The 110,426-nt window shown below is 44.8% G+C and overlaps 1 protein-coding gene across 3 annotated transcripts; it reads left to right on the top strand.

The window, feature by feature from the left end:
- The first annotated feature begins 12,148 nt into the window (after positions 1-12,148).
- On the top strand, positions 12,149-81,690 carry LOC143930051 (pulmonary surfactant-associated protein D-like). 3 transcript variants are annotated; one of them, XM_077453946.1, is made up of 6 exons: positions 12,149-12,246; positions 12,343-12,521; positions 27,601-27,690; positions 52,489-52,575; positions 61,375-61,455; positions 81,156-81,686. In XM_077453946.1, exons 2-6 carry the CDS (start codon positions 12,359-12,361, stop codon positions 81,542-81,544), a joined length of 810 nt encoding a protein of 269 aa, XP_077310072.1. In that variant the 5' UTR covers positions 12,149-12,246; positions 12,343-12,358; the 3' UTR covers positions 81,545-81,686. The 3 variants fall into 3 exon arrangements, with proteins under 3 accessions (XP_077310072.1, XP_077310075.1, XP_077310074.1); XM_077453949.1 differs by lacking the exon at positions 27,601-27,690 and having other exon boundaries at positions 81,156-81,690; XM_077453948.1 differs by lacking the exon at positions 61,375-61,455 and having other exon boundaries at positions 81,156-81,687.
- The last annotated feature ends 28,736 nt before the right edge of the window (positions 81,691-110,426 follow it).

Here is a 110,426-nt window from a genome sequence, read left to right as displayed (position 1 = left end):
GGATGGATCACTGGCCAGAGCTTGCACAGTATGCAATTGAGCTACTGGCCTGTCCTGCATCCAGCGTTCTTTCGGAATGCACCTTCAGTGCTGCTGGTGGCTTTGTTACCGATCACAGGGTGCGCCTGTCCACCGAATCAGTTGATCGACTGACCTTCATCAAGATGAATCAGTCTTGGATCACCCACAGCTACCAAGCACCTGAAGCTGATGTAACCGAATAATTTTTTTTGAAATATCACATCCCTTCAAGACTGCCTATGCTGATGCTGAGTGACTGTCCTGTTATGTTGATGGTCTATCCTCTTCCTCCTCCGCTGATATGTTGGAAGAACATTTCTGGTTCTGGGTGATGCCATCAGCCCAATTTTTCTGCCCCTGTTTAACAGGGGCGTTTAATTACAATTTTTGATGCAATGCTTTGCAGCAGGGCTAATTCCTGCAATAAAACTAGAGTATATGGGAGAGGTTGCAGTGTGGTGGCACCAGCACCAGTGCCTAAAGCCCAATTTTTCTGCCCCTGTTTAACAGGGGCATTTAAGTACAATTTTTGATGCAATGCTTTGCAGCAGGGCTAATTCCTGCAATAAAACTAGAGTATATGGTAGAGGTTGCAGTGTGGTGGCACCAGCACCAGTGACTAAAGCCCAATTTTTCTGCCCCTGTTTAACAGGGGCGTTTAAGTACAATTTTTGATGCAATGCTTTGCAGCAGGGCTAATTCCTGCAATAAAACTAGAGTATATGGGAGAGGTTGCAGTGTCGTGGCACCAGCACCAGTGCCTAAGGCCCAATTTTTCTGCCCCTGTTTAACAGGGACAAGTAATTACAATTCTTGATATAATATTTCACAGGAGGGCCCCTTCCTGTGCCCACCCAGAGTAACTGTGAGGACTTATAGTGTTGTGGCACCAGCACCACAACCACCAAAGGTCAATTTTTCTACCACTGTTCAACAATGGCATGTAATTACAATTCTTGATATAATCGTTCACAGCAGGGCGCTCCAGCGCCCACCAAGAGTCACTTTCAGGGCTTACAATGTTGTGGCAAAACCAACACCTTGTTCCGCCAGTTCTGCAGAGCATATAGGGCAGGCCCCTACTTTCAAACATCCAACTTACAAACATCTCCTACTTGAAAAAGGAAGGAGACAACAGCAAGTGAGATGAAAAAAGATGTACGACAAAACAAATTATACAGGGGTGATAACCCTTCCCTATGTTTTCCAAAAAGCTTAAAAATAGTTTTTTTGACTGGAGCTACACTTTAAAAATGTACCAGTTGAAAATTACAAACAGATTCAACTTAACACAAGAAACCTACACAGTCCCTGTCTTGTTTGCACCGCCTGTATACTGCTGTTCTGAGTATATAGGGCCTGGGGGCCACACGCATTTCCTTTTTTTAATATGGGTAAGGGGTTGCCCTTAATTTGCGTACAAGACCCAAAGGGGCTGGTAATGGGCAGGGAGGGCTACCCATGCCATTTTTCTCAATGATTTTCAACCATATTGCAGGAACCAGATATAACATTAAAACCGCAAGCAGTTTTCAATGATGTTATTTCCGTTTAATGTCATTTTGTGCAGGGACTGTTCTAAACACGGGAAACACGTGGCACTTCACAGGCATACTACAGACACCCCCCAGGCACCATATTTAAAGGAATATTTCACTTTTTTTTTCACTTTAATCGTCATTAAAATCAGTTCTCCCGCCAAAACGGCCATTTTTAAAAACATTTTAGGCATTGACCCATGTCCCCTGGGGCAGGAGCCAGGTCCCCAAACCCTTTTAGGACAGTATCTTGCATATTAGCCGTTAAAATTAGCACTTTTAATTTCGAACGTTCGAGTTCTATAGACTTCAATGGGGTTCTAAAGTTCGTTCGAATTTGGGGTCCGTTCGAAAGTTCTGGTGCTAACCGAACCGGGGGGGTGTTCGGCTCATCCCTACCCAGGGGTGATTTTGCTTTTTTCCGCATGGGTGCACTGAGAAGTACCGACTCCCAATAGGCCACCCAAAATCAGGAGTGGGCGCCTGTCTAAGCAGTACCAAGCATAAACCTGTCTGCTGTCATAAGCAGATATGGAGACTGATGAGAGCGGTCAGTGAGGTCCATGGGAAAAACAACAGGAAGTGAAGTCCTACAGAGAGTAGAGAAAAAAACTGGTGTCAAACATTACAGTACAGGAGAAAATACCGTATTTATCGGCATATAACATGCACTTTTTCCCCCTTAAAATCGGCGACTTACAGCCACCTTCAGCCCTTCTCGGCGGCTTTTGGCTGCCTTCGGAAAGCTGACGAGAATGGCCATAGGCAGCTGAAAGCTGCCGAAAGCTGCGAGGACTAACGAGCACTGCCGGGATAAACAGGACATCAGGCTCTGTATCTCGGTGGCGACATTTTTTTAAAAAAAGTTGCAAATAAAACTGACAAGGCTGCAAATGATGGACAAGGCTGCAATTGACACTGACAAGGGTACAACGATGGACAAAGCTGCATGACAAAGCTGCATATGACACTGACAGGGCTGCAATGATGGACAAGGCTGCATGACAAAGCTGCATGACAAAGCTGCATATGACACTGACAAGGCTGCAAATGATGGACAAGGCTGTAAATTACACTGACAAGGGTACAATGATGGACAAGGCTGCATTGATGGGTATTTAAATGTAAGTTTTTTTCCTTAAACTTCCCTCCTAAAAGTTGTTTTTCTTAAAATTCCCCCCTAAACTTGAGTTTAGGGTGCGTGTTATATGCCGGCGTGTGTTTTACGCCTATAAATACGGTAAACAGCAGTGATGCAACCTGAGTAGCTTAAGATGCTGACTGTTTAACCACTTGACCACTGGGCACTTAAACACCCTTAATAACCAGACCAATTTTCAGCTTTCGGTGCTCTCACATTTTGAATGACAATTACTCAGTCATGCCACACTGGACCATCACCGCTGGGTTTTTTATTTTTTGTGCTATAAAAGAAAAAATACAGAAAATTCTGTAAAAAAATGAATTTTTCTTAGTTTCTGTTATAAAATTTAGCAGATTAGTAATTTTTTCTTCATAAATTTTGGCCAAAATTTATACCACTACATATCTTTGGTAAAAATAAGTACAAATTGGTAGATATTATTTGGTCTTTGTGAAAGTTATAGAGTCCACAAGCTATGGTGCCAATATCTAAAAAAAACTGACCACACCTGAAGTACTGACGGCCTATTTCAATTCTTGAGACCCCAACATGCCAGAAAAGTACAAATACCCCCCAAATGACCCCTTTTTGGAAAGAAGACATTCCAAGGTATTTAGTGAGAGGCATGGTGAGTTTTTTGAAGTTGTCATTTTTTCCCACAATTCTTTGCAAAATCAAGATTTTTTTACTTTTTTTTTTTTTTCACAAAATTGTCATATTATCGGTTTATTTCTCACACAGCATATGCATACCACAAATTACACTCCAAAACACATTCTGCTATTACTCTTGAGTACGGCGATACCACATGTGTGAGACTTTTACACAGCGTGGCCACATACAGAGGCCCAACATGCAGGGAGCGCCATCAGGCATTCTGGAGCACCCAGGACAATTCTGACATTTCTCTCCTACATGTAAAAATCATCATTTATTTGCTAGAAAATTACATAGAATCCCAAAACATTATATATGTTTTTTTAGCAAACACCCTGGAGAATACAATGGTGGTCGTTGCAACTTTTTATCTCACACGGTATTTGCGCAACAATGTTTCGAATGCTTTTTTTTTGGAAAAAAAACAGTTTTGTGCTTAAAAAAAAAAAACACAGTAAAGTTAGCCCAATTTTTGCATAATGTGAAAGATGAATTTACACCGAGTAAATCGATACCTAACATGTCACTCTTCAAAATTGCACAGGCTCATGGAATGGCGCCAAACGTCGCTACTTAAAAATCCCCATAGGCGACGATTTAATTTTTTTTTTACTGGTTATATGTTTTGAGTTACAGAGGAGATCTAGGGCTAGAATTATTGCTCTCGCTCTAACGTTCGCAGCGATACCTCACATGTGTGGTTTGAACACCGTTTTCATATGTGGGCGGGACTTACGTATGCGTTCGCTTCTGCATGCGAGCACATGGGGACAGGGGCGCTTTAAAAAAATATATATATATTTTATTGTTCATTTTACTTTATTTATTTTAGTTTGACATTTTTTTTCCCCAAAAATAAATTTTTTGATCACTTTTATTCCTATTACAAGGAATGTAAACATCCCTTGTAATAGTAATATGGCATGACAGGTCCTCTTTACAGTGAGATATGGGGTCAATAAGACCCCGCATCTCATCTCTAAGCTGGGAAGCCTGAAAAAAAAATAAGATTCAGGATTTGTTCGTATTGGCGAGTCGGTAGAAGCACCGGAGGGTGGCAGGAGGGGGGGGGGGGGTGTCTATGGCTGGGTATTGCAGGGTATCACCGACTATGGCTGGGTATCTCAGAGTATGGCTGGGTATCTCAGAGTATGGCGTTGCAGAGCATTGCAGGATATTGGAGGGTGTTGCAGAGCATTGCAGAGTGTTGCACGGTATTGGCGGGTGTTGCAGAGTGTTGCAGGGTATTGGTGGGTGTTGCAGAGTGTTGCAGGGTATTGCAGAGTGTTGCAGGGTATTGCAGAGTAATGCAGGGTATTGCAGAGTAATGCAGGGTATTGCAGGGTATTGCAGAGTAACGCAGAGTATTGCAGTGTAACGCAGAGTATTGCAGAGTAACGCAGAGTATTGCAGAGTAACGCAGAGTATTGCAGAGTAACGCAGGGTATTGCAGGGTATTGCAGAGTAATGCAGGGTATTGCAGAGTATTGCAGGGTAATGCAGAGTATTGCAGGGTAATGCAGAGTATTGCAGGGTATTGCAGGGTAATGCAGAATATTGCAGGGTAATGCAGAGTATTGCACAGTAATGCAGAGTATTGCACAGTAATGCAGAGTAATGGCAGGGTATTGCAGAGTATTTGCAGGGAATTGAGGGGTTAATTTTCGGTGAGCAGCGATGTGGGCACTGCAGATGCAGCCCACATCGCTGCTGACACCGATCTCTTCCCCCTCCGCTGTTCCGATCGGCACAGAGAGGGGGAGGGAGGAACCGGCGTCATAACATGACGCCAGTTTGTTTACAAGTGATCACTCCGTCATCTGACAGAGCGATCACGTGGTAAACGGCCGCTATGAGCGGCCGTTTACCGTGATCCGTGATGCGCTGGGTCCTGTGGACCCGGCGGTCACGGATGCTCTCGAGTGCGCGCCCCAGGGGGCGCGCGAGAGCGGAATTCTGGGAGGACGTCATATGACGGCCTCCCAGAGATAAGAAACCGCCCTGTAGCCGTCATTTGGCTATAGGGCGGTTATTAAGTGGTTAACAAACTAAGGCTAAGGCAATTAGGTCAGTGGAAGTTGTAGCAATTGTTTGATCCAGAGGCTTTGAAGCACTTTGGTGGATCCTTCTTGGGACTCTATTGGTCCAGAGAATGGGTAACAGTTGTTGGCTTGGAGGGATATTGTAATGAGCTTCTGGGTGGATTGAGAGTAGAAAGAATTCAGCTTCGGCAGGGTCTTGAAAGGTAAGCTGTTTGACATTCGGTGAGTGGAGCTGAAGAATTGCAGGGTAGGCTAAGGTGAATTTGATTTGGGTTGAGAACAGAGCTGAACAGATGTTCTGGAAAGCGTTCCTTTTTTGGACACCTCTACAGAATAATCTGGAAAAATTAAGATCTTAATTCCATCAGTTTGCAGTGATCGCAATTGTTGGTATTTCTGTAAAATGGCCACTTTATCCATGTAATTCAGAAATTTGCCAATTATTGGATAAATTGATTCTCGGTCAGCAGAGTGCGATAGGAGGCGATGAGCCCTTTCCACTACACACGTGAAGTTAAGGCCTAGCGTCTCAGGAATTCGTGTGGCACAAAACTCAAGAAGCTTGGAAGGGTGCAAGGATTCCAGCACTCCCACAATTCTGAGGTTGTTACGGCTCAACCTATTTTTCAAATCCTTACGTTTTTGTAGGATTAGTTGATTTGTTTGGTCCTGAGATTGTTCAAAAGCTTGTGCCTGGTATAACTCCACCTCCACTGAGGAAATCCTTATCTCTGCCTCATCAATGCGTGAGGTATGGTCAACCAGCTCTCTTCTAATTAGCTCCAAGCCTGTCTGTATGGCCTTCTCCACTGAGGATGTTATAGTGGGGGCCAGGAGAGCAGCCACTGCCTGCGCTATTTTCTCCATCTGCTGATCTGACCATCACTGACCTCCATGCCTGGCATCTTCACCATATTAGTGATTGGGGCGGCAATCATAGGATCTGGTGGGTTTACTGAAGCCTTGGAGTGGGAGCCGCTTTTCTCCAGGTATCGCTCCATGGCTGCAGGGGGAGCCTCGCAGGGTGTCAGCGGTCCATTCTGATGTCATGGGCAGGTGTTTTAAGCCGATTTAGCGGTGATACATTGGGAGCCGAGGAGAACAGCTACTCAAACCAGCAGTAACACATTAAACTTAAGGAGACCATGTTAGGATATAAATATAGTTGCAGGCATCAATATGAATGGACACTACAGTCCTATATTAGGCCCCATTGGTAAAAGCACCAGACTGTACCCTCGGGTATACTACAAGATTACAATATTACAAGATTAAATCAATAAAGGCCATCACCATCCATCCTTGTTACACAAGGGAGTGTGGGAGATGAAATACAGTTAAAATGTATCAGACCACTAAAAAAAGTTTACTATGAACTGGCATGCTTCAATTGTATTCTTAGACCTTCAGATCTACAGGAAGTGCAGGGAATACTATCCTTCTTAGCCAGAGTCCCCACCCTTCAACCTTAGTTAAGTCCTAGCGCCTCAGGAATTTGTTTGGCACAAAACTCGAGAAGTGTGGAAGGGTGCAAGGATTCCAGCACTCCCACAAATCTGAGGTTGTTACGGCTCGACATATTTTCCAAATCCTTACATTTTTGGATAATTAGTTCATTTGTTTGGTCCTGAGATTGTTAAAAAGCTTGTGCCTGGTACAACTCCACCTTCACTGAGGAAATCCTTATCTCTGCCTCATTAATACGTGAGGTATGGTCAACCAGCTCTCTTCTAATTAGCTCCAAGCCTGTCTGTATGGCCTTCTCCACTGAGGATGTTATAGTGGGGGCCAGGAGCGCACCCACATCGGGAGCCAAGGAGGAGGACAGCTACTCAAACCAGAAGTAACAGATGAAATACAATTAATATGTATCAGACCACTAAAAAAGTTTACTATGAACTGGCATGCTTCAATTGCATTCTTAGACCTTCAGATCTACAAGGATTCACAAAACTGTTTAGCAACCAAGCTATATAGGAAGTGCAGGGAATACTGTCCTTCTTAGCCAGAGTGCCCACCCTTCAACCTTAGTTTGCAGCATACCTTATGCTCAATACATTAGTCTTGGACATAATTGTACGCACATACAAGACTTTAAAATACAAGCTGCTCAGCTATGGTCTCGTCTTTTGTAGCAGGGCTATAGCAAATCCTTACTATGTAAAGCACATAGTAAAGTTTTTGGCCACAACAGAACATCCTTAGTATATCAAACCCATATTCCCAAGTCAGAACATCAAAATGTATTACCAAATTCTTAGCACAGCATCAGAAACTGCGTGCAATCTTGCAATGACATTGACATCTTCTACAGAAAGATGCCAAATTATCTAAATATAATAGGGATTGCCTAAAAATAGCATTCCATAAGGCCACATCCATTAGAAATAAAATAACAGCTAACTACTACACATCCATTAGGGAAATATACAAATGTGGACAATGGTCCCATTGCCCTTCTGTTATTACAGGTACATGATTCCAGTTACACTTATCCGTCAGCTTAGACAGAGAGCGAATGATCACATTTATTAGACATAGAGTGAATTATCAATTTAGCATTCCTCTAATGCTTAAATGCTTACCTCAGTTAGTCGCCGGTTGTGCCTGCACCACAGATTTGGCAACTTACATGTGAAATTTATAGTCTTGGAAGTAATCCAAAAAGATCCTCCCGGGGGTAACTGGGATGAGGAAATCTTACAAAAAGAAATAATCTTGATAGAGCGTTTAAATGCCACAAACCTCCCTGAGATTAATGAAGTAATCTCTTTAAAATTGTTTTTGGAATTATGAAATAATGTAGATGCAATTGTCCACACATTGCATTTGATTGGACACAAATGTATGTGATCTCGATTGATGGGCTGTATGATGGTCTGTATCTTTATTTATTTATTTATTTAATTATATGGATTAACATGTAATGCCAACAATTGTAACAACAGCTCTGTCCGATTTCGATTTGCATGTTACATTGAACAGGTTCAGTATGTAGATGGAATTGAGCGCACATATTTTTTTTCCATCTGTGTATCCACCATCTTAAGATATGCTGTATGATAATATATGATAGTCAAATATGGGAATATGGGAATGCCTAACCAATGTATTGACGTATTATTGTTTTTTCTTTTCAATATTTTTATTGAAGATTCAAAGTGTACCATGTACAGTATTCCGTGAACATTTACATATGACCAAGTAATGACCATGAACATAGATCAAAAACCAGGGGAGGGCTAGTGGTCACAGTATCACAAAAGCCCTTTTTCAGTTAGACCGGTTGGGGACATGGGAGACAAAACATCAGAAAGAAAATCTCCAGCAAGGGAACGGCCCCTAAAGGGTGAGAACATGTGAACATATATAACATCTTTAAAACAATTCACAGGGTTATATAACCCCAACTGATCCCTTGGGTCAACAAGGGTATAAAACTTATAGGAGGGGGATTATGTCCCCTTCTTAAGCAGGAGAAACTGTATGGGTAAGAAAATCTACATGGGTAAAGAGGTTCTCCTTGGTGTACAACCCAAGTCAAGTAAGTACCAGTGGGCTGTAGGTAGCTTCCCTTAAGTAGCGCAGGAAAGACCGACCCGACATGATCTTGGGACTTGTCTCCTCTAGGGCCTCATTACCGTTGGCAAGTGACCCTAGAGTGTCATTGTGAATGAGGGCCTGCGTGAGGGGAAATAAAGCAGATCTATATCCCCGGGGTGATCTCCCGTGGCAGCTCCCAATATCATCACTCCACCCCTCTGTGCAAGGGGTGAAAAAGGAGAAAAATATACTGCTCAGGATGGCAATAGCCTCATCTCACCTTCCCCGTTAGATAGAGTGCCAGCTCAGTATACAAGGTAATGATGAGAAAAAAAGGAAAGTCCTGATGGCCACACTCCAAAATATATGAATTTATTGAAAAACAGTCCATAGAGCAATGGGAATAAAAGCACAAATGCTGATGTTTTTCACACCACTCCACAGGTACTTAGCCATAGTCAAATAACAGATAAAAACACAATATTATATATACTCAAAGGGTGCTCAATTATTATGTATGTTAACGCCCACTTCCTCATGTGGGATCCATTAGAACATCCTTAATGGTCATGAATACAGATGGTGTTTGAATCATTCAGAGAGACATATTAACCCTTCTTTGATGAATCCAATAGCAAAGTGACCACATACAAAACCAATAATCTAAAAAAAAAAAAAACTATAAAATAACACATGATAGATTGTATATAATCATGTATGAAAGGAATGTTCTCACCAATCTAAGACATATTTAATGGAAAAATTATAATTAATTGTATATAAGCTTGTGTAGTCAATACATGCATGTGTATATACAGTATCTTACAAAAGTGAGTACACCCCTTACATTTTTTTAAATATTTTATTATATCTTTTCATGTGACTACCTTGAATAAATGGCACTTTGCTACAATGTAAAGTAGTGAGTGTACAGCTTGTATAACAGTGTAAATTTGCTGTCCTCTCAAAATAACTCAACACAGCCATAAATGTCTAAACCACTGGCAACAAAAGTGAGTACACCCCTAAGTGAAAATGTCCAAATTGGGCCTAAAGTGTCAATATTTTTTGTGGCCAACATTATTTTCCAGCACTGCCTTAACCCCCTTGGACATGGAGTTTACCAGAGCCTCACAAGTTACCACTGGAGTCCTCTTCCACTCCCCTATGATGACATCACAGAGCTGGTGGATGTTAGAGATCTTGCACTCCTCCACCTTCCATTTGAGGATGCCCCACAGATGCTCAATAGGGTTTAGGTCTGGAGACATGCTTGGCCAGTCCATCACACTTAGCCTCAGCTTCTTTAGCAAGACAGTAGTCATCTTGGAGGTGTGTTTGGGGACGTTACTATGTTAGAATACTGCCCTGAAGCCCAGTCTCTGTAAGGGAGGGGATCATGCTCTGCTTCAGTATGTCACAGTACATGTTGGCATTCATGGTTCCCTTAATGAACTGTAGCTCTCCAGTGGCAGCAGCACTCATGCAGCCCCAGACTATGACACTCCCCCCACCATGCTTGACTGTAGGCAAGACACATTTGTCTTTGTACTCCTCACAATGCTTAACACCATCTGAACCAAATAAATTTGACTTGGTCTCATCAGACCACAAGACATGATTCCAGTAATCCATGTCCTTTGTCTGCTTGTCTTCAGCAAAGTGTTTGCAGGCTTTCTTGTGCATCATCTTTAGAAGATGCTTCCTTCTGGAATGACAGCCATGCAGACCAATTTGATGCAGTGTGTGGCGTATGGTCTGAGTACTGACAGGCTTACCCCCCACTCCTTCAACCTCTGTAGCAATGATGGCAGCATTCATACATCTATTTCCCAAAGACAACCACTGGATATAATGCTGAGCATGTGCATTCAACTTCTTTGGTCAACCGTAGTGAGGCCTGTTCTAAGTGGAACCTGTCCTGTTAAACTGCTGTATGGTCTTGGCCCCCATGCTGCAGCTCAGTTTCAGGGTCTTGGCAATCTTCTTATAGCCTAGGCCATCTTTATGTAGAGCAACAATTATTTTTTTTAGATCCCCAGTGAGGTTTTTGCCATGAGGTGCCACGTTGAACTTCCAGTGAGCAGTATGAGAAAGCGAGAGCGATAACTTAAAATTTAAGAAAAAAAAAACAAAATATTATAGCGCACATGATTTGGACATAATCTATACAATAGACAAACAAGATATTTGGGGGGCACATCCTAAAAGATGCATTAAAGATGGTGCAGCCATAAGACCATACAACAGAACAAAATATTACAGCGCACACATGCAAAAATGACATTCACCTCCTGCAAGGCTATTTAAAACACCTAGACATTTTCAAAAAACATGGGGATATTGTAACACCATATTGCTATATTGTGCTTAAGCCCACTTGCTGCAACAAAGTACCCCATGGTTAGTGGGTCCTGCACTAGCCATAGAATGGGAGATCCTGCTTCTCTGAACCATGGGAGCCATACACTCCTCTATATGGGAGAACTAAAGGTCTCCACCTATGACACAGGTGGACACTAATGGGAGGCACTGATGAGGGAGTGGGGTGCTCCTGCCCAAAAGGATTTGGTCAGAATAGAATCCATACAATAGACAAACAAGATATTTGGGGGGCACATCCTAAAAGATGCATTAAAGATGGTGCAGCCATAAGACCATACAACAGAAAAAAAAAACATGGAGATTTGGTCACACCATATTGCTATATGGTGCTTAAGCCCACTTACTGTGACAAACGTTTCCAACGTTAGCAACCCAACCTAAGCAATGATTGGATGAGGAGCTTAAAAAAGGACCAATTTTTCCTTGCATAACATTATCTTGGAAAAACACCACATGCCGTGGGAGAAATATGATACATCAAGACTTTCCAAAACATGATAGAATGCCGTAGCTTTGGAAAGGGGGATATACCAGAACTTTTCAGGTGTATTGAATTATTCTGCCTTAACACTTCACTGTAACAAAATAAAACATGAGTGCCTATTTTCCTAATGCTATTATAGGGAAGTCTATATAATAAGCACACTACCACTTTTTTCTTTATATTTTTTTTTTTTATCTACAGTAGTAGAAAACGTTCCGATTTTTACCAAAAGGAGAACGCATGAAAACATGCATGCTCCAGATCTAGACACTGACCTCTTTCGCCAGGTACAAAGTTCCAGACAATCCAGAATAATCGATATCTTTGCAAATAAAATGAACACATGCCATAGAAATTGTTTATTGTGATACAAGTTTGGTTGAGAGCAGATTCAGATAGTAACGAAAACTGAACTACTAAAACAATACCTGGGCAAGTATTATTTTATCTCATTAACTTTCATTTAATGAGTTAAACAATGCATATATGTAATATATGGGGGGAACTGATGCTTTTATTTTGGCACAGATTGAACGGCTGAACTATGAATTATCTTACAAAGTGTCTATGCATCCTAGTTGTTGTGGCTGTTTTTTTTACCCTGGGAGATTCAGAAACACCAGCCACTTGTTCCGTTGTACAAGGTCTTCCTGGTTTAAATGGTAGAGATGGAAGAGATGGGGCTATTGGACCAAAGGGTGATCCAGGTGAGATTCATTATTTTTTACTTTAACTTTAATGTTAACATTTGTTTGAAATACCTATACCCATTTTGAAATGTTCATATTAGTTTTGTCCATGCATCAGTTACTGTACATTATCAGTCATTTGGCTGGCAGAAAATGAAATGCCTAATAAACATTTGTTAGCCCTTATGAACACAGTATAGAAATAGACAAGATATATCATGCCACTGTTTAAAATGACTGCACAGGAAAAATATATGAATATGTTTTACCAAGATGATACATATATTTGCAGCTGACTGAGGACAAACAATGTCTTCACAAGCCATAATGCTAATGTTAAGAGCTGTGAATTTCAATATTGCTTTTACCCCAAGGAATCAAGAATCTTAAATGTGTGCCTGATTGTAATATACAGTGGATATAAAAAGTCTGCACACCCCTGTAAAAATGTCAGGTTTTTGTGATGTAAAAAAAATTAGATAACTATAAATAATTTTCCACCTTTGATGTGACCTATAAACTGTACAACTCAGTTGAGCAACAAACTGAAATCTTTTAGGTGGAGGGAAGTAAAAAAAATAAAAAATAAATATGGTTGCATAAGTGTGCACACCCTTAAACTAATACTTTGTTGAAGCACCTTTTGATTTTATTACAACACTCAGTCTTTTTGGGTATGAGTCTATCAGCATGGCACATCTTGTCTTGGCAATATTTGCCCACTCTTCTCTGCAAAAAACACTCCAAATCTGTCAAATTGCAAGGGCATCTCCTGTGCACAGCCCTCTTCAGATCAATCAGATTCAGGTCCGGGCTCTGGCTGGGCCATTCCAAATCGTTATTATTCTTCTGGTGAAGCCATTCCTTTGTTGAGTTGGATGTATGATTTGGGTCATTGTCATGCTGGAAGATGAAGTTCTTCTTCATGTTCAGCTTTATAACAGAAGCCTGAAGGTTTTGTGCCAACAGTGACTAGTATTTGGAACTGTTCATAATTACCTGAACCTTGACTATTCCAGCTGAAAAAAAAAACAGTCCCAAAGCATGATGCTGCCACAACCATGCTTCACAGTGGATATTGTGTTCTTTTGGTGATGTGCAGTGTTGTTTTTGCACCAAAAATATCTTGGAATTTTGGCTAAAAATTTCAACCTTGGTTTCATCAGACCATAACATTTTCCCACATGCTTTTGAGAGACTTCAGATGTGTTTTTGCAAAATTTCATTGGGATTGGATGTTTTTCTTTGTAAGAAAAGGCTTCTGTTTTGCCACTCTACCCCATAGCCCAGACATATGAAGAATACAGGAGATTGTACCACACAGCCGGTACATGCCAGATATTCTTGCAGCTTCTTTAATGTTGCTGTAGGCCTCTTAGCAGCCTCCCTGACCAGTTTTCTTCTCGTCTTTACATAAATTTTGGAGGAACGTCCAGTTCTTGGTAATGTCACTGTTGTGCCATATTTTCTCCACTTGATGATGACTGTTCCATGGTATATCTAATGCTTTGGAAATATTTACATACCCTTCTCCTGACTGATGCTTTTTAACAATGAGATCCTTCTGATGCTTTGGAAGCTCTCTGCCGAACATGGCTTTTGCTGTAGGATGCGACTTTATTTGGGGTTAATCAGATGAATTTTAAATTAAGGCAGTTGTGTACTGACCCCTATTTAACATGAGTTTGAATGTGATTGCTTAATTCTGAACACATCTACATCCCCAGTTATAAGAGGGTTTGCAAACTTATGCAACCATGTTATTTTAGTTTTTTTTTTTTACTCCCCCCCCCCCCCCCCCAAAAAAAAAAGATTTCAGTTTATTTTTCAATTGAGTTGTACCATTTATAGGTCACATTAAAGGTGGAAAAAGTTCTGAATTGATTAATCTTTGTCTCATTTTTTTACATCACAGAAATTTGACATTTTAACAGGGGTGTATAGACCTTTTATATCCATTGTATTTCTGACAACCTCTACTCCTAGCTGTTCATAATGTGGACAAGCTCTTGGTTCAGTGATATAGATGCCTGATGCCCAACCTGCTGTCTTCCTACACTTACTGTTTGACATTTGGGGCCACTGCAGACAGTATGTGTTCTTTAGACTGGCTTCTAGTAGTTAAATAACCTCAGGGGGTGCTGGCGCTCAGCAAACCAATGTGAATAAAATGATTAGGGATTAATCAATTAATAAAATTAATGCAAAAAGGACAACCATTAATGGCATAAAAAGTACTTGGGATGTAAGAAATGTGCAATCAATGGTTCTTGCTTGATGGATGGGCAATGGATGCATGCACTGTCACGGAGGGCTGCTTTTCTCCAGAGTGAAGCCAAAGCAAATGGCAGAGCAGCTCGGGGAGACAGTGTGTGACGTCAGCGAATGGAGGAGAAACACAACGCATTTCAGAGCATGTGTGAGGTCCGTGGGGCACATGTGCGCTCCTTTCTCAAGTGTATGAATAGGGAAAGACGGCACTTAAATACTACATCTTAATGGGGAATACAGCTGAATACATAGCAAGTGTATAATGCAAGACAAGGAAATTATTAATAATGATAATGATACTAATTACGCTGCATATTCTACTGAAAATAAATAAATAAAAGTGCATGGTAAATGATAATTAATAAAACAACGTCAGCATGGATGTGTGCCCTAACTACAGGAAACACCGGCACACCGGCACAAACCCACGCTGATGAAAAACGATGGATATCAAGCAGCAATTGTTAAAGTGGTAGTGTAAAAAATAAATAAAAAAAAGTTAATTAATATAAATATAAAAATAAATAAAATTACAATTAAGATAAAAATATAAATAAATATAATTGAAAAATAAAAAATATGTGAAAAATGCTTATATATATACACAAACAAACACACTAACAAGATCAAATACATTGGCATGGTGAAAAAAACAGCAATAAAAGAGACCTGTGAACTGGCGGGCCGCTGGTTCTGGAGCTTACGTACCACAGCTGACATCATGACCTGTTTGAACTGCTGAACTAGAGCATCGAAGGCAATCTGTTTTTCTTCGGTTTTCTTTTCTATCCTTTTGTTGGGTTTTCTTTTTCTTTGTTTCTTCTCAAGTTGGTTGTTTTATGACCATATTTGCTCCCAGAGATGCCTCATGGAGGTCTTTTTGATGATGCCTCTGCACTCCACCTGGCCTGTAGTGTTCTTTTTGAAATAACATTTTTCTGCCTGTTGGATGGGTAAACTTGGGTGTTCCTCTGTTAGGTCACCTACTACAGTATATCTATTGACCTTGTATCCATTAATGCTATGTTTGTATCTGGTATTCTCTGTGACAAATTGCCTGTACCTTTGCAATAAAAACGTTTGAAAACAAAAAAAAAGAGACCTGTGAAAAGGTCTATATGCTAATATATAAATTTATGTATAATGGTGTGCTCTGGTCAACTTCCTTTTACACAATCTATAATGAAAAAAACAGGGATATCAGTCCTGAGACTACTATAGGGGATATACACTGAACACCATGCCGTGCAAAACCCAGACGTGTTGCATCATATGTCACATGACTTGCAACGCGAGATGCAACGCATCGGGTGCAGCCAGTGACGTTACGTTCGGAGCCCTTTGAGAATCCAGCAAGGTGGCTTGTCTGGGAAACGCCTCTCACCTTATCCAGCTGATTGTTTTCAAGCACTATCTATCGGCTTGGGTTATGTGAGTGCAATTGGTGTGGATATAGTTTGCGGAACTTATAATCACAGCGCAATGAAAGTTTGTGTTTTACTTAGTGCCAAGAGTGGATCGGACCTGAAGGCATTCGATCGTGAGTGTTGACGTCCCGGAAAGTTTCCTCTTCGCTCTATAGTGGGAAACGTTCGTCAACTAAACCATCTCATGATAGTGAAGGGACTGTGTGTTTTTTCTTTATGAAGTAGAGACCGCACTCTATAAGTGATATCAGTACTCAGAAAATGCAGTGTTATTTATTACCATCATGTTGCTGTAGTACGCTAAGTAGGAGGTTTTTAAAATAACAACAGCTGACATATATATATTTTCTTCTCTCTAGGATGTTTAATTTTCTGTGATTATTACATATTAACTCTCATCGGATTGTTTTATATGTTGTTGCTACATGTTTGCTACATGCCCCTGACACCTGTTTGAATCTTCGGGTTGTTCGGGAAACAAGCTGAATGCCAAAGAAGCACAATAGCACTTTTCCTTTTCTTTGTTTTTGAATATTTATTGCTTATTTGCACATCATTTGCGAAAAGTGCACAGTTTGGTTTGCACTTTGTCAAATTGTTTACACTAAATTCTTTAGCACTTTAAACTATTCAATTAGATGTGACACTACTGTACTTTTGCACATGACCTATGCATTTAGTAATACACCCCTTCCCATAAACCTTCCATTTTCCTACCCCTTACCTTTTACCTTTCCCCTTTCCCTTACCCCCCAATAAATAGACCACACTGGAGTTTGGAGTATAAAATGGCCACAGCAGCCTTTATTTTAACCAATCTTCAACCAAAATAAAATAAATAACTTTATTACTCTAATAGAACAATACTATATTGCAACAGCAATTACAACTCCCAGCCATTTGGTCTTTGACGGTACCTCAGGTCTCCTTTTAACTTTTTCCGTTTTACCAATACACTGCAGGACCAAATTTTCACCATACCAGGCCTCCGGCCCCTTTCCCGCAGTGCCACCAAAACCTGTATCCCAGCCTACCCTTCCGCTGGGATACACCAAAAAGGGGGCACATACCACATATGAGTCCCCCCCCCCACCACTTCCATCACCTCCGTTTCTTTACCCCGTCAAAGACCCAAGGGCCCCTCCACAACCGCAGAGCTCGCTCAATCCCATCCTGCACCCCCAGGGCCCAAAGGTCCGTCCCCACAGCCGTGAGATGCACGCCATCCCCCCGAAGGTACATGCCCACATTCACCTCCAACTCCGTGTGCCTGACCACCAACCCACCATTCCTCTTTATAAACCTCCCCAAGGCCTTGTTTACCTTTATCCTGGCCTTATTGAGCCTGGCTACTGATCTGGCCATACGCCATGCAGTCCGTGCCACGATGTCGGACCAGACCAGTACCATATCAGGAAAATCCCTGCGAAGCATCAAAAAATCCCTTTTGACATCCGCAACAAGATTCCTGGTTGACCAGACCCCTAAGTGATTGCCCCCCACATGTAGTACTAACACATCCGGGGGCCTATCCAGTCCGGCGTACCGATAAATTTCCGGCACAACCCTGCTCCACTTCATCCCAGGGATCCCCAGCCACCGTATACACGCTTCCCTACGAGAAATCCCCAGTTGCCTTCCTTCCGGCCTGACATCTGCTCTCCTGGCACCCCAAAAAACGTAGGAGTGTCCTAATATCCAGACGAGGCGTTCGCGACCTCCTTCTGAAATGACAAAACTAATTACTAAAACAACTGAGCAACCCCCGACTGTATCCCTACATCCAGCCAAACCCGTGCACCTCCCCCTGCACCACCTCAGCAAACACCAGATGCGGCCTCACGTAGGACTGAAACCGCCTCCATTCCCATCTCCCAATTCTCTTGACCGCTGTCTCAAACAACCCACATTTGGCGGCCTCTGTGGCCGCCCCAATGCGGAAGGAGTGGGAGGCAAATTGCAATCCATCAAAACCCCCGGCCCGAAGACATTTCCGGAACATGGCCACAAATTGAAATCTAGATAAGAAGGTCCCGCCCTCGTGCATCAACAAAGGACCCTCCCCCCCCGAGGTCTACTTCCCATAAATTCCGAAAACCGCCCGCACCGGGCATAACCCCGAACCTGGCAGCGCAAATAGCCATATATCCACCCCTCTGCCCCTTTGATCCGTTTTCGATCTACGCAGCGTCAATCGCACCCTATCCGCCTGCAGCGCCACATCCTGCCCCAACAGACCTCCCCCAACTGTCTTCGCCGGACTCACCAATTCCCCCACCTGAAAGGCCCCAAAAAAGGCCAACGAAAATGCAGCGCGAAACAACTGGGCCTCATAACGTGAAGCACATTGTTCCCCCAATTGCTCGCAAATTACATGAAATGTCACCGGTCTTCTCATATCCTTGCGAGGATTGCCCTTGCGGTACCCCTTGAGAGCCTGCTTCACCCAAAACCCTTTCGTGAAATCCTCATCACCGCGCAATTTAAACCAAAAAGCCAAAGCCGCTAACTTCCGCTCAATAGAAGCAACTGACCCCAAGCGCTCCATAACCCTGGAAATGAAATACACCACCAACAGACCCAGGTCACCACCCCCTCCCAGCTCGGCGTCCGCCAGCAGTGTAAAGTCCAACCATTCCTTCCACACATTACTGTATGCCGCCCACGTTGCACCGCTCACCGACCTCCTGATCCATCCCGCGGCGACTCCAACGCAACCTCCCAGAGCCACCCCGGGCAGGGGATCCCCTCTCTCGCCGCATCTGGAGCCAGAACCCAAAACCTCTGCCACTGTAATCGAGACAATGCATTGGCCACATTATTGTCTACCCCCGGAATATGGACGGCATACAAGACAATGTTCATATGCAAGCACCGTAGCACCAGATGGCGCAACAGCCTGATCACCGGCTGTGAGGATGCCGAAATCCGATTAATCACCTGCACCACGCCCATGTTGTCGCAGTGCAACCTGACCTTCAGATCCCGGCATGCCTCTCCCCACATTTCCATCGCAAACACCACTGGAAACAATTCCAGCAGCACCAGGTTTCTTGTGTACCCCGCCTCAACCCCCGTCCGTGGCCAGGCTTCCGCACTCCACTGACCCTGAAAAAAGGCCCCATATCCTGTGGACCCCGCCGCGTCTGTCAGCAATTCCAGATCGAAGTTACTCACCGGCCCTTTCATCCAAACTGACCGTCCATTGAATCCCTCCAAAAACGTCTGCCAAATCCGTAAGTCTGCCCTATGCTCCCTATTCAACCGAATGAAATGGGTCGGAACCTGAGTCCCCGCCATAGCCACCGACAGCCGCCGGCAAAAAACCCTGCCCATCGGTATGATTCGGCAAGCAAAATTCAACTTACCCAATACCGACTGCAGCTTCCGCAGTTGCACCTTCCGCAGGCCCACCAACTCCCTCAACTCCCCCTTGAGCCCCTCCACCTTGTCCCTAGGCAGTCGACATTCCATCGCGTCTGCATCTATCTCAATGCCCAAAAAAACTCATAACCGTAGCCGGCCCCTCCGTCTTGTCAGCTGCCAGTGGCACCCCGAATTGCTCCGCAATGTGCTGCAACGTGGCCAACAGGATCGCACACACATTGGAGGAAGGGGGCCCCACCATGAGGAAATCGTCTAGGTAATGAATCACTGACGCCCATCCAGACACGTCCCGCACCACCCATTCCAAAAATGAGCTAAAAAGCTCGAACAAAGCACAGGATACGGAACAGCCCATAGGCAAGTACCGGTCCACGTAAAACCGTTCCTGCCAGCAACACCCCAACAGCCGAAAGCTCTCTGGGTGCACCGGCAAAGGCCGAAACGCCGCCTCGATGTCAGACTTAGCCATAAGGGCCCCTTTTCCGTAGTGCCGAACCCAACCCACCGCAGCGTCAAATGATGTGTACGACACCGTGCAGGCTTCGGGATCAATGGCATCGTTCCCGGAACCCCCCCGGGAAAGGAAAGGTGGTGAATAAGCCGGAACTTGTTGGGTTCCTTCTTAGGCACCATACCCAACGGAGACACCACCAAATCCGTCAACGGTTGTTCCGCGAAGGGGCCACACATTTTCCCCAATGCCACCTCCTTTGCCAATTTTTCGGTAACCACCCCTGGATTCCTCAAGGCCGACCGCAAGTTCTTTGCCATCGGAGGAACCACCTCCAAAGAACACGGAATCCTAAAACCCACTGTGTACCCCTCCCCCAACACCCGCGCAGCCCCCCTGTCCGGATACCTACTTAGGAAAGGCCGCATCTTTTCCACTCTCACCGGGGTTGTCCCTCTTGAACCCAACGGGAGAGCGAGTGACCACCCCCGCACCCGGAACACTCCTGTCGAAAACGACAGGACTCTCCGAACTTGCAGGACCCTTCGTTAAACTGCCAGCACAACCCCCAATTTCTTTCCGGCCGGAAGACCAGAGGCGGAAGTTCCCCCGGCTCCCCCTTGAAAAAACTGTTGAGGAGCCCTCGCCGACGACATCAAGCGCATCCAGAGGCTTATATCCTTGTGGTCCCACCGAATATCAGGACGCACGACCCTCCTCTGCCCAAACTGCTCGTCATAACGCAGCCAAGCCGTACCCCCATACACCCTATGCGCTTCCCCAATAGCATCCATATAAAAAAACAGAGCCGAGCAGTGCTCCAGCGCAGTCTCCCCAATCACGCTCGCCAATATGGCGAACGCTTGCAGCCAATTAGGAAAAGTCCTCGGTATTAGTCGATACCTCCTCTTCTCCTCATCATCCTTCTTAGAACTATCCGGTTTGACCCGATCCAAATTAAATTTCTCCAGGGGCAGTAGCGAAAATATCTCTACATACTCACCCTTCTTTATCTTGTCCCTCACTTCCTGCTTGAGATGCGCCCCCAAGGGTCCCTCGTAACAGACATACACCTCGCACCTTGCAGCGTCAGCCAACCGCACCACGTCTTCCCGCGCTGCAGCCTCCTTTGATGCCTTTTCCTCCCCCGAGCTCTGTCCAGCCACCAGCACCCCTGCCCCTTGCCCCAAACTTACCTCCACCACTGCAGTCTCAGACGCCGACCCCGGAGCCACCTGCAGTGCCCTCTGCGCCTGCAACCCGGTACTCACCTGTAGCGGGCCCAGCCCCAATCCAGCATCCACCCCCGTCAGAGCCCCCACCTCACGTGACACCCCCCCCCACTTGCGGGGAACCCAACCCCGCCCTTGTACCCAGGACCCCAACCCAGGGCGCGAACTGCGGGTGCCCCCCGGTAGCACCATCAGCAAAGCGTTGGATCAAATCCTTCAAACCCCCCAGCAATGCTTGTAACAGGAGGCGGGTAGCCCACTCGCCCCCTGCGGCACCCCCTCCCCCAACCTCCCCATCCAGGACAGCCCCCAAAGCCTCCTGTAAAACATTAGAAGATAATGGTAATCTCTTACCCTGCTGCCTGGGTCTGCTCCCTTCAGCCGTCACTCCGGAAGCTCCCGCCGCCTCCTCGTGACCGTGGACCTCCTCCTCCGAACCCGACAGTTCACCTTCTGAGCGCACATCTGCCGCGGATGGCATAGGCGTGGATAACCCTCCGGTCGCCGGGCGGCCCGGGGGCGTGTCTGTGTTGCTAGTCGTCGCTCCGCCGTCGCCATAGGCCCGTCCCTCCGCCATTCCGCTGTGCAAGGCACCTGCACAGCGTCCCCGTGCGGGCCCCTGCAGGCCTGCCTCTGTGTTCCCGCATGGCTCCGCTTCCTGCCCTCACTGGCCTCCCAGCAGCGTCTGGTAGCTGCCGCGCAGGCATGACACTGCCCCTCCGCCGTCGGGTCTCCCCCAGCGGTGACAACACCGCTGTGGCCCTGGGAACCGTTCTCCTTCCGTCTCCTGTCCGCGCCGGTGGGGAGGGGTGTCCTCAGTCCGCAAACCCCCACTCCCCAAGCCCCACCCTGGAAGAGGATTCCGCCCGGACCCCCCTTGTGCCCCTGCTGAAGCCCGTTTGGCTGGGGGGCCGGCGGGTCCGCTATCGGGCTCCTAGGAAGGAGCAGGGCTCTGGTAGATGGGCCAGGTGAGAAGTGCTCCAGTGGTCTGGACCGCCGAGCGCGCGGTGTGGAATCCCCCCGCAACAGGCCCCCCCCGCCGCCTCCCGCGTGATAGGAGTCACCTGAAACTGCAGCCATTCAGTCCCCCTCGTGGCGGCCACTGCGCGTAGCCTCTCCAGCAAGTCTGTTATGTCCGCCATGCCGCTCAACCCCTCACACTGCTCCGCCGGTCACCGACCCCCCACACTGCTCACCGATCCCCCGCACTGCTCACCGACCCCCCCGCACTGCTCACCGACCCCCCCGCACTGCTCACTAACACCCGCAACTCTCAAAACTTCCCGCTGCGGCCCCCGTTCCGTCCACACAGGCACAGCAGCGTGTCTCTCCAACTTCCAAAATCTTGTGACCCACGCTTGCCGCTCGACTCCTCCCTTCCCTTAAATAGAGTTCCGCCCCCTTTTCGTACTGGCTCTCAGCTCTGCCCCTTCCTTTACTTCCTCCTCAATTTTAACCCTACAGGGGTTTTACTTCGCATCCGTCATGCCAGCCCTGCACCTACGTCCTTGACTTCGTTTCCGTGCTTCCCTATACTCTTCCCCTGAAATAGTTTAGTGATTGGGAGCTCTGCTGCTCATGAACTAGGTGGAATAGTAATTAGCACAAATAGCACTTTGTAATGGATGTGAAGGAGGTTTGTCGCCAGTGACATCCATTATGGTTTATTTGCACACGTTTTTGTGATTAGTGCTGAGTATCTCCGTATTTTTTGGTTAGTGCACATAAATTTGTTAGCACTTTATATAACTTTTTTGTTTATTGTTCACATATTATTATTGTATTTTTGCATGGCATGGTGTTCAGCGTATATCCCCTATAGTAGTCTCAGGACTGATATCCCTGTTTTTTCCATTGTAGATTGTATAAAAGGAAGTTGACCAGAGCGCACCATTATACATAAATTTATATATTTTTTTGGTGACGGAACACTGGCATGGTTGCAGCCTAGTCATTTGGGTTTGCTATACATGTATGGTAATCCTACATATTTATTAATATCAGCGCTAAGGCTTTTCCATTATCTATATGCCAATATAATTAATTAAAAAATATAAAATGATTTATATTTGTATTTTTATGTACACACACAAATCCCTGTGCTGTCAGAGGAGAGGAGCCATATCGTTTGTTCCTATTAAGTAGGAAAAACAATATATATCTCCTCTCCTAGTCAATCCTATCCCCATACAGTTAGAACACACTGAGGGAACATACAATTAACCCCTTGATCGGCCCCCAGTGTTAACCCCTTCCCTGCCAGTGACATTTTTTAGGTAATCAGTGCATTTTTATAGCACTGATTGCTGTATAAATGCCAATGGTCCCAAAAAAGTGTCAAAAGTCTCCGATCTGTCCGTCACAATGTCGTAGTACCGTTAAAAATTGCAGATCACCGCCATTACTAGTAAATAAAAATAAAAATGCCATAAATCGTTCCTATAGTTTGCAGACACTATAACTTTTGTGCAAACCAATCAATATCTAAATCTAAATATGTAGAAGAATATATATTGGCCTAAACTGATGAAGAAATTTGTAATCATACTGCGGCAGGTTGGCACGATCTCGCGAGCCGTCACAGCTATACATCGGCTCCTTTAAGCGGGATAGCAGGCGCGCGCTTTCTGCATTGCGGAGGTGCCTATGCTCTTGGCCATTGTGATAACTGCCAGCCACGAGCGATCATGGGCACGAGAGGCAGAACAGGGACATGTGTGTGTAAACATACAAATCCCTGTTCTTTTCTGTGAGGAGAGACAATTTGTGAGTTCCTAATAGCTAGGAATCACAATCTGTAATTTCCTCTAGGTCAGTCTCCTCCCCATACAGTTAGAAACACACACAGGTAACACAGTTAACCCCTTGATCGCCCCCTAGTGTTAACCCCTTCCTTGTGAGTGACATTTTTACAGTAATCAGTGCATTTGTATAGCAATGATCACTGTATAAATGCCAATGGTCCCAAAAATGTGACAAAAGTGTTCAATGTGTCCGCCATAATGTGGCAGTCCCGATAAAGATTGCAGATCGCTGCCATTACTAGTAAAAAAAATATTAATAATAAAAATGCTATAAATCTATCTCCTATTTTCTAGACGCTATAACTTTTGTGCAAATCAATCAATATGCGCTTCTTGTGATTTTTTTTACTAAAAATATGTAGAAGAAAACATATCAGCCTAAACTGAGAAAAAAAAAGCTTTTTTTTAAAAAAAGGGGGGATATTTATTATAGCAAAAAGTACAAAATATTGTGTTTTTTTCAAAATTGTAACACTTTTTTTGTTTATAGCGCAAAAAATAAAAACCGTGGAGATGATAAAATACCACCAAAAGAAAGCTCTATTTGTGAGAAAAAATTGACGTCAATTTTGTTTGTGTACAGCTTTGAATGACTGCGCAATTGTCAGTTAAAGTAATGCAGTGCCAAATTCTAAAAAGTGCTCTGGTCAGGAAGGGGGTAAAATCTTCCGGGGCTGAAGTGGTCAAAGGTTTTATTGTAATGATCTCTAGCATTCTTGCATAATGAGTTCATGACTTCAGACTTTAAACATCTGTGGTAGCAATTTGTTTTGGCTTTTATTATTTTTTCATTTACAATTTTCGACAAATTCATTAATTCGGAAATATCCAAAAGAACAACAACCCGTTTACATTTTCTTTCCTGAATATTCAGAAATTCTAATATTCGAAAATTTGAAAATAACTAATAATAACTTAACTATTATTAACTATTAAGTTATAGGTATTGGAACTTCCTTTTCAAATTTGGCTGTTAGTGATCGTAATGAATACAAATTTATCCAAAGTTACGAATTATCCAAAATAACAAATGCTGTATCTAAATGAATGGAATGTAACAAATTAATAATAAATAACAATAATAATGAAAATGTTTTATTATTATTATTTATTATTAATTCTTTCCGTTCCATTTGTTTAGATGTGGCATTCGTTATTTTGGATAATTTGTAACTTCGGAGAAATTTGTATTTGTTATGTTCACTAACAGCCAAATTTGAAAGGAAATTCCCATACCTATAATTTAATAGTTAGTAATAGTTCAGTTATTATTAGTTAGTTATTTCAGATTTTCTAATTTTCGGATTTTCTAATTTCCGAATTTTGGGATTTCTGAATTTTCAGATTTACGAATTTTTGAATTTACGAATTGCCTTCATAACAAATGATCCTAAAAACAATTTTTTTGGTAGTGCACATGTCTAGATAGCAAGTCTCTTACCCTCTCTTGCAACTTGCCCATAGTCTTCGACTATCTCTTGTTGCATTTGTCCAGTCTCTGACAGCTTTCTGTAGCATTCAATTCACTTAATATTACAGTATCTCACAAAAGTGAGTACACCCCTCACATTTTTGTAAATATTTTATTATATCTTTTCACGTGACAACACTGAAGAAATGACACTTTGCTGCAATGTACAGTAGTGAGTGTACAGCTTGTATAACAGTGTCACTTTGCTGTTCCCTCAAAATAACTCACACAGCCATTAATGTCTAAACCGCTGGCAACAAAAGTACATCCCTAAGTGAAAATGTCCAAATTGGGCCCAAAATGTCAATATTTTGTGTGGCCCCCATTATTTTCCAGCACTGCCTTAACCCTCTTGTGCATGAGTTTACCAGATATTCACAGGTTGCCACCGGAGTCCTCTTCCGCTCCTCCATGATGATATCACAGAGCTGGTGGATGTTAAAGACCTTGCACTCCTCCACCTTTGGTTTGAGGATGCCCCACAGATGCTCAATAGGGTTTAGGTCTGGAGACATGCTTGGCCGGTCCATCACTTTTGCCGTCAGCTTCTTTAGCAAGACAGTGGTCATCTTGGAGGTGTGTTTGGGGTCGTTATCATATTGGAATACTTTCCTGCGACCCAGTCTCCGAAGGGAGGGGATCATGCTCTGCTTCAGTATGTCACAGTACATGTTGGCATTCATGGTTACTTCAACGAACTGCAGCTTCCCAGTGCTGGCAGCACTCATGCAGCCCCAGAACAAGACACTCTCACCATCATGCTTGACTGTAGGCAAGACACACTTGTCTTTGTACTCCTCACCTGATTGCCTCCACACACGCTTGACATCATCTGAACCAAATAAATCTATCTTGGTCGCATCAGACCACAGGACATGGTTCCAGTAATCCATGTCCTTAGTCTGCTTGTCTTCAGCAAAGTGTTTGCGCGCTTTCTTGTACATCATCTTTAGAAGAGGCTTCCTTCTGGGACGACAGCCATGCAGACCAATTTGATGCACTGTGCGGCGTATGGTCTGAGCACTGACAGGCTGACTCCCCACCCCTTCACCCTCTGCAGCAATTCTGGCAGCACTCATATGTCTATTTCCCAAAGACAACCTCTGGATATGACGCTGAGCATGTGCACTCAACTTTTTTGGTCGACCATGGCAAAGCCTATTCTGAGTGGAACCTGTCCTGTTAAACTGCTGTATGGTATTGGCCACCGTGCTGTAGCTCAGTTTAAGGGTCTTGTCAATCTTCTTATAGCCTAGGCCAGGGATCCTCAAACTGCGGCCCTCCAGCTGTTGCCAAACTACAAATCCCATGAGGCATTGTAAAACTCTGACATTCACAGACATGAGTAGGCATGATGGGAATTGTAGTTCCTGAACAACTGGAGGGCCATAGTTTGAAGACCCATGGCCTAGGCCATACTAATGTAGAGCAACAATTATTTTTTTCAGATCCTCAGAGATTTCTTTCCCATGACGTGCCATGTTGAACTTCCAGAGTGAGTGCGATAACACCAAATTTAATTCACCTGCTCCCCATTTACACCTGAGACCTTGTAACACTAACGAGTTACATGACACCGGGGAGGAAAAATGGCTAATTGGGTCCAATTTGGACATTTTCACTGAGGGGAGTACTCACTTTTGTTGACAGCGGTTTAGACATTAATAGTGTGTTGAGTTATTTTGAGGAGACAGCAAATTTACACTGTTATACAAGATGTACACTCACTACTTTACATTGTAGCAAAGTGTCATTTCTTCAGAGTTGTCACATGAAAAGATATAATAAAATATTTACAAAAATGTGAGTGGTTTACTCATGTTTGTGAGATACTGTATGTGTATCTCACAAACCTCAATCAAGAAAGTTGAACACACTCCTGTAAACAGAAAGGGTGTAGAGACCTTACATCAGCGGCATTTACTTTATAATCGAGACAGTTGTTTTACCATAATGTATAAGGATTAAACATGATCCATTGTATCTATTACTATACCACATACATACATATTGCAAACGGTCAATATTATTGTCCTGTATTGCATGTATTACAGGTAAAAGAGGGGAAAGAGGAATCCCAGGTCCTCCAGGGAAAGTAGGACCAATAGGCAATCCAGGGGTAAAGGGAAATACTGGAGTTACAGGTAAGATCGTCTGTCAGAATGTATCACTGAATTATTCTACATTTCTGGGTAAGACAGAACAAGGTAGATAATAATAAGCACCTATGCTTGCCATAGCATCTCCTGGATCTTTACCTAACATTCTTTTGTATATCTGAAGAAAACGGTATATATGTATTCATCATAGAAATTATAGGATTTATATTTTGAAAAAAGTTTTTATTATCAGATAGCAAGGGTTATGCTGCGTACACACGAGCGGAATTCTGAAGTTCAACGCTTCCGAGCACGCGTCAAATTGTTTTCGAGCATGCGTAGGAATTTTGCACTTCGGAATTGCTACAGACGATCAGAATTTCCGATCGAAACTGTTCTGACCGAAAAATTGAGAACCTGCTCTCAATATTTTGCTGGCTGGAATTCCACCAGCAAAAGTCAGATGGAGCATACACATGGTCGCATTCTCCGACCAAAAGCTCTGGCAGAATTTCCGATTGTGTGTACGCGGCAATATATACAGTATCCAAACAGTACATCCTAAGAAGAATAAATACATGATCAGGGGCGTAGCTTGAAATCACAGGGCCCCATAGCAAAATGTTTTATGGGCCCCCCTCACCCTCACCCAGGGGCAGATTCAGAGTCTAGTCTCGGGAGAGGCACTGTCAGAAAATATGTTTTTTTGGGGGCAATTTATTAGGGCAATGGCTGATGTTGGCGCTTCAATCATCAGAGCACCATGGTTGTTATGGTGTCAGGATGATTGGAAAACATTATTTCTATTATTACAGTGTTATAGAAAAGGAAATGGTTCAACTCACCATAATGCAGAATCAGTGGGAGCCCCGAGTGTGTCACTTGCCAAAGTCGCCTGCCACCAGATGCAGATTCTCACTTGTGACACGTTGCAGATTGTCACTTGTCACATTGCAGATTGTCACTCGCCACATCACCTGCCACCAGATGCAGATTGTCACTTGTCACATGGTGCATATTGTCCACTTGCCACGTGACCTGTCACTCATTGCGGATTGTCACTTGCCACGTCACCTGTCACACATTGCGGATTTTCCACTTGCCATGTCACCTGCCACAAGTTGCGGATTGTCACTTGCCACATCACCTGCCACCAGATGCAGATTGTCACTTGTCACATGGTGCATATTGTCCACTTGCCACGTGACCTGTCACTCATTGCGGATTGTCACTTGCCACGTCACCTGTCACACATTGCGGATTTTCCACTTGCCATGTCACCTGCCACAAGTTGCGGATTGTCACTTGTCACGCCACCTGCTACATGTTGCAGATTGTCAATTGCCACGTCACCTGCCACACTTTGCAAATTTTCCACTATCACCTGCCACACATTGCGGATTTTCCACTTGCCACGTCACCTGCCACAAGTTGCGTATTGTCACTTGCCACACATTGCAAATTGTGCATTTGCCACATCACCTGCCACCCATTGCAGATTGTCCACTTGCAATTCACCTGCCACAAGTTGCGGGTTGTCACTTGCCACAAGTTGCAAATTGTCCACTTGCCACATCACCTGCCACATGTTGCAAATTGTCCACTTGCCACGTCACCTGCCACCCATTGCAGATTGTCCACTTGGCACGTCACCTGCCACAAGTTGCGGATTGTCCACTTGCCACTTTACCTACCAAAAGTTGCAGATTGTCCACTTGCCACATCACCTGCCACACATTGTGGATTGTCCATTTGCCACGTCACCTGCCACAAGTTGAAACTGTCCATTTGCCACATCACCTGCCACACATTGCGGATTGTCCACTTGCCACGTTCCCTGCCACACATTGCGGATTGTCCACTTGCCACGTTACCTGCCACAAGTTGCAAACTGTCCACTTGCCACGTCACCTGCCACACATTGTGGATTGTCCACTTGCCACATCACCTGCCACAAGTTGCAGATTGTCACTTTCCTGCTAAGGTGGGGTATGGGGATTTTCCCTTCTGTTTCCCAGTCTGAGTCAGGCAGCAGAGAGATGATGTAATCTCTTTGCTGCCTGCACAGTGAGTTAGGGCAGAACTGCCAGGATGCAGGGCGGGCCCCGGGCTGTGAGAGATTATGTCATCTTTCATCCCCGCTGGCAGCTTCACCCCCCATCCCCGCTGTCAGTGTGACTGTACAAACGTGCCGAGCGGACGGGCAGCTTGGTGACTCACCGCTGCCCGCTCACTGGGCCCTCCTCGGCTGCAGGCCCCATAGCGCCTGCATGGGTCGCTACGGCGGTAGTTCTGCCACTGTATATGATGCTAACAGGTATACAGTATACATTTATCAAAGCTAAACATGATATACAAGGTATAGGGTCAATTATATCCTCCAAGCATTAATTGCAAAGTTAATAGTGTAGTGCACCTTAGAATCTGAAGTACAATTTTTTTCCTTTTACCCCTACCCACCCCCTTTAAAGGTAACAACAGGCCTTAACCTCTAGGTAAAAAAAAGCAACTCAAGAACAGCTTTAAAAAAATAAAAAAATAAACAAAACCTACTACCCCCAAGTCTAGCAAGTGTGCGATACTTTAAAGACATCACAAGACTTAACATCTCAGCTCAGTCATTCTCATAGTCCCTCAAATATACACCTGCCCTCTAGCTTATAAATAGAATCCACCCATCAAAACCAAACCTTCCTGAATTTTTTGGGAGCACCTCGAGCCTCATACATCAATCAATATAGCAGAATATCCGCATTAAGTAATTTTAGCCACATCTTCAGCATCAAATTTTTTGTATATATCCATCTCCTCATTAAGGATGGTCTTCAAGTTCGAGTCAAACATATGTTTGCCCAACAGCGAACAATTTGGGGTGTTCGCAGCAAATTCGAAAAGCTGCGGAACACCCTGTAAAAGTCTATGGGAGAAATCTAAAGTGCTAAATTTAAAGGCTAATATGCAAGTTATTGTCCTAAAAAGTGTTTGGGAACCTGGGTCCTGCCCCAGGGGACATGTATCAATGCAAAAATTTGTGGCAAAATGGGAAGAGGAGGCCATCTTTTCAGACACACCTGTGGAGTTGGTAGTGTATAAACAATATATTGATGACATCTTCCTGCTCTGGAAAGGAGATAAAAATAGCCTGGCAAATTTTAAAGAAAAGCTCAATAAAAACGATAAGAACATAACCCTTACATGGGATACGAGTGAGCATCAAGTGATCACAAGAGAGCGATAAATTCAACACAAAGACAAATTTTAAAAATGTTGATAAAAATTGTTATTTACCCATGACAAGCTGCCACCACCAGAATTGGTTATTTAATATTCCAAAAGGGCAACTCATGAGACTACGTAGAAACTGTAGTAAACAGGAAGAGTTTTTAAATCAAGCCAGTAAAATAGGCCATAGATTTATTGAAAAAGGTTATGATAGTAAACTAATTAAAGAGAGGATACAGGAGGTACAGAATATGGATCGCCAGGAATTGATCAAGGACAGGGAAAGGACTGATGATAAAACTAACACAGGAGTAAAAAATGGAGCGATCATTCTAGACTATAATGCACAATACAAAAGTGTGGAAAAGATTATTAAAAAACATTGGCATATTTTGTTGAATGACAAGCATTTACAAACTATTTTGCCATCTGAACAGAAATTTGTGTATAAACGAGCCCTGACACTCAGAGACAAGATAGTTAAAAGCATCCCAGATCCACCTATTAATGGATATACGTTTTTTACAGGGAAAGGGTTTTTTCCATGCAGAAGGTGCTTCGCATGCACTAGAACAAGCAAACCAAATAAAGTTTTTAACTTTACATCCACATGTAAAGGAAAGATATACGAGATTAGAGATTTTGTTTGCTGTAATTCACAGGGCGCAGTCTATGTATTAGAATTCAGTTGCGGGCTACAATATGTAGGCCGCACCAAAAGACCCCTGCGGGTAAGAATTAAGGAACACGTGCAAAACATCTTGAAAGGGTACGATAAACATAGTGTCTCCAAGCATTTTGCTATACATGATAAAAAAGACCCCACACATTTGAAGTTTTGGGGTATTGTACCCTACACAAAACATTGGAGAGGGGGACATAAAGTTAGGACTCTCAGCAAAATCGAATTGAAATGGATTTTTATGCTGTATACTTTTGCCCCTAGGGTTTTAAATACTGAGTTTGATTTAAATTGTTTTATTAGTGATTTTTAGGTATGCCCCTCTCTCTGCCTCACCTTTTTTCTTTTTTTCTCTTCTCTTAGGTATATATATATATATATATGTTATGTGAATTTCATTTCCGGAGTCCGTGTTATACATATTTTTTTAAAATATTTTAAAATATATTTTTTTTGATTTTTCTTTAGGACAATAGAATATGTAAATGTTTGTCTAGATTTTTTATAAAGGATTTTAAATTTATTTGAATATTAATCTAGCTGATAATATTTTAATTTTAATTTTAGTAGGACGTTTTTATGAGTAAAATTCCTCGGGTTGTATGTATTTTGAAGATGGCCTATATATATTTTATATATATACTTTGTTTATATGCTGATGGCCTCTATGTTTGAGTGCATGCTACATCCTTTGCTGACACTGAGTCTAGATAGTATTAAATCGATTGGTCTTCAATAAAATGGCCATGTCGGTTATCGAGATGGTCTATATATATATGTGTCCCAATATATACATGTCTCATACATTTTTATGATGTTTTTTGGGCCACATATGTATTTTATGACTATTCATCTATTCTATCGATCAGATTAATGTATATATATTATGTATATATAATATGTACATTAATGTGGTGAGGATCTATCCATATATTTGTTTGATTGGTTAAAGATTTTTATCCCTCTGGTATATATGGGCATATATTATAACTCTAGTCCAGAGTTTGACATCTGTGAAGGAATTGCTCAGAAGGGTTTATTTTGAGCAGTTTACAATGACCGAGATCGGTCTTCAAAAAAATGGCCGCAGTCGGTACTTACATAGGGCTTGTCCCCTATGTTTTGGTTTTATTTTTTTGATAATCGTTACATTTCCATTTTAAATAAATGTTAGAAGTTATGCCACCGGAAATGACGGGGTTAAAGGTAATAAATGATAATAGCACAGGAAATATCTATATATTTGCATAAAACCTTAATAGAAGAAGAGACAAAAATAAATAAGAGCATAAATTTATCTTATCATAAGAAATAGTGAAAGATATGTTTCTAGAGCTATTGATCTAGAATATCGGGAATATAGAGGTAGGCAAGATTTCGGATGTATGTATAGGAGCCTATATGTGTGTGTATCAGGGGGCTGATTTTTTAAAACTCTTCAAAAACTCTCCTTTATCTCTGCCCTATGAAGAGTTTTAAAAAATCACCTACCTACGGCGAATACCCCAAAGGGACTCTTAAAGAGGCCACGCACTACATAGGGAGTAGGAGAGGGACGCCAAACAGGAATTGCCACATTAGGATCCATAAAGGGAAAGACCTCCAGGAACCCCTAAAGACATACTCAATATATGCTGTAACCTTACAGCAGTAAGGTAAGGGGACATCCATAAATTGACCACCTAGGATCACACTGAACTCCGTTGGATCACCTTAACCATCACCTATTGTACTGAAAAACACTCAGCATGTTATTTACACCTGTAGTTTACTTTGTGCGATTTTTTGATTAGAAGTTCACTTATGCGACTTATGTTACAGTCGCTACACAATTTATTTGCACCTTATGTGACTTCGTATAGTTAGCACTTTACTTCACTATATGCACCTTTATATGGACATTTGATATAAATAATTTTCCGTCAATTTAGACGATTGTTCAAATTGTGCTTTTTTCACTTGTATTCAGCCTCAGCACTATTGCACTTTGTCGTTTATTTTTCAACTAATTTTAATATTTTTTACGCATTTTTTATTAACTGTTGCACCTTTTATTATAATATCATCAATTGTTATGATTTTTATTTAGCTCTGTGTATTGATGTGTATGCTAAATCACTGATCCAAGGTATTATATGATTATTACATTTTACGTCTGTCATATATCTGATATATTACTAGCCGTCATCCACTTACTAGCATACATGCTTTTTATCATTTACTATACCCACTCTCGTTGGTTTTACTTGAATTTTATTTATACAAGTTTACATAATACACAACTATTGTAAATTTATATATCCTTTAGTACAGCGCACCACTATTCCTTTATCAATCTTTCTCTTCGGGTTCAGACATTTCCCTCCAGTGAGTGCAGCAGTACCCCATTCCACCAATAATAATATATTTTTTCCCATTTTGACGCAGGAATATTCTTTTTTTCTACTTATAGAAAGTAAAAAATCCCTTTTTTTATGATATTTGACTAGCTGTCAGTTCAAGCCTATATAAAGATACTTCCGATGCCCATAACTTATCCCAGTGATGTGACAGTGACGTAACGCGTAGGAAAGCAGGCAGACACCGAAAGTGACCTTCATACATGAGCGGGCCACTTGTATCTGTGTATTGTGCGGTTCCATTGTAAATAATGTGAATAGCATTTTAATTCTTAATACATTTCGGATTATGGAAATTACTACACCATAGCAGGCTCCACAATTTTGTTTTTTGAGCATTTTTCAAGTTACCCTCGCTATCTATTTGGGAATAAGAAGTTGGTTTGGACAGGAGAAGTGAAACATAGGAGCCAGCCCTCTTTGAGGATTTAACAATTTGTGCTGTTCACCTTACAGCTGTAAGGTAATTATCTAGTACACTCACAGGCTTTTTTTGGACACCTGAGAATCACTAGTGCTTTTGGCCACTATCACTTATGTGTGATGTTTCACTGACTTCACTGTCGTTTGAAGCAGTGGTCATCAACCCCTGTCCTCGGGACCCACTAACAGGCCAGGTTTGCAAGATAACTGAAATACATCACAGGTGATATAATTTGCTGCTCAGTGATTGCAGTATTCTAGTCTGCATCTCCCCAAGGTAATACATAAAACCTGGTCTGTTAGTGGGCCCTGAGGACAGGGTTGATGATCACTGGTTTGGAGGATTTGTTTCACTGCATATATAGACTTTCACTTCAGTGGCACCTGAAATTTCAGATCAGGCTATATGCAATATTGTGGATCACAGACTTCTTTTATATCAATGTGCCATGCTTGTTTATTTTTTATTTATTTATTTTTTTATTTATGCTGATATTCTCATGTTTGATTATTTGTCCTACTATTTTTTCTTTATGATCACTGTGAATATTGTAGTTATTTAATAGCACATTAGCACTTTATATGGTATTGTGGCTATTTAGTAGCACAGCAGCACTTTATATGGTAGCACTATTCACTTTACATTTGAATAGATTTTTTTCACCTTTATATTTATTTATTATATCACATTAATTATTGACATTTTTATATTTATTTATTGCATCACATTAATTATTGACATTTTCACGTTAGGAGCCCAACACCACTTTAGAATATTTTTTACGTGTCTGTGAGATTTGTTTGACTCATGCGGTGTGTGCACCCCCTATCCAGGTGTTATTTATCTTTCTATAGTAGCCCAGGAGCTCACTTTTTAATTTCTTTAAAACAAACTCACACACTATTGCTGCCACCATGGAAATATTCTCCTTTATGGAGAAAAGGAAAGTGAATTTAGATGAGGTGTTCAGCCCCACAAACTATGAAATTAAGAATAGTTATGTGGAGAGTAGGGATGAGCCGAACACCCCCCGGTTCGGTTCGCACCAGAACTTTCGAACGGACCCCAAATTCGTATGAACTTTAGAACCCCATTGAAGTCTATGGGACTCGAACATTCGAAATTAAAAGTGCTAATATGCAAGATACTGTCCTAAAAAGGGTTTGGGGACCTGGCTCCTGCCCCAGGGGACATGGGTCAATGCCTAAAATGTTTTTAAAAATGGCCGTTTTGGCGGGAGCACTGATTTTAATGACGATTAAAGTAAAAAAAAAAAGTTAAATATTCCTTTAAATATGGTGCCTGGGGGGTGTTTGTATTATGCCTGTGAAGTGCCACGTGTTTCCCGTGTTTAGAACAGTCCCTGCACAAAATAACATTAAACAGAAATAACATCATTGAAAACTGCTTGCGGTTTTAATGTTATATCTTGTTCCTGCAATATGGTTGAAAATCATTGAGAAAAATGGCATGGGTAGCCCTCCCTGCCCATTACCAGCCCCTTTGGGTCTTGTACGCATATTAAGGAGAACCCCGTACCCATATTAAAAAAAGGAAATGCGTGTGGCCCCCAGGACCTATATACTCAGAACAGCAGTATACAGGCGGTGCAAACAAGACAGGGACTGTGTAGGTTTGTTGTGTTAAGTTGAATCTGTTTTTAATTTTCAACTGGTACATTTTTAAAGTGTAGCTCCAGTCAAAAAAACTATTTTTAAGCTTTTTGGAAAACATAGGGAAGGGTTATCACCCGTGTATAATTTGTTTTGTCGTCCATCTTTTTTCATCTCACTTGCTGTTGTCTCCTTCCGTTTGCAAGTAGGAGATGTTTGTAAGTTGGATGTTTGAAAGTAGGGGCCTGCCCTACATGCTCTGCAGAAATGGCGGAACAAGGTTAGTTCTGCCACAACATTGTAAGCCCTGAAAGTGACTCTTGGTGGGCGCTGGAGCACCCTGCTGTGAACGATTATATCAAGAATTGTAATTACATGCCATTGTTGAACAGTGGTAGAAAAATTGACCTTTGGTGGTTGTGGTGCTGGTGCCACAACACTATAAGTCCTCACAGTTACTCTGGGTGGGCACAGGAAGGGGCCCTCCTGTGAAATATTATATCAAGAATTGTAATTACATGTCCCTGTTAAACAGGGGCGGAAAAATTGGGCTTTAGGCACTGGTGCTGGTGCCACCACACTGCAACCTCTCCCATATACTCTAGTTTTATTGCAGGAATTAGCCCTGCTGCAAAGCATTGCATCAAAAATTGTAATTAAACGCCCCTGTTAAACAGGGGCAGAAAAATTGGGCCTTAGGCACTGGTGCTGGTGCCACGACACTGCAACCTCTCCCATATACTCTAGTTTTATTGCAGGAATTAGCCCTGCTGCAAAGCGTTGCATCAAAAATTGTACTTAAACGCCCCTTTTAAACAGGGGCAGAAAAATTGGGCTTTAGGCACTGGTGCTGGTGCCACCACACTGCAACCTCTCCCATATACTCTAGTTTTATTGCAGGAATTAGCCCTGCTGCAAAGCATTGCATCAAAAATTGTAATTAAACGCCCCTGTTAAATAGGGGCAGAAAAATTGGGCCTTAGGCACTGGTGCTGGTGCCACCACACTGCAACCTCTCCCATATACTCTAGTTTTATTGCAGGAATTAGCCCTGCTGCAAAGCATTGCATCAAAAATTGTACTTAAACGCCCCTGTTAAACAGGGGCAGAAAAATTGGGCCTTAGGCACTGGTGCTGGTGCCACGACACTGCAACCTCTCCCATATACTCTAGTTTTATTGCAGGAATTAGCCCTGCTGCAAAGCATTGCATCAAAAATTTTAATTAAACACCCCTGTTAAACAGGGGTAGAAAAATTGGGCTGATGGCATCACCCAGAACCAGAAATGTTCTTCTAACATATCAGCGGAGGAGGAAGAGGATAGACCATCAACATAACAGGACAGTCACTCAGCATCAGCATAGGCAGTCTTGAAGGGATGTGATATTTAAAAAAAAATTATTTGGTTACATCAGCTTCAGGTGCTTGGTAGCTGTGGGTGATCCAAGACTGATTCATCTTGATGAAGGTCAGTCGATCAACTGATTCGGTGGACAGGCGCACCCTGTGATCGGTAACAAAGCCACCAGCAGCACTGAAGGTGCGTTCCGAAAGAACGCTGGATGCAGGACAGGCCAGTAGCTCAATTGCATACTGTGCAAGCTCTGGCCAGTGATCCATCCTCAAGACCCAGTAAGCCAGAGGATTTTCGGTGGGAAAGGTGTCCAAGTCTGACCTTGCCCCTAAGTATTCCTGCACCATGTAAATCAGACGCTGGCGATGGTTGCTGGAACCGATCATACCTTGGGGCTGCGGACTAAAAAATTGTCTGAAAGCATCAGTCAGATGGCCACCTTCTCCACCGCTCCTTCTGACCGATGCCTCAGCAACACATTGTCCAGGACCAGGAGTTTGTAACCTCCCAGTCTCTGGGAACGCGTTGCACAGACCTTTCTGCAAGGCCTCCCGGAGATGTCTCATCCTCTGCTCCCTCTGCGATGGCAAGATAAGGTCGGCAACCTTACCCTTGTACCGTGGATCAAGGAGAGTGGCCAGCCAGTAATGGTCCCTCTCCTTGATCCGAAGAATACGAGGATCCTTCCGCAGGCTTTGCAGGATCAGGGAGGCCATGCAGCGTAGGTTAGCTGAGGCATTTTCGGTACGGAGTCCTCTGGGTCACTAAGGACAACATGATCCGCAGCTACCTCCTCCCAGCCACGTACAAGTCCACGTGTTTCTTGGGACTCTAAATCATCCCTACAAGGCTGCTGCTGCTGCTGCTGATGCTGAGTGCCAGCCTCCACCTCCATGCTGACACAATCATCCTCCTCCTCCTCTTCCTCCTCCTCATCCTCTTCCTGTGTGATGGGTGGCACAACAGGAACACTGTCTGGATAAAGGGGGCCTTGAGAGGCAAGGAAGTCCTCCTCTTCCTGCCTCTGTTCTGCCTCAAGTGCCCTGTCCATTATTCCATGCAGCGTATGCTCCAAGAGGTGGACAAGAGGTACAGTGTCACTGATGCATGCACTGTCACTGCTCACCATCCTTGTGGCCTCCTCAAACGGTGACAGGACAGTGCATGCATCCCTGATCATGCCCCACTGGCTTGGTGAGAAAAAACCAAGCTCCCCTGACCCTGTCCTGGTGCCGTAGTCGCACAGGTACTCATTGATGGCCCTCTGCTGCGTGTGCAGCCGCTGCAGCATGGCCAACGTTGAGTTCCACCTGGTGGGCATGTCACATATAAGGCGGTTCTTGGGCAGGTTCAACTCCTTTTGGAGCTCAGCCAGCCGAGCACAGGCATTAAATGATCGGCGGAAATGCACACAGACTTTCCTGGCCTGCTTCAGGACATCCTGTAAGCCGGGGTACCTGCCCAAGAACCGCTGCACCACCAGGTTAAGGACATGAGCTACACAGGGCACATGGGTCAGTTGTCCCTGTCGGAGGGCGGAGAGGAGGTTGGTGCCATTGTCACAAACCACCATTCCTGGCTTAAGCTGGCGTGGCGTCAACCACCTCTCGGCCTGCCCCTGCAGAGCTGACAAAACATCCGCCCCAGTGTGGCTCCTGGCATGGCATTGTTTTGCCTCCGTACTTGCGTAGCCCCTGGAATGCCTACGGAGCACCGCTGGTTCTGAGGACAGAGCACTGGAAGAGGCCATGGAGGAAGAAGAAGAGGAGGGGGTGGAGGAGAGAAGTGTGTCACAACCAATAGTATCATTTTGGAGGCGTGGTGGCGGAACAACCTCCAACACTACTGCACCTTGTCCTGCATCCTTCCCAGCTGCCAGAAGAGTGACCCAATGGGCCATGAAAGACAGGTAACGTCCCTGTCCATGCCTGCTGGACCATGAGTCAGCAGTATTATGCACCTTACCGCTGACCGCCCTGTCCAGCGAGGCAAGGACATTGCCTTCCACATGCCGGTAGAGAGCCGGAATCGCCTTCCGTGAGAAAAAGTGGCGTTTGGGGACCTGCCACTGAGGAACCGCACATTGTACAAACTCACGGAAGGGAGCCGAGTCTACCAACTGAAAAGGCAGCAGTTGAAGTGCTAGCAATTTAGCCAAGCTAGCATTCAACCGCTGGGCATGTGGATGGCTGGGAGTGAACTTCTTTCGCCGGTCCAGCAGCTGGGGCAGGGACATTTGCCTGCTATAATCGGACGTGGGTGTACTGCTAGCAGAGTGCCCGGAAGCACTTGGCTATGACACACCTAATTCTACACCTTCATTCCTCTCAGAGCAGGTTTCAGAGAGGACTGAAGGTCTAGTGGGGTTGGAGATGCCAGCTGATGAGGAGCAAGGAGAGGTCCGCTTTGTTCTTTGGTGTGGGTCTTTGAGGTATGCTTGCCAACGAGCTGCATGGCAGGTCAACATATGTCTGGTCAATCATGTGGTGCCCAAGCGGCTGATGTTTTGGCCACGCGAGATACGCTTGAGACATATGTTGCAAATAGCAGCGGTGCTATCTGATGCACTCGTCTCAAAAAAGGCCCACACCAAAGAACTTTTAGAATAACGCGCAGAGGCAGCGCCCTGCACAGGCGGAGCTCTGCGGTGTGATTGAGTCGGTGTGCTGCCCCTAAGCTGGCCCCCGGAGGGCATCCTGCCTCGTTGGACATGTGCCTCCTCCTCCTCCTCCTCTCTCCTACCAGGCACCCACGTGGAGTCAGTGCCCTCATCATCCCCTCCCTCTTCATCGCTGTAGCAAACCTGGCAGTATGCTGCAGCTTGTGGAACATGACTGCCAGATTGCTGTCCTTCTTGAGCATCCCCTCTCTCTACGCTCACGCTACTGCCTTCCTCTAGCTGAGTGTCATCATCAGAGCCTACAAAACACTGGGCATCCTCCTGGAGCATGTACCCAACACTGTGCTCAAAGAGTTCAGGAGGGAAGATGATGCGTTGGCAGCTGCTTTGCTAGTACCCTGAGACTGGGTGAGAGAGGATGAGGAGGATGAAGAGGGCTTGGTCATCCACTCTACCAAGTCGTTGGCATGTTGCGGTTCAACATGTCCAGCTGCCGAAAAGGACAAGCGTGTCCCATGGCCACGTGCTGATGACAATGCACCGTGTCCACGACCAGCACTGTTGTCTCTAGACACAGAGCCTGCTTGCCCTCTTTTATCGGCTCGCGCCTGTCTGCCTCTCCTTGCTGGCCTTCCAGACATGGTAATGGCCTGAAGGGAGTTGGGTAAAACAGCAGTTAGGTAGTGTATATTGTGCTGGAGGCACACAACACCCACTAACTCCTGCAGATGCCTTTATTATAGAACACCAGAGATAAAGGGGTATACTGTAATTGAGTCACACAACATCCACTAAGCCCTGCAGGTGGCTCTATTAGAGAACAGCAATAAACGGTAGATACAGGTGTATATTGTGCTGGAGGCACAAAAAACCCACTAACTCCTGCAGATGCCTTTATTATAGAACACCAGAGATAAAGGGGTATATACAGATGTAAACTGTGCTGTGCTGGAGGCACACACAACTTCCAATAACTCCTGCAGATGGCAAGTGGGCTCAAATAGAGAAGAGCTATGTAGGTGGATATAGCGGTGTGTACTGGGTACAGAGCACGCAGACAGCACGCACAAGCTCCTAACACTACTGACTGCAAGCTCTATTATAAAAGATAGATCACTAGCTATATAGGTGAGGTGAATATAGCGGTGTATACTGCGGTCAGGGCAAGCAGACAACAACCACTACAGAAGAGCAAGATCGAAAATCGGCCGATAACGATCGGTGTGTACTGTGTTGAAGGTACACAGAACACCCACTAACTGCTTCAGACGCCAATACACTACACAAGGCCGTCGCGCTGGCGGCCTTATATAGTGTGGGCCGTGTACTACACAGCTTGAGCTATGATTGGCCACAGGCATCCTGCCTGTGGCCAATCATGGCTCTCCTCTCTGCTGGCGCTGTGATTGGCCAAGCATGCGGGGTCACAGTGCATGCTTGGCCAATCATGAGCCAGCAATGCACTGCGATGACGCAGTGCATTGTGGGCCGTGAGCGCCACACGAATTTGGCGCGAACGGCCCATAACGTTCGGAATTCGCCGAACGGGCGAACAGCCGATGTTCGAGTCGAACGTATGTTCGACTCGAACAGGAAGCTCATCCCTAGTGGAGAGTTTGATGAGGAAGTTGGGGCATAACATGGAGAAGAAAGTTAGCCTTTGGTGGGATACAACTACCTTTGAACAATATTTAAAGGATAGTTTAATCCCTAGGCGACTTAGGTGGGATATCCCACCTAATGATGGTTTATTAGACCAGGAGTCAATTGATGAGTGGTTCGGGTTTTTTAATGAAAAGGGACTTGAATTACTCCAATTCTTATTGAAAAGAAAGCATAGAAAGATTAAGATGATAGAACAAAATATAGGAGAGATCAAAGAGGGTCTTGAGATACATAAAGAGTCTGCGGAGTTTATTGCACTCACTGCACAATTGAATAAGGATTTGATTAAAAAAGATAAAGAGGTGCAAAATAAGAAAAGTAAAAAATATGTCAGAGATACTAATGATTTTAAAAATGATCAGGTCTTTAAATGGCAGAGCCAACTAGGCCGTTTAGACTCTATTTCAGCTTATTCAACACCAGAAAAGCCTGATAGGCCAGGAGTAACACAATCACAGACAAATACGGTCTCTGACCGGAATGTCACATATAAACTTCCTCAACCTAGTGGACAGGCGAAGGAAAACAGAGGAGAATCCCCAAGACGGAAAAAAGTGAATGATGGGTACAGCCATCCTAAACAGTCAACACCACAACAATCAGAGAGAAGGCCATCTCATTACAATCAAACACCTAAGAAAGGATGGAAGAAACCACATTGGAAAAATAATAATAATAGGAAGCCCACCTATGGTAACAACTGGAACCGTCCACCATATGAACAACCAAGGGGGTCTTACTATGCCCCACAAGGACCCAAAGCCAGAAATCATACCCTCTACTATGAAAATAATTATAGGGAATATATTCAATACCTACCTTTAACCATTATGCCCCATTGAGGCATTATTCAGATGAGGATAGAGATGATAGGTACTATCAAACCTACTACCCTGAACCTTATGAGAATAAACCTTTTTTAGGGAGAGGCCCGGACCACTACCCTCCGAAGATATTACACGAACAAAGAGAAATGAGAAGAAGAGCAAGAGAAAAAGAGAGTGAAGGGAGAGGGCATTTTTAATTTGAGTGGCATACCATTAACAACGGAAGAAACAGCAGTACTCGATAAAGGCTTGAAGTTTGCCAAATTTCAGACATATGTTAATATTCAGTATGTCAGAAGTCTGAATATAAAAAAGTACCTAACAAGTAACCCCATTAAAATACAAACATCAATTACGGATCAAGAGACAAATATACGGATAGATAATCACCACATTAATGTCCACAGGTACTTGGGTACTCTGATGACCTGGTGACAGGTACTCGGGTACTCTGATGGCCTGGTGACAGGTACTCAGGTACCAGGTACTCTGATGGCCTGGTGAGAGGTACTAGGGTACTCTGATGGCCTGGTGACTAGTATTTGGGTACTCTGAAGGGCGGTGATAGGCACTCAGGTACTCATATGGACTGTGACAGGTACTCGAGTGCTCAGATGAACTGTGACAGGTATTCAGGTACTCAGATGAACTGTGACAGGTATTCGAGTACTCAGATGGACTGGGACAGGTACTCGGGTACTCAGATGGACTGGGACAGGTACTCGGGTACTCAGATGGACTGGGACAGGTACTCAGGTACTCAGATGGACTGGGACAGTTACTCGGGTACTTTGATGGGCTGTGACAGGTACTCGGGTACTCTCATGGGCTGTGACAGGTATTCGGGTACTCTGATGGGCTGTGACAGGTACTCGAGTACTTTGTTGGGCTGTGACAGGTACTCGGGTACTCAGATGGGCTGTGACAGGTACTTGGGTACTCTGATGGGCTGTGACAGGTATTCGGGTGCTCTGAGGCCTAGTACGGCTCAGGAGGGGGGGGCGCTCGCTCGTCCCCACCCCCTTTCCTGACCGGCCGGGCTGCGTTCTCAGACAAGGGTCTTATATGGACCTTGGAGGGGACCTCCACGCCGTTTTTTCGGTGTAGGGCTTCCCCTTTAAGTCCGTACCAGGTGACGGGGCTAGCGACATGTCAATCTCGCCGCCAAAGGTGGCGACATTGACTTCCTCCGCTAGTCCCGGCTACCTGGAGCTGCGTACAAAATGAACAAACTTTTCTCCGTGTGCGGGAAAGTCCGTTAATTTCAAAAGCCCGGCGGACTAGCACACAGACAGCCGGATTGTCCACCGCACTCGCAGTCCGATGGACAATTTTGAGTCAAAACTACTTTCTAAGTCCGCCGGACTTTTGGGAAAAAAAGTCCGCCGGAGCCCACACACGGGCGGATTGTCCGGCGGACTCTGGTCACCATTTAGGGATAAGGTGCGGGGTCACGGGTGATGCCACATGGTGACTCCGCCCCTTATGATGTCACAGTCCCGGAGGATGTCCGCCGGATAATCCGATTGTGTGTACGCGGCATTAGAAATACTGAAAGCTGTGATTGGTTTTCAGAGTCCTGTACGCAGCTAGGCTCCCAAAAAGTCTCACATGTGGTATCTCTGTACTGAGAAGCAGCTGGATGTATTTTGAGGTGTAATTCCACATATAAACATGATATGGGAGCAATATATCATTTAGTGACAACTTTGTGTAAAAAAAAAAATATATATATTTTTTTATTTTACCGAAACTTGTGGCAAAATATAAAATATTCCATGGACTCAACACGCCTATCAGCAAATAGCTTGGGGTTTCTACTTAACAAAAAGGGGTCATGGGGGGGCTGGGGTTGAACTGTCCTGGAACTTTGACACTTTTTGTTTACATGAAAAATATTTTGTTTTTGCTAGAAAATTACTCTGAACCCCCAAACATTATATATATATATATATATATATATATATATATATATATATATATATATATATATTTTTTTTTTTTTTTTTTTTTTTTTTTGTTTTGTTTTTCAAACCTATGAAAAAACGAGTTATTACTCTATTAGTAGTTATTTGCCAATATATATTGCAAGAGAAAAAAAAAATTATTAATAAAAAATAAAAATAAAAAAAGGAGAGAATAAAAAATTAAAAATAAAAGAGTAAAGAAAAAAATATTTTCCAAGAGTCAGCAGTAATCCACTCAAAGGAATGCTGACCAAGATAGGGGGTGAAGTTCAAGTAGTAAGGTATTGAGCATCAAACCAGACTGTATATGTCAGTAAGGCATTTAACAGGCAGGAGTACCGTATATACTCGAGTATAGGCCGACCCGAATATAAGCCGAGACCCCCAATTTACCCCCAAAAAACTGGAAAAAATTATTGACTCGTGTATAAGCCGAGGGTGAGACATGCCTGTCCATCCCTGTGTGTCCGTCCATCCCTGTGGGTCCATCCATCCCTGTGTGTGTGTCCATGCATCCGTGTGTGTGTGTGTGTGTGTGTGTGTGTGTCCATGCATCCGTGTGTGTGTGTGTGTGTGTGTGTGTGTGTGTGTGTGTGTGTGTGTGTGTGTGTGTGTCCGTGCAGCCTACCTGTGTCCAGCCTGCCTGTGTCTGTCCAGCCTGCGTCCTGTCCAGCCTGCGTCCCGTCCAGCCTGCGTCCCGTCCAGCCTGCGTCCCGTCCCGGCCCGTCCCGGCCCGGCCCGTCCCGTCCCGAGCCGAGCCTCCGTCCTTCAGCTCTTCGTCGGCGGCCATTCTAGGATTCAAAAGCCGCGCCTCCGTCGGTGATAGGCGGAACACTCAATTTCCCACTGACTGCTGTTCCGCCTATCGGATGTCCGTGATAGGCGGAACACTCAATTTCCCAGCAGCCTGTGTTCCGCCTATCACGGGCATCGTCTCATCCTCGTCCGTAGTACGAGGATGAGACGATGCCCGTGATAGGCGGAACACAGGCTGCTGGGAAATTCAGTGTTCCGCCTATCACAGGCGAAGGCGGAGCCGGAGGCGCGGCTTTTGAATTCTAGAATGGCCGCTGTCTGTCTGCTCGACACGCTGATCGAGCGGGCAGACAGCGATGACTCGAGTATAAGCCGAGGGGGGCACTTTCAGCCTCAAAAAAGAGGCTGAAAATCTCGGCTTATACTCGAGTATATACGGTAGTTCATTTGTATGTAATTCTATTTTGTTCACGTTTTTGTCCAAAGTGGAACAAATTAGGTTTTTCCTTCAAGGCAGGGGTGTTATGTGGAAGATCAACTATAATACCCCATGTTTGGAGTAATTGCATGCCATCTTCAATGGTAGATATAGCAAAATGTTTCCCGTTGTAAGTGGTGAAGATAGTGGCTGGATGTCTCCATTTGTATGTGATCTTATGATTAGATAATGCCTTTGTTACAGTTTTGAGCTGTCTTCTCATTTGTAGTGTAAATTGTGAGAGATCGGCGAATAATTGTATATCTGAGTATGGTGGTGGCAGAGTAGTTAGCTCCCTCGCTTTAGAGAGAATTTGCTCTTTAGCTTGATAAAAATTAATTCGCAGAATAACATCTCTGGGAATTGATTCTTCTAGATGTTTTGGTTTGGGAATTCTATGAATATGATCGATTGTAAGTTCAATCGGCGATAATTCTGGCAATAGTGTAGAAAATAGTGTATTTGCATAGTTATGTAAGTCCATAGGTAGAACTGACTCTGGTGTTCCTCTCATTTTAATGTTGTTTCGACGTGAGTGGTCCTCGAGATCTGCCAGTTTCATCTTGACCCACATGGAATCATCTTTTTGTTCTGTACATGCATCCACTAGCTCATTCACTGTTTCAGTGCATTCTTCCATTTTGTTTTCAACGTATTGCAGTCTACCATCCATATGTTTCATATCAAGAGAGAATTTATGAATCACGGAGGATAGATTAGATATAATAGATGATTGTAATGACACAAGCATTTCTTTCATTGTGGTATCTAGTACTGGCTGACCTGATGTTGGGAAAGCAGCTATAGATGTCTGTAATGAGGACATAGCATTATCACTATGCAGAGCTGTGTTCACAGTATCAGCTGCCTGACATGATGAATCCAGCTTCATCCGCGATTTTGCGGGTCCCTGGGATGTTGGGGATAGATGAGAGGAGCCATTAGAATATGAGGATGATATTTCCTCATCCATTTCAGGTGGATGGCTATCAGAAAGGTTTGTGTGAGTTTTATTATTTTTCCTCACAGCTCCGGCAGCACCATCTTAGATTTTAGTCAGCTCACTGCTCTGTTTAAATGTAAATGATGACAGCTTTTTTGGTCCCCTTTCTTGTCCTTTTTTGCGAGACATTATTGCCCCTACTGCCCCAGGAGTACTGCAGAGTATTTAGGTATGTTTTTAGAGGAAAATACCTGCCTGTTTTTTGCTGTTAAACGGCCGGCTGTGGAGAGCTCTAGGCTTAAGCAGCAATCTTCTTCAGCGCGCAAGCCACGCCCCCCACATTATATATTTTTTTAAAGCAAAGGCTCTACAGATTAAAATGCTAGGTGTTTTATTTGCAATTTGCACAGCAATTTTTCAAACGCAATTGTTATGGAAAGAAATCTTTTTTAAATTTGAATGCACTAAAGCACACTATATTGCCCAAGTGTTTGGTAAAATATAAAAGATGATTTTATGCTGAGTACATAAATGCCAAACACGGCATACTTTAAAATTGCACACAAACTTGCACCGCCAACAAACTACATACATTTTTAAAAGCCTTTAAAAGCCTTTACAGGTTACCACTTTAGATTTACAGATTAGGTCTACTGCTAGAAGTGCTGCCCTCAATCTGACGTTTGTGGTGATACCTCACATGCATGGTGCAACTACGGTTTACATACGACACGAGACCGGCGCTTGCGTTCGCCTTTGTGCGTGAGCACGGGGGGACAGGGGTGCTTTTTCTTTTATTATTTATTTCTCTTTTTTATTTTATTTTTACACTGTTCCTTTTATATATTTATTTTTTTATTTTTTATCATTTTTTATTGTCATCACGGGGAATGTAAATATTTCCTATGATAGCAATAGATAGCGATAGGTACTCTTTTTTTAAAAAAAATTGGGGTCTATTAGACTTAGACTCTGCCTCAAAGCATCTGCCTCAAAGCATCTGACCACACCAAGATCAGTGTGATAAATTGCTTTCCAAATTTCCCAATGGTGCTGTTTATATCCGGCAAAACCAAAGTAATGAAATGCTGGTAGCTTTCTCAGGTTCCCAGGTGTGACAGGAGAGCTTGAGAAAACCATGGAAGATGGCAGGAGTGAGGGGGGGCGTTCTCTCCCATTGCTTGTAAAAGGATTGCTTTTACATGAAAGCTGACAGCTGGCTGAAAAGATTGATACCAAGATGATACCTAAACCGGCAGGCATCATTCTGGTATAAACACTCAAAGTCCAGCAACATACCAGTACGTTGCTGGTCCTTGTTGAGCATATATTGGAATGTTCTTTTTTTTTCCGTGAAGCTTGTGGGCTGAACGAAAAAAGGAGATCGATTGGTGGGTATGCACACCATTAGAATACCGCCCTGCATCCACCCACTTCTAATGATGGGCATACATTCAGGGTCTTTTTTTTAACTGTGGTGGTGAAATCACCTCCTACAGGGCTGGAGTCACTGATTTATGTATACTAGGAGCACCCTCTTGCTGTGAAGATAAATAAATCAGCGCTGCAGCTGAATGGTGTACCTGAAAAGCAAACAATGGTAACAATAAAAACATTAACTCAATAAAACAACAACAATTTCTGCCAAAAGAGAGTAAAAAATATATGCTGAAGCATGGGGGCAATGTTAGGGGCAAATTTCCCCTCCACCCCTGCCCCCATGTTTCGGAATATATGCTCTTTTTTTAAACTGTGGTGGTGAAATCCCCTCCTACAGCGCTGAGTCACAGCTTTACGTATCGTGAGAGCAAACGCTGTTGCTGTCAGAATAAATAAACCTGTGCTGCAGCTGAATGATGTACCTGCAAATTAAATAATGTTTAACAATAAAACAAAGTAACGTTACAGTATAACAGTAAGACAAACCATACCTGCAAAGCAAATACAATACAATGAAATACAGTAACAATAGAGAGAGCCGTAGAGAGAGAACAATCGAGAGAGAGAGAAAAATAGAAAAATAAAACAACTATTTTTGTCCTTTTTCTTTTTTTGTGTGTTTTTTTTTTTTTGCACTTGTATTTTAACTGTACACGTTCCAGATTTGGGTCTCTCGAAATGTGATGGCCCTGTGTATGTGTGCCTTAGGACTGTGCAATGCTGACCCTACGCTAATACTCCACTAGTGTGTGGTAGAAATGGAAACATTCACCTTTGCAGAGACCAGGTTGGTCAGGACAGGAGGGACAATAATAGTGGGTGTCACACCTATATCCACGTCTTCTGCAGACATGACATCTTCTTTGGGGTGCTCTTTGAGCAGGGGTACCACGAAGGACTTCTGCGAAGTGCCTCCCATGCAGCCAGCTCACTGCATTTACATTGTGAAGTTGGTCCACAGCACTGTCTGGGAACAGAAGGGCTGTGATGATCTCTTCCTGGAATTTAAGGAAGGATCCAGTTCGTCCTGATGCTTTGTATAGCACATAAGGATTCAGCAGAGCCAATTGGAATAAGTATACAGACACTTTTATATACCAGCGTCTTGCCTTACGGGCAATTAAGTACAACGCCATCATCTGGTCATTGAAGTCCACCCCTCCAATGTTAAGGTTGTATTCGTGGACACAGAGGGGCTTCACAACAACACCAGTCGCTGTTGGAATTTCAACTGTCGTGTGTGCGTGAAGGGAGGACAGAACAAAATCATTCCGTGTATCTCTCCACTTCACTGCAAGCAAATTATTACACTTTAAGCAGGCTCTCTCCCCTTGTCTAAGTCAGGAATCTACAAGCCGTTGGGGGAAGCCCTGGTGATTAGATCGCACAGTGCGACATGCGCCAATTCCACAATCAAAAAGTTGACTAAAAAGTAATAATTGTCCAGGTACAAGTGGTACCCCTTTCCGAATAAGGGTGACACCATGTCCCAAACAATCTTGCCAGCGCTCCCTATGCAGTCTGGGTAGTTGAGGGGCTCCACATGACTGTCTTTCTTTTCCCTCATAAACCATAAAACTATATGTATAGCCTGTTGCCCTGTCACAGAGCTTATACATCTTGAACCCATATCTGGCATTCTTGCTGGGGAGATACTTTTTGAAAGACAAGTGGCCAGAAAATGTAATCAGGGACTCATCAATGCAGACAACTTGATTGGGAGTAAACAAGGCTGCAAACTGTTGGTTGAAATGGTTTACGAGGGGTTGAATTTTGTGTAGCAGATCGTATTCAGGGTCACCCCCCAAGGACGACAGAGTTCATTGTCATTGAGTGCATAAACCGCAAGATCTGCTCATATCGTGTCCTGGCCATGCAAGCAGAGAACACGGTATATGATGAATTGGGTCAGTGGACCAATATGACCACAACTCACTCTTTTTAGTTATGCCCATGAGGAGGGATAGGCCCAGAAAGGTCTTAAATTCGGAAACCACAATAGGTTTCCATTTTCTGGCAAGGGTCAAATGGGGATTAGCCGTGATGAAATGACCAGCATACAAATTACTTTGGTCCACGATAGATCTATAGAGATCTTCCATGAAAAACAGTGAATAAAAATCAAGTGACGTAAAATCATCTCCACCTAAATTCTGGGTTGGCCAGTGAATGGGGGAAGTAAGGGGGCTGCAGAAATGGTGGGCTCCCAATTAGGATTGGAAAATGCAGCGGGAAGGGCACTATGGGCTCTACGGGCCTGTATATGAACTCTTGGTGGCTGCGGGGCACTACTTGTGCTAGCCACCGCACCAGCTTGAACTACCACGTCACCACGTATTACTGCAGTGCTGGTTTGACTACGACCAGGGTGTACTAGGCTGCTGGTGCTTGCCAGTTCACTAGAAGGATAAGCGGCACTAGTACTGGCTCTCTGCTCCCAATACGAGAGCCCTGTGGTTCTTGCACCTCAACAACAGAAGAACAGGGTTGGGTACACCTGACCTTAGCAGAGCCCACTATTTCATCTGCAGAGCTATCTGTCGGGTGCCGCTGCTGTCTACAGGTCCGTATACTGAGCCTGAATCTGACAGTGAGGCAGCTACCCTTCACTCTCACCTGTCATGCTCAGTAACCTGTAGGACTCTTCACTTGTATACCTCTGTTTGGACATCTTGGCCTCTAAATGTACTGGTACATCTAGTGAAAGTCACAGGCAAAAGAGCACCTGATTGTCAGCGACTGCTTTAATCGCTACCAAAAAAACTAACTGTTAGCGTTCATAGGGATTAGACATGACTCTGCGAACGCTGCAGTTATGCGTGTTGTGTTCAGTGACAGTGATCGATTGATACTGCACTTGGGTGAGCTGGGCTGGGTGAAGGGGCTAAACGCAGGTGCTAGCAGGTGTCTGGGCTCATCCTGCCAACGCTGTGTTTTTGGGAACACCTAAAGTACTGGGGACGCTAATATAGTTCTGATCAAATCAAAGATATTGATCCATTCAGGCACTATACTAGTAAGGGAGGTGTATGGTGTGTGCATGTTTGTTAGCGCTACTGGCACTAATCTGACACTGCCTGGGACTGACGCTGACACTAAAACGTATATATATGTGGGGGGGGGGGTGCGATCAGGGGGTTAAATATCTATATTCGTTAATTAATGGCGGGTACCCAGACACTATAAAAATCTGGTAGTGACAGTAACTAACTGGTTAACTAGCGTCACCCATGACACTAAATGCAGTGATTAGAAAATAGATCTATATACTATATTAGTGACACTGGTGACAGGGGGTGAAAGGGTTGACTGAGGGGTGATCAAGGGGTCCAACCTTTTATAGGGGATTAATGGGGGGTACCCTAGAGCCACCTAGGCCTACCACTAAGTGCCCTAATGCTGATTAGTATCACCAGTACAGTGATAAATCTGAAAACTGCACTTGGTGACACTATGACAGGGAGTGAAGGGGTTAACTGGGGGATGATCAGGGGGAGACAAGTGTGCCTATGTGTACTGCGTCAGTGTAATGTTGGTGCAACTCACTGTTAGATGTCCTCTCTCTGGAACCAAAAAGGATTCCACGAGGGGGGGTGACATCACTTCCTCTGCCTGTGTTTACATTACACAGGCAGAGGACAATCTCATTCACCAGAACCGGTCACCAGGTTCAGGCCAGAAATCATTGGCCTGGGCCTGGAGACTAATCAGTTCAGAAGCCAATCCAATCAGTGTAGGTGTGCCTGGTGCGTGCTCCCTCTAGATGGCCGTGTGCCTGACTTACAATGATGGCGATTCTCACCGGAGAGCCAACTTGCCACAGTACAACTGCGACGATCAGTCAATAACTAGTTATTAGGTATGATTAAGTACCGGTAAAGGGGCTGGAAACAGGTTACCTATTTTATTTTATGACTCCGTTTGCTGTATAGACTGTTTTTATACAATACAGATATCTTTTTGGAGTGGGGCTATCTGGATTTTTTCGTTTGTACAGAAGATACATATTGATTTTGCCCAGAATGCAGTGTCCTTGTCACTTCTATTAGCTGAACTAAAAGTACAAAGTGTTTTCTTCCTTCTGTAAAATGATAATCCCCCTTACACTACCGTAATGTAGATAAAGAGATGAAAACATGTTCGAAGTTTAGCCTGGGTGACAAACATCCTTCATAGATACAGTGGCGTGAGTGTTGCAAAAACATTATTCAAAGTATTACTAGGATAAAATAAAGGAACAAATGCTGAAAAAATACCTCCAATTCAGCCACCATATCTAAGCACCAGTAAGTTGCAATATATTAAATTTTTAGATATATGCTTAAAGATTGAATTGCCCAGAATTAGAATCTTCATGTGTTTATATTATAGAAATAATAGTTGAACAATGTAGTTATTACTGTTATTTGTTTACCATGACATCTTCAATGTTATGTATATTTCTTTCCTTAGGACCGACTGGAAATAAAGGGGAGCCAGGTCAAAAGGGAGTTGGTTTGCCAGGACAACAAGGGCAAAAAGGAGAGAAAGGAAGTCCAGGTAATTCATGAAAACCAATAGAAGTGATAAAATATAAAGGGGGCTAATGTAGTGGTTGGCTTGCAACTGTAAAACAAGGACGTACTGAAGTACTTGAACATGAATTACGTGAAGAATATACATCTATGATCTACATACTATATGTCTTGAATCATATTGCACTGTAGTCACCTGAGTGAGACATTTATCAAGCACATTAGAGAGACTTTTGGATGCAAACCAGGATTCCTCTCAGGTAGTATACTCTACATGATAGTTTTATTTATTTGCATTTTTAACCACTGCAATTGTATTTCTGAACAACCAGTTGAGACAGTCTATGGGGCAAATTTATCAGTTTAGATGAGACAGATTTTTACTCTAAGGCCGCGTACACACGGGCGGATTGTCTGCCCAACTAAGTTCGTCAGACAAACCCGACAGACAGTCCGTTCAAATTTTGAATGAACAGACTTGACCACACACGATGAACAGACAGTCCGCTGAAAACTTGCGCGATGACGTGTACAGCACGTACGACGGGACTAGAAAAACGACGTCCAATACACTGCAATGCAACCTTCAGCCGTGTAAATCCTTTCTGAGCATGCGCCATACTTAGTCCGTCCAACTTGCCTACACACGAGCGGACTGTCCGCTGAAACCAAGTTTGGACGGACACAACCAAGTTTCAGCGGACAAAATTACGGAAATTCCGAAAGACAAAGTCCGCCAGACTGTCCGCTGAAAAAGTCCGCTGAAGCCCACACACGAGCGGATTGTCCGCTGAAACACGTTTCAGCGGACTAAGTTGGACAGACAGTCCGCCCGTGTGTACGCGGCCTTAAAATCAAGAAGTGACCAGGGTCAGGTTTTATTTAGTCCTAGTGCTTCTTTAGAGCAGATGATAAAGGAATGCATAGTTGCCAACATTGTAAAAAAAAAACTTTCAGGACACTTTTTTGACTGTAGGCAGAGTGTTATTATAATTAGGGGGTGGGGCATTCATTTGTAGGTGTGGTATAGAAAACAAATATGTACAGACCTCCCCCAGGACAACCCACCCCCCATATGTACAGAGCCCCCAGGACAACCCACCCCCCCCATATGTACAGACCTACCCCCCAGGACAAGCCACCCCCCATATGTACAGACCTCCCCAGGGCAACCCACCCCCCCATGCACTGAGCGGCGAGCAGAGGATTCAACGTGCAGCCTCCTGGAGAGTTGCTTGCTCAGACTGTCACTCTCCGGGTGGCACACTCGTGACAGCAGGCAGCCACAATGAGTGTGAGACAGACCAGAGTCTCACTCAGAGTGGCACCAGGAACCAGGGCTCTCCATCACAGGAGATCAGCTCATGGATCCCAAAGGGGAAGAACCAAGAGGCAAAGCCCACGTGGCAATGAAAGCGGCTGCCAATAGAAATGGAGCCCAATTTCTATTGGCAGCCGCATTCATTGCCACCCAGGCTCCGCTTCTTGTTTCTTCATCAAGAGCTGGACTTCAGTAAAATGGGCGCGACAGAGACATCATTACCTAGTGCCAGCCACGGACCTCTAGTGGCTGCAGCGGCGGGGAAAAAAAATCGGGAAAAGGCAGATCTCCCGGGACATTTCCCGGGAAATGGTAAGACCAGGATAAAAGTCTAAATCCTGGGAATGTCCCGGGAAATTTGGGACAGTTGGCAAGTATGGGAATGTATCAATTAAAGTGGTTGTTAACCCAATTAATCAGGCACACAGATGCAAGATATGCAAGATACGTCAGAAGAGGAATCGCTCATCTTCCTCCCTGTGGCCAACAATGCAGTGTGTACGAGAGGAGAGGGGATGGGGGGAGGAGAGGGCCAGAGAGGGGCGTGGCTGGGAACGTAGAAGATCGGCTTTCTTATTCCAGACTATATGTTGCCAGGAAGAGGGGGGGAGGAGGGGGAGCTGAAAACAGGCAGAGAGGAGAGAGGAGACCTGGGGATGATGCAGACATGCATTTAGACCATGGTATCTTGGCTCAGCATCCATTGTAATCATGGTCTGTTCTCAGGGGGGAAGACAGGAGCTGGAAGGATCAAAAAGGTATTGTAAGATATACAGAGAAGTAATGCAAAAAGCAAAACCACCAAGCACCAAGTTGCAGCTTGCACAGTAAAGGGAAAGGAGCAGCAATTTTTTACATTTTTTTTGGAGGATTTGACTGCTCAATGATCAGAGCACTTTTTACAATTTGGCACTATGCTGCTTTAACTGGTAATTGCGTGGTCATGCAATGCTGTACCCAAACAAAATTTGCATCCTTATTTTCCCACAAATAGAGCTTTCTTTTGATGGTATTTGATTTCCTCTGCGATTTAATTTTTTTGTGATATATAAGGAAAAAGACCAAAAATTTGGAAAAATAAAAAGATATTTTTTATTTTTTGTTATTAAAAAAAAAATCAATAAACTCAATTTTAGTCATACATTTAGACCAAAATGTATTCAGCCACATGTCTTTGGTAAAAAAAAAAGTCAATAAGCGTATATTTATTGGCTTGTGCAAAAGTTATAGCGTCTACAAACTACGCTTTCTGGAATTTACACAGCTTTTAGTTTATGACTGCTCATCTCATTTCTTGAGGTGCTAAAATGGCAGGGTAGTACAACCCCCCCCCCTAAATGACCTCATTCTTGGAAAGTAGACACCCCAAAGAAATTGCTGAGAGGCTTGTTGAACCCATTGAATCTTTTTTTTTGTCACAAGTGATTGAAAAATTACACAAAGTTGTCAATAAATGATATATTGCTCACACGTACCATGGTTATATGTGGAATTACACCCCCAAAATACATTCTGATGCTTTTCCTGAGTATAGGGATACCTCATGTGTGAGACTTTTTGGGAGCCTAGCCATGTACAGGACCCCGAAAACCAAGCAACGCCTTCAGGATTTCTAAGGGTTTAAATTTTTGATTTCACTACTCACTACCTATCACAGTTTTGAAGGCCATTAAATGCCAAGATAGCACAAATCCCCCCCATTTGCTGATAGGCATGTTGAGTCCATGGAATATTTTATCCACAAATTGCGGGAAAATTACAATTATTTTTTATTTTTTTTGCACAAAGTTGTCACTAAATTATCTATTGCTCAAACATGCCATACACATATGTGAAATTATACCACAATAAATTCTGCTACTTCTCCTGAGTACATGGATACCACATGTGTGAGACTTTTTGGGAGCCTAGCCGCGTACGGGACCCCGAAATCCAAGCACCGACTTCAGGATTTTGTAAAATGGTGATTTCCCTTTCCTCACTACCTATCACAGATTCGGAGGCCATGAAATGAAAAGATAGCACAACCCCCCCCCCCCCCCCCAAAATGACCCCAAATGTCCCCATTTTGGAAAGAAAACACATTTTGCAGATCTCGATTTTTGTCACAAAGTTCTGAAAATTGAAAAAATAAAAAAAAACATTTTTTTTTCTTTCTTAATTTTCAAAAATAAATGAGATCTGCAAAATACTCACCATGCCTCTTAGCAAATACCTTGGGGTGTCTACTTCCCAAAATTAGTCATTTTGAGGGCTTTTGTGCTATATAGACATTTCAAGGCCTCCGTAACTGTGATAGGTAGTGAGGAGTAAAATCAAATTCTGTCTGACATTTTGGCCTATGGCATTGTTAACAAGCCTTCTATATCTTTACAGATCTATTGGGACTCTAAAAGCTTACATTAGAGGCCTATTTATTTCTCAAATTTCTCAAATTTTAAAAAAGAAAGAAAAATTTAAAAAAAAATCTAGGGTTTGGGAATGTTCTATGGCTGAAGCTGCCTTACAGGCTAAACTACAATATAGAAAATCCTACTATAGAAGCTAAAAAGATGTGGATAAAAAAAACAGGTACATGCCGATATCTCCCTATAAAAGCAGAACAGAATTTTTTACTCCTTCAGCAAACTTATTTTGAGATAAATAAAAAATCTTGCGAGCTACCAATATAACAGGCTATAGGTCTAAGAGAGCATCCAATAAATGAAAAGAGATGGTATGATTTCTTTCAGCTGACGACACCAGTCAGTCACACTCCCATAAGCTGTGTTAAACCAAACAAAAATAGATAAAATGTGCCGCGCTGTATGAATACCTCTGTGTAAATACTATAAATTAATATTAACATATGATTCCAATCCATAAAGTGCAAATTACAATAGTGATTATTTGAATAAATAAAAAATATTAAATAATATTGTGCCACAATATGTGAATTCCTCCATTACAAAATAAATGTTCAAACACAATGCAAGATGCCAAATTAAGTAATGACTGTGTTATGGTGCATACATTCAATATAAACAATTAACATTCAGTCTTCGAGAGGAATGAATACATTTTTAGTAGTGAGTTATATTGGGTACTCATTGGGTTCATTAATAAAGTGGGGTTCTTCTGTTATATATGCTTCTTTTGATATGTGATCCTTTACTGGATACTGATCCTTTTCAATTATGGATCGATCACAGGGTCTCTCACGTAATCCACCAGCAACTTTGCTGTCATTACAATTAGTAAACTACAGCAGTTCATTCCTGTATATATTATGCAAACGGTTTATCTACATAAGGTTTATATATTTATTATTATATTTAGTCCATTGCACACCAGACATATTTTATAATCTTACATACGGTTATGACCCCCAATCCATAAGGCAGTATTAGTGTCTCTCTCCCTCTCCAAAAGATAGGATTTTTTAAATAGAGTATCTTTAGTGCAGTGCTCTCGCTGTTAGGTAAGCAGTGTACAATATATCTACAACAAATTGGCGCCGGTCTGCGTGGATTTGAACCACATGAAAATGGCTGCCGAGCCACTATATATTCTAGCATCACCAGCCGTCCAACAGAATCCCCCTGAGGAAGACACGTGACAAGCCCCATGTCGACACGCATTGGGGAGGGGCCAGGACAGTGGAGAAGCCAGCTGAGGCATTGATCTCTTAGAGCAAAGGCTAGAAGCACAAACTTTACACCTATTGGATCAGGAGTTTAGTTTATGCTTGCTATGTATAGAGTGGTGATCTGGTAGCACCTCTAATATGTGAGTACAATGGCTTATTTTATATAATATATTTGAGCAGAAACATTATCACACTATCCAGCTTATTTCTTTGGATAGATTAATCAAGGACATCCACAGTAACAATTTGCAGAATCCATTAACCTTGAGCCCAGTGTTGGTTCTACTGCTCATTTGACCAAACTTAGCTGTGCTGTCGCAACCCCTGAGGTGAGCACAGGGGGAGGAGGGGAGCATGTGTTTGAAGTCACTGAAAGCTTTAATCAGTGAAGCATTGTCACAAGTCACTGAGGATTTTTCTTTGGAACACTGTTTATAACATCAATTGATCCTATATGGAATGAATATTTATTTATGACATTTTGTATCATGCGTAATATCAATTGTTTATATTGAATTTATGCACCATAACACAGACATTATTTAATTTGGTATCTCGCACTTTGGAATTGTGTTTGAACATTTATTTTGATTCACATATTGTGGCACAATATTACTTAATATTTTTTAAATTCAAGTAATCATAATCATTGGAATTTGCACTTTATGGAGTGGAATCATATGTTAATATTAATTTATAGTATTTAGACACAAGTATGCATACAGCGCAGCACATTTTATCTATTTTTGTTACCTTATTTTGAGGTGGGGAAAATACGGGCCACCTTTTAGCTACAATAATAAAAGCTCAAAAATCACCGATGCAAGTTGTAGGATTGCAAGTATCTCCAACTAAAATTGCATGAACCAACGCAGAGTAGGGATGGTCCCAATGGTCCAGTCTTATATAGTGTAAGGATTGAGAGAACGTTAGCTAGAGGCAGGTTAGTTAGTGGCGTGCAGGCAGTTTAGTATATATATATATATATATATATATATATATATATATATATATATATATATATATATACACACACACACACACTGTGTAGTGTAGAATATATATACAGTGCAGGCAGTCTAATATATATATATATATATATATATTTTGTGGGAGATTAGCTCATGGAGATCACCTTTTCTGGAAAAATTAAGGTCAGTGTGCAGGCAGTTTCTTTAAAATCTGGATGGTTGTCAGCTTTATTTAGAAGAGTTTTGCAAAGTCATGAAAACAAACAAAAAAACAGTAAAGTAAATCCTTGCTGTCTGGTGCTAAACTAAACAGTAGACTCCTCTCTATACGGTGTGGGGCTGGTCCCCATCACCCACAAAACATGTGGTAAAGCAAACCTTCCTTTTAAATCCAAACAGAGCTCATCTCTCTGATTCCCTTCTGAGTCTCAGGCCACAGCTCTGCCGTGCTCTCTTACTGCTCATTTAAAGTCCACCTGAGCATGGATTCAAGTGGACCACAACATCCGGACCGGAACCAAGCCTGCCACAGAGGCTGGAAAAACCCAGGGCGGATTCCGGTTCAGTCTCTTACAATAGAACCCATGCAAGGTGAAATATACAGATTATCCATTAACTAACCTCGTCACAAAATATATCTATACACACACACACATACACACAGTGCAGTCAGTGTACAGTATATGATACAGTGTATTGAAGTGGTTAAGCAGAACCCTATGACAGAATTAAGAAAAAAATGGCATAGGTCGACCTCACACAGGCCATACCAGGCCCTTTGGGTCTTGTATAGATTTTAAGGGGAACTCCATGTTCCCCACACCAATTTTTTAAAAATTGGCATGGGGTCCCTCCCCAAAATCCATACCAGACCCTTATCCAAGCAAGCAGCCTGGTAGGCCAGGAAGTGGGGGGGAGGGGTGAGCGAGCGCCCCCCTCCTGAAGTATACTATGCCGCTTGACCTCAACATGGGGATGGAGCTTTTTGGCTTTGAAAATTTCTTTATTAAAAAAGAAAAAAAAAAGTGTTCTGTGATGTCCATCCATCTTCAATCATGCTGCCTGATGGACCCTAAAAATGGAAAAAATAAAAAAACTCCGCCTCGGTGGGAGGCGTACCACCGACTGCTGTCTTTTTGCGGTGACAGCTGTTATCTAGGCAAGGGCAGGGCCACCCGGTGATGTAACTGAGTGACCCTACCCCTTCTGATGGCACATGGGGGGGAAACTATGTCGTCTTTTTTCTTGTTTTTTATCTATTATATATATATATATATATATATATATATATATATATATATATTACACACATACACACACACACATACACACAAACATACTGTAGGTCGTTAAGGTATAGTGATCAGATTGAATATAATGGTCAGATTTATATCGTCATTAACTCTGTGTAAGAAGAGTGTAATCACAGAGTTTGATGTGATAAAAGGTTTCTATTAGTAATCAAGGTATAATCTGGAAGGCACAGAAAAGAAGACAAAAAAAGGGGGGGAACATTTTTGTTTTTTTTCCTCTTTGTTGTTGTTGCTGTTGGGTGGGGTTGGTTGGTTGGAATGTTTTGTGCGTTTTGAGTTTTTGTTGCAAATTGGAAATAAATTATTTGGATAAAAAAATAAAATCCATCATCTATCTCAAAGCTGGGGGCTCTCCCCCCATCTCCCCTTTATCGTTACCAGAACCCGATCTTGATCTAGAGCTGTGCACTAAAGAAGATTCTCTCCCAGCTCTCTCTCTCCTCTCAGTCTCAGAGACAGCAGTGGTAGACATTGGCTCCAGCTTTTGTCAATAACAGGCACAGCCAGTGAGGAGAGCGCAGGTGTCAGGGCCGAGCAGTGCTCTATGTGTCAATAGACACACAAAGTGCTGCTCAGGACCGAGCCTGCATGAGTGTCCCCCAAGCAAGCAGCTTTCCATAGTAGGTACTCAGCGGGGGGGAAGAGCCAGGAGTGCCTACAGGAGGCTGGAAAAGAGGAGGATTGGGGTTACTCTGTGCAAAACCACTGCATCGAGCAGGTACATATGTATGACATGTTTGTTATTTTAAAAACAAAAACTGTATTTTATTTTTATTTTAATGCATGCTGTGTGAATGGGAACACATAGCAAATATATAGGATATCTCAAATTGCACTGCAAAAGTTGAAAGACCATCTATGAAGCTTCAAGCTCAACCCTAGTAATGTCACTAAGCCAATCACAGCTTTCACGTGGGTATTTCATAGTTCTATTTAAACTATGACCTCAGTGACTGTTAGCTTACAAAATTACACCCTTCATTCTCAGCAGTAGAGCAGAAAATCTGGGAGCGAAACAAACATAAATATATGTTACTGGGGTGGGCTAAAATAAAGTGAACATTTTGCCTTACCCCATGTGCAGATTCACTTCTCTTCAATGTGTAGCATTCCACTAAAGCTATATGCAGGTGCGTGGCTACCATTGTACACAGTAGAATAATTATTTTTTTAATGGGAGAACTAAAATGACATACCACTATGTATCATACACATATGAAAGAGTACCAGTTTAAAATATATTTATAGCCCAAACTTTTTTTTTAATTATGGATAGAGAGGAGTAGGGAAAGGTTAAAATCCCTGGCAGGTTATACTATAAGCCAGGCCCTGTTAGAGAGTTCCCCTTATTTCCTCAACATTTTAATCAGACAAGAATAGAAAGAATCTGAGTTCTGATCCATCCCCACTCTATCCAAAACATCAAGAAAAGGTTTTTGTTATACTGTAGATATACTTTAACTCAAAATATAACTAATTTTAACCTGATGTAGAGATAAATAGAACTATTTTCTGCAGATATGTCACATCATTTTGCATTACCATGCAGGCTGTGTATTTCAGGTGAAATTAATAAACATTGTCTTCGTAGATGTGGAGAGCATTGAGAAAACGATGGCTTTGGAAAGTCGAATCGCTTCCTTAGAGAACAAATGGTCCTGGATAAAAAGTGGTAATGTTGAATACTGACATAGACATTAGGATGTGCTTTTCAAATCAGTCTCTAAAGTGAACCAGTCATTAGATTGATAGAATGAATAAAATGTATGAAGCTTGAGGCAGGCCCCCCAAGTAGATATTTGCATTGCAGAGCACCCAACATACATGTTGGTACATGTTGCCACCTCTAAGTTTCTGTATTTTATTCTTACTTTACGTTTTGTATATTTAAAGGGTTGTAAACTCAAATCTTGCAATTTGATCTAGGCACATATATCTGTTGTGTTCACTTATCTCTCTCCAAAGCTCTAAGTGCTGTGTCTTTCTGTTGCTCCATTCCTCTGTTATCAGCATAGCTTCTGACAAGCTCTGACACACGAGATAAAAGCAGCTGAAATTTTGTGTCAGGGAGGGAGCTAGAAAGCTGGAAACAGCAGATATACATAAAAAAAATGTATGTAGGGAGATTTGTTTCATCTCTGTGTAACATGAGGGTTTACATCCACTTTAACCAAGGACCTTACATAGATTACATTTCTGAATACTATTGCACTGTGGTCTAAATTTTACATCTCTAGGGTGTTGATTTACTAGTGGAAGATACTAGTAGAGGAGTAGAGGCTGTTCACATAACGTATATGTTCACTTAACTTAGTAAGGTGAAGCTTTGTTCTCTGAATACCAAATCGTGTGCAAGGGAAGGTAAAGTGATATTAAAAGGCAAGTTTTTCTTTAAAAAAAATGACAAACATGTCATACTTACCTGCTCTGTGAGTGGCTTTGCACAGAGCAGCCCTGATCTTCCTCTTCTCGGGTGTCTCTTCTCTGGTCCTGGCCTCTCTCTCCTGCCGAATGCCCCCACAGCAAACAGCTTACTGTGGGGATATCCAAGCAGAGCCGCTGCTCTGCATGTCTATTCAAACACAGAGCTGCAGCTTGCCCCACCCCCTGTCTTTTTTCATTGGCCTACTGGTTGTGATTAATAGCAGCTGGAGCCAATGAAGAGGCTGTCGGGAACATTGCGATTGGGCTCAGGTGAGTATTACAGGGAGTGGAAGGGGGGTTCCTCTGCATAGAGAAGGCTTGTTACCTTCATGCAAAGAAGGTAACTGCACTGGAATTGTTGTGTCAAATTACCATTTTTATGCATGTGAACCCCAGAAACATAAAGACATCACACTTAATAGGATAACTATATTTTTAGTACAGTTAGTACAGTTATCCTTATTTGTCTACCCTCTCCCTTCCCAGAGCACTCCCCCAAAGTCTTACACTTATCTGCCTTTTTAACTTGAGACCTTCACTGTGCAGCCTTCTGGGTACCACACAGCCTCCTTTTCTCCTTGGTGGGGATCTACCTCTTCCATGCGTGTGAACCTTTGATATTCATTCATTCCTTTAGAAAGGATGTCCACAGTTGGAATGAAGTATAAACAGCCTTTCTATAGGAATAAATAAAGATTTATCTTCTTGGGGTGAGGCCATGTGCTGAAGCGCGTTGATTAAATTGTTTTACCTGCAAAGACACCATCAGTGTGAGGCTTGTCATTTGGATTATACTAAGCTAAGCATGGAAGAATTAACGACTCCAAGCCGACACCTGATGCCAGCATGTGAGGGCACTTGGATTGGTACACTTTTCCTTAAAGCGGTCCTTCAACCTCCCTCCTTTCCACCCCCCCCCCCCCCCCCCCTCCCATCCTCTGCAAGAATATGGCTTTTTCTTTCTCTATTTTCTTAACTTTTTTTTTTTTGGAGAATGTACGCCCCCTCCCCCTGCATGTCACTCGCCTTAGATGATTGGTGTGCACACTGCCCACTGTGGCTCCTGGGATATGTAAGTCACATATCCCAGGATGCATAACCTTATATTGAGGAAAGGAGGAGGAGTGGGTCTTTCGGATGGCATGGCAGCTGGACTCGAAACAGCTGGCAGCCTAGCAATGACATCACAGGGAAACATGGCAGCGTAGGATCGAGCGCTGCCAGAAGAGAAGAAGCTCTCAGCTGGACAGCACTGGATCCGCTGTGGGGGGGGGGTATCAAAAGTTAGCAGAACTCACCACCAGGTAGGCAAGGCTTAAAATAGAAAAATTAGCAAACAGTAAATGGTCATCGCTATGTAGACTTGTGAAAGAAGCTGAGTCCAGTGCAGACTTCAAAGAGGGGGATCCTTATTGAGTCTCACAGTAAGGACCACAGAGGATTGGGAACAGGCAAATGTAAGATGTGGGTGGATGAGAGCAGACCCCCCCCCCCCCCCCCTTCATTAAAGAGTTAGAATTTCAGTTGTTTGTTTTTTTACATCAATTTCCTTTAATTGCCTGCATATCCATTAAAGATAATGTTTAGGCTATACAGTCCCTTTTAAATGGTTTGTATCCCCCTGGTCTTCAGCCTCACCTCTGTATCCCCCTGGTCTATCATAGGCTGCAAGAGAGGTGCAGAGTATGCTGGGGCTTATAGTTCTAGCCCAGCCACCCAGTAACCTATACTGCAATGAAAGTACAGAGCATTCATACTGGGATCTGTAGTTCTATCACAGGCTGCAATAGAGGAACAAGGCATGCTGGAGTTTCTAGTCACATCACAGGCTGCAATGATCCAGCAGAGCATAGTGGGACTTTTAGTTCTATCACAGGCTGCAAGAGAGGTGCACAGCATGCTGGGACTAGTAGTTCTAGCCCAGTCACACAGGAACCTAGGCTATAATGAAAATGCAGAGCATTCATGCTGGGACCTGTAGCTCTATCACAGGCTGCAATAGAGAAGCAAGGCATGCTGGGACCTGTAGTCCTATCACAGGTTGTCATGGAGGCGCAGAACATGCTGGGACCTGTAGTCCTATCACAGGTTACTATGGAGGTGCAGAACATGCTGGGACCTGTAGTCCTATCACAGGTTGCCATGTATACATACAGGCGGCACTGTATGTACAGGCTGTACATTGTTTTAGTTTCCTCCTTCCCAATCCCAGCCACTCTCTCCCCCTCCTCCCTATCTATCTATAATGGAAAGGTTTGTACAGACCTGAAGTCAGTGCGTGTTCCTGCTCCCCCTCCTCTTGTGTGTATACAGAGCTGAACGAGAAGGAGAAGGAGGAGGGGGAGGGATAGGAGACAGCTTCATTCTGCTGTGTGTGTGTGAGACAGGCTGCATGGACAGGAGACATACATCTGCATCTGAAGTGTGTGAGGTGATGTGTAGGCGGGCTGTGTGTGAGAACAAGTTAGAAGAGCAGTAGAACATTGCCAATATGTGCCCCACCTCGGCCTGTGCCCCTGGTGGGCGCCAGTCTAGCCAACCTCTTGATGCGCCCCTGGATGAGAGGGAAGATGTGTTTCATTTCATGTCCCGAAACTACCTATTAGTGCATTTAAAAAAAAAAACTGCAAGATACAAAGCAATACAAACACAATAAAAATAAGATAAATACATTCAAATTCAATATTAAAATGTGAAGATCACAATATAAATACATTTTATAGCCGCTATGTTTATGCTGTTTTGTAGATTTATTTTAATAATTGGCAAGTTAGCATTAGTATGTAGGTATCCTTACAATTCCAGAGGGCCATATAACTAATATCATGCAATACTTTACCAGTACTCCTGTGGTCAGGAGCAAAACTTTGGCCAGTGAGGGTTCTGAGCTATGTGTCAGCCCACACTCTATAAAGAGATGCACTCCCAGAAGCCCTTTGTCAGTGTATGGGAGTTTGTTAAAAGTGAGGGACAGATGACATTGCTTTTAGGGAGAAAGTGTTGTATACTTTAGTGTATTGTGCTACTGCTGAGTAGGGATGGCCTTGCGGTTTGCTCGGCGGTCGGTTCGTGGTGAATTTTGCGTGTTCACGATTCGCCAAACCGGCGGACTTCTGACTTCTGGCGTTGTTCGTGCGGCGGACATATACATTGTGAAAGAACTTTGACCCATGATGACACATCCATCATGGGGTACAGGACAGCCAATTGTGACATTTCAGCACATGGACAATTGGACACTCCCCCTACCTTATAAATAGACCTGATCTGGCGGCCATTTTACATTCTGTCAGTGTAGGGAGAGGTGGCTGTTTGGAGCAGGGACAGACTGTAGTGACACAAAAGTCCTTTTAAAGACTGGTATAGGTGTACAGTACTGCTATGGTTGCCACCTTTTCTTCAAGCCAAACCCGAACACTTTAGCAGCACCATTTTTTTTTAGTGGAGTATACACTATAGGATTGGACGGTGTCAGTAAGGCAGTGGACGGTGTCAGTAAGGCAGTGAACGGTGTCAGTAGAGCAGTGGACGGTGTCAGTAGAGCAGTGAATGGTGTCAGTAAGGCAGTGAATGGTGTCAGTAAGGCAGTGGACTGTGTCAGCAGGGCAGTGGACTGTGTCAGCAAGGCAGTGAACGGTGTCAGCAAGGCAGTGAACGGTGTCAGCAAGGCAGTGGACGGTGTCAGAGCAGAGGACGGTGTCAGTAGAGCAGAGGACGGTGTCAGTAGAGCAGAGGACGGTGTCAGTAGAGCAGAGGACGGTGTCAGTAGGGCAGAGGACGGTGTCAGTAGGGCAGAGGACGGTGTCAGTAGGGCAGAGGACGGTGTCAGTAGGGCAGAGGACGGTGTCAGTAGGGCAGTGGACGGTGTCAGTAGGGCAGTGGACGGTGTCAGTAGGGCAGAGGACGGTGTCAGTAAGGCAGTGAATGGTGTCAGTAGAGCAGAGGACGGTGTCAGTAGAGCAGTGGACGGTGTCAGTAGAGCAGTGGAAACTGTGTCAGTAAGGCAGTGGACTGTGTCAGTAGGGCAGTGGACTGTGTCAGCGTGTCAGTAGAGCAGAGGACGGTGTCAGTAGGGCAGAGGACGGTGTCAGTAGGGCAGAGGACGGTGTCAGTAGGGCAGAGGACGGTGTCAGTAAGGCAGAGGACGGTGTCAGTAAGGCAGTGAATGGTGTCAGTAGAGCAGAGGACTGTGTCAGTAGGGCAGTGGACTGTGTCAGTAAGGCAGTGGACTGTGTCAGTAGAGCAGTGGACGGTGTCAGTAGAGCAGTGGATGGTGTCAGTAGAGCAGTAGACGGTGTCAGTAGGGCAGAGGACGGGGTCAGTAGAGCAGAGGACGGGGTCAGTAGAGCAGAGGACGGGGTCAGTAGGGCAGAGGATGGTGTCAGTAGGGCAGAGGACGGTGTCAGTAGGACAGAGGACTGGGTCAGTAGAGCAGAGGACGGGGTCAGAAGAGCAGAGGACGGGGTCAGTAGAGCAGAGGACGGGGTCAGTAGGGCAGAGGACAGAGTCAGTAGGGCAGAGGACGGGGTCAGTAGAGCAGAGGACGGGGTCAGTAGAGCAGAGGACGGGGTCAGTAGAGCAGAGGATGGGGTCAGTAGAGCAGAGGACGGTGTCAGTAGAGCAGAGGACGGGGTCAGTAGAGCAGAGGACGGGGTCAGTAGAGCAGAGGACGGGGTCAGTAGAGCAAAGGACGGTGTCAGTAGAGCAGAGGACGGGGTCAGTAGAGCAGAGGACGGGGTCAGTAGAGCAGAGGACGGGGTCAGTAGAGCAAAGGACGGGGTCAGTAGAGCAGAGGACGGTGTCAGTAGGGCAGAGGACGGTGTCAGTAGGGCAGAGGACGGTGTCAGTAGGGCAGAGGACGGTGTCAGTAGAGCAGTGGACGGTGTCAGTAAGGCAGTGAACGGTGTCAGTAGAGCAGAGGACGGTGTCAGTAGAGCAGTGGACGGTGTCAGTAAAGCAGTGAACGGTGTCAGTAAGGCAGTGGACTGTGTCAGTAAGGCAGTGGACTGTGTCAGTAGAGCAGAGGACGGTGTCAGTAGAGCAGAGGACGGTGTCAGTAAAGCAGTGAACGGTGTCAGTAAGGCAGTGGACTGTGTCAGTAGGGCAGTGGACAGTGTCAGTAGAGCAGAGGACGGGGTCAGTAGAGCAGTGGACGGTGTCAGTAAGGCAGTGAACGGTGTCAGTAGAGCAGAGGACGGTGTCAGTAGAGCAGTGGACGGTGTCAGTAAGGCAGTGGACGGTGTCAGTAAGGCAGTGAACGGTGTCAGTAAGGCAGTGGACTGTGTCAGTAGAGCAGAGGACGGGGTCAGTAGAGCAGAGGACGGGGTCAGTAGGGGCAGTGGACGGTGTCAGTAGGGCAGAGGATGGTGTCAGTAGGGCAGAGGATGGGGTCAGTAGGGCAGAGGACGGGGTCAGTAGGGCAGAGGACGGGGTCAGTAGGGAAGAGGACGGTGTCAGTAGGGCAGTGGACAGTGTCAGTAGAGCAGAGGACGGGGTCAGTAGAGCAGAGGACGGGGTCAGTAGGGCAGAGGACGGTGCCAGTAGGGCAGAGGACGGTGTCAGTAGGGCAGAGGACGGTGTCAGTAGGGCAGTGGACGGGGTCAGTAGGGCAGAGGACGGGGTCAGTAGGGCAGAGGACGGGGTCAGTAGGGCAGAGGACGGGGTCAGTAGGGCAGAGGACGGGGTCAGTAGGGAAGAGAACGGGGTCAGTAGGGAAGAGGACGGGGTCAGTAGGGAAGAGGACGGGGTCAGTAGGGCAGAGGACGGGGTCAGTAGGGCAGACGACGGGGTCAGTAGGGAAGAGGACGGGGTCAGTAGGGAAGAGGACGGGGTCAGTAGGGAAGAGGACGGGGTCAGTAGAGCAGAGGACGGGGTCAGTTTTATTTTATTTTTTACGAATGTATTTATTTTTATCTTTTTTTAACAGTCTTGTTGGGGGGGGGGCTGCTTTGGTGAAATATCAGGAGACTAAACAGACCCCTGATAGCTCACTTTTGAAACAGAGAAAGGGACAGAGGGTGGATTTTCCAGTTCCTTTCTCCGAAGCACAATAAACATAGTAAATTGGAACAAATTGACTTTTTCTGATTCCCTCAATCTCTGTGATTGGTCCCCTGCAGCTTCCGTGAAAGTTGTGACAGGCTGACAGACACTCCATCATCCTCATTGTACCATACAGGGTGAATGTTCCTGTATGGTGTGCAGTGATGCTGAGGCTTTGGGAGGAGGAGGAGGAGTGCCGTGCAGCAGGAACATGGAAACACAGAAGTAAAAGTGGTCATTTCCCCCTTTCCTGGAGATGGGCTGTATTCTGTACATCTCTTGCTGTTTATGCTTGTGACAATGTCTGGAATAAACTGGGACTTTTCAGGTTCTACACAGAAGTATCCCACATTATCAAAAAGAATAATTTTAAATAAGATATAGTGTGTGTGTGTGGAATACATCTATGGGGAGCCTGAAAAGTCCTAATATATTCCTGACATGGCCAAGATCTTTACTTTCTCGTTCAGTAAAGCTGCACTGCAAGATGCAGAACAGGATTACAGCACAAGATCACACAGTTTGGAGGGCAAAACAGGTTGGGACTCACAGGAGGAGAATATGCAGTCCTCTGTTCTCTTCAGTCTGCCCCAGGGTGAGCCTTGATGTCTGCTGGGCAGGAGGAAGCAGTCGGTGTAGGGTCGCTTGCTCCGCCCACCTGTAGAGGACCTCTGTTAAAGCCGATCCAGCCTGAGAGGAGCCTGTGCCCTGGAGAAAGGGTGTGCTGCTGCCATAGAAAGGAAACTGGCAGTAGACATGGGGTATCCTCGTTCCTGCTTTCGAATTCTTCAGCTGCCACCCCTTGTCTGGGACCTTCCACCGGCTCCCTCCTGCATGCAATCAGCGGCAGGCAGTGTGGGCTGACTGAAGTTCTTCAGATCCCCCCTGTACTCGGCCTTAGTGAGAAGGCGGGGGAGGGGAGACACATCACCCACAGAGCAGTATCCTCACTCTCGGGCAGTCCGGTCTGAATGATGTGTATGGGTCTGGAGCAGATGAAAACCCGTACACATCATTCAAAAACCGGACTGTCCGGGTGAAACCCGTACAGGTGGCAACCCTAAGTACTGCTGTGCTGCTGATTGCTGAGTGCACTGCTGACCGATTCTGTAGCTGTCTTTTGTCAGTGTAGGGACAGGACGCTGTGTGGAGCAGGGACAGTCAGTTTAATCCTTAGCTATTACTATTAGGTCCACAAAGGTCACTAGCTACTAGGTCCACAAAGGTCCTTTTAAGGACTGGTATAGGTGTACAGTATATAGGGTTGTAAAAGTATAATATACTTTCTTTCAAATATAGAAAGTCTATTATACTTGACTGCTGAGCTGAGTGCTGACTGATTCTGCAGCTGTCTTTTATCAGTTTAGGGACTGAGGGACAGTCTGCAAATCACTAGCTACTAGTTCCACAAAGGTCCTTTTAAGGACTGGTATAGGTGTACTATTTGGTGTGCAGTATATAGGGGTGTAATACACGTATAAAATACTTACACATATAGAAAGCATAGTATAGTGCATTTCCACTGTGCAGCATTGTGACTGCTGAGTGGTTCTGCAGCGATACTACAAAGGGTGACAAACGCAATAAAAAAAAAAGTATTATAACTGGTGTGATAGACCAGTGGCCCCCAAAAACGACAGATTGAAGCAGGGTGTTATATACCTTCATCCACATACATACTGCAGTTCTCTAGGGACTTTTGTCACAGGGTCATTTAAAAAATGACAGGCAGAGGAAGAGGCAGACCCTTCCGCAGGGGTGGTAGGGGTAGGGCCCGGAGCAACAGACACGAACCAAAGTGGCAAATTGCAGACGGTGCGTGCGATTACGTCAAAGGACGCACCAGACTTGGTTGAGTGGCTCACTCAGCCTTACTCTTCTGAACCCTCCTCATCCTCTCGATCTGCACCCTCTCCACTCTCTGCTGTGTGAACCCCCAAAGACACTACCACCAACACCACCACCACCATATAACTTCCGTTAGAGTCACAGGAATTATTTTTCAATCCATCACAAGACATTTTCGATGCGCAGCCATTCTTGGCATTGGATCAGGAAGAGGAGGTAGCAACAACCGCCACTCAGCAGTCTGACGACAGTACTCAGATCAGCCCAAGGAGGTTGGTCCCCGCTGTTGCTGCCTACTCCTAGATCTCGGTAGGAGATCTGGGGAAGGTGACGTTGATGATGACGTGTCTAGTGATGTCACGTGGGAGCCCACAAGAGAGGAAGAGGAGGGGAGTTCAGAGGGAGATATGGACCAGCAGATAGGCAGGAGAAGCAGGGGGAACTTAGATTGCACAGGAGGGACAAAGCAGACTGCTAATGTATCAGGAGCGAGTCATCAACCATGTACCGTCACATCTGGCGCTCCCAGGACGCCGGCACATGGCTCCGCAGTGTGGGCTTTTTTTAACGTGTCCGCTGCTGACAATAGTGTTGCCATCTGCAATCTTTGCAGTCAACGCATAAGTTGCGGTAAGCCCAACACTCACCTAGGGACGACCGCCTTAAGAAGGCACATGAGCTGCCATCACCGAGCCCAGTGGGAGCAATGGAACCCACAAAGCCACACTCCAGGCTCTCACCGTCCATCCTCATCTTCTACTTCTCCTTCTCCTTTCTCCTCACAATTGTCCTCCACTCCACCTTCCATCATGCCGTCCTCACGTTTTTCTGCAAAAAGGCAGGCTTTCATGGGCCAAATTTTCGAGCGTAAAAAAATGATGACGCCGGATAACCCTCTTGCCCAACGGTTGATGGCTGGCTTGTCAGAACTGAGAACCCGCCAACTACTGCCATATAAACTGGTGGACTCGGAGGCCTTTCAAAAATGTGTGGCCATTGGAACACCACAATGGAAGGTACGGGGAAGGAAGTATTTCTCACAGAAGGGCATCCCAGAGTTATATGGCCATGTTCAGCGGCAAGTGAATGTATCTCAGGCACACAGTGTCGGTGCCAAGATACATCTGACCACAGAAACGTGGTCTAGCAAACACGGACAGGGAAGGTATATAACTTTTACTGCCCACTGGGTGAACCTTCTGATGGCCGTCAAGCATGTAACCCGTGACACCCGTGTAGATTTGGTTTTTTACCGCCACGGATTGCATGCAGACCTGCCTCTTCTTCTCCTCCTCCTACTCCATCCTCCTCCCTCTCCTCCTCAGCTGACTCCTCCTTTTCCGCTGCTAGCGTCTCTTCCGCTGCGCCGCCCAAGATCCCCAGAACCTATTTGACATGCCAGGTGAGACGTTGCCATGCTGTGCTGCATCTGTTGTGCCTGGAAGCCAAGAGCCACACTGGCCCTGCACTCCTTTCAGCTTTGCGTTCACAGGCAGATCAGTGGCTAACACCACTCAATTTGACAGTTGGTAAAGTGATGTGTGACAACGGTGCCAATCTGCTAAGTGCATTGAAACAGGGCAAAATTACACACGTGCCATGCATAGCACACATCTTAAACTTGGTCGTGCAGCGATTCGTTGTCAAATACCCTGACATCTTGCGGCAGGAAAATCTCGGCCCATTTCAGAAGATCTTACACGGCCATGGCTCGCCTTGCTTACATTCAGCGGCGACACAATCTGCCGGTCAGCTTATTTGTGATTGCCTGACGCGATGGAACTCAACCTTCTATATGCTTGATAGGCTGCTCCAGCAGAAATGTGCAGTTAATGACTACCTGTATGAACTCTGCAGCAGAACAGGTTCTGGGGAGCTTGGTTTTTTTCCACTGCACCAGTGGCTGCTCATGAGCGACGCATGCAGACTTCTGCGGCCATTTGATGAGATCACCAAAGCCATGGCGCCATCAGTGACATGGTACCTTATGCCTTCTTTATGGAGCATGCATTGCGTCGTGTCATTGATCAAGCCGTGGAGGAGCAGGAGCAGGAAGATGAGGAAGTTGCAATGCTGGATGAATTCCCAGGAGGGGCTACTGTATCTGAGACAAGTCAACAACAGGAGTCTGAAGAGGCGTCAGAGGAGGATGGTGGCGGGGCGGATGAGGAGGAGCAAGAAGAGCATGCTTTAAACCTTTCAGGGAACCCTGTTTGCGTGGATGGGGAGAGGAGAACGAGGAGGACGACATTATCCTGGAGGATTAGCAGGAGCCAGGCCACCACACCACTTCCAGTTTAGTGCAAATGGGGGCCTTCATGCTCCAGTGTTTTAACAGGGACCCCCGTATAAAAAGCATAGAGGTCAAGGACCAGTACTGGGTGGCAACGTACTTAGACCCCTGGTAAAAACACAAAATGGCGGAAATGTTACCACCGTTCCAGGCCTTGCTTCGAGAAATGCTGCATTCTGCTGTTGCGTGCGCTGGCAGAGGAGGAATTCCCACTCCCAGAGAAAGAGTTGTGGGTACCAATCCAACAGCGCCTGCAAGAAGAGGGCGGTTTGAAGATGTGTTGGTGACTTCTGATATGAGATCATTCTTTCAGCCGACCCATCGACGGGTGTCATCCGGATCCAGCATCAAGGAAGCCTAGACCGTCAGGTGTCCTACTACATCGGGTTAACAGCCGATGTGGACGCTCTGAGGAGTGATGAACCCCTGGACTACTGGGTGGGCAGGCTTGACCTCTGACCAGAGCTTGCCCAATTTGCAATGAAACTGTTGGCTTGCCCCTCATCCAGTGTCCTGTCCAAAAGGACGTTCAGCGCAGCAGGGGGGATCGTGACCGATAAGCGCACTCGCCTAGCTCACGACAGTGTTGACTACCTCACATTTATAAAAATGAATGAGGCATGGATCTCGGAGGAATTCAACACATGTGACCAGTAGATCATGTATATGCATAACTCTATAAACAATTTATTTAATTGAGCACCTTTTTTCTACCTTTGGCTCACTTCCTTGTACAAAAAAAGCACACCGTACTATATGCCCGTACCTTCCTGTTTGAAGAGGTTGAGCGTTGTCATATTTTTGGGTAGCGAGTTGCTGGTATCAGTGCTGCTGTCAGTGCTCTCTCTCTCGGTGCTGGTGTCAGTGCTCTCTCTCTATCTCGGTGCTGGTGTGGTCTCAGTGCTCTCTATCTCGGTGCTGGTGTGGTCTCAGTGCTCTCTATCATGGTGCTGGTGTCAGTGCTCTCTATCATGGTGCTGGTGTGGTGTCAGTTCTCTCTATCTCACTGCTGGTGTCAGTGCTCTCTCTCTATCTCGGTGCTGGTGTGGTGTCAGTGCCCTCTATCTCGCTGCTGGTGTCAGTGCTCTCTCTCTATCTCTGTGCTGGTGTGGTCTCAGTGGTCTCTATCTCGGTGCTGGTGTGGTCTCAGTGCTCTCTATCACAGTGCTGGCGTCAGTACTCTCTATCACGGTGCTGGTGTCGTGTCAGTGCTCTCTATCTCGCTGCTGGTGTCAGTGATCTCTCTCTATCTTGGTGCTGGTGTGGTGTCAGTGCTCTCTATCTCGGTGCTGGTGTCAGCGCTCTCTATCTCGATGCTGGTGTCAGTGCTCTCTATCTCGGTGCTGGTGTCAGTGCTCTCTATCTCGGTGCTGGTGTCAGTGCTCTCTATCACGGTGCTGGTGTCAGTGCTCTCTCTCTGTGCTGGTGTCAGGGCTCTCTATCACGGGGCTGGTGTCAGTGCTCTCTCTCTCGGTGCTGGTGTCAGTGCTCTCTATCCCGGTGCTGGTGCTGGTGCTCTCTATCCCGGTGCTGGTGCTGGTGTCAGTGCTCTCTATCTCAGTGCTGGTGTCAGTGCTCAGTCTCTATCACGGTGCTGGTGCCAGTGCTTAGTCTCTATCGTGGTGCTGGTTTCAGACAGTGAGGGAGATAGCAGTGGAGAAGCCAATCAGCAGGCAGTGCAAACACCATGGCTGAGGATCAGCACTGGACTGGCACCTCTGGATTACCGCAGTGGAGCCCTGCATTGGTGGGGGTAAGGGCCGGGCAGAGGGAGGGGCTCAAGAACAGGTTGGCACACTGGGACACTGGCACAGGACTGCGCTGCCCTGACTGTGGCACTGATCATCTCCTGCATCCCCTTCATAGCCTGCCCTGACCTTGCCTCTCCTCCATGGCCTTCATGCGCTCCTGAAAAAATAATGCTTGTCGTTGTCGATCCCAGATTTACTTAATACTTTTGTTATGTCAGTGTCCATGTTGTGGGACTATGTGTGCACAGCTAGTAAGTATTGTGTGGCTGAAAATATGACCTGGAGGTTTTTAAGATTCGCCTGCCATTAAAGTCAATGGGGTCCGCCGCAAACTTTGCGGTTCGCAAACTTTTGGCCGCGTTCGCGGTTCGCGGAACATCCCGTCGGAAGTTCGTCCATCACTAGTCCATCAAAAGCCTGCCTGTTTTCATCCGCAGCCAGTGGCTGCAGTTCCCACAGGAGTTACAGATACATGACAAATAGTCCCACTTGCAGCTTGCAGTGTCAATTAGCAGACATGAGGGAAAAAGAGTTCTCACACATTTTTGACAGCAAAAAATCCCCGGCACACCCTGTGCACACGCCACACTCCCCAGAAACATAATTTCCTGCTTGTGTGATTGGCCCATCAATTTTCCCCGAAGTCTGCCTAAGATACAAGTCAGATTTCAGGCATGCCCTGCAAAAAAAATTCATTTTTGGTGAGATACTTCCAATAGGAATACGTCTAAAGGGATGCAGGCCCAGCAGATTTCCTCATTAGTGCCCTGCAGCCGCACACCTGACAGTTAATTATGAAACCACTCCCATTAGACCCACTCAGTACATAGGCACAAAAGCACATGGATTAATTCAGAATAACAAAAGGTAGGAATCTGCAACAAAGGTTGTTATAATCCTTGCAATGTTAATAGATCACCCAGCTTTAACACAAATAAATCACCAGGACCAGATGGCTTACACCCGAGAGTCCTCAGAGAACTCAGTCAAGTTATAGCTAGGTCATTATTCCTGATCTTTTTGGACAGCATGACAGGATTGGTACCAACTGATTGGAGAAAAATCAATGTGGTACCAATATTCCAAAAAAGGGCATTTTCCTGGGATTTATAGGCCAGTCAGCCTAACATCAATAGTGGCTAAATTATTGGAGAGGATGATTAGAGACTATATCCAAAGATTTGGATATCATAAGTGGTAATCAGCATGGGTTTATGAGATTACGTTCCTGCAAGACCAATCTGCTAACATTCTACGAGGAAGCGAGCTGCTATCTAGATAGGGGGAGGCCTGTAGATATGGTGTATCTAAACTTTGCAAATGCATTTGATACCATCCCCCATAAAAGCTAAATTTACCAGATGAGGTCTGCAGGCTTGGACCATAGGGTTTGTGCTTAGGTAAGAAACTGGTTACAGGGATGGGTCCAAAGGGTAGCGATAAATAACATGTACTGGAATGGTGAGTGGGGTACTCCAAGATTCTGTCTTGGGACCAATTCTATTCAACATATTCATAAATGATATAGAGTATGGGATAACTAGTTCTGTCTCAATTTATTTGGATCAAACAAAGATAAGCAGAGTAATAAACTCCCATCAGGACATAGCAATTTTGCAGAATGACCTGAATAAAATGTGGGCAGACAAATGACAAATGAGGGTTAATGTGGAGAAATGATAAGTAATGAACTAGGGGTTAAAAAACATTAATGAATAATATTCACTGGGTGGAGTACAGCTGGGAGATTCAAGGATGGAGAAGGATCTGGGGGTGCTAATAGATAAAAAAAAAGATTCCAGCGGTGGTAATCCATTCTCGGTATCCTGCGATGGGTGATGATCTCTCCAGGGTCCAGCAATGGATGATCTCTCCTCTCCTGGTCCAGGGTCCAACGATGCTGTCCAGTGCTGCGCATCCTGTCTCCACTGGAGACACTGCGGGAATCCCAGCAGCCTGACAGGTCTCTTAGCTGAGGATGAGGCCACCCGTCACGTGACCCCACCCCCTCTGACGCAAGGGGAAACCCGGACTTCCCCAGTGATGTGTGGGTGACCCTGCCCCCTCTGATGTAATGGAAACCTGCTTGGGAAGGACTACTGATGCCACTGTTACTGCCAATCTTTACTCTAAAGCGCTTGTTTGTCATCATCAAATGTGAGTGTTATTCCTTCATTTAATAAATATGCTGTGAATCTTTTTACGGAATTACGTTATGTGCCCTCCTGTCTTCTTTTTTTTTTGATTAATATCGGTTTGGGCCCATTAACCCATATAAACATCACTGGAAGTTCATCGGCTTCCTGGATTGCCTGGTTGTGGAGATAATCTTTGCGTGGGTTTAATACCATCCAAGCTTGATTGATTCAGTGGGTGTATGCCCATCTGGGTCCAGCCGTTCTAGTAAGCCTTTAAGAACCTACAGTGGCGGATCATTTTTCTACTTTTTTCACTAAAAGTCACACATCAGACTGCTTATATTATTATTTCACCGTTTGGATCACCAACATCAATTTATTGGACTTTTAATAATAGGATTGTGACTTATACTTCTATTTCTAAGGACAATTTTTGTATCAAATTGTTTCTTTATATCACTTGGTTATTTTTAACATTGTTTTTTGTGTCACTTAAAGAGGAAGTAAACCCTGATGAGTTTACTTCCTCTTTTTTTCCCTGCAAAGGTAAAGCATAATGGACTACTATGCATCGCATAGTAGCCCATTATGTGTCACTTACCTGACACAGGAGCCAGCGAAGTCGCGCTGTCCCCTGTAGTCCGCCGCATCCATCTTGCTGGTGGCGTCTCGCAGCTCCGCCGCTGTCATTCGGCGAAGCCGCGATGACGTCACTCCCGCGCATGCGCACGGGAGTCGACAAATGCGGCAGCTCCATTTTTGGAACTGCCGCGTTCAGTGCGCCTGCGTGCAGCTGTCTACGGCGCATGCGCCGTAGACAACGGTGCCCGTTTTCGGGCAAATATCTCCTAAACCATATAGGTTTAGGAGATATTGCTTGGACCTACAGGTAAGCCTTAATCTAGGCTTACCTGTAGGTCAAAGTGGTTTGTAAGGGTTTACAACCACTTTAACCAGTGTTACGGGTTTTCTGCACTTATTATTTTGTGTATAATTTTCTCTCAGTAATAGCTGAGAGTCTATGTGAGCGCTGCACTTTTTCACTTTAAGTTTTATTTTGCAATATTGATCCTCTTGCTGTGCTGGCTGCTTGTGTTTAACTTAAAGGGACAGCACGGTATATACTATATACATTTTTCCAGATTCCGATAAGCCCCCCGTCCAAAGACCCCCACAACCGCCGGGCAAGGGTTGTGAGGATTAGGCCCTTGTTGAGGGCATGTGGCCTGGTACGGTTTGGGAGGGCGCTCTCTCGCCCCCCCTCTTTTCCTGCGGCCTGTCAGGTTGCGTGCTTGGATAAAGGGTCTGGTATGGATTTTTGGGGGGAACTCCACGCCATTTTTTTTTATTTGACGTGGGGTTCTCCTTAATATCCATACCAGACCTGAAGGGCCTGGTAATTGAATTCGGGGGACCCCCACATATATATTTTTTTTATCAATGACTTTCAATGACTGTTCTCTGTATTACTGGGAGTCGACAATTAATTATAGCCGCGAGTGCTTTTAAATTACTTTTTTTTCCTTCAGAAATGACACTTTGTGCAGGGACAGTTCTAAGCGCGGGAAACATGCGCCCCTTTACAGGCATACTATACACACCCCCTAGGTATGAAAATTTAAAGGAATATTACACTTTTATTGTTTCACTTTAAGCATTATTAAAATCACTGCTCCCGAAAAAACTGCAGTTTTTAACTTTTTCTTGCATTGATACATGTCCCCTGGGGACCCAGGTCCCCAAATACTTTTTATGAAAATAACTTTCATATAAGCCTTTAAAATTAGCACTTTCGATTTTTCATGTTCGAGTCCCATAGACTTTAACGGTGTTCGGATGTTCGAACAAATGTATTGCCTGTTCGCATGTTCTGATGCGAACCAAACTGGGGGGCGTTCAGCTCATCCCTAGACACAACATACAGAGATATGGGAAATCATTATAGACACTGATACACATACACCTACACAGGCTGAACTGGATGGACAACTGTCTTTTTCAGCCTTACCGACTATGTAAGTAACTATGCTACATCATAAAGAATAATAATAATCTTTATTTGTTACTTTGTGTGGGAACACCTTTTTATGTTGACAGCTTCTCATTTAGCCTATTAGAGCTAGCCCAGGTTTGCGCATTCTTTTTTTCCTTTTACATTTATATGTAACATTATGTTTTCTCATGCTGATCCCCAGTTGTGTAATTTGGAACACACACTCTAAGCCCCTGGTCACACCAGTAAGACTTCAGGTACGACATGTGATTTACAAATTGTACCTTAATAGGTACAATTTCAAGTAGTGCGATTTGAGAAGTAGTTCATGCATTACTTTTTCAGAACTTTAGCACAATTTCACTGCCATGGACGATAATGTAAATTGTGCTGCAATCGTACCTGTGTCTAGATCAGCACTAATTGAGCCTAAAAGAATTGAAATATTAACCCTTTGCTAGTTAAACTTTTGTTCCTCCCTATGTCATGGACAGCCTCTCTCATTTTAGTAGCACTGAAGTCATATCAAATCCTTACAAATCTCACAGAGGTAGTGCTGAAGTAGTATTACATCGTGGTTGAGGTCAGGCTTTAAGTTGCACCACTTTAAATCATACCTGGTGTGACAGCAGGCATAACAAATGTAGCACTAACCCCCGAAGGAGCTGCTGGTTATTGTTGGGCTTACCGTTACTCTCCGTTCTCCTTCTTGCACGTCTAGGGGATGTCCCGTGCTAGATGGCAACTTGAGACTGACAATAGATCCACTTGAATGGATTTTATTTGCAAAACTCAGACAATTGAACAGTCATTCAACTTGGGATCAGAGGGTTGGAAAAGGAAGTCCAAAAATGTTAAAGAACTTTCTTACTTTGATTGCATCCAGAGAATAGCCATTCGCAGCCGGATGATCACTCGAGTTGGACAGTCCCTCTCTCACAAGGCCTAGCAGCCAACTTAATGCTTACTCAGGAACAAAGTATTTGTCACCGACGTTGTTGCAGAACATGTAGGGAAACTAAACTTGAAACACTTGTAGGATACCTGGATATTTCAGCCTGCTTGCCAATATCCACAAGACCAGATTCTCTCGGTTACTTCAGCTCTTTCAGGCTCTTGTTAAGAAAACCAACCCATACGTGGTGTTCTTCTAAAGAGTTCTCCCCTGGAATGCTTGAAGTACACTGGGTCTCTCCCGAACCGGAGACAGCACCCATCCACCTCAGAATCCTCCTTTCGTTTCCTTGCCTTGGGCTAGCCAGCTCCAAGACATTAAAGTTGGGTGGAACCGCACCCCAGGCCATAGCCTTCCTGGGGGCTGGTCAGGAGGACCATGTAATCAGCACATCATACTGGACCGGAACCCCGAACCATGTGACGTCCGCATATTAAATACCCTCTCCCAGAGGGCACAGCAAGAGGACCACTCCCACTGACCTGGCTCCAAAAGAGAGTAACTTAAGCACCTAACCAGACTATAGTTCCCGCCTGCTCAAAGAGACAGTGCCCCCTGTGGCCAGGCTGAACAACTCACAGTCCAGTCAGACTGATGCAGAGGTCCAATTTAGACAAATATACCCAAACTAAACTGCAGTTTAGGCAACTTTAATTTTAGAAAAACACAGAGCGTGTGCTCTTCAGGACCCACCACTACACAAACATTATTTAAATGGTCTCTGCTCCGCAAATCACTATTGGCTATCCAGGGCACCCTAAAGTGGTTGTAAACCCTTACAAACCACTTTGACCTACAGGTAAGCCTAGATTAAGGATTACATGTAGGTCCAAGAAATATCTCCTAAACCTACACAGTTTAGGAGATATTTGCCAAAATACAGGCACCGCTGTCTATGGCGCATGCGCCGTAGACAGCAGCGCGCAGGCGCTCTGAGTGCGGCTCTGTCAACGGCGATATGCCGCGAGTGGCGGCTCCCATGCACATGCGCGGTAGTGACGTTATCGTGGCTTCATCGAATTACAGCGGCGGAGTGGCGAGACTCACCGAGAAGATGGATGCTCTGGACTACAGGGGACAGTGGTGACTTCTCTGGCTCCTGTGTCAGGTAAGTGACACATAATGACTACTATGCGATGCATAGTAGTTTATTATGCTTTACCTTTGCAGGAAATCAAAGAGGAAGTAAACCCATCAGGGTTTACTTCCTCTTTAATGCCATAAAAAATATGTTTAGTTTATTTTGTTTTTAAAAGATTTTTTTAATTGGGCACCCTTGAAGAAAGTGTCAGTATCAGCCCTTGTACACACGGTTGGAGATTCCGACAGAATGTGTCCTATCGGACCGTTTTGTCGGATAATCCAACTGTGTGTGGTCTCCATCGGACTGTTTCCGTCGGAGTATCCGACGGACCAAGTTTTCCAACTTGTCCGTATAATTTTCCGACAAAAGGCTCCGATCGGACATACTCCAATCATGTGTAGCCTACTCTGACGGACAAAGTGCCACGCATGCTCAGATCAAATTCCTAGACCAAAGCTATTGGCTACAAGCCTGAACGTAGTCCCGTCATAACGAAGTAACGTCATCACGTTATGTACAATCAGATTTTCCGACAACTTTGTCCAACCGTGTGTATGCAACAGTTTCGGACAAAATCCAACGGATTTGGTTGTCAGAATGTCCGACCGTGTGTACAAGGGCTGTAGCCACCAATTTCTTTCACTATCTGCACTTATATGTGTTTACAGCAAAATGTGGGGGCACATCTTAATCAAGCTATTGGGAGGCGTATATAGTCACATGACATTACATTTTTTTTTGTTTATGGGCACACTACATCTGATGATTTCTACAGCAAGTTTTATTCTACAAATGTCTAGATTCCCATATTGGTCATTCATTTAATTCATTTTTATTCTTTCAGTTCTGCTGTTTCATGGTGGTAAAGAAGAAGTTGGTGGTAAAGTATTTGTGGCTACTGCCCGGAAAGAAAACTATGCCATTGCCCAGAATATATGTAAAGAAGTTGGAGGAAGCTTGGCTACTCCAAGAAATGCGGAAGAAAATAGTGTTTTACATGGGATAATAAGCACTAATGGAGGGTCAAGTGCAGCTTTCCTAGATATAACAGATTCACAAGTAGAAGGAACATTCATGTACTCAACAGGTGAACAGGTTATTTTTACCAACTGGAGTAGAGGACAGCCAGATGACTACAAGAACAATGAAGACTGTGTGAATATGTATAACAATGGTTATTGGAATGACGTCTCATGTAGTTCGAAGCACCTAGTTATCTGTGAGTTTCAGTAAACCAGATTAAGCTGTGAGGCCGCGTACACACGCGCGGACTGTTCGCCCAACCTTGTCCGCTGAACAGTGTTTGGGCGGACAGTCCGCTCGTGTGTGGGGCTTCAGCGGACAGTTTCAGCGGACAGTTGGCCGAACAAGGTCTTACGGAAATTCCGAAAAACTGTCCGCTGAAACAAGGTTTCAGCGGACTGTTCGCTCGTGTGTAGGCTTGTTCGGCCAACTAAGTCTCGCGCATGCTCAGAAAGGATTTCCACGTCGGAAGGTTGCATTGCAGTGTATAGGACGTCGTATTTTTCGTCCCGTCGTACGTGCCGTTCACGTCATCGCGCACGGTTTCAGCAAACTGTTCGTCCGTCGTGTGTGGCCATGTCCGTCCATGCTAAGTTTGAGCGGACTGTTCGCTCAAACTGTTGGACGGACAAAGTTGGGCCAACAGTCCGCGCGTGTGTACGCGGCCTCACAGAATGGCACATTTTATTCTTGCTGTATATCTATAGATAAAAATAAAAAATAAAAAAAGTTTCATTCTACATGTTCATCTTCTAAAGAAATTGTATAAAAATAAAGAAAAGAAAAGTCACTTATGTTTATGTTTCCATACACAGATTTTTACAAATCAAAAATGTAGAACTTCTCCTGGAGGATCCACTGAATTGTTTTGTGATTTCTCTGCACGCATGAAGATGACACATTTCACTAACCCAGCAGTGCACTTACTGACACACCTTGAGGTATTTCAAAGGATTAATTAGGCCAACTATAGTAAAAAAAAAAAAAAAAAAAAAAATTATTATCAAGTGCAGTTTTACAAACAATCAATAAAGTTACTCAGAAATATGGTTAAACACCTTCAGTATTGTGACTATCAGTAATTAACAGAACTGAATTGTATTTACCTAGCTACAGTATGTACAGATATAAGTATGTAGCACAGATCCCAAGCCAGTCTCACTGTTTGTACCAGGTTCTATTCCCTATTGGGTGCCCATCATCCAGGCACACAGCAGTTTTCAGTCTCACCACACCATAACCACGCAGAATCCACTGTTGTGAGCCTGCTTTGTAGTTATTCCAATTAATGCATGTTGGTTCTGGCATATGGAAAGAACATGTGGGGTAGGAAGCAACACTACTAAAAAAGGTTAACCTAAGAAGACAAGGAGAAAGAATGCAGTTGCTATGCGTAACCAAGAACTAAGATGGGTAACCAAGAACTAGCACAAGGTACATTATAGCCAGTTGTAAAGTGTGATACCTAGTGGAGGTAATGGGTCCTCTGGTAGCGAGGGGGTAGGTGATCCAGCTCTCCCCAGCGGTCAGTCTCTATAGCAACTGGGACCGAACCAGCATTATGGAGACCCCTATGCCTCGTACACACGATCAGATTGTTTGCCAACAAAACCATGTAATTTTATCCGAATGGTGTTGGCTCAAACTTGTCTTGCATACACACGGTCACACAAATGTTGGCCAACAATTATGAACGTAGTGACATACTACGTGCTTTTTCAGATCAGATTAGCGCCACCCTTTGGGCTCCTTCTGTTAATTTCGTGTTAGTAGAAGTTTGGTGAGTGTTGATTCGCGCTTTTCATTTATCGTTTTTCAGTTTGAGCTTTTCACTTCATTTCTGAATGGCCATTCGTCAAACAGACATGTTACATACTTACATAGTAGGTGAGGTTGAAAAAAGACACACGTCCATCAGTCCAACCCATGTGTGTTATTATTTGTCAGTATTTCAGTATTACATTGTATATCCCTGTATGTTGCAGTCGTTCAGGTGCTTATCTATAGAGATGGACAAACTTCCGACGGGACGTTTCGCAAACGAGGTCAAAAGTTTGCGAACCGCAAAGTTTGCGGCGGGCCCCATTGACTTCAATGGCAGGCGAACTTTGAAAACCTACAGGTCATATTTTCAGCCACAAAATACTTACTAGCTGTGCACACATAGTCCCACCACATGGCCACTGACATAACACATGTATGAAGTGAATCTGGGATCGACAACTACAAGCATTCTTTTTTTATCTGTGAAATTTTGACAATTCAGGGTAGGCTATGAAGAGGGTGCAGGAGATAATCACCAGCACGGTGATATAGAGCACTGACACCAGCACCGAGATATAGAGCACTGACACCAGCACCATGATATAGAGCACTGACACCAGCACCGTGATATAGAGCACTGACACCAGCACCGTAATATAGAGCACTGGCGCCAGCACCGTGATAGAGTGCACTGACACAAGCACCGTGATATAGAGCACTGACACCAGCACTGTGATAGAGTGCACTGACACTAAACATGTGCGATTCATTTCGTACGAATCTCAAATTCGTACGAATTTCTAAAAATTCATACGTTCGTGAGGATCCGAAATACGAATTGCCGTGCGTCCGAATTCTGTACGGAATACGAACTTTTGTTTACGAATTCCGGATTTCGGACGACGACTCAGTCATTATGCTTATTATGACTTGCAAAAGACTTCTGTGATAGAAGTCAATGTAAGTTGCCTGAAGACATCAGTGAAGGACTTTCCTCCTCTCTGGGCAGGCTCCCAAGAAAAGAACAAAGTGATACAATGTTTCTTCTTCAATGGGCTGAACTCCGTGTGTAGAAGTTCTCAGTTTAACCATTTAAAGACTAAATCTTTTCTGACACTTGTTGCTTACAAGTAAAAATCCAGTATTTTCTGCTAGAAAGTCACTCAGAAGCCCCAAAAATTATATATATTTTTTTAGCAGAGACCCTAGGGAATAAAATAGCAGTTGTTGCAATATTTTATGTGACGCTGTATTTGCGCAGAGGTCTTTCAAACGCAAGTTAGCCCTTTTTTTTCGGTCGACCTCTAGAGAGCACTGACATTAGCAGCGTGACATACAGCAATGACACCTGCACCGTGATAGAGTGATCTGACACCAGCACCGTGATAGAGAGCATTGACATCAGCAGCGTGACATACAGCAATGACACCTGCACCGTGATAGAGTGATCTGACACCTGCACCATGATAGAGTGATCTGACACCAGCACCGTGATAGAGAGCACTGACATCAGCAGCGTGACATAAAGCACTGACACCAGCACCGTGATATACAGCGCTGACACCAGCACCGTGATATACAGCACTGACACCTGCACCGTAAGCAGCCCCAGGAGGAAGTCAGCATAGCACAGGGATTGTTGGAGCCCCTCATAATAAGCAGCCCTAGGAGGAAGTCAGCACATCACAGGGATGGTGAACTTTACAAACCTACAGGTCATATTTGCAGCCACAAAATAATTACTAGCTGTGCACACATAGTCCCACCACATGGCCAATGACATAACACATGTATGAGGTGAATCTGGGATCGACAACTACAAGCATTCTTTTTTTATATGTGAAATTCTGAAAATTCAGGAATCTTGAGACAATGGAGGTGAGGGAAGGTGAGGGTAGGCAAAGAAGAGGGTGCAGGAGATGATCATCAGCACCAGCACTGTGATATAGAGCACTGACACCTGCACCGTGATAGAGTGATCTGACACCAGCACTGTGACATAACACATGTATGAGGTGAATCTGGGATCGACAACTACAAGCATTCTTTTTTTATATGTGAAATTCAGAAATTTCAGGAATTTTGAGATAATGGAGGCGAGGGAAGGTGAGGGTAGGCAAAGAAAAGGGTGCAGGAGATGATCACCAGCACCGTGATATAGAGCACTGACACCTGCACCGTGATAGAGTGATCTGACACCAGCACCGTGACATAACACATGTATGAGGTGAATCTGTGATCGACAACTACAAGCATTCTTTTTTTATATGTGAAATTCTTAAAATTCAGGAATCTTGAGACAATGGAGGCGAGGGAAGGTGAGGGTAGGCAAAGAAGAGGGTGCAGGAGATGATCACCAGCACCAGCACCGTGATATAGAGCACTGACACCTGCACCGTGATAGAGTGATCTGACACCAGCACCGTGACATAACACATGTATGAGGTGAATCTGGGATCGACAACTACAAGCATTCTTTTTTTATATGTGAAATTCTGAAAATTCAGGAATCTTGAGACAATGGAGGCAAGGGAAGGTGAGGGTAGGCAAAGAAGAGTGTGCAGGAGATGATCACCAGCACCAACACCGTGATATAGAGCACTGACACCTGCACCGTGATCATGCTCATTATGAGGGGCTCCCACCATCCCTGTGCTGTGCTGACTTCCTCCTGGGGCTGCTTATTATGAGGGGCTCCCACCATCCCTGTGCTATGCTGACTTCCTCCTGGGGCTGCTTATTATGGGGGGCTCCCACCATCCCTGTGCTATGCTGACTTCCTCCTGGGGCTGCTTACGGTGCAGGTGTCAGTGCTGTATATCACGGTGCTGGTGTCAGTGCTTTATGTCACGCTGCTGATGTCAGTGCTCTCTATCATGGTGCAGGTGTCAGTGCTGTATATCACGGTGCTGGTGCTGGTGACCATCTCCTGCACTCTCTTCTTTGCCTACCCTCACCTTCCCTCGCCTCCATTGTCTCAAGATTCCTGAATTTTCAGAATTTCACATATAAAAAAAGAATGCTTGTAGTTGTCGATCCCAGATTCACCTCATACATGTGTTATGTCACGGTGCTGGTGTCAGATCACTCTATCACGGTGCAGGTGTCAGTGCTCTATATCACGGTGCTGGTGCTGGTGATCATCTCCTGCACCCTCTTCTTTGCCTACCCTCACCTTCCCTCGCCTCCATTGTCTCAAGATTCCTGAATTTTCTGAATTTCACATATAAAAAAAGAATGCTTGTAGTTGTCGATCCCAGATTCACCTCATACATGTGTTATGTCATTGGCCATGTGGTGGGACTATGTGTACACAGCTAGTAATTATTTTGTGGCTGCAAATATGACCTGTAGGTTTGTAAAGTTCACCATCCCTGTGATGTGCTGACTTCCTCCTAGGGCTGCTTATTATGAGGGGCTCCAACAATCCCTGTGCTATGCTGACTTCCTCCTGGGGCTGCTTACGGTGCAGGTGTCAGTGCTGTATATCACGGTGCTGGTGTCAGCGCTGTATATCACGGTGCTGATGTCAGTGCTTTATGTCACGCTGCTGATGTCAGTGCTCTCTATCACGGTGCTGGTGTCAGATCACTCTATCATGGTGCAGGTGTCAGATCACTCTATCACGGTGCAGGTGTCAGTGCTGTATATCACGGTGCATGTGTCATTGCTGTATGTCACGCTGCTGATGTCAGTGCTCTCTATCACGGTGCTGGTGTCAGATCACTCTATCATGGTGCAGGTGTCATTGCTGTATGTCACGCTGCTAATGTCAGTGCTCTCTAGAGGTCGACCGAAAAAAAAAGGACTAACTTGCGTTTGAAAGACCTCTGCGCAAATACCGCGTCACATAAAATATTGCAACAACCGCTATTTTATTCCCTAGGGTCTCTGCTAAAAAAATATATATAATGTTTGGGGCTTCTGAGTGATTTTCTAGCAGAAAATACTGGATTTTTACTTGTAAGCAACAAGTGTCAGAAAAGATTTAGTCTTTAAATGGTTAAACTGAGAACTTCTACACATGGAGTTCAGCCCATTGAAGAAGAAAAATATAAAAACATAAAAAACAAAAGTGCAGCGCTTTAACCTAAGAAATAAGAATGTGACTTAATACAGAAATCTATAAACTTTAACTAAGAACCCAAACAAAAAATCTAAATATTAGTGAGTCCAGATACCGGTATCTGGACTCACTAATATTTTGATTTTTTGTTTGGGTTCTTAGTTAAAGTTTATAGATTTCTGTATTAAGTCACATTCTTATTTCTTAGGTTAAAGCGCTGCACTTTTGTTTTTTATGTTTTGTTGTGCCTAGTATCTTAGTTATAGTGTTCAGCTGCTGTTCTTTTAATTTTTTCACTAAGCGCAGATTTTTTTATATTTTCATTGAAGAAGAAACATTTTATCACTTTGTTCTTTTCTTGGCAGCCTGCCCAGAGAGGAGGAAAGTCCTTCACTGATGTCTTCAGGCAACTTACATTGACTTCTATCACAGAAGTCTTTTGCAAGTCATAATAAGCATAATGAGCAATGTTTTTGCCTTTAATTTCATCGTAAAGAACGTTCGTACACGTTAACGAACCTAACGACAATTCGTATTTCGTACGAAATAGAACGAAATTTCGGACACAAAATACGAAGTACGAATTAATTTTATTACGAATCGAAACGGAACAGAACGAAACTAATTTATTGACGGCGCCCATGTCTAACTGACACCAGCACCGTGATAGAGTGCACTGACACCAGCACTATGAGAGCACTGACACCAGCACCATGCTAGAGTGCACTGACACCAGCACCGTGATATAGAGCACTGACACCAGCACCGTGATCAAGTGCACTGACAACAGCACCATGATAGAGTGCACTGACACCAGCACCGTGATATAGAGCACTGACACCAGCACTGTGATATAGAGCACTGACACCAGCACTGTGATAGAGTGCACTGACACCAGCACCGTGATATAGAGCACTGACACCAGCACCGTGATAGAGAGCACTGACACCAGCACCGTGATAGAGTGCGCTGACACCAGCACCATGATATAGAGCACTGACACCAGCACCGTGATAGAGTGCACTGACACCAGCCCCGTGATAGAGCACTGACACCAGCACCGTGATATAGAGCACTGACACCAGAACCGTGATAGAGTGCACTGACACCAGCACCATGAGAGAGTGCACTGACACCAGCACCGTGATAGAGTGCACTGACACCAGCACCATGATATAGAGCACTGACACCAGCACCGTGATATAGAGCACTGACACCAGCACCCTGATATAGAGCACTGACACCAGCACCGTGATAGAGTGCACTGACACCAGCACCGTGATAGAGTGCACTGACACCAGCACTGAAATCAGCACCGGGATAGAGATCACTGACACCAGCATCGTGATAGAGAGCACTGACACCAGCACTGAGATAGAGAGCACTGACACCAGCACCGAGATAGAGAGAGAGCACTGACATCAGCACCGTGATAGAGAGCACTGACACCACACCAGCACCATGATAGAGATAGCACTGACACCACACCAGCACCAAGATAGAGAGCACTGACACCAGCACTGATATCAGCAACTTGCTGCTGGGCCCCAGAAATATGACACCGCTCAACCTCTTCAAACAGGAGGGTACGGGCATATAGTACGGTGTGCTTTTTTTTACAAGGAAGTGAGCCAAATGTAGAAAAAGGTTCTGTGTGCTCGATTAAATAAATAGTTTATTGAGATATACATGGTCTACTGGTCACATGTGTTGAATTCCTCCGAGATCCATGCCTTATTCATTTTTATAAATGCGAGGTAGTCAACACTGTAGTGAGCTAGGCAAGTGCGCTTATTGGTCACGATCCCCCCTGCTGCGCTGAACGTCCTTTCGGACAGGACACTGGACGAGGGGCAAGCCAACAGTTCCATTGCAAATTGGGCAAGCTCTGGACAGAGGTCAAGCCTGCCCACCCAGTAGTCCAAGGGTTCATCACTCCTCAGAGCGTCCACATCGGCCATTAACCCGATGCAGTCAGACACCTGTTGGTCTAGGCGTTCCCTGATGCTGGATCCGGATGAGACCTGACGATGGGTCAGCTGAAAGAATGCCCTCATATCAGAAGTAACCAACACATCTTCAAACCGGCCTCTTCTTGCAGGCTCTGTTGGATTGGTAACCACAACTCTTTCTCTGGGAGTGGGAATTCCTCCTCTGCCAGCGCACACAAAAGCAGAATGCCGCATTTCTCGAAGCAAGGCCTGGAAGTGCTCCATTCTGACAGCCCTCTGTGACGGTGGTAACATTTCCGCCATTTTGTGTTTGTACCGGGGGTCTAAGTATGTTGCCACCCAGTACTGGTCCTTGACCTTTATGCTTTTTATACGGGGGTCCCTGTTAAAACAATGGAGCATGAAGACCCCCATTTGCACTAAACTGGAAGCGGTGTGGTGGCCTGGCTCCTGCTCATCATCCAGGATAATGTCGTCCTCCTCGTTCTCCTCTCCCCATCCATGCACAACAACAGGGATCCCAGAAAGGTTTAAAGCATGCTCTTCTTGCCCTTCCTCATCCGCCCCGGCACCATCCTCCTCTGACTCCTCTTCAGACTCCTGTTGTTGACTTGTCTCAGATAGAGTAGCCCCCCCTGGGAATTCATCCAGCATTGCGACTTCCGCATCTTCCTGCTACTGCTCCTCCATGGCTTGATCAATGACACGACGCAATGCACGCTCCATAAAGAAGGCATAAGGTACCATGTCACTGATGGCGCCATGGCTGCGACTGATCAGTTTAGGGATCTCATCAAAAGGCCGGAGAAGTCTGCATGCATCGCGCATGAGCAGCCACTGGCGCGGTAAAAAAAAAAGCTCCCCAGAACCTGTTCTGCTGCAGAGTTCCTACAGGTAGACGTTAACTGTACGTTTCTGCTGGAGCAGCCTATCAAGCATATAGAAGGTTGAGTTCCATCGGTCGGGCAATCGCAAATAAGACGTCTGACTGGCAGATTGTGTCACCACTGAATGTCAGCAAGGCGAGCCATGGCCGTGTAAGATCTTCTGAAATAGGCTGAGATTTTCCTTGCCTGCCACAAGAGGGTATTTGACAACAAATCACTGCACGACCAATTTTAAGACGTGTGCCATGCATGGCACGTGCGTAATTTTGCCCTGTTTCAATGCGCTAAACAGATTGGCACCGTTGTCACACACCACTTTACCAACTGTCAAATTGAGTGGTGTTAGCCACTGATCTGCCTGTGAACGCAAAGCTGAAAGGAGTGCAGGGCCAGTGTGGCTCTTGGCTTCCAGGCACAACAGATGCAGCACAGCATGGCAACGTCTCACCTGGCATGTTGAATAGGCTCTGGGAGCTTGGGTGGTGCAGCGGAAGAGACGCTAACAGCGGAAAAGGAGGAGTCAGCCAAGGAGGAGAGGGAGGAGGATGGAGTAGGAGGAGGAGAAGAAGAGCCAGGCCTGCATACAAATCTGTGCCTGGAGTGTGGCTTTGTGTGTTCCGTTGCTCCCACTGGACTTTGTGATGGCAGCTCATGTGCCTTCTTAAGGCGGTCGTGAGTGTTGGGCTTACCACGACTTATGCGTTGACTGCAAAAATTGCAGATGGAAAAACTATTGTCAGCAGCGGACACGTTAAAAAAAGCCCACACTGCGGAAACATGTGACGGCGTCCTGGGAGCGCCAGATGTGACCGTAGATGGTTGATGCCTCGCTCCTGATACATTAGCAGTCTGCTTTGTCCCTCCTGTGCAATTTAAGTTCTTCCTGCTTCTCCTCCCTATCTGCTGGTCCATATCTCCCTCTGAACTCCCCTCCTCTTCCTCTCTTGTGGGCACCCACGTGACATCACTAGACACGTCATCATCGACGTCACCTTCCCCACCGCTATAATTAGAGATCTCGGAGTAGGCAGCAACAGCGGGGACCAACCTCCTCCTTGGGCTGATCTGAGTACTGTCGTCAGACTGCTGAGTGGCGGTTGTTGCTACCTCCTCTTCCTGATCCAATGCCAAGAGTGGCTGTGCATCAGAAATGTCTTGATATGGATCGGAAAATAATTCCTGTGACTCAAGCAGAAGGCATATGGTGGTGGTGTTGGTGGTAGTGTCTTTGGGGGTGCACACAGCAGAGAGTGAAGAAGAGGGTGCAGATCGAGAGGATGAGGAGGGTGCAGAAGAGTAAGGCTTAGCGAGCCACTCAACCAAGTCTGGTGCTTCCTTTGACGTAATCACACGCACCTTCTGCAATTTGCCACTTTGGCTCAAGCCTGTTGCTCCTGCCCTACCCCTACCACCCCTGCGGAAGGGCCTGCCTCTTCCTCTGCCTGTCATTTTTTAAATTACCCTGTGACAAAAGTCTCTAGAGAAGTGCAGTATGTATGTGGAAGAAGGTATATAACACCCTGCTTCAATCTGTCGTTTTTGGGGGCCACTGGTCTATCACACCAATTATAATACTTTTTTTTTATTGCATTTGTCACTCTTTGTAGTATCGCTGCAGAACCACTCAGCATTCACAATGCTGCACAGTGGAAATGCACTATACTATGCTTTCTATATGTGCAAATATTTTATTCGTGTATTACACCCCTATATACTGCACATCAAATAGTACACCTATACCAGTCCTTACAAGGACCTTTGTGGACCTAGTAGCTAGTGATTTGCAGACTGTCCCTCAGTCCCTACACTGATAAAAGACAGCTGCATAAACGAGCAGTAATCTGCAGCACAGGAATGCACCAGCACCCTATATATTGTACACCTATACCAGTCCTTAAAAGGACCTTTGTGGACCTAGTAGTAATAGTTAGCTATTGATTAAACTGACTGTCCCTGCTCCACACAGCGTCCTGTCCCTACACTAACAAAAGACAGCTGAAATCACCAGCACAGCAGTGCACTGAACCCTACATACTGTACTACACCTATATCAGTCCTTAAAAGGACCATTGTGGACCTAGTAGTAATAGCTAGCTAGTGATTAAACTGACTGTCCCTGCTACACACAGTGTCCTGTCCCTACACTGACAAAAGACAGCTGCAATCACCAGCACAGTAATGCACCAGCACCCTATATATTGTACACCTATACCAGTCCTTTAGAGGACCTTTGGGGACCTAGTAGTAGTAGCTAGCTAGTGATTAAACTGACTGTCCCTGCTCCACATAGCGTCCTGTCCCTACACCGACAAAAGACAGCTGCAATCACCAGCACAGCAATGCACCAGCACCCTATATATTGTACACCTATACCAGTCCTTTAAAGGACCTTTGGGGACCTAGTAGTAGTAGCTAGCTAGTGATTAAACTGACTGTCCCTGCTCCACATAGCGTCCTGTCCCTACACCGACAAAAGACAGCTGCAATCACCAGCACAGCAATGCACCAGCACCCTATATATTGTACACCTATACCAGTCCTTAAAAGGACCTTTGGGGACCTAGTAGCTAGTGATTTGCAGACTGTCCCTCAGTCCCTACACTGATAAAAGACTGCTGTAGAATAGGGCAGCAATCAGCAGCAGTGCACCACAACCCTATATATTGTACACCTATACCAGTCCTTACAAGGACCTTTGGGGATCTAGTAGCTAGTGATTTGCAGACTGTCCCTCAGTCCCTACACTGATAAAAGACTGCTGCAGAAACCAGCAGTAATCTGCAGCACAGCCCCGCACCAGCACCCTATATATTGTATACCTATACCAGTCCTTAAAAGGACCTTTGTGGACCTAGTAGCTAGTGATTTGCAGACTGTCCCTCAGTCCCTACACTGATAAAAGACTGCTGCAGAATAGGGCAGCAGTCAGCAGCAGTGCACCACAACCCTATATATTGTACACCTATACCAGTCCTTAAAAGGACCTTTGTGGACCTAATAGGAATAGCTAGCTAGTGATTAAACTGACTGTCCCTGCTGCACATTGCGTCCTGTCCCTACACTGACAAAAGACAGCTGCAATCACCAGCACAGCAGTGCACTGAACCCTATATACTGTACTACACCTATACCAGTCCTTAAAAGGACTTTTGTGGACCTAATAGCTAGTGGTTTGTGTCACTACAGTCTCTCCCTGCTGCACACAGCGTCCTGTCCCTACACTGACAAAAGACAGGCTGCTGCAATCACCAGCACAGCAGTGCACTGAACCCTATATACTGTACTACACCTATACCAGTCCTTAAAAGGACTTTTGTGGACCTAATAGCTAGCGATTTGTGTCACTACAGTCTGTCCCTGCTCCACACAGCAGCCTTTCCCTACACTGACAAAAGACAGAATGTAAAATGGCCGCCAGATCAGGTCTATTTATAAGGTAGGGGGAATGTCCAATTGTCCATGTGCTGAAATGTCTTAATTGGCTGTCCTGTACCCCATGATGGATGTGTCATCATGGGTCAAAGCTCTTTCACACTGTAAACACATATGTCCGCTTGACGAACAGCGGCAATAGTCTGCCGATTGGGCGAATCACGAACACGCAAAATTTGCCGCGAACAGAACACCGGGCGAACAGTTCGGCCATCCCTACTTATCTAATAGTTTATTGAAAATATTGATGCTCCCAGCTGAGACCACTTCCTGTAGAAGGGAATTCCACATCCTTGCCGCTCTTACAGTAAAGAACCCTCTACGTAGTTTAAGGTTAAACCTCTTTTCTAATTTTAATGAGTGGCCACGAGTCTAGTTAAACTCCCTTCTGCAAAAAAGTTTTAACCATATTGTGGGGTCACCAGTGTGGTATTTGTATATTGAAATCATATCCCCTCTCAAGCGTCTCTTCTCCAGAGAGAATAAGTTCAGTGCCCGCAACCTTTCCTCATAACTAATATCTTCCAGACCCTTTATTAGCTTTGTTGCCCTTCTTTGTACTCACTCCATTTCCAGTACATCCTTCCTAAGGATTGGGCAGCATACTCTAGGTGCGGCCGGACCAGAGTCTTGTAGAGCGAGAAAATTATCGTTTTATCTATGGAGTTGATCCCCTTTTTAATGCATGCCAATATTCTGTTTGCTTTGTTATCAGCAGCTTGGAATTGCAGGGCATTGCTGAGCCTATCATCTACTAGGATCCCCAGGTCCTTTTCCATCCTAGATTTCCACAGAGGTTCTTCCCCCAGTGTATAGATTGCATTCTTATTTTTGCCACCCAAATGCATTATTTAAAATTTTTCTACATTGAACCTCATTTGCCATGTAGTTGCCCACCCCATTAATTTGTTCACATCTTTCTGCAAGGTTTCCACATCCTGTGGATTAGTTATTGCCCTGCTTAGATTAGTATAGTCCACAAATACAGAGATTGAACTGATACTCCATCCTCCAGGTCGTTTATGAACAAATTAAATAGGATTGGCCCCAGCACAGAACCCTTGGGGACCCCACTACTCACCCCTGGCCGTTCAGAGTACTCCCCATTTATCACCACACTGAACTCGCCCTTGTAGCCAATTTTCAATCCATGTACTCACCCTATGGTCCATGCCAACAGACCTTATTTTGTACAGTAAACGTACGGGAAAATGTGTCAAATGCTTTTGCAAAATCCAGATACACCATGTCTACGGGCCTTCTTTTATCTAGATGGCAACTCACCTCCTCATAGAAGGTTAATAGATTGCTTTGGCAAGAACGGTTCTTCATGAATCCATGCTGATTACTGCTAATGATACCGTTCTCTTTTCTAAAATCTTGTATATAGTCCTTATCATTCCCTCCAAGAGTTTACATACTATTGATGTGAGGGTAACTGGTCTGTAATTCCCAGGGATGTATTTTGGGCTCTTTTTAAATATTGGTGCTACATTGGCTTTTCTCCAATCAGCTGGTACCATTCCAGTCAGTAGACTGTCAGTAAAAATTAGGAACAATTGTCTGGTAATTACTTGACTGAGTTCCCTAAGTACCCTTGGGTGCAAGCCATCTGGTCCCGGTAATTTATTAATGTTAAGTTTCCCAAGTCTAATTTAAATTCTGTCCTCTGTTAACCATGGAGGTGCTTCCTGTGATGTGTCATAAGGATAAACACTGCAGTTTTGGTTCCTGAAGCCCTCTGATTCCCTCATGAAGACTGAGGAGAAGAATACATTCAATACCTTCGCCATCTCTCTATCCTTTGTAACTAGATGTCCTTCCTCTTTCTTTATGGGGCCAATATGGTCTGTCCTCCCTTTTTTACTGTTTACATACTTAAAGAATTTCTTTGGATCTTCTTTGCTTTCCTCCGCTATGTGTCTTTAATGTTTTATCTTAGCCGTCCTTATTGCACCCTTACATTTCTTGTTGCATTCTTTATAATGTCTGAATGCTGATGATGATCCCTCAACCTTGTATTTTTTGAAGGCCTTCTCCTTTGCTTTTATATGCATTTTTACATTGGAGTTAAGCCATCCAGGACTTTTGATCTCTCTTTTAAATGTATTACCCAATGGGATGCATTGGCTAATGCCCTTATTTAATATGCTCTTAAACAAACCAATCTCTCCTCCGTGTTCTTTGTTCCTAAGAGTTTATCCCAAGTTATACCTTCTAGCAAGGCTCATAGTTTAGGGAAGTTGGCTCTTTTGAAATTCAGTGACTTTGTATTCCCCTTATGTTTCCTATTTGTGTGATTTATACTGAAGCCAATTGACCTGTGATCGCAGTTACCTAAATTGCCCCTTATTTACACATCCGAGATCAGGTCTGTATTGTTGGTAATCAGTAGATCCAGCAACGCTTTATTTCTAGTTGGTGCGTCTACCATCTGACCCATAAATTGTCATGTAAGACATTTAGGAACTGACGAGCCTCAGATGAATGTGTGGTTCCCTCCGTCCAGTCTATGTCTGGATAATTAAAATCCCCCATTATGATAACACTTCCCATCTTGCTGCTAATCCAAATTGTGATAGGAGATCTTTCTCCCCTTCCTGCCTCAGGTTAGGGGGCCTATAGCATACTACCAGTATTATTTTGCCTTAGCTTCATCCCTTTGGAGCTCCACCCATAAGGATTCCACCTCCTCCCTAGCTCCCTTAGTGATGTCATCTCTCACATTCACTTGTACATTATTCTTGATATATAGGCATACCCCTCCCCTTTTTTACCCTCTTTACTCTTGCGATAAAGGATATACCCTTGAATGTTTGCCAGCCAATAATGAGAGCTCTTGAACCAGTTCTCTGAAATTCACACAAAATCCAAATCCTCCCCGTACAACAGTATCTCTAGTTCACCTATCTTGTCTGCAGGCTCCTGGCATTGGTGAACATGCCACGTAGTTTAGATCGGTCTCATATTATCCTCTTATTGGGTGTTCCGAGATTGCAACTAGGACTTGCTACTATATTTACCTTGGGTTTATGTGCTTTGGTCAACCTACCACTAATGCCCCCAGTACTACCCTCTGGAAAATGTTCCACGCTATCTCTACCTCTGGAGCCTCCCCCCTAATCACCTAGTTTAAAAACCCCTCTAACATTTTGCCCATCTTCATTCCCAGCTCATCTGCAGCCTCCTCATTTAGGTGCAGTCCATCCCTTCTATAGTACCGGTTATCGAATGAGAAGTCGGCCCAGTCCTCTAGGAACCCAAACCCCTCCTTACTACACCACCTCTTCAGCCACTTGACATTATTTTTTTGGTTGAATAATGATTTGATTTGGTATATTTACTATAATGTTTGGATGCATAGAATGCACTTTTTGGTTAAGTTCTATTGGCAGATAGCATGTCTAATTTTTTTTAATGCACAATAAAAAAATGTGTGGAATAATACTTGGCTATGTATTTTAGTTCAGATGATGGTTTGGAAGTAGGCAGTTACAGTTAAAAAAAATACAATGTAAAATTGACAAGGGACACCAACATAGTTGTATCTTTGATCTTAAAAACTAGGGGATAATAGTGTTAGACCGACCACTTCCGAGCATGCGTGTTTGTACTTTGGACTTTTGTCTGATGAACTTGTGTACACACGATCGGAAAATCCAACAACACACATTTGTTGGCAGACAATTTAAAAACATGCTAGTCAACATTTGTTGGCGTAAAGTCTGACAACAATTGACCAATGGAGCATACACACGGTCGGATTTTCCGCAAAACAACTTGACATCCAACATTTCCAGTCGGAAAGTCAGATTGCGTGTACGGGGCTTTAGTCTGATCACAGAATAGGAAGGATTTAACAAGTGAAGGCACGAGGTACACACTACATGCACGGTGGGACACCATTCCCTCACTGGGAGTGAGGTGGCAGAGGTACACGGGACTGATGGAGAGGGCACAGGCTCAGTGGTGTCTCGAGCTCTGAAGAAGGGGGTGCACTGTCAAAACGTTTCAGCTTTACCCTGAGGTATGGTCTTGTACATGTCCATACACTGTGTAATTTTTATGGCTCAATTGAAAGTTGTGTTTTGTGAGTACTCACTTTTTATGGATTTATTATTCATAAAATTGTCATTGGTAATGCACCAGGTGTGTGCGCCTTCCATTTTGTCTTTTTTGTGTCTCTCATACATCACGTGAAAGTGTAAAGTGACATGGGACAGAACTTTTCAGGGTACTTTTATTACTTCATACATTGATATGTCTCATCTAAATCAGAAACTGTCTTAATGTTTGATTCTCACATGACCGCAGTCCCTGCTTTGTCCCGGGAATTGATGCGTGCGCTCATGGCAAAAGGTACCCCGACATGTAGGGTGAGTGGCACCACCCATAATTTGGCGTAGTTGGCAGGATATGCCAAATCCATGCACCTGAAGACCACCACTAAAGAGACCATGGCTCTAGTGAGTTTGTTAGAACTTGTCCAGGCTTGCCCAGATACCTGGTATGGGACTGCAGGGCTGTGCTTTAGATTGGCTCCTGCTTCAGGCACTGTCACCAGTCTGGCTGGTATCCTGATGAACTCTGGGTTGTGTGCCCAGACTGCTGCCCATGGTCTGCACTCTTCGCCCCCCTGGAAAATATTGTTGCAGCAAATGGGAGGGATCTGAGGAGCCTTGTAACCTCAGCCTGGACAGGTTGCCCACATCTCAAGTAGTCTCTATGGCTGTCAGCTTCTCCAAGGATCTACACCCATCCCCTTTGGGATCTGTCCATCCAAGAAATGCCCGGGCTGGCCTCCCCCAAGGAATCTGGGGTCAAGCTGTCGACCACCACACCTGCTACAGGAGAGCTACCCATAAGGAATCCTGCTTCCGCAACCTAGTTCATTCAGTAGCTTACGCAGGCCGGGGGGGGGGGGGGGGTGATAATTTGTATGCTGCTGGTCCTGGGCTTTCTGGATCCAGCCTACTCACCTGTGATATACGGTAAAAAGCAGAGAGGCTAAGTTCCCAAGGCTTCAGAGCTTTGGGTTGCTCAAGAGTGAGAATGCTGTGATTGCCATGAAGAGAGACTGTTGTGCCATGTAGTCTGTCAGTGGCAGCGGTAATCCGGAGAACAGCCAGGACTTGGGGAACACCAACAATGGACCATCACCTGTAAAATGTATGACTGGGAAACCAAAGAGTCAGCCAGGGTCAGGTTATGGACATTCTTCAAGTTAAACTGTATGCTAAAAACCTTTAGTAAAGTTGCACCAACTGTTCTGAGTCTAGTCTAAAGTTATTCAAAGGGGCATATTGGTTCTGGCATACGGAAAGAACTTTGGTCAGTACAGCACATAAAACTATATCACTGAGTCTGAGTATTTGACTGTCCCTTGATCACTGCTATTATATTAGAATTATTATTGTGTTTACATTTCATAATCAGTTTCCAGTAAACTTACCGTGTGTTTAAAGTACAATTGGTATGATATTGTGTACATTTTTATATATTATATATATTTTATAGCTGTTTCGGGGGGGGGGGGGGGTTGAGAACCTTTCTTACTAGTGGAAGAGAAGCAGAGTACAGGCCCAATTAATTACCAGCTTTATACATATATAATAAAGTCCTGTTTTCAAAAATAATATAGTCCAGCTTCCACAAATAAGGGGGAAAAAAACAAACAAAAAAAACAAACAAACACCCCGTGTCCCCACTCTTCATGCATAAGTGCACATCCACCACCAGATGAAAAACCTGTTCACCTCAATATCATCAAAACACGCTCATCAATATTATACCACTACTGCCGTTCCTTACGGATCACCACGTCCATCCTTCTCTGCTTAAACAGGACAAACATATCATTTGTTTCCCGAGGTACTCATAGGGCTCCAATCATATGTCATATACAACAGAAAGACAGACATGTGTACACCGATGTGATGTCATGGGCTCAGCTCCTTTCTCCTAGACACGTTATGCCCTATGTTTGGGCTTCCTCAGTAGGCCGGGAAAAAAAAGAAAGTATGTATGTATGTCAGTCAGTTTCTCATCCCTTCTTTCAGAGATCATTACTATAAAGCAGCACACATATCGAATCCCTTGCTCTCCCTAGATGTTAACCTGTTCCCAGCCTGTGTCATTAGTACAGTGACAGTGTATAGTATTATCACTGATCATTGTATTAGTGTCACTGGTGATGTCAGTGTTAGTCAGTTCGATCAGCCAACAAAAACCTCCTCCTCGTGCCCAAAGCCCGGTATAAATCCAAGGGTGATTGGAGATTCGCTGTCCAAGGGCCTCGGATATGGAATGCTCTACCAATCAACATCCGCCTGGAAGAAAATCACCTGGCTTTTAGGAAAAAACTCAAGACCTTCCTCTTTTAGCAGATGATCAAAGCTCGCCACAGCGCCTAGAGGCGATTCAGTTCGCATTGTGCGCTATATAAGTATTTCATTCATTCATTCATTCAGTCAGTTCCCCCCAGCGTCAGTTCAATATTCAATAGCCAACCACGCTTGTCACAAATACCATTCCATGTGATAAACAAATATTTATATCATATACTGTGCTTTACATCTAATGCAAAAATGTGAACAAAATAAAAAATATATAAAGTTCTACACATATTCATAATGGCATGTCAGTGTCAGATTGCCCTCTGCAATATTGCAGTCTTGTTATAAATTGTGTTTTGCTGGCATAAGTATATATACCATAGTTTGTAGGCACTATAACTTTCACACAAATCAATATGCACTTTTTTTTTTATTTATGGAAAGCATGTAGCAGAATGTATGAAGAAATTAGATTTTTTTTTTAAATTGTTTAATTGCCAATGTTTTATAGTAAAAAAAAGAGAAATATAATTTTATATATATATATATATATATATATATATATATATATATGACAATTGTTATCACTTACCATAATTTTCCTTTCCTGGCCCATCCTCATGTCAGCACACAATGGGTTAACATCTCCTCTGGAGCCCACATTGCCACCTGTATAGCTGAATAAAAGGCACCCCCCCCCCCCCCCCAACTAAGATGTTCCATAACTTAGACTGTGACAGGCCACTAGGGAGGGAGTCCTGTGCTGATGTAAGGATGGGCCAGGAAAGGAAAATTACGGTAAGTATTTGATAACAATTTTCAGTTTTCCTGGCCCATCCTCCCATCAGCACACAACGGGATATACCAAAGCTTAAATATAGGGTGGGAGAGAAATTAAGAGAGACACTGAAATCTAAAGAAAAGCCGCTAAAGCCAGCAGGAATTGATCTCTCTGGTCCCAAATATGCTGGTCACATATTTAGTTTGTAATGTTGAATGAAGGCTGCAACAGACCTTCAAGCTAGCCCTTACCTATATCCTCTAAGCAATCCTGGCATAACTGCCTCAAAGGCTGCCACCCCTCTAGTCATATAGGCTTTCAATTATTTCAGAGCAGAAAGCGCACTTCCTGGGACCAGTTTAAAGCGGGAGTCCACCGGGACTCCGCGTTTTTTTTTTTTTTTTAAAAGCCAGCAGCTACAAATACTGCCGCTGCTGACTTTTAAAATAGTGACACTTACCTGTCCAGCGCGCCCGCGATGTCGGCACCCGAAGCCGATCTCTAGGTCGTCTGTCGGGTTCTGCCGCCGCCATCTTGGGTATGGGAATCAGGAAATGGAGCCTTTCGGCTTCATTTCCTGGTTCCCTACTGCGCATGCGCGAATCGCGCTCCGCAATAAGGACGCTCCCCGCTGCCTCTGGGATCTGTGTGTTTCCCAGCAGGCAGCGGGGCACTTGCGGGAAGGGGTGGGCACTTGCGGAAAGGGGCGTAAGTTACGCCCCTTTCCGCAGAGAGCTATCCCGGAAGTGGGTGCAGTTACCTGGATTATCTGAAAGTTACCTGAAAGGTGCCGATTGTGGCACCGGAGGGGGGGAGGGTTCCGATGAGCGGAAGGTCCACTTTAGGGTGGACCTCCGCTTTAATCATCCTGGTAACCCAAGAGTGGATGACTTTTAAGGGCCTGATGGCTAAATGTAATTTTTATTATTATTTTTATTTTTTTTACACTTTCCTCCTTTGACCAAGTTTCCCTACTTCCCCGTTTTCCTGGAAACTGGATACCACTTTAAAATTGAACTTTGGGGATAGATGTGGTATCCCTATCTCTGGTAAAAAAAGAAACCAAAGCGCTCTTGCTGGAAAGTGTTGCAATCTTCAACATCCTTCTGTCTGACATTGTTTTACCATGCAGTACTTCAATGGAAAGGAATCCTGAGCAAAGGGTGCTCTCTGATAGTGATGGACGAACTTCCGACGGGACGTTTCGCGAACGCGAAACGCGAACGGGCACAAACGTTCGCGAAAACGACCGTTCGCCGCGGGCTCCATTGACTTCAATGGGAGGCGAATTTCGCAAACCTTTAGGTCGAATTTGCGGCCACGGGGTAATTATTAGGGGGTAGCACGTAGTCCCACCACCTGGACAATAGCATAATACATGTATGAGGTGAATTTGGGATCGATAACTACAAGCATTTTTTTTTTATTTGGGAAATTGTTCTGACAATTCAGGACTATGGAGCTAATGAAGGCAATGGAGGAGAGGGAAGGTCAGGGACCAGGGTAGGCAAACAAGAGGGTGCAGGAGATACAGAGCACTGACAGCAGCACCGTAATACAGAGCACTGACATCAGCACCGTGACATACAGCGCTGACAGCAGCTCCGTGACATACAGCGCTGACAGCAGCTCCGTGACATACAGCGCTGACAGCAGCTCCGTGACATACAGCGCTGACAGCAGCTCCGTGACATACAGCGCTGACAGCAGCTCCGTGACATACAGCGCTGACAGCAGCACCGTGACATACAGCGCTGACAGCAGCTCCGTGACATACAGCGCTGACAGCAGCTCCGTGACATACAGCGCTGACAGCAGCTCCGTGACATACAGCACTGACAGCAGCTCCGTGACATACAGCGCTGACAGCAGCTCCGTGACATACAGCGCTGACAGCAGCACCGTGACATACAGCGCTGACAGCAGCTCCGTGACATACAGCGCTGACAGCAGCTCCGTGACATACAGCGCTGACAGCAGCTCCGTGACATACAGCACTGACAGCAGCTCCGTGACATACAGCGCTGACAGCAGCTCCGTGACATACAGCGCTGACAGCAGCACCGTGACATACAGCGCTGACAGCAGCTCCGTGACATACAGCGCTGACAGCAGCTCCGTGACATACAGCGCTGACAGCAGCTCCGTGACATACAGCGCTGACAGCAGCTCCGTGACATACAGCGCTGACAGCAGCTCCGTGACATACAGCGCTGACAGCAGCTCCGTGACATACAGCGCTGACAGCAGCTCCGTGACATACAGCGCTGACAGCAGCACCGTAAGCAGCCCCAGGAGGAAGTCAGCACAGCACAGGGATGGTGTGATCCCCTCATAATAAGAACCCCCAGGAGGAAGTCAGCACAGCACAGGGATGGTGGGAGCCCCTCATAATAAGAACCCCCAGGAGGAAGTCAGCACAGCACAGGGATGGTGGGAGCCCCTCATAATAAGAACACCCAGGAGGAAGTCAGCACAGCACAGGGATGGTGGGAACCCCTCATAATAAGCAGCCCCAGTAGAAATATGACACCGCTCAACCTCTTCAAAGAGGAGGGTAGGGGCATATAGTACGGTGTGCTTTTTTGGGTCAGGGAAGTGAGCCAAATGAATTAAGAAGGTCTGTGTGCTTGATTCCAAAAATTGTTTATAGACATATACATGGTCTACTGATCACATGTGTTGAATTCCTCCGAGATCCATGCCTCATTCATTTTTAGAAATGTGAGGTAGTTAACACTGTCGTGAGCTAGGCGAGTACGCTTATCGGTCACAATCCCCCCTGCTGCGCTGAACGTCCTTTCGGACAGGACACTGGATGAGGGGCAAGCCAACAGTTCGATTGCAAATTGGGCAAGCTCTGGCCAGAGGTCAAGCCTGCCCACCCAGTAGTCTAGGGGTTCATCACTCCTCAGAGCGTCCACATCGGCCGTTAACCCAATGTAGTCGGACACCTGACGGTCTAGGCGTTCCCTGATGCTGGATCCGGATGACACCTGTCGATGGGTCGGCTGAAAGAATGACCTCATATCCGAAGTCACCAACACATCTTCAAACCGGCCTCTTCTTGCAGGCGCTGTTGGATTGGTACCCGCAAATCCTTCTCTGGGAGTGGGAATTGCTCCTCTGCCAGCGCACGCAAAAGCAGAATGCAGCATTTCTCGAAGCAAGGCCTGGAAGTGCTGCATTCTGACAGCCCTCTGCGACGGCGGTAACATTTCCGCCATTTTGTGTTTGTACCGGGGATCTAAGTACGTTGCCACCCAGTACTGGTCCTTGACCCTCATGCTTTTTATACGGGGGTCCCTATTAAAACACTGGAGCATGAAGGCCCCCATTTGCACTCAAGCGGAAGGTATGTGGTGGTGGTGGTGTTGTTGGTGGTAGTGTCTTTGGGGGTGCACATAGCAGAGAGTGAAGAAGAGGGTGCAGATCGAGAGGATGAGGAGGGTGCAGAAGAATAAGGCTGAGTGAGCCACTCAACCAAGTCTGGTGCGTCCTTTAAAGTAATTGAACGCACCTTCTGCAACTTCCCACTTTGGCTCAAGGCTGTTGCTCCTGCCCTACCCCTACCACCCCTGCGGAAGGGCCTGCCTCTTCCTCTGCCTGTCATTTTTTAAATCACCCTGTGACAAAACTCTTAGTCCCTATACCGCTGAAGGACTGCTGCAGTATAGGGCAGCGGTCAGCAGTAGTGCACGTCAACCCTATGTATTGTGGACCGATAGCGGTCCTTACAGAACAGCAGACTGTACTGCACTCAGGCCTATGTACCGTAGCACCCTATACCAAGTTACCAGTCCTTATAAAAACTTTTGTGGACCAAGCAGGTTGTGTGTTAGTGATTAGCAGACTGTACGTCAGTCCCTATACCAATGAAGGACTGCTGCAGTATAGGGCAGCGGTCAGCAGTAGTGCACGGCAACCCTATGTATTGTGGACCGATAGCGGTCCTTACAGAACAGCAGACTGTAACGCACTCAGGCCTATGTACCGTAGCACCCTATACCAAGTTACCAGTCCTTATAAGAACTTTTGTGGACCAAGCAGGTTGTGTGTTAGTGATTAGCAGACTGTACGTCAGTCCCTATACCAATGAAGGACTGCTGCAGTATAGGGCAGCGGTCAGCAGTAGTGCACGGCAACCCTATGTATTGTGGACCGATAGCGGTCCTTACAGAACAGCAGACTGTAACGCACTCAGGCCTATGTACCGTAGCACCCTATACCAAGTTACCAGTCCTTATAAGAACTTTTGTGGACCAAGCAGGTTGTGTGTTAGTGATTAGCAGACTGTACGTCAGTCCCTATACCAATGAAGGACTGCTGCAGTATAGGGCAGCGGTCAGCAGTAGTGCACGGCAACCCTATGTATTGTGGACCGATAGCGGTCCTTACAGAACAGCAGACTGTACTGCACTCAGGCCTATGTACCGTAGCACCCTATACCAAGTTACCAGTCCTTATAAGAACTTTTGTGGACCAAGCAGGTTGTGTATTAGTGTTTAGCAGACTGTGCGTCAGTCCCTATACCGCTGAAGGACTGCTGCAGTATAGGGCAGCGGTCAGCAGTAGTGCACGGCAACCCTATGTATTGTGGACCGATAGCGGTCCTTACAGAACAGCAGACTGTAACGCACTCAGGCCTATGTACCGTAGCACCCTATACCAAGTTACCAGTCCTTATAAGAACTTTTGTGGACCAAGCAGGTTGTGTGTTAGTGATTAGCAGACTGTACGTCAGTCCCTATACCAATGAAGGACTGCTGCAGTATAGGGCAGCGGTCAGCAGTAGTGCACGGCAACCCTATGTATTGTGGACCGATAGCGGTCCTTACAGAACAGCAGACTGTAACGCACTCAGGCCTATGTACCGTAGCACCCTATACCAAGTTACCAGTCCTTATAAGAACTTTTGTGGACCAAGCAGGTTGTGTGTTAGTGATTAGCAGACTGTACGTCAGTCCCTATACCAATGAAGGACTGCTGCAGTATAGGGCAGCGGTCAGCAGTAGTGCACGGCAACCCTATGTATTGTGGACCGATAGCGGTCCTTACAGAACAGCAGACTGTAACGCACTCAGGCCTATGTACCGTAGCACCCTATACCAAGTTACCAGTCCTTATAAGAACTTTTGTGGACCAAGCAGGTTGTGTGTTAGTGATTAGCAGACTGTACGTCAGTCCCTATACCAATGAAGGACTGCTGCAGTATAGGGCAGCGGTCAGCAGTAGTGCACGGCAACCCTATGTATTGTGGACCGATAGCGGTCCTTACAGAACAGCAGACTGTACTGCACTCAGGCCTATGTACCGTAGCACCCTATACCAAGTTACCAGTCCTTATAAGAACTTTTGTGGACCAAGCAGGTTGTGTGTTAGTGTTTAGCAGACTGTGCGTCAGTCCCTATACCGCTGAAGGACTGCTGCAGTATAGGGCAGCGGTCAGCAGTAGTGCACGGCAACCCTATGTATTGTGGACCGATAGCGGTCCTTACAGAACAGCAGACTGTAACGCACTCAGGCCTATGTACCGTAGCACCCTATACCAAGTTACCAGTCCTTATAAGAACTTTTGTGGACCAAGCAGGTTGTGTGTTAGTGATTAGCAGACTGTACGTCAGTCCCTATACCAATGAAGGACTGCTGCAGTATAGGGCAGCGGTCAGCAGTAGTGCACGGCAACCCTATGTATTGTGGACCGATAGCGGTCCTTACAGAACAGCAGACTGTAACGCACTCAGGCCTATGTACCGTAGCACCCTATACCAAGTTACCAGTCCTTATAAGAACTTTTGTGGACCAAGCAGGTTGTGTGTTAGTGATTAGCAGACTGTACGTCAGTCCCTATACCAATGAAGGACTGCTGCAGTATAGGGCAGCGGTCAGCAGTAGTGCACGGCAACCCTATGTATTGTGGACCGATAGCGGTCCTTACAGAACAGCAGACTGTACTGCACTCAGGCCTATGTACCGTAGCACCCTATACCAAGTTACCAGTCCTTATAAGAACTTTTGTGGACCAAGCAGGTTGTGTATTAGTGTTTAGCAGACTGTGCGTCAGTCCCTATACCGCTGAAGGACTGCTGCAGTATAGGGCAGCGGTCAGCAGTAGTGCACGGCAACCCTATGTATTGTGGACCGATAGCAGTCCTTACAGAACAGCAGACTGTACTGCACTCAGGCCTATGTACCGTAGCACCCTATACCAAGTTACCAGTCCTTATAAGAACTTTTGTGGACCAAGCAGGTTGTGTGTTAGTGTTTAGCAGACTGTGCGTCAGTCCCTATACCGCTGAAGGACTGCTGCAGTATAGGGCAGCGGTCAGCAGTAGTGCACGTCAACCCTATGTATTGTGGACCGATAGCGGTCCTTACAGAACAGCAGACTGTAACGCACTCAGGCCTATGTACCGTAGCACCCTATACCAAGTTACCAGTCCTTATAAGAACTTTTGTGGACCAAGCAGGTTGTGTATTAGTGTTTAGCAGACTGTGCGTCAGTCCCTATACCGCTGAAGGACTGCTGCAGTATAGGGCAGCGGTCAGCAGTAGTGCACGGCAACCCTATGTATTGTGGACCGATAGCGGTCCTTACAGAACAGCAGACTGTACCGCACCCAAGCCTATGTACCGTAGCACCCTAGACAGACCAAGTTACCAGTCCTGATAAAGAGCTTTGTGGAACAAGTGAGTTGTGAATGATTAGCAGACTGCAGCAGAAGGGCAGCAGTCAAGTATAATATTCTTTCTATATTTGGAAGAAAGAATATTATACGTGTACAAGCCTATTACCGTACCACTGATACCAGTCCTGAAAAGAACCTTTGTGGAACTAATAGTAACAGCAAGTCTTTAAAATTATCCTCACTGCCTGACACACTGCTTCCTGCCTGTCCCTATACAAATTGGCAAAAAAGAGTAGGCTGGAACGATTAGCTGGAACAGCTCTTTTGTGGACCTGATAGTAACAGCTAATGATGATGATGATGATGATGATGAAGAAAGACTAATCTGGCTGAGCTGTCCCTAAAATAGCAGCATACAGCGCTCTGTCCCTTTATCTAAACTGACAAAAGAAACTCAGGCTGCTGACCTAACACCTATACCAGTCCTGAAAAGAACTTTTGTGTACCAAATAGCTAGCGTTTTCTCTGTCCCTACTCCACACAGGATCCTTTCCCTACAGTGACAGAAGAAAGAATGTAAAATGGCCACCGGATCGGGTGTATTTATAGGTTAGGGGGAATGTCCAAGTGTCCATGAGCTGTCATGTCTCAATTGGTTGTCCTGTAACACATGATAAACGTGTCACGAAAGGTTAAAGTTCTTGTATACATTAAACACGTAAGTCCGCCGGGGCGAACGACGGAAAAAGGCGTTCGAACCCGCGGACGGCGAAAGTCGGAAATTCGCCGCGAAACGACCGCCGGGCGAACCGTTCGGCCATCACTACTCTCTGATCCAAGCCTAAGTCCCACAGAGGAAACAAGGATTTCCCTCAAGGTCAAATATAGATTTTTATCTGGAAGAAGCATATGGTCACTGGCTTAGCACCCATCAGCAGCCTGTGAAAAAATTAAGTAGAGATCCCTTACATGGCGTATGCCAGCCCAACCTCTAGCGCTGACTGTAAAATGTTAAGGATATTGGCTAGAGGCAAGGAACACCAGAGAGAAAGCTTTGCTGAGCAAACAAAACAATCTTCTTTCATATCCCCTTCTATGGATGATCTTCTAGTCACCAGGATCTGAACAACATCAGATGAGAATTCCTGCACCTCTAGTGTAGCCTATTCCATAGTCAGGCTATTAAAAGTAGTCCAATTGGATTGGGGTGCTGTTACTGACCTTGCCATAGAAGAATTCACTTGATCAGAGACAAAAGTTAAAACAAAAAAATTCCATGGCAATCTGAACCTTGTGTGAACCTGAGCCTGTTGCAACTATCAGAAGCTGCATGTTCAGTGAAGTCTCCCTGAGAACTACTGCTGGGATGCTTCATGGGGCCAATATTGACATAACCAAAGAAATAATTGATTTTGCTTCCCTGGCAACAAGACCTATTTTAACTGACTAAGTGGTTTTCTGCCCACAAAAAGGTTTCTTTGCAAGATGTAACAATAAAAGACTTGGTGTCCCCTTGTCAGGCAATGTAGGTTACTACTGTCTTGTTGTCAACCTTACTCAGGCCCCCTCAAAGATCCTGAAAAGCTTGCAATGCTAGAAAAAAGTCTACCTTCCATTCAAGATACTTGGGGAGTCTGTGCTTCACTTCTCTCCAATAGTCTTGCACTTGTTTCTTCAGATCTGGGACTCCCCAGCCCCAGAGGCATCTGGCTTCAGAATCATCCGATCTCCTGGGCTGAGAGGCATGCCTCCAAAAAAAGCACAATGGCCAATGTCCAAAATTCCAGTTCTTGTTGAATTTGTATAGGCACAAAGATTTTCTGATCCATAGATAGCCCAGCTCATAGGCTAAAGAAGGCAAAATTGAAACGCCCTCATCTGCCACCTAGACAAGGTACCACCACTGCCAACACGATCTTTCAAAAAGATTCCTGGGACTGTGCCAATTCTGTAAAAGCACCTGAACTGGAAGTGACATCTGGCCATCGAAAAGCTCAGATGCCTCTGGCGCTCGGCATTGATTTGTACATGGAAATATGAGTCGACTGGTTGATTGATACCAATTGGTCCTCCAGCTGAACTGTCCCTCTGACTGTCTGCATGAACCATCTTGAACTGATTGGCATATATGAACATATTTTATTCCTTCAAACTAAAACAAGCCAGAAGGCTCCTGCCTTAGGTACTAGAAAAACTGGGGAGAAAGGCCCCAGATGATTCCATGTTTGGGCTTGTAGCATTATAAAAGTCTTGTCAAATCTTCTCTTCTGAGATCTGTTGGACACAGATTAAATGGATTCAGTGGTCAGCTTTGGAATTTTCCATTGTACGCCCACCTGTCTTCTGGACCCACTCGTTTTTGATGACTGAACCCAAACCCTCCGGAAGGAGGCTACAATCATCAACTTCACTCAGGCCCCCTGGCCAACTGGAAGAGACTGGTTGGACGCACCTTCAAAAAGACCTTCCAGCCATGTTAGTATCTTGCTCTGGACTTGATTTCATGTTAAAAGTGATCTATTAAATCGGTAGCCTGTCCTTAGTTTCTTAGTTTAGTAGGCTTGAGTGAAGGTGGTGGGCTCCTCTTACTAGTCTGTGGCCAGACTTATTTCCTCCTGTCATTCACTTAATTGCATTGTTCAGTGTTTGGCCAAACAATAACCCCCCATTATAGGAAATGTTAAAGGCTTGTGTAGATATTCCACCTGCCTTCCAGTGGTGTAACCACAATGCTCTCAATAGCAGCGACTGGGTGCGCCAGTGCTTGTACTAGGTATGTCAAAAGCATCAACTAATAGTCAGTTGCCAGGTTCTAATCTTTCCAGAAACTGTGTCACACATTTGTGCCAGTTTCCTGGATCATGTCCCTTCACAGGGTAAGTGGAAACGACTCCTTAGAGTATATTGACCACATGTCATAGATCTACTAGCAAGTGACTGTCCTACTGGTAGCTTGTGCCTCTTGGTGCAACCACCCTCTGTGCCACCTTCAGGGGTGGTCTGCGCCGAGTTGCAACAGCGACCGCTCTCGGCATCTTGGCCTCAGTGAGTACATTTATAGGATATTTTCATACCTGTCTTTACATTCGGCCACCCAATCCTCCGTGGCCATGATGTTATCCACTAGGTTAATCCACTCATTACATATAGGAATTTGTGATTTCTTTCAATATATCAGAATTAGTCTCCTAGCCGCATTGAGTAAATATGGTAGTACCGATTTTTGTATTGGCTGAGATGAGTGGT

Source organism: Lithobates pipiens, unplaced genomic scaffold (genome assembly GCF_037356315.1).
Source record: "Lithobates pipiens isolate NorthernLeopardFrog02 unplaced genomic scaffold, aLitPip1_a1.2 Scaffold_25, whole genome shotgun sequence".
Classification (NCBI taxonomy): domain Eukaryota; kingdom Metazoa; phylum Chordata; class Amphibia; order Anura; family Ranidae; genus Lithobates; species Lithobates pipiens.
This window is presented reverse-complemented; position numbering and strand designations above follow the sequence as displayed.

What these genes read in the sequence shown, in the direction of transcription:
- LOC143930051 (XM_077453946.1), top strand. Translation starts at nt 12,359, where the DNA reads ATGAATTATCTTACAAAGTGTCTATGCATCCTAGTTGTTGTGGCTGTT. An exon ending in TGGACCAAAGGGTGATCCAG is followed by an intron (nt 12,522 to 27,600) that starts GTGAGATTCATT and finishes CATGTATTACAG; the next exon opens with GTAAAAGAGGGGAAAGAGGA. An exon ending in AGGAGAGAAAGGAAGTCCAG is followed by an intron (nt 52,576 to 61,374) that starts GTAATTCATGAA and finishes TTGTCTTCGTAG; the next exon opens with ATGTGGAGAGCATTGAGAAA.